The 123,704-nt window shown below is 39.2% G+C and overlaps 3 protein-coding genes across 5 annotated transcripts; 1 reads left to right on the top strand and 2 right to left on the bottom strand.

Moving 5' to 3' along the window:
* Nucleotides 1–21,636: 21,636 nt before the first annotated feature.
* atp6v1b2 (ATPase H+ transporting V1 subunit B2) lies at nt 21,637–36,097 on the bottom strand. Its single transcript, XM_051685715.1, has 14 exons — nt 35,883–36,097; nt 35,312–35,367; nt 34,554–34,652; nt 34,346–34,439; nt 34,188–34,265; nt 31,588–31,727; nt 30,969–31,070; nt 30,783–30,880; nt 30,566–30,689; nt 30,011–30,161; nt 29,843–29,925; nt 28,602–28,706; nt 28,173–28,302; nt 21,637–22,674 (listed from the first exon to the last, which is right to left on the bottom strand). Exons 1-14 carry the CDS (start codon nt 36,013–36,015, stop codon nt 22,538–22,540), a joined length of 1,530 nt encoding a protein of 509 aa, XP_051541675.1. The 5' UTR covers nt 36,016–36,097; the 3' UTR covers nt 21,637–22,537.
* Nucleotides 36,098–36,625: 528 nt separating this feature from the next.
* Nucleotides 36,626–48,119, bottom strand: vsig8a (V-set and immunoglobulin domain containing 8a). Of its 3 annotated transcripts, none has more exons than XM_051685722.1 (9): nt 48,020–48,119; nt 47,409–47,522; nt 47,197–47,288; nt 43,199–43,368; nt 42,691–42,895; nt 41,658–41,810; nt 38,066–38,188; nt 37,833–37,971; nt 36,626–37,130 (listed from the first exon to the last, which is right to left on the bottom strand). In XM_051685722.1, the coding sequence occupies exons 2-9, from the start codon at nt 47,438–47,440 to the stop codon at nt 36,965–36,967; spliced, it is 1,080 nt and encodes a 359-aa protein (XP_051541682.1). In that variant the 5' UTR covers nt 47,441–47,522; nt 48,020–48,119; the 3' UTR covers nt 36,626–36,964. The 3 variants fall into 3 exon arrangements, with proteins under 3 accessions (XP_051541682.1, XP_051541681.1, XP_051541683.1); XM_051685721.1 differs by lacking the exon at nt 48,020–48,119 and adding an exon at nt 47,719–47,808; XM_051685723.1 differs by lacking the exons at nt 47,197–47,288; nt 47,409–47,522 and having other exon boundaries at nt 48,018–48,084.
* An 8,273-nt stretch (nt 48,120–56,392) lies between these two features.
* On the top strand, nt 56,393–111,312 carry si:ch211-127i16.2 (probable flavin-containing monoamine oxidase A). Its single transcript, XM_051685707.1, has 12 exons — nt 56,393–56,590; nt 56,714–56,801; nt 60,036–60,216; nt 60,712–60,826; nt 60,964–61,121; nt 64,960–65,049; nt 73,218–73,302; nt 93,320–93,420; nt 93,754–93,912; nt 98,500–98,586; nt 105,903–106,003; nt 110,713–111,312. Exons 1-12 carry the CDS (start codon nt 56,473–56,475, stop codon nt 111,002–111,004), a joined length of 1,575 nt encoding a protein of 524 aa, XP_051541667.1. The 5' UTR covers nt 56,393–56,472; the 3' UTR covers nt 111,005–111,312.
* The last annotated feature ends 12,392 nt before the right edge of the window (nt 111,313–123,704 follow it).

Below are 123,704 nucleotides of genomic sequence, written 5' to 3'. Positions count from 1 at the left end.
TACGATTTGGAATGTGGGGGCTTGAGTTAGGTTTTCACGACTGTGTTAGGCCTGCCTTTGTCTTCTATCTGAATACATGAGGCCCAACATAATAATGGAATAGTATTCTTAAGTGTTACCGAATATTTTTGAGATGCGACAGCCTTCATGAAGAGGAAGATTTTCAGCTATTAAACACTGACACAAAACTGCATTTTAAGATCAGAAGGACAACACTTATCCAAGCTGAAGCCAATATGATTTGGTAAATCAAGTGAAAATGTACAGTACAAGGACTACATTTTGTGTTGTATTATGAGCCTTTCTCTCTCACTTGATAAGCATGTTCACAATGGGAAAACAGAGAACTCATTTTCTAGTTAATATCCCTCAACATTGGTCCAACAGAATAAGGGTAGTGTTATTCTAATGGCCCTGCTCCTGTACGGCTGCTTGGCTGACACTCACTGATATGGTCTTTTGGACGACACTCCAGAAAGTGTCATTTCCGGCAAATGCCACCCTGAATTCACTGATCAGTCTGGCGATGCTGAGAATGGCTCAAATATACTCCCATTCTGGAAAAGCTGATCATGTTATATGCTTTTGCAGCCTGGAGCACCCTCTCAACATTCCATTTACTGTAGATGAAATACTCTGCTTTACAACAGGCTGCTGTAATGCTGCCTCATTTGAGTGCAGAAAAACCTTGGAGCTTTCCCCCATCTGTGATGTGAGAAAGCATTTACACACTCGCTATTACATTAATCAAAATTTGGAAATGATTCTCAAGAAATTTTAGTTGTGTCTAGCTCAGCCAACCTTGTTTGGCTACCTAATTGTTCCCCAGCCTGCTAACCATGTGCCTCGCCTTCTGCCTTCCAATTTACACTTCAAATTAGCTTAAACAAGTTAAATATAAAGAGTCAAAATGAGGAGGACTGTGACAAAAATAGGTCAACTGAGTTATATTCTAATTGACATTTATGGACTATTGTGACTAAATCAGATATGATGTAATGGAGATAATTTTATTATTTTCAAGTCTGTTCTGCCTTAAAAATGTAAGTTGTGTCAAGTTGAGATGGAAGTTGTTTAAACAGAGCATACAGTTGACTTAAATATATAAAACTTGTTAAATGAGCATAGTGTCTTTCAAAACATTATGTTGACTTTTAGTAACTTACACTCAATATTTATTTGTAGTTTACCTAAACTGATAATAAGTTCTTTCCTCTTAAAGGGATAGTTCACCCTAAAATTAGTAACCATGAGTTCTATAAAACTACTAACCCCAATGACATTCTTTCTTCAGTGGAACACAAAAGGACATGTAAAGCTTCAGTCACCATTTACTTTCATTCCCAACTGTGCTTCATGCATTTTCTATCGTTTTTGCAGCAGAAGTGCTTGGCGTGGGGCGAAACATTATGGGAAGATGCAGTTTGTATTTGATTTTCTCAAAACAATTAATGCCCTCTGACTTGACTGGTTGGATGGTTTCTTCATTTAATATGAGCTTTATAATTTAGGACATGATTCAGTATTGACATTGATAAATCAAGTGTTCAGTTGATAACAAATGGTCAATGCTAATGCTGTTAAACTCATAACTAAACACGTCGTGGGCAGGTGCGTACACAATACAACGGGAAAAAAATAGAAAAGCCCACTCACTGTCGTAGCTTGCAGATCTTCTTCAGGCATTACATTAATTTCTCTGAAGATTCTTCCAGTAGCAAGGGAGGTTTATCACTGTTACCATCATGATTTACCCGAGAAGTTTTACCAATTTGCTGGCGATGCTCTCAACAAAACCAGAGAAGGTAAATGACAGTGGACATCCTCCTGCTGGTGTGAACTGAACTTTTTCACACTAAAGCTTCATGTCAAACCATTTTTATTGACCTCTTGGACTGTTTGATTCACAAAAGAGCCTCCAATGACAGCAAAAACATGCAATGACAATAAGTTCCCTTCTTATTTCAAGACACTATTTTGATTGCTAAATCTAAATTTTACGACGTGAATGCACTTAATTTATAACAACAATTTAATTACTGCTACACATAGTTGTTAAAAGCATTTACTAGCAATCTGGTGCCTTCTTTATATGCCGTTTCATGGGTGAGGACAGAGACTATTTTGCAGAGATGGACCATTTCTATTAAAATGAATGGGAGAAATTGGAATGCCCAACGGTCAACGAATGTAGAATGGAAGTCCCGCCTTACAGGTAAAAGAGCCAATCACCTTTGAGATACAGACATCGCTTGTCAATCAACTCGAGAACGCGCATGCACATTAGCTATACTAATTCAAAATCTGAAAGTTATATTTACTTAAACTTAAAAAAAAAACGTATGTGACTGATGCCTAAAATCTTTGGAGTTACGCTAACTTATTAGGGTTTACAGTGTAGGCAAAATAATTTTTTTACAGTGAATGCATGTATGAATGAGCTTGTAAGAGATAGAATTATGTTCACTACTCAGATCAAATGATTCACAGAACCTTTATGCATCTTTATTTATGACCATTATTAAGGTTTACCTGGTTTCATAAATCATCCATATTAATAATTGACATGTTCATTGATTTTAAGCTTGGAGTCAGATGCAAGTATGATAATGAGTTCCTGTTATATTGTGCAAGGAGAAAATGTGTATTTCACTTCATAAAATTATGATCATTTTGAAAACAAAACATTCTCTTGTAAGTGCACAAGCCTCTGCGAAAATGAAACCTAATTATTGCAGAACTAATCTTATTAATTTTCTCTTACTTCTGGCCAGTTTGATTACACTCCAAAGAAGCTCTACTTTGCCTCCTAAAGGTCCTTATGGATATGGTAGATGCCTCAAATGTAAATAACTGGATGAATCAGGCCATCTGATCAGTCATCTGCTGGGGTGCTTGAAGAAGGCCAGATCAGTACTCTCCAGATGTTTGCAGTGCGAAGCCCAGCCAGATCTGCCAGGTCTATCTCTGTCATGCACACAAAGACACACACACAAACACACATTTGTTGTTCTATCATAGTGGGGACTTTCCATTTACTTTTATTGTTTTTATACTGAGATTATAATATTTTTTGTTTTTTCATCCCCTAAACCTAACCCTATGGGGTTATTTTTGTTTCATATTAACATATACTGTAAATGGAAAGAGATTTACAAATAAAAAGTTGGTTCACAAATAAATTGAATGAGAACCACAAATAAATGTAAAGAGTTGCAAAAATGAAATGAATTCACAAATACATCAAATGAGATTTGCAAATAAAAAATTATTTACAAATATGATTTTTTTAACTCACAAACACAACACTGCCCAGCATTCATTTGTGAATCATGCACATTTATTTGTAGATTGCTTCCTGTGCATTTGTGGATCACAGCACACATTTGTGGATTCTGAAACATTTCTAGCTGCAAGATGTTCACACAATCCACAAATAGGTGGACTTCCCCCACTGTCTACTCAAGCCAATCCTAGCATGTTCTAGCTTCAACCAATCACACTTTGTTTTAGAATCAGGGTGGGATCAAGCTCTCTTTTCAACATGGTCTCTTGACAAGTTAGGACTTCAAAACTTTATAATCAGACGCAATTATTGGAATAAATCACACTGCGACTTAAGGTTTGTATAATTTTCTCTCATTTCTAAACATTTTAAATATTGAAAGTTGAAAATAGCTCCTTTTTATTGTGAAAGTCCCAGTAATTAACTTTCTAGCTAGGTGTGTGTAATGTTGTTTCTGGCACTGGCTATGACGAAGACGATGAAGTAAAGAACCCGAGTGCAAATTTATTAACAAAAGTGAAATCCAAAAACCCTAACTACAAACGTAAACAAAAAACATGAACTTGACTTTAACTTGACATAAACTTGAAAACACAACCAAAGTTACATTCAACAATACCTGACCATGGACCATGGAAAACATGAGGGTTAAATACATGACATGGGAGAGCACATGACAATGATAACCAATAAACACAAAAACTCTAAACAAGATAACAAGACAATCAACCAATGAAAACAAGACACATGAACATGGAGGGAAACATGAAATCACATGACAAGGGAACCACATGACATGAAACAGGAACTAGAAATTTCAAATAAAAGACATGAAAAACATGAACCAACAAAATACACATGACAGTGTGTTGTTTGGTGTTCCAGGGATCAGTTATCAGAGTCTGCTATTTTAATCGTAACTAAGTTTCTAGACTGAAACTCCTGGCTACATGATGGGAAATATTTGTTTGTGGCTTCAAAACCTTTATTCTTAAAGGTGCAGTATGTAAGATTCAGAAACCCTTGTTATTAATGACACCTGTGGCCATTAAGTGAACTGCAGCCAGCTACCTGTTGCTCGTGCTCGCACTCGTGCACACACTCCATAGGGACGCGAGTGATCAAGCATCAGCCAAAACAATGATGTGATGTTCAAAGAGACTGAACGTGATTCACTAGCATCATGCTGACAGATGAGGTAGCATAATTAAAATTACAGTTATGATTGTTTTACTACAAACTTTAAGAATGTATATTATATTTGACTCTCCAGTGCTGGAACAGGGCTAAAACAAAGTGTGGATATAGGTCTGGCTATGCGAGACTGCAGTTTGAAGTAATCACTTTTCTTTGCATGATACATTGACTGCATTTATACGATAGCCTGTGTCAGCGTTAGCTAGCTAGCCTGCTTTATCAATAGCTGTTAGTTAAATTTGGTGGATGATGACAGTAGCTGTTTATAAAATAGACTGTACATTATAAATATGTTGACACAATTCAGTATTGATGTGATTCCATCACAACAGTCATTTTGATATATCAATGCGCTATAGTTTTATAACAATAGAATGTATATATTTTCTGTATAACCAAGTAACGTTACACTAATGAATGGGTCTTTTTGCATTATCTTGAACATTGTCTAGCATTCATTTCAAAATTACACAGATAAATCCTTATGGCATTATATTTCACAAGCTTTGCAGTTATGTAATCTTACCTGTCCAATAAGAAGAACGCCAATTCAGGGTTGGTTTTGATCCCCAAAACCGAACAAAGTTCCCTCCAGGAATCAAATGCCCTGCCGGTGTTCACTCTAGTTTTCGCTCGACCACGATCACGTTCCCGCTTAGCCAGATGGGATTCAGTAGATAAATGTAGGTGTTGTGCTGGGAGCCGGACGTTTGCTGGATTCCATCTCTAAGATAACATTGCCTAGTTTTGCAGTTTGTTGTCGTTGTTGAATAGTGGAAGAGAAGCTATTACTGTCTGAGGCAAGGCTCTTGGGAGTGCGCATAAATGTCACATTCTTTGGATTTTCCCAGCAAAAGTGACCCGCTCCCTTCGTATGAAAATCAGTCTACAGGCTTTAATAGGCAACCTAGGAAGTCCGGCAAGGGCTCATTTTTTTAAATTGAGTTACAAGCCGTTCACACATTGGCAAAAAAAGGGCAAATATTACATGAAAATTGTTACATATTGCACCTTTAATGTTACATGTCAGATCCAAACACTCTAGAAGAACATCAGCACAGCTAGTGCCTTTATATCATGTCAGATTATGAGCTGAGAAGCACATACCATAAATGAATACCCTATATTAGAATTTGTGCAAGATCTGCTATGGTGAGAATTATTTTCATGATGATGTATTTATAAAGCACATTTTGTTCAGTATGGTAATATTTATTTCAAAAGCATACATTTTTTTTTTTTTTTTTTAGAACTTTTGTGTTGTTAGGAGACTAGTTCAATGTATTCTCTTAACTGAATAATATTTCATGTCCAGACAATGATATTTGACTCATTGATGCAATCTTTTTCAAATTTGTTCTGTGTAATGCCCATCAAATTTGAGCACTTCACTCACCTGCTCACAAACTCTGGTGTTCCAGATCCTATACAGAATATGTTTTAAAATGTGTAATGAGATTTTCTGTTATGTCAGACATCTTTTTTTTTTTTTTTAATTGTAATGTCTTCAAATTAAAGTCCAATAAAAACAACTAAATAATTAACACTGTCTTCTTTTGGCTACTTTACTTACATTAGCTCATTCATCAATCATAATTCTGAAATTTAATCACCCTCACGTTGTTCAAAACCCACATGATTTAATGATTTAATGGAATACAAGGATACATTGAAATGTTGGTGCTGCTGCTTTTTCCCATCCAATTAAAGCGAGGTCAGTCTCTAACATTATTCCTGACATTACCTTTGCTGTTCCATGGAAGAAAGTCATGCAGGTTTGGAACAACATGAAGAAGAGTAAATTACAATTTGACATTTAGATGACATATCTATTCAGTATATTGTTTTATTCACTTTTATCAAGGCATTTTAGGTAAATAAATTTTAGAGAGCATAACTATTTTGAAAAAAATTACTCAAAGCAAATCTGTTGGCTATAGAGATTTATTTATTTTGGTGACAAAGATTATAAATTGTCATGCATTACTACAAAAGACAAAACATTTGGGTATATTTTATATGCACACACAAACACTGGAATTGGACAAAACAGCTGGAGTGTCGTGTCAGTTGTCTGGGACAGATACTTCTAATCAGGGCAAATATCCAGTATCCTTGCAACTCTTTGGTCCTCCTGTACCATACAGCCCCATATACTTCCTGAGTAAATAAGTGGAATGCACATTGTTTACAGAGATAACATAAGTATTCATTATGACTAACGTTGGACTGGTCTGCCATAACATATAAAAGTGCTAAAAATACAAAATATAATGCCTTTAAAATAAATATTACCATATTGAACAAAATGTGCTTTATTAAAAACATTAACATAAATAATGTGTAAGAATGAAGGTTTGGAAGCCACAAACATATATTTCCCATCATGTAGCCAGGAGATTCAGTCTAGAAACTTTGTTATGATTAAAATAGCAGACTCTGATAACTGATCCCTGGAATACCAAACAACACACCTAGCTAGAAATGTAATTACCAGGACTTTCACAATAAAAAGGAGCTATTTTCAACTTTCAACATTTAACATGTTTAGAAATGAGAGAAAAGTATACAAACCTTAAGTCGCAGTGTGATTTATTCCACTGATTGTGTCTGCTTCTTATAAAGTTTTGAAGTCCTAACTTGTCAAGAGACCATGTTGAAAAGAAAGCTTGATCCCACCCATATTCTAAAAAAGAGGCCACAATCTTCTCTGAGATCAGTTTCAGGGTGCAGTATAAATGAGATTTTCATTGGAGGCTTATTTTTTTTTTTTTTACTGTATTTTGTCTCACCTCTGATATTTGCAGAAAATTCAGCTTACAGGTGGAGGTCATCACTAAACTGAAAGTAAACATTGTACAGTTGATGCAGAAATCTAATTACTGAAGCATTACAGAACAGGGAAATTCATTGCACAAACACTACAGTCATTCAAAGTTTGTGTTTCTTTGCCTCATCCTACATGCTAATACTGCCACCGTAATATTTTTAATTGCACAAGCATTTTGGTTAAAATTAGCAGTAATTAACCTGAATACGACAGCAATGCAAACTAACAAAGTTCAAGTTAAATATTTCATCATTGCAGGCAGCACATTAATGCAATATTCTTGCCAGTGACTGTTACAATGATAGCTTTCACCAGACCCCCAGGACACCAGGGAAATTATGTGACTTAAAGTACATGGACATGTGATTAATGTTCTTATGAAGTAGGGCAAATAATGTTGCCAAGAAATCTCATTGGGATTGTAAAGCTGTTAGAAAAGATAACTGTGATAACTGTATCATAGCACACATTTAACAATTTTACCAGAAGAAATTGCAAACACTAATATTTCGTTGGACCCATTTAGCTTTGATTATGGCATGCATTCGTCATGGCATTGTTTAGACAACCTTATGCAACGTCACAAAATCTATTTCCATTCAGAGTTGCATTAATTTTTGGCCGAGATCTTGTATTGATGACGGGAGAGTCGAACCACTCAGTAAAGTCTTCTCCAGCACATCCCAAAGGCTTTCAATGGGGTTAAGGTCAGGACTCTGTGGTGGCCAATTTATGTGAGTTAATGATTTCTCATGCTCCCTGAACCACTATTTCATAATTTGAGCCTGCTGAATCTTGGCATTGTCATCCTGAAATATGCCCATGCTGTCAGGGAAGAAAAAAATCCATTGATGGGATAACCTAGTCATTCAGTGCATTCAGGTACTCAGATGACTTCATTTAATTTCAGCATAACATTGCTGAGCCTAGACCTGACCAATTGAAGCAACCCCAGATCATAATACTGCCTCCAGAGGCTTGACATGACAGATATATGACAGGTGCATTGCTTGATGTGCTTCCCTTCTTACCCTGAAACACCCATTGCTTTGAAATAAGGTAAATCTGGACTCATCAGACAACATGACCTTTTTCCATTGCTCCACAGTCCAATCTTTATGCTCTCTAGCAAATTGAAGTTGTTTTTTTCTGATTAGTCTCACTAACAAGTGGCTTTCTTGTGGCTACACAGTTGTTTAGTCCCAATTCTGTAAGTTCTTGTAGCATTGTGCATGTGGAAATGCTCTTTCTTTCATTATTAAATATAGCCGTGAGTTCTAATGTCGATGTGACTTCACCAAGAGTTTTAGTGATCTCCAATCACGATCATTCAGGATTTTTTTCCGACCACATTTCTTCCGCGAAGCTGACAGTTCTCTGCTATCCTTCCAGGTTTTAATAATGCGTTGGACAGTTCTTAATCCAATACCAGTGATTTTAGCAATCTCCTTAGTTGTTTTCTTTGCTTGATGCAGGCCAATAATTGGCCCCCTATGAAACACAGTAACATCTTTTCCACAACCACAAGATACCTCTTCCGACATGGTTGTTTAAGAAATGAAAAGCTACACACTGCATCAGTTAGGGTTAAAAGAATTGTTGCCAGCTGAAACATATTAATCACTGCAATATTGGTCCAATCACAGGCTCTTAAGTATCTGCTTATTTAAATCCAAACAGCAACCAGGCAGGGGCCAGGCCAGCCAGTGGATTTAGATACTGTTGAACTGATACTTGATCACCAATGTATCATGAAATCAAGGTTTTTGACAATGCAGAGATTTTAAAATGGCAAATTGTTGTGATAAAGTTTTCCTTATGAAAGTACACGCATAGAAACACACACCAAAATGCCACCACCTCCTGAGGACCACTGTGTGATATTTGGTATAGTTCTAATTATACAGGTCTCACTTAATATTAGGTTACTTTAAATACAATTGTAAGGCTGGCACCAGAATGTCTATGCCCAAAAGGCGCTATTTCCGGTAAAAGTCAAAGAACTCTGCAAGAACCAACATCATAAAACTCTCACACAGAAGAGCATCTACACCTGAGACAACACACCCTACTGAGAAAGGACCATAAAACACAAATCTCACTCACATCTGCCCCCTCTCTCACCTCAGGTCACTTTCGGGTCACCAAAAACTAAGTTATGACTTATCCTGTTCTGTAATGTAAAAGGTTTTCTGATCATACATGTTTGGTATCATTCAAGAGGTCTTAATGCAACTGGTAAAATGGTCTCATTCCATTTCAGCAAAGTCAAATCACAAGTAAGATTTAAGAACTTAAAATACTTAAAGTAAATAATACAGTAAAATACTGCATTTTATCAGGGACCAGATGCTGTATGCAGATTAGGTGCTTTCTTTGTAAACATCAAATGACCTACTCAATCACAAGTTTCAAAGGTCTACTTACAACCTCCTAAGTTGTAAACCAAATCCTGAATAACATCAAACTCACACATCTGAAATAACAATAGAATCGTTTGGTACTTAAGGAGAAATGACAAAGGAATCAGGGAGTCTGTAGTCAGATATCCCACACAATTGCTGTGTGTAGTTTTCCATTGCCAGGTATGTTTCTTTGACTTGTCTTTTATTTTTAAGGATTGCAATTGGAACTTTAATTCTAAAATCAATGAACACCGTCACTATTGTTTATTTACTTTGCTGCAACGAACTCGCAACATTTCAAAAGAATGAGTGAGTAGCAACTGTAAACAACTAAAAAGTAGCAACTGAGATATAAACATTGCCAGTCAATGTGTTTGCATATGAAAAGCAAGGCTGGGAAAAACAGGGTGATGTGATGAAAAAAAAAATAGTAACAAAAGAAATGTCACTAGTTTATAAATCAGTAAAGTGTACTATGTAAATTTGCAACTGTGCTAAACACTGTTGTTTTCATAGAACACGTGATGATAGTTGTTTGTGATACTGCATGTACACACAGGCTAATGCAGTTTATTTCTGAAAACACTTGACTGTTTCTGCTGTAAGTGTTACAAGAAACAATTAGGTTAGAGATTGTAAATGCTTTGGGTATTCCAGACTATTCGTCTTGTGTAAATTTGAAATAACTGTAATCATGTTTCTCTTGAAACTGTTCATCAGTTTCAGGCTGAATTTGTCGGATATGTTTGTCTCTGATATGGCACACTGTGCTCTTACCATATAGCTGCAGTTAAACCATACTGAATACAAAATTCCATGTGACTACCAGTGATTTTACACAATTACCAAACTCTCAGTAGTTTTACACAATTAGCATTAACCTTCAGTAACTTTAAAAAGACTGAAGAACTTCATTAGGCCTTTAAAATTCAAGAACACTCTTTGTGCCTTGCATCACCTCTTTCTCTGCCCAGCCCCCATTTCATATTCAAATAGATTCGCATGAGAATACACCTAGTGACATCTGAACTCAAGAAAATTGCATTCAATTTCATATTGTAATTGCAAAAGCTCTGCAGCTTGAGCAGAAATTTGACATGTAAGTATGCGCCTGCAGTTCATTGGGTGTGAGCAGCATGTCCATCAAAGGCTTTCAGCCTGACCTGTTGCTGTACACACAATGCACATGCTCATGCATCTGATACAGGGCCAAATCAAAGGCATGTATTTACAAAAGAGCAGCGAGATGACAAACATCTCATTCCAGAAAACCTCCAGAGACCAGTAATAAAATTATTTTAATTTATACTATTTTTAATATAATATAATTATATTATAATCACATTAGAATATGCATTATATTATAATGGCCAAACATGGACACAGATTGAGAAAGGTTATACATGGCATGTAGATGTATACTATACATGTATATTTGTAATGACACTGACAACCGAACAACCTTACAGGCCCTGAAAAATTATTGCGATTGAATTTCATTGGTTCGCTTATCAGTGCCAAGAGGGAGGGTATACGGTCATTGTTTGCTGTGCATCAATGCTGTAAAGACAGTGGCACGTGATAACGATCGAAATCATCTCTCGCTGAGAAGCACCAATTCAAATTAAATTTGATCAGGGGAACCATTCTACTGTGTAGAAAATGAAAAATGTGTTTGTAAAATGCTAAACATCAGGCAGAAACTTCACAACCCTGACAGACCACAGAGATCATAGATCATAGATGATCAAATGTGTGAATAGCACCCTTAAAAAATGCTAAGCAGACAACACATCACCAAAAGAGGTGAACTGATTCTTTGACCACAGAGCTGTGTTGAGAACAATAAAAAAAATAAAGCTATGGAAATCAGCTCATTTGATCTAATGAGTGGAAGGGTGATTAAGATACCTATGAATTCAGAAAGTTCCCCAGCAGAACTGGGGCCTATAGTGCTCACAACAGCAGACTGTGTAGGCTCAACTGCAAGAACAGCTTAAGGTGATACACACTTCAAACTGCACTAAAATATCAGCAGTAATTCAGATCTCACTAAAGATGCTCAGACTAATTTGATCTTTGAAACTAAATTTGCATTAGACATTGTAATGGTACATGTTTTTGTAAAGCAAAATGCATCTTCCCCCTGATGGCACAAACCATACAGTATGAGACTAAAGCTGTCTGTAACAGTTTGGCTTTGACCATTAGAGGAAAATAAAGAAAGTACCACATGTCTGAATGCAAATTATTTAAAGGTTCAACATTAACTGTTTTCTCTCTGTGGCTGTTCCCATTTCAGATTGTAATCTCGTGAGGGGCAGATGCCAAAAGGGTTCTGATCCCCCTGCATCAAGCAAGGACAACGGATTGGCTATGCTAGAGATGGGTGTGAAGGCAATCTAAAGGGGCTATTTACACCTCACAACACTACACAAACAAAAATAGATATATGGCCTCCCGGTTTAGCACCAGAACCAAATTGTGCAACACCAATTGCTCTAGAACAGGTTCCACCCATCTCCCAGACATGAACATACAGAGTACACACTTTCATCACTACACTCTCATAACATCTTGACCTGGTACAGACAGTAAAACTAGCCAGGCTTAACCACTACACATCATGGAACAAAATAATGGCCTAGATTCCGAAAGTACTAATCCACTGAAGATCTGGCCTGCCTCTCACATACACATAGCCTCTCACATATACAACATTACGAACCTGTTTCCATAAAACATGACATGCACTATTTACAACTTCCCAACAACCTATTTGAAACACTGTAATGTACATGGGACATGTGCATGGCTACAGTCACACATCGATTATTTAATTACTAATTGCAAGCAAACTTGCCACCCAAATTTCAACATTTCCACCTACATATAAATTGAACCAATTGATTGTTGTTGGCATGGTTGCAGACCAGAGGGCCCCTGGTTTTCAACACATAGCTAATAACAATACAAACGTAATAAGAAGTGGATGATATGAAGTACAGCCACTTCAATCAATCCACTACACATTTTGAAAATAGACATGTATCATCGATTGTGACTTAGCTAGCAAATCACACACATTGGATAATTTTGAATTAGCACTGTGATTATTATATATGTCTGTAACTGTGATTCTACAATCATAGAATTATTATTATAACTATATGCTTAATGGTGTATACTGGTGATGAATGTTCTGATTGCCTTGGATTCTTTGCCACCTTTCCTTTAATCCATCCAGATCAAGCTTTTCCAAATTCCACTACTATACGCCCGATTGACATGATAGTGAAAAATTCAGATAGTAAAATGGGATCAACTTACTGGATACATGACCTTGAAGGGTACTGAGACCTTGTTTACCAGTCGCACATGTTGTCATGAAACGCATAACTATGTTATTTGCACCTGTAACTTATTACGACCTTTTTCTCATAATGACACTAAACTCATAAATGTTCAGTCATTGCATGGCCATTCTAGGTGTCACATACTCAGTGGTGTGTCGTCAGTGAGACTAATTCCTTCACTTATGGAGGACTGACCTGTCCTGCCAATCACTCCTTTGCTTGGAGGTAACAGAGGACTTTTCTAGGGGTCATATCAACATCCTAGGGAGGATACCACTGGCTACGAGCACAGCGCACAAGTTGTGCCGGACACAATGGACTTGGCACAAAGAATCATCTTGCAGATGGAATATCACATCACCCGGGCACAGATAGAGACAAACCTGGCCAAAAAGACTGCACAAATCCTTTCCAGTTCCATCTACACGCTCAGCATTGTATGCCTACACATGGTGGGACTGGATATTTTGGGATGTGCAATAGGCAGTGCCCTCATCTTCACATTCACACTGTTCCAGTGTTGCTACTTCAGATGCCTCATCAGATCCTTACAGGCATCGACCAACATGGCACTGGCTCTTAGCTCGTTGCAACTGCACACACTTCAGCGACACAGATAAAAATAAATACATTTAAAAAAAATTAAGACAATGACTCCACAGGGACTATTTCCGGTAAAAGTCAAAGAACTCTGCGAGAAACAACGTCATAAAACTCTCACACAGAAGAGCATCTCCACCTGAGACAACACACCCTACTGAGAAAGGACCATAAAACACAAATCTCACTCACATCTTCCCCCTCTCTCACCTCAGGTCAGGGTCACCAAAACCTAAGTTATGACTTATCCTGTTCTGTAATGTAAAAGGTTTTCTGATCATACATGTTTGGTATCATTCAAGAGGTCTCAATGCAACTAGTAAAACAGTCTCATTCCCTTTCAGCAAAGTCAAATCACAAGTAAGATTTAAGAACTTGAATACTGCATTCTATCAGGGACCAGTAGTCAGATATCCCACACAATTACTGTGTGTAGTTTTCCATTGCCAGGTATGTTTCTTTGACTTGTCTTTTATTTTTAGGAATGTTTGTTTATTCTGATCATGTGTGATTGATTTCGTAACTTATGTTTTAAGTCCTACCTGGCAAATAAATTGTTACTTTTTGATTTATTCTGTATTCCTCCGAAATCATTTATCACCGGTAGATTCGAGGGATGCCTTTTGTTACCGCAAACTTATGTCCAGGATAATGATCATTACTGGACCTTACGAATAGAAGAAAACCAATCAAGACTACCAATCACTGCTTATCATCATCTTAGCAAGTTGTATGAAACGTGACTAAATAAAACTATCATCTGGTTATGAGCAAGCAGTAGGCGGCCGAACCAGATGATATTAGTAAACTCTGCAACCGCTGACTATGAACGGGACTGGCTATTTTGTGTTTGTAAGATCTATGCAATTAATCGGCCGGCGTATGACTCTGAGCGACAATCGGGACCCGAATGAAAGGATAATGAAAGTTAGGACAATTCAGAGTAATCAATAACTTAAAAAGATTACACTAAAAGAATGATCAGAAATAAATTAGAGTTTAAATCTAAATTAGAGGTTCAATTTAAATTGGAGTCAGATTAATATAAATTGGAGTCAAATAAAATTGAGTCAATTGATAAAGTGCAAATTAATAAGTGTTTTTGGTTCAGCGCTCAGAAAAGACAGAGCAACGCAGAAACCTAAAGGGGCCATTCTACTGCAATCCAACATCGGACTAATAGTTTTGGTTATCCCCTTTTTTACACAATGTACTTACATTTAAATACATACATTGTAACGGATTCACACGATGGGCAAGGAGGAAGCTGGGTCCAGCCTGACAAACACGTAGACATTTATTTCTTAAACATAACATATCTTAAACTTCACGTGCTGCTACCCCGCAGACACGCCGAACACACACACACACACGCATGTGTCTCTCTCTCCCCATCTGCCACTGTCTCCTCTCCTTAAATACTCCCGCCACCCCTCACTGGAATGCGAGACCGGTGCGGCACACAGGTGGAACTCATTCACCACTCATCTTCCCGGCCTCGCTCTGCCCAGACGCGTCCTCAGCCCTGTCCTGCTCGCCACATACCCCCATTGCCAAACTCGGGCCGGAGAATTCTCCGGGCTGTGACATACTCCCCCCCCACCCCCACCCCCATTTCTAGGGAGGGAGCATTAGCGCATCAGGATGGTCACCGGGTCCGACCTGCACGTGCCTGGGAGTGGGAACAGGACGAGGGAGAGGAGAGGATCTTCCCGGCCTCGCTCTGCCCAGACACTGCTCGGTCCCGCCCTGCTCGCCACATACATATAAAAATAAATACAATAAATACAACGTACACATACAACATATTTATTGTGTAACTACATATTGTTCTGGAAAATTCTCACAAGATTCACATTTACTGCTACTGTGGTTGACGTATGGTTAGGTTTAGGAGTAGAGTTAGTGTTTTAGATTAAATTAGGGTTTAGGGTAAGGTTTTGGGGTAGGGTTTAAGATTTTCCATCACTTCCCCAGTTAAACGGCACACACATACACAGCTGTCCATGTGATGTAAAAGAAAATGGGACTTATCGGACCAGGCAACCTTCTTCCACTGCTCCAAGGTCCAGTTCTGACACTCGCATGCCCATTGTAGGTGCTTTCGAAGGAGGACATGGGTAATCATGTGCACTCTGACCGGTTTGCCGCTATGCAGCCCCATATGCAGCAGGGTGTGATGCACTGTGTGTTGTAACACATTCCTCCTGTAACCATCATTAACATTTTCTGTGACTTGTGTCACTGTAGACCTTCTGTCGGTTCGGACCAGAAGGGAAAGCCTTCGTTGCCCTCGCACATCGATGAGCCTTGGGTGCCCAACACCCTGTCGCCAGTTTGTGGTTTGTCCCACCTCGGACCACTGTCGGTAGGTACTCACCACTGCTGACCGTGAGCACCCCACAAGTCTTGCCGTTTCAGGGATGCTCTGACCCAGTCATCTGGCCAAAACAATTTGGCCCTTGTCAAAGTCGTTCAGGTCTTTGCTCCTGCCCATTTCTCCTGCATTCAACACGTTGACTACGAGAACTGATTGTTCACATACCATCTAATCTACCCAGACCTTGACATGTGGCCTTGATAGGAGATATTAGGAGAACATTATTTGCTTCACCTGTGAGTGGTCATAATATTTTGGCTCATCTGTGTATATACATACATATATATCCCCAGATCTCAATCTGATTGAGCTTCTGTAGGATGTGTTGGACCAATAATTCCAGTCCACGGCGGCTCCACCTCGCAATTTACAGGATTTGAAAGATCTGCTTCTAATGTCTTGGTACCAGATACCACAGGACACCTTCAGGGGTCTTGTAGAGTCCATCCCTTAGCGGGTTGGTGCTGTTTTGGCAACATGCGGAGGACCAACAGCATATTAGGCAGGTGGTCATAATGTTTTGGCTCATCATTGTATAGTAATAATTGCTATGAGGTATTTTTGGTGAAGCAGTTTGTAAGAGCATAAAAACGGCATTGTGCACTATGCCCAAATACCTTCACTTTGGTCTGTCCTGTGCAAAGGGCATTGTTCCAACAATGTGGCTTTTTTACATGCAGCTTTGGACACCTATTCCCCACTGACGATCTTTTTGAAGAGGTCTTCCCTTGGGCTAATTTTGCTGGAACCCAACCTGATCTCATGAAAATTCATACATATTTTACAAGTTGGCTATTTCCTATGATTTCGTTAGATTTTGTTCATATGAATTTGTTCATCACGTGCAAATGCCAGGATGTGTAAGCGCAAGTTCCGCATGCGAGGTGTCAAGGACATGCTTATTAAAAATGATGCCCTTACCCAAACCCCTTATCTGAAGATAACCAATCATTAGAGTGTGTAAACATGATAGGAAGCTGTTGTGTGTGACAGAAGCAAGTAATTGTCGCGTATTAGATGGAAACTATGTCCAGCGATGTCATTGGCTACAGTGAAAGTAGTACAAATTCATACAAGTGCAGTCATACGATATCATACAAATTAGCTACATTTAGAAAAGTTGTACGAATCCTTACGATTTCGCTGTGAGAGTGTGTAGCAGAACTGTGAAAATCTGTCATTGTCTTGAATGTTCTATTTGTAAAAAAAAAAATCCTTCTCACTGTATGACAGATTTCAAATTACATGGAAACAGCCTTTAAACTAAAGTTAAAACCATGCAGATGTATGCGTTGTTTTCGAAGTATGAGTCCACTTGTGGAAATGTCTCTAGTTTGCATTTTTCTATTTTAATCATTTATTTCTCATTACAAATGACATTATCAGCATAACAGTTTGATTGAAAATATTTTGCAAAACCCAGATGTGAAAAATCTTGCATGTGAATTTTCACAGAGCATCTTGTGAAAGAGCTTTAATGAAAGAAAACCAGTCCTTTTGTACAAAATGAGTTAACAGTTAATGTCACAAATTTGCTTATTTCATTACTGATCACGAAATTGTGTGGAATCTTAAATATTGTTATATTATGTCATTGTAATCAGGTAATCACTGTAAGCAAGCAACAGCGAGAGAGGAGCAGGCTATTTTATTTATATGAAGTTTTTCGCACCTGACCTGCATTCCAATCTACATCTTGATGTAACCTTCCTCATGATCACGCAGTGTGTTTTCATCAGCTGAATGGGAGACTAAACACTATTAAAGTGTGACGAGACTCACGCTGCACGTGCAAGCCATTTGCACATCACAAGCTGATCAACTATTTAGCCCTTTTTGGTGAATCGCACCTGCAAAATCCTAAAACTTTATTTCCAGGTTTAATTTATATTTTGCACAGACTCAGATTTTTATCAGATTATGTTTTATCTTTTAATGTAATTTTGAGTGTGACTATGGTTTAAGGACAGTGTACCTGTATGCTGGGTTGGAAATCGCAAGGATTAGTAGTGGTGTTTTCCTTATTACATCACGTGTTATTCTGAGAGCAAAAAGAAACAAATGAAACACGGAATGTAGGCTGTCATCCACGCAGCCTGAGTCTGTTGGGTATACTGCAGTCTCATCACATTTTAACTTTTTGTTTAGCCTCCCATTCAGCTCATGAAAACATGCTGTGTGATCATGAGGAAGGATTATATCAATATGTAGACTGGAATGCAGGTGCGGAATTTCATATAAATAAAACAGTCTACTCCTCTCTCGCCATTGCTGGCAGTGATTACCCCTCTGCGTGCCATAGGTTGCTGACCCCTGTTATAGAGGTTCACACTCTCCGAAAATACAGTTATTGAATGCATTTAATTAGCTTCACCTATCTATTAATTCTTATTAAGCAGTAATAGTGTACTTCTGCATCCTGCATTCGGCATTGTATGTTTTTGTGCATTGAATTGAAAGAGAGTGTTCTTCTGTACCACCAATTTACTCTACCACTTTCAGGATCAAAACCAGATACACAGTCATGGAAATAATATTTACTTCCTATTAGCAAACTGTCTCCATATCCCTCAGACAATTTAGCTTCTAGTAGTATCGTACAAACAGATGGATTTCAACATCTACAGTATGTTGTTTAAAGTAACATTCAGGCAATTTAGGTACCAATGTGTTTCTCATTTTAACAGAAGTGCATTACATGAAAATGAGAAGCCATCACAGAGCTGAGCCAGATCATACCATCATCAAATAGGCCCACACATCAGTAGTGTGGTCCAGCCTTCATCTTCATCTGAAGTTCTCTCTCTGATCAATGTACAGTGTAATCACAGTATTGCCAGGCATTAACATGCATATAATTTCATCCACAAAGTATCATAATATAATGTCTCAAAAACTGTCAGCTGTCAGATTTAGAGATACAGAGACACAGAAATGTTAGACAAATATAGATAGATGAATATGGAAGATGAAATATCTCTTTTTTTTCTTATAATTTTTTTTTTTATTTTTTTTATTTTTATTTTTTTTTTTATTTTTTTTTTTTTGTGAATGTAGCTTTAAAATTTAGAGAGCACAATCGGATAACTGTTTTTTCTTAGATAGTCCTTGGTTTTAATGACCACAGCACCACTCTGTGGTAGTACCTGTCATTTACAAGCCCTTATTTAGCCAGTTGTTTTAGACAGTGGGACAATTTCAAATATACTGTAACAGTAGTGTGGGACTGCTGTACCAGTTGTTCACGTACAGGGAAAGGTGCATTCCCACAAAGGAGCCAGTAAGGTCGTTTGGTCAACATACAAAGAGATCCCAATCCCCTTTATAAAGGTGGGTGTCTGTGGTGGATTCTGAATAAATAATCATATTTTGGACATACCAAGTGAGCAAATAACACAGATATAATAATAATAATAATAATAATAATAATAATAATATATAAAAAACACTCCAAATTTGTTCCTTTTTGCATGTAATGATACATTTCCAGCCTACCCTTCCACTTTATCAGCAAATCATCCACAGAGAAATATTATATGGCATGAAAACACCGAAAGAAGATGGCACCAGTTGATTTGTGCTTATTTAATGCAGGGGTCATCGACATCATTCTGTGCTCCAGTACTCACAGAGGGAATTTTTTTTTTATTTTTTATATTTTATTTTTTTATTTTTTTTGGCAGCCATCTTGCCAGCTATTCCTTCCCTCTGGGTGCTGTCTTCTTTTGCATCTTTGAGGCATATTGGTTCCAATTTCCTCAACAAGCTCCAAGCAGTCTCATGATTAATTATGAGACACTGATGAGGGGATCATGCAATATTGTGTATTTCTTCATGCTTTACTTGTCTTTTTGTGCTTTATTATCATCCAGTAACACACTGACATAGTGAGTAATGTACTGTATGTAGTCATGAAATCAGAGACCCTCACCTTGAAATCTGAGCACAAGTGTCACAAGAGAACCATTTGTGTGACAAGATGTAAACAGCAATGTGTCTCACTTGACCACATGTGATTGTATCACCTGAGAAGGAACTTAATACAATGTGCAAAATGGGCCTATGTCCAGAAAGTCAACCAGTCTGGTTCTTACAGACATTATGCTTAGACTCTTCAGGACTGGGCAATAAGGAGGAGGTTCTAGTAAACTTGGATCTACACAGGAAGGAACTGGCAAGTGACTTGTCTGGCACATAAAAGCAGCATACAAGTAATCCATACGACTCCAGTGGTTTGATCCATATCTACAGAAGTGACATTATAGGTGTGGGTGAGAACCAGATCAACGTTTAAGTCCTTTCTTTACTATGAATACTCCTCCCTGCCCAGTTGGTGGCAATATGCATGGAGAGTGTAAATTGCCATAAACAAAAGAAGAAGAATGTGAAAGTGAAGTTGGGGATTGATTGTATTCTCACCCACACATACTATATCGCTTCTGAAGATTTAGATTTAACCACTGGAGTCTTATGGATTACTTTATACGCTGCCTTATGTGCTTTTTTTACCTTCAAAATTTTGGTACTTGCATTGTGAGGACCCACAGAGCTGAAATATTCTTCAAAAAATCTTTGTGTGTTCAGCAAAAGAAAGTCATACACATTTAGCCTGTTTATTAGCTATCAGACTTTCCAGGTTAATACTAATACAATTTTCTGGATATTTCTTCCAGAATATTTCTAGATGGAATATTTTTGCTTTTAAAAATTAATTCACAGTACTGATGAGGGCAAAAGGTGATCAAGCAGGAAGAAATAGTGTCCAGTTATACAGTCATATACATTTTAACCTAAAACCTTAAAGTTGGTACAAAAAATTAAGTCCAATAAATATAGACCATCGTTATGTTTGGAGGAAAAAGGGTGAGGCTTGCAAGCCGAAGAATACCATCCCAACTGTGAAGCATGGGGGTGGCAGCATCATGTTGTGGGGGTGCTTTGCTGCAGGAGGGACTGGTGCACTTCACAAAATAGATGGCATCATGAGGAAGGAAAATTATGTGGATATATTGAAGCAACATCTCAAGACATCAGCCAGGAAGTTAAAGCTCTGTCACAAATAGGTCTTCCAAATTGACCATGACCCCAAGCATACCTCCAATGTTGTGGCAAAATGGCTTAAAAGTCAAGGTATTGGAGTGGCCATCACAAAGCCCTGACCTCAATCCGATAGAAAATTTGTGGGCAGAACTAAAAAAGCATGTGTGAGCAAGGAGGCCTACAAACCTGACTCAATTACACCAGTTCTGTCTGGAGGAATGGACCAAAATTCCAGCAAGTTATTGTGAGAAGCTTGTGGAAAACTACCCAAAATGTTTGACCCAAGTTAAACAATTTAAAGGAAATGCTTCCAAATACTAACAAATTGTATGTAAACTTCTGACCCACTGGGAATGTGATGAAAGAAATAAAAGCTGAAATAAATAATTCTTTCTATTATTATTCTGACATTTCACATTCTTAAAGTAGTGATAATAACAGACCTAAGACAGGGAGTGTTTTCTACGATTAAATGTCAGGACTTGTGAAAAACTGAGTTTAAATGTATTTGGCTAAGGTGAATGTAAACTTCTGACTTCAACTGTATATCACATTAAAGTTTATTTCATGAAGCAAATGCTCACAAACACATTTCCAATATAGCTTTCATGCATAAAGTCACAATTTCTTAAGATATGACACATTTTACCACAGTACATATATACATGGCACCAAAATAAATACAATAAATATGTTTACACAACCATAAACAATGACACATTTATTTTCATGTAAATCAGACTAGGGCAAGTTAATTTCATGCCAACATCATAGCTTTCACAAACTTGAATGGCACCTTCTTCGTAAATGAAAAATAAAATAAAAAATCTATTGCTCAATGTATGTTTTTCCTCGTTTCAAGATTAGGTTAGGGCCACTGTGCTTTTATATCTCTTTGAATGCATTCCATGAACATATGGCTTTTTTCATTCTAATCAAATTATAAAGTATATATTTATTACTTCAATATGTACTATATACTGTATAGTAAATTGACTGTAAGGATGACAAATTCATAGAATACCTTAAGATGATATATTCTTCAACTTGGCACTTTTGATACAATTAAAAATCTGGCATTTTTGTGGTGTATACTAATAGTCTTGACAGTTGTTCCAAGAAACTTTGCAGGCTGAGAGAAACTTTGGCCCGTACAACATTATACACCACTTGTTCAAAACACAACACATTGAGCTGGACACAAATATCTTCCCAACTACAGTGTAGCAACAATATTCACGCAATATTTGCTTTACCATTAAGCAACACTCACATAATAAATAAATACCAAGAGCAGCAATGAACAAGCCATGAAAAACAGCTTTGTATTCCATCAATACAGCTTCTAAGACAATAGGATTTGAGCAGATAGAGTGAGTAACATCTAGTGTAGCAGACAGATTCATGGCTGAAGTGAAGTACTGATTGAGCAAGGAAGTAAGATTAATGTTTGGAGTCTCGAGGGTAAAACTCAGCCAGAGTACTCTGAGGAATCCTCTTCAGCATCTCCTTGGGAAAGATTCTCAAAAGCTGCCATCCAATGTCCAAAGTTTCATACACAGTTCGGTTCTCATAAGCACCTGTGGGACAAAGAATGATAAGCCCTTCCTGAATACAGTACATATGCTTTATAGGCTGCTGCCATTCATGCAATCACATCACTAAGTTCTTAATGAATTTAAAATGAGCCTCCTTTATTTGCGGGTCATTCCAATTATGCAGTTTTATGTCCCCCGATCATTTAAGTTCATTATATTGGATAAAATATGAAACTTACAATTTTTAAAGATTATATTTGTTAGTTCCTATCTGTCACTCACTCGACGTTGGTGTCGATGTAGTGACACTAGGGGTCACTCTTGGGAGCCCGAGACACCTCTGGTCTTTGATAAAAGGCCAATGAAAATTGGCGAGTGGTATTTGCATGCCACTCCCCCGAACATACGGGTATAAAAGGAGCTGGTATGCAACCACTCATTCAGATTTTCTCTTCGGAGCCGAACGGTCATGCTCACTGAGCTGAATACTACTGTTCATTCACCTCTGCTGGATCTGACGGCGCATTTCAGCGGCTTCTCCCTCCTCTGCACTGGTGCACTGCAGAGAACGCCCCTGGGCGCTTCGGCAGAAAAACTAGAGAGTATATTTTCTGAAAGAGCATTTTTCCCCTCTAAAAGAGTATATATTTCTCTAAAAGAGCGCACACACGGAACGTCTTTTTAAAGGCGCGTCTGTTTAAAGATGCTTTTCTGATTGTGTGTTATTCCTGGTTGTGCTCGTTATCTCTCGCCTTCTAACGGTCACGATCACTGTCTTTCGTGTCTGGGCACTGCTCACGCGGAGACAGCGTTCGTGGATGGTCATGTTTTCATTGCGAGAATATGTCCATGGCAACGCTGCGGTCGCAGCTCGCCTTCGTAAGAAAGCGAGCCACCCCAGAGGCTCCAGCCTCGGTCCTTTTACCCACGGGTTTGAGGCCAGCGCGGCTAGCACTGGGGGCGATTTGGGGACCCCAATGGGACTGCCTCCGCCGGGTATCCCCCCGCGGACCTCCCATTCCCCAGCACGCTCGTCTGCCCCGATCGGGCTTCCGGGTGAGTCCGCCGCCTCGTCTCACGGCGAGTTTGACCTCTTATTCGGAGCCTGCGAAAGTGATGAGCTCTCGAGCACAGCATCGGAGAGCAGGCTCGTCCAGTCGGAAGCCTCGGCTGGGCTCCTCCCTTCGGGGTCGATCGCCCAGTCACAGGCTGACGCGGAGGTGACGACATGCTTTCCAGGGCAGCCGCGAGCGTCAGTTAGAGTGGAATTCACCACTCTTCCCTGAACCCTCGCGGCTCGGTGATTGGTTCCTGGGCTCGCGGCGCCGCTCAAAGCCACACCCCGCCCCATTCCTTTCTTCCTGGAAGTGCATGAAGAGCTGACAAGGTCGCGGGAGGCACTTTTTACTGCCCGGTCCCGATCTTTTCAGCTTCCCCGCTCTCACTACCCTCGATGGTGGGGCGGCCAAGGGTTATTCGGCAATCCCCCGGTGGATAAAGGCGCTCGCGGTGCACCTATGCCCGCAGAGCGCCGCCACCTGGCGCGGGTGCCCAAAGCCCCCGTCCAAGGCCTGTAGGATTATGTCGTCTCTGACGGCCAAGGCCTACGGTGCCGCTGGACAAGCTGCCTCCGCCCTGCACGCCATGGCTCTCCTGCAAGTCCGCCAAGGCGCTAAAGGAACTGCACGAGGGTAGTTCCGCCCCGGGATTGATGCAGGAACTGCGCTCGGCGACCGACCTCGCTCTCCGAGCGACGGAGGTCACGGCGCAGTCTCTCGGACGGACGTTGGCCACACTAGTGGTCCAGGAGCGCCACCTTTGGCTCAACCTGGTCGAGATGGGTGGGGCCGACAAGACACGATTCCTTGCTGCCCCCATTTCCTAGGCGGGCCTATATCCTGCCCCGGCGCGGCTCAAGATCCCGCACCCCATCTACTCATCACCAAGGGCGTCCCCCTGCGGTGACTGCACCGGCTCCGCCGCAGCCCGCCCCTTCGGCCTGGCCCCGGCGTGGAGCCCACCGTAGGAAGCAGACACCACCCGTCTCGCGGCCGCCCAGAACCCGTGAAAGGCTTCAAAGCGCCCTTGAGACCACGGGTCACGAGGACAGGCCTCTTCCTCCCCCGTCCCAGGCTGTTCCGGGGGTGGTCACAAGGAGCCAGGTAAGTGCTTCGATGTCCTCGGACTCAGCACGGCCACGACGTGGTGTGGCACCCCGAGCTCCGCCCTGCCGCGAGGCCCCACCTGCCGGTACATCCGATGACGTTGTCCCTTTGGTCCCCCTTGCGCGGAACTTGGACGCATGGCTTGTGCCTTCCAGTCCGTCACGAGGGCTGGTCCAGACCGTCTGACTCGGCTGCGCGATTCACTTCGCCGGGCATCCGCCCAGGTTCAGCGGTGTCCACTTCACCTTGGTGAAAGACGAAAACGCTGCTACCTTGCGTGGAGATCGCTACCCTCCTATGGAAGGATGCGATAGAACTGTCCCTCCAGCCGAGATGAAGAAAGGGTTTTACAGCCCCTACTTCATTGTACCGAAAAAAGGCGGTGGGTTGCGGCCAATCTTGGACCTGCGAGTACTGAACCGGGCTTTACACAGACTCCCGTTCAAGATGCTGACGCAAAGACGCATTCTAGCGAGTGTCTGGCATCAAGATTGGTTCGTGGCGATAGACCAGAAGGATGCGTACTTTCACGTCTCGATCCTTCCTCAACACAGACCCTTCCTGAAGTTCGCGTTCGAGGGTCAGGAGTATCAGTACAAGTCCTCCCTTTCGGTCTGTCCCTGTCTCCTCACGTCTTTACGAAAATCGCAGAGGCTGCCCTTGCCCCGTTAAGGGAGGTGGGCATTCGCATTCTCAACTATCTCGACGACTGGCTAATCTTAGCTCACTCTCGAGACGTGTTATGCGCACACAGGGACCTGGTGCTCTCACACCTCAGCCGACTAGGGCTTCGGGTCAACTGGGAAAAGAGCAAGCTCCTCCCGGTTCAGAGCATCTCTTTTCTCGGTTTGGAGTTGGACTCAGTCTCCTTGACGGTGCACCTTACAAACGAGCGCGCCCAGTCGGTGCTGGCCTGTTTGAAGGCGTTCAAACAGAAAACAGCGGTTCCACTGAAACTTTTTCAGAGGCTCCTGGGGCATATGGCATCCTCGGCGGTGGCCACCCCGCTCGGGTTGATGCATATGAGGCTGCTTCAGCACTGGCTCCAGACTCGAGTCCTGAGACGGGCATGGCGCCACGGGACACACCGCGTGGCCATTACGTCGGTCTGTCACCGTCTTTTCAGCCCTTGGACCGACCTCTCGTTTCTACGAGCAGGTGTTCCCCTAGAACTGGTCTCCAGGCGCATCGTTGTCACGACAGACGCCTCCAAAACGGGCTGGGGTGCTGTTGGCAATGGGCACGCAGCCGCCGGCCTCTGGACGGGTCCGCGGCTGCGTTGGCACATCAACTGCCTCGAGTTACTGGCAATTCTGCTCGCCCTGCGGAGGTTCCGGCCGTTGATCCAGGGCAAGCACGTGCTAGTTCGGACAGACAGCACGGCAGTGGTAGCATATGTCAACTGCCAAGGCGGTCTGCGCTCCCGCTGTATGTCACAACTCGCCTGCCGTCTCCTCCAACGGAGTCAGGCGCACCTCAAGTCGCTGCAAGCCACTCACATCCCGGGCAACCTCAACACTTTGGCGGACGCGCCGTCACAACAGGTTACCCTCAAGGAAAAGTGGAGACTCCACCTTCAGGTGGTCCAGCTGATTTGGAGTCGATTCGACAGGCACAGGTGCACCAGTTCGCCTCCCAAGAATCCTCCCCACTGCCCGCTCTGGTACACCCTGACCGAGGGACCGATGTTCGGGGGAGTGGCATGCAAATACCACTCGGCAATTTTCATTGGCCTTTTATCAAAGACCAGAGGTGTCTCGGGCTCCCAAGAGTGACCCCTAGTGTCACTACATCGACACCAACGTCTCGTTCCCTCCATCAGGGAACGGAGGTTACACCAGTAACCATGACGTTTTCTTCTATCACAATAACACAACTAGATGAGTGTAGGGGTACATTTTAAATAATTACACAACTTTGATTTTAGCAGATGTTACTACTTTTGCTACTACTTTACAGGGAGCTATGCACTTCCATCTAAATTTCAAAAATGTTTTTTGGAAATATTGTTTTCATTGCTAACCAATGTATAGGTTTTTCCTATGTCCATAATATAATTCTCTGTCCTGTTAGTCCACACTAATATACCTTTAACAAAAGCCATTTCCTTAAAGGAATAGTTTGCCCAAAAATTATAATTCTTTCATCATTTACTCACCCTTATGTCGTCTCAAATTCGTATGACTTTCTTTCTTCCGAGGAACACAAACGAAGATATTATGATAGAGATATGAGGTGTATATATCTGTACAATGCAAGTCAATGGGGTCCAAAACATCCAAGCTCCATAAAGGACATAAAGGCAGCTTTTAAGTAATACATACGACTTGAGTGGTTTAATCCATGCCTTCTGAAGTCATCAGTTTTGAGTGAAAAACAGACCAAAATATAACTCCTTTTTCGATAAAAATCTTGACATCTGCAGTCTCCTAGGTGCGATCATGATTTGATGCTTGATTATCTGCGCATGTGTCAAGCACAAGTAAGTGTAATCAACCTTCAAATCATGATATATCTCCATCAAAATATCTTTGTGTTCCTCGGAAGAAAGTCATACAGTTTTGAGACGGAAAACAAAAATATCAAAATTAACTTCAAGTTGACACCCTCACGTAAGCTCTTAAAGGAATATACCGTGTTAAATACAAGTTTATTTTAGCTCATTCAACAGCTTTTGTGGCATATTATTGATTACCATAAAAATGTATTTAGACTCGTCACTCAGCAAAAATCTGGGTTCCATTGAGTCACTTAAATGGAAGTGAATGGAACCAATTAGTAAACATTAAAATACTCAATATTTCAAAAGTATAGCCACAAGACAAATAATATACGTGTTAACATGATTTTAGTGTGATAAAATCACTAACCAACCATTTCTATGTAAAGTTATATGCAATTTTACAGTTTGTTCCCATGATGATGTAATGTCAAAAAACCCTAATATGACTGTAAAAGTTACGATTTAAACGACTTTAAAGCTCAAATGATACTAGAGTTTTAACAGAAGAATTAATGTAAGGGCTTTTATAAAATTATAAGCTTTATATTTCTGCCTTTAAACCCTCCAAAAATTGGCCCCATTCACTTCCATTGTAAGTGCCTCAATGTAACCTCCAATTTATTTTAATTTTTTTTCAAGGAGGGACAAGTCGAAAGTCATTTGTGTTGTAATCAACATTATGCCACAAATGCTGTCGATTGAGCTTAACTTGTATGTAACACATGATATTCCTTTAATGCCTCGCAATTTCCAGTACAAATTTACTGCACAGCAAGAATGACTGAAGTCTACCTTTTCAATTCTTTATAAGATACAAAACTGAGAAATGTATTTTTATATCATGGCACAAGTGCTCTCCTGTCCTGACTTACCCTGGGAAATAAAGTTTCTCTCAAATTTCTGTAAGAACTCCAGGTACAACAAGTCATCTGCTGTCAATGCTTCCTCGCCAACCACAGCCTTCATTGCCTGCACATCTTTCCCGATGGCATAACAAGCATACTGTGTAAAGAAAAGAAGCTATGTCACAGCCTTCTCAATCCACCACATCAATTCTCCATATGTGTTTAAAAATAAATAAAAAATAAATAAAAAAAACACTATATGCTCATCAACCATCTTCCAACTAATTTATTGTTCGCAGTGAGAAAAAAAAAAAAAAAAAAAAAAAAAACCTGGTTCATTTTATTTCTATATTAAATACATAAATGGCTCTATCTCTCACAGGGAATAAAATGATTGTGGTCTCTAATGTGGTATTGCTTTTGCTTGGTTTCAAATTTATGTTCTCCTTAACTTACCAGTTGATTAGAGACATCCGAGTGGTCTTTGCGTGTCATTCCCTCACCGATAGCTGACTTCATCAGTCGAGACAAAGAAGGTAGTACATTGATGGGAGGATAGATCTACATTAAAGAGAAAAAAAAGAAAATAATAATAATTACAATTAAAATAAAAAATTGCACATGGTATTCATTCATCTACTACAGGGGTTTTCAAAATTTTTCAAGGACCCCTTGGTGGACAGAGAGATGAAGCAGGGACCCCTTTTTACATACTGTATAAAACTGAGCGTACATGCGTGCAGTACCATATTAAAGTATTAATAAATTTTTATGCCTTGTGAAGCCAATACAATAATCATTATTGATGTACAGAGTCATATATACATTCTTATTTAACTTAAAGGAATAGTTCACCCAAAAATGAAAATTCTCTCATCATTTACTCACCTTCATGCCATCCAAAATGTGTTTGACTTTCTTTCTTTTGCTGAACACAAAGAAAGATATTTAGAAAAATATTTCAGCTCTATTGGTTTTCACAATGCAAGTGAATGGTGGCCAGACCTTTGAAGGTCCAAAAATCACATAAAGGCAGCATAAAAGTAATCCATACGACTCCAGTGGATAAATCCATATCTTCAGAAGTGATATGATAGGTGTGGGTGAGAAATAAAGTCCTTTTTTACTATCAATCTCCACTTTCACTTTCATCTTTTATTTTTGGTGATTTGTGCACACCGCCACCTACTGGGCAGGGAGGTATATTTACAGTAAAAAAGGACTTAAATATTTATCTGTTTCTCACCCACACCTATCATATCACTTTTGAAGACATGGATCAAACCACTGGAGTCTTATGGATTACTTTTATACTGCCTTTATGTGCTTTTTGAAGATTCAAAGTTCTGGTCACCATTCACTTGCATTTGTAAGGACCTACAGAGTGAAAATATTTTATCTAAAAATCTTCGTTTGTGTTCAGCAGAAGAAAGAAAGTCATATACATCTGGAATGGCACAAGGGTGAGTAAAGTATGAGAACATTTTCATTTTTGGGTGAACCATCCCTTAAGTGGGAGGGACAATGAAAAAGTTAGCTGAACTTCAGTTTCTTAACATCAGCTTTGATTTAAGTTAACTTAATATTGTAATCATGTTTTTATCACATTATTTAAATTTTATTTTCATTCAATAATTGACAGACCCCCTGATCTATTAATGCACAGTTCAAACTATGAGTTTGTTTTCATGACTCACCTGTCTGTTATGAAGTTGTCTATCCACATAAATTTGACCCTCAGTGATGTAGCCTGTTAAATCCGGAATAGGATGGGTGATATCTGTGGATAAGATTATAAAAGTGTAAGCATATCTGTTCTCCACACCAGTTATGATGAAAAGAGAACAACTGAGATGTTTGCTAACCATCATTGGGCATAGTTAGGATTGGAATTTGGGTGATGGAGCCATTTCGTCCCTCCACACGTCCGGCTCGCTCATATATTGTGGCCAGATCGGTGTACATGTAGCCTGGGAAACCACGTCGGCCAGGCACCTCTTCTCTAGCTGCAGAGACCTTGAAGAAGATGATTGAGTTTAATACAATGAGTAATGTGGACAGCCTTCATGCTTACAGGCACCTTCCATGAAAAATGAAGATCTATATTTTTTTTTCAACAAAGTCAGAAGTCAGTGAAAGGCGATGTTTAACCTTTAGAATATTTTGATTGCCAACCTGATTTTTTTGTTTTCTTACAATAAATTGGGTAACACTTAAATAGTTGACCTTGATGAATGCAGACAACATTACAATTTGTATAAAAACAGATAAAATAGTTTAACATTTCTAATAGTTTGCAACCAAAACCTTTGTAGGATTTGTGTCTTTAATGTTTTACAAAAAAAATGGGACACCAAAGTGTACCTTCTTCATGGAAAGTGCCAACAGCTGTCAGTATAAATTTACACATTATGTCCTACCTCTCGTAAAGCCTCAGCATAGGAACTCATGTCAGTTAATATGACTAGCACATGCTTCTCACACTGGTAAGCCAGAAACTCAGCTGCAGTGAGCGCAAGGCGAGGGGTGATAATGCGCTCAATCCTGCAACAGGAAATCAAGCATTTTGGTTAATAACATTTCACCCAAGTCAAACCAAAATCCATAAACGTGGGAATATTTCAAGAGGTTACTGACGTGGGATCATTGGCCAAATTTAAAAAGAGGCACACATTGTCCATGGACCCGTTCTCTTCAAAATCTGATTTAAAAAACCTTGCAGTCTCCATGTTGACCTTTAGAAACACAATGTCATGAAGATATACCACTGGTATTAATTTATACAAAGAAATTGTAATCTTTTAAACTGGAAGTGCAGCTCACCCCCATGGCAGCAAACACAATGGCAAAGTTTTCTTCACTGTAATCCATCACATCTTTGGACTTCTTTACCAATCCTGCCTGACGACAGATCTGTGCAGCAATCTGAAGACACACAATTGTAACAGAGTGAGCAAACAATCAAAACAAAGGAGAAAATAACAGCATATTTTCAAATGACAAACAAGATTTGTGCAAAAGTACAAAACTACACAGAAATCTTATGGATAAAAATTTTGATAAACCGATATATCAGCTGCTATTTGGCCATTTTGAGATTTTTGGCATTGGCAGATAACTGTGCCCAATTAGTCATTCTGTCTCGTTTTAATCCAAACCAAATAACAGCCTTGTCAATACATAGTGCACACTTTCGTTTGCTTTTATATTTTATAAAGCAGTATATCAGCCTTTGGCCACCCTGCTCTCTAGATACTGGCATCAGCCATTAAAAAAAATCATACTGGCTGACCACTTGATCTTTTATCTTCGACCTCCAATCACTTTTACATTTGAGACAAATAAAACAGAAAGAGCTCTTAAGAAGAGATGTTTACAATGACAAAGAGACGTAACAAAACATATGAAACACAGGATAGAAAACAGACTGGTGTGATCTCACCTCATTGTGTGGCAGACCAGCTGCAGAGAAAATGGGAATTTTCTGGCCTCTTGCAATGCTGTTCATGCCATCAATGGCAGAGATGCCAGTCTGGATCATTTCCTCAGGATAAATACGACACTGAGGATTAATTGGCTGACCTGCGGGAAACAGGTGGAAATCAGACATAAATACACAAACATACCACTGATGGCAAGTTAGGAACATGATCAGGGATGAGAATTGTAAGAAATTTAACCACTCTGGTTCCGATTCCACTTATATTCTGTGTTCAATACAAGTTTAGCTCAACCAACAGCATTTGTGGCATAATGTTAATCACAAAAACAAATTCGACTCGTCCCTCCTTTTCTTTTAAAAAAAGCAAAAATCACGAGGCTCTTACAATGGGAGAGAATGGGGTCAATTTCTGGAGGGTTTAAAGGCAGAAATTGTGAAGCTTATAATTTTATAAAAGCACTTGCATTAATTCTTTTGTTAAAACGTGTGTATTATTTGAGCTGTAAAGTTGTTTAAATCAATGTTTTTACGGTCATTTTAGGGTTTGTTGACATTACATCAACTTGGCAACAAAGTTGTAAATTTGGCTATAACTTTACACAGAAAAGGTTAGTAAGCGATTTTATCACATTAAAATTACGTTAACATGCATAGTGTTTACGTTTTGTGGCTATATTTTTGAAACGGTGAGTATTTTAACATTTACGAATTGGCCCCATTCACTTCTATTGTAAGTGCCTAACCGGAACCCAGATTTGAGCTTTTATTTTAAAGAAAAAGAGGGACAAAATAAAGTTGAAATACATTTTTGTGCCACCCCTTGAGTCGCAAGTTCGAATCCAGGGCGTGCTGAGTGACTCCAGCCAGGTCTCCTAAGCAACCAAATTGGCCCAGTTGCTAGGGAGGGTAGAGTCACATGGGGTAACCTCCTCGTGGTCGCTATAATGTGGTTTTCGCTCTCAGTGGGGCGCGTAGTGAGTTGTGTGTGAATGCCGTGGAGAATAGCGTGAAGCCTCCAAATGCGCTCAACAAGCCACGTGATAAGATGCGTGGATTGACGGTCTCAGACGCGGAGACAACTGAGATTCGTCCTCCGCCACCCGGATTGAGGCGAGTCACTACGCCACCACGAGGACTTAGAGCGCATTGGGAATTGGCTATTCCAAATTGGGGAGAAAATTAAAAATAAATTAATTAATTTTTGTGTTAATCCACATTATTCTACAAATGCTGCTGAATTAGTTTAACTTGTACTGAACCCAGAATATTTCTATGACAATTCCATTAACAATTATTATAGTACTTTTTAAAATTGGTCCACCTAACTAGGGATGCACCGTTTTTTGGCCGATACCAATTTTAACAAATTATAGGCAGATAACGGTACGATATTTTGCCATTTTATTTTGTCATCAGATCACTTACAAAAAATCTAGAGTTCTGGCAAACTAGCCACAAATTTGCCATTCATTATTTTCACATGCAAATGAGATTGTGATTCACTGCAAATGTTTGCCAGAAGTTTGCAGCTCTTCACCGGTAGTGGTGAACCTCCAGCAAACCTTTGGCAACAATAGACAATCTGCCGCAAAGCCAATTTGCATGTGGAAATAATCAGGGGCGAATATGCGGCAAATTCGCCACAAACTCTCGATTTTTGTAAGGAATGCTTACAAAAGCTTTTTTTATTTTATTTTATTTTTTTTTACTGTTCTAACAATAAATAATTTCCATTGAACATTGGATTAGTTGAACACATGACAGGCCAAAATTTTAAAGAGAACCACAGTGAAAGACAAACACAAGATAAATAAAAAAAAAGAGATAAGAAAAAAAAGAAAAAAAGTAACTAAATATGTTAAAATGATGATTGCTATGAAATTATTATTATTTTTTAAACTTTTTTCAAAAACATTTTTGAACTTCTGTTTTTGCAGTTTTAAACGGAGCCTTTTAAGGTTTAGTAATCGCACAAGGCCATATTGCAATTTCAATCTTAATTCAATCAATCATGTAGCATTAATGGATATCATACTGATGTCTCAGAGGTCAAAGAGTTTTGGATGATTTCCCTCATCATGTAGGTCAGTGCTGCGTTCACAACTGTTATGTCCGTTTATGGTGGTTTTTCCACATTAACGTTAAAACAAGAAAGAATAAATAAATAAATAAAATAAATACAAATTAAGCATTACATGTTCTAGAAGTGCCAACCCTTCTAGATTTCGTAGCTTTTATTATTTCTATATTGTGCATTTGAATTCACAGGGTTTTTACAAAGTGTATTACTAATTCATTATAAAAAGTTTTCAAATCGGTGTTTTCATGCTTATTACAATTATGCCGATGGTTTTAATTTGGTCAATAATTGGCCGATAAATATCGGCAGTCGATACATCAGTTCATCCCTACTCCTAACTATGTTAAACAAAAAATATACTATGAAAAAAAAAAATTATTGAACAAAACATCATAAAATCATTCTGTTCCTGATTCTTAACCCTAAGCATGACAGACCATGTACTGCACTACAAAGTTATGTCTCACTCAAATAACATACGTCCGAAATGTTTGAAATGAAGTTACTGAATTCAATGTACCCATAATGTCTAAATAGTCCTCAGCCAGCACTGCAGGTCCCCGATCAATTGGCTTTCCTGATCCATTGAAAACCCGACCTGCAATAAACCACAAATTTTAGCGAATACATATAATTACAAAAAACATGAGCACAATGCATTCCTGTTTTATTTCTTACCCAGCATATCCTCAGACACAGGTGTTCGCAAAATGTCCCCTGTAAATTCACATGTGGTTTTTTGGGCATCGATACCAGATGTTCCCTCAAACACCTAAAAATTAAACAATGAGGGACGGCTACTGCTCAGATAAAAAGATGGAAGAAAACCAACAAAATAAATAAATAAATAAATAAATAATAATGTAAACGATGCATTTTCCCTGACCTGAACCACGGCTTTGGAGCCTGTGACCTCCAGCACTTGTCCACTCCTCTTGGTGCCATCAGGAAGAGTCAGGTGGACAATCTCAGCATACCTGGGAAACTGCATCAGATGTACAAACATTATAAAATACCTGTTGATATAAAATCGAAGAACAAGTACGGTACAGCACATTCAAAACAACTTAAATCTGCCATTGCATTGGCGTATGTATGCACGATTATTATGACGACAATGAAAGTCTATGTAAAGGTGGCGGCATTTCATAATTACCTTGTGAACGAAACAAACACATGTTGAGAAAATCAACATATAGAAGTAGACATTAATCATATTTGCTTAATTATCTTACTTTGGATTGGGCTCATATAAAAATACACATAAACCAGCCATTGACTTCTACATGAACATAGATCTTAATTCACATTTGAGACTACAGAAATGCATTCACATTTTCATAGTTGAGTGACAAGACTTTCAAAGTGTGATTAGATGAGTGGATGCATAAAAGGGGCAGGGCTGTCACTAACATTCACAGGGCCCAGGAAATACTTTAAAAGAGTAGGCTATACTGTACATAGAACTTAGTGGGGCACCCACATTACAGGGCCCGGGATACCCCCTGACACCTGGAAAGAATGTAAAGTTGTGACTACACGTCACATTATGTTCATAAAACAATGGTGAAAAGACGATTTAATCAAATCAATCAACAGTAACAGTAATAGTGAAAAAAAAAAAATTATGTAGAAATCCATTACCTTCACTTGATCCAAAATTACCAGGGGCCCATTGACACCAGCCACAGTTTTATACGCTGTGCAAACAATAACAGATGCATGTCACAATAGTGTTTTCATAGTCTATATCAAATTACACATACAACTGAGTCACACAGAGATCAATGATGCAACTGAATGACAAATCTCAAAACCTCCCTGGATGTCATGACATCATCAGTACATTTGATGACACTGCCAACATGATGCAGTTCCTGAGTTGCACAGTCATCACTGACATGCATGCATCACTGAGTATTTATTAACATCGATTGTGATTAAAATCAAATAATCTCATGCACTTGCACGAACGAGAAACATCCCCGTTTGTTAGCAGGCTGTCATCAGCTGATCCTGGATTCACCTGACAACGTATAGTATCCAAATCATGTATGGACAGTCTCAGAAACAATACAATAATGGACGTTACACATTTAGAGCTGAAATAACATGCCGATAATGATGCTGACAAGATGCAGTATGTTATTCATACAGACATCACATCACCGAATCGCTCCGGTGGGTTTGTTTTTCAGGGGCCCTGGACACTCACTTAATCTCGGCTGAGAAATGTAGTCACGAGTGACGGAGAGCACATTTTCCCGAACGGCGACGTGTTTGCTCCCGGTAACAGCAGACGATATTTCGCTCACGGCCCCGCTCACCATTCCTCTAAGAGCCTTCATGATGACTATACTCCACAAAAATCACACTAGGAAGCAAATCGTGAGAACACGGCTGCACATGCGAAGTAGTGGTTAGGTGTTTATCCCCCCTCCCCTATTCAAAATCGACGCAGTGGACGCTGATGCCATCTAGTGGAGACTGGGCAGATGACAGGACATTGCATTCAGTGTGACATGCTACATCACACTAGTGAAAATACGTATATATTGCATTTTTATATTTTAACATTACAATTTTCAATATTATTAGGATACTTGCTGTTTCAAAGGTTACTCAAGATGAGGTTATATGGCCATAAACAAAAAAAAAAAAAAAAAAAAAAAAGGCAAGCTGTTTGTAATTACACTGTTTTAAACATGTAAAAACAAAATATATTGCTTACTTTGCAATTATGCAATTTAGGGAGAATAAAAAGCGACAAAAAACTGCAAAATGAACAAATTTTATCAAGTAAAAAAACACTTAAGAATACAGTAGCTAAGAGAACAACAGTCAACACATCATATTAAACATCATTTTTTATGATCTCATAGACTTTTAAAGCTCATAGAAAAATCATACAATATTTTATTTTAGAATCTTAAAAAACAGCAACAACAGAAGCTCATTATCACAACAAATCCTGAATTAAACTCTTTTTACAAGTTCTACTAAATAATATATATATATATATATATATATAAAAAATCAAATATTTGCTGATTAGCATATCTTAAAAAAACAAACAAAAAAACATCATCCATGGTCCATATCTCATATTTGTGAATAACATTTTGACTCTGTATTGCATTTTGCAACATGAGTGGCAAACATTCCAGTTAAAAGACAGAAAAAAGTCACTTTTATTCTTTGAATAACTGTAAACCAATGACGATAAGTAAAGCTTCAAGCTCCAGTGAAACTGCACATGTTGATTAAACTGACACTGTATGAAGAACAAACACTCTCTCACACTGCATAGCCAAATCTGCTGTCATACTTCGCAGTGCTGTTGCTGGTGTTAGTGGAAGATGGATGTTCTTCGTGAGTTTGGCCCACTTGGCTGTAGGCCACTCCTGATCGGAAGCTGGACACTCGGCTGGTAGGGCGACTCTCAGGGGCAGGAGCGTCTTCCCTTTAAGGATAAAAAAAAAAAAAAAAAAGAAAAACTGTTTTACAAGGACATCAAACCATCTCACATCACATGATGTACAATAATAAGAGAGTGGAATTGGCCAAAAATGTGTTGGTCAAAATTCAGAATTTAAGAATTACCTACCTTTATCACTTAATTAAGTTAATTAATTTAATATAATGAAATATATAGTGCTGGTCCTCTAATGTGATTGGACAAGAAACAATCCAAGAGCCTTGATAAAAATAACTAAATGTTATGTCTAAAATATACTCAATTTGAACTTCATTAATATTATAATAGTTCCTCAAAATTATCTTCTTGTTTATGGAACTGTTGTATAAAAGCAATAACACACATGCAGTTGTGCTGTTGTACTGAATATCAGGATGGTTGTGATTACCTAAAGCCGAATCACAGTCGTAGCACTCTTGCTTCTGGTATATTGCTTAAATATATAAATTAAATGCACAATTGTACAGGTAGCATTACAAACATTGAATATTAATATCATCTAATGCTTCTTGAAACATTCTGTTGTGTGTATGATACCATGTTTACGTCCTTAAATTAACATTTTAATTCCAATTCTGCATTCTATTTGCTACTTCAATTCAAATTCAATTTAAATTCGGGAATTGAATTCTATATATTAAATTCTGAATGGAGCACAACCCTGGAAAGGTGGGATGTTTATTTCACCTAATCTCATTGGAGAAATCTTTGTCATGTCGATTCCAGTCACATCTGAAGATGACGAGCCATATGATCAACAGGACAATCATGATGAGCAGCAAACATCCAACAACAGTGCCTGTGATCACCCCAGCTCTGTTAGGAGCTATCAAAGATCAGGAAAAACAGTGAATGTTAGTCAACACAAAATCTCTGGTCTTTTGATGAACATTGCGGCTGCAGTGTGTTTTCATACTTACGCTTTACAGCTTGAAGGTTCAGCCGACAGCTCTCTTTCCCTACCGCATTTGAAACTTCACAGGAGTAGATACCAGAGTGACTTTCAGAGTGATTACTAATCAGAAGCTCTCCTGTGACAGAGTCTAAATTTATGTATGGAGAGACAAGACACAAAACATGAAGTAAATATAAAGTAAAATAAAAGAGAGCCATTTTCTGACTCGCTTAAAACACACTTTTCACACTGTCACTAGTTTGTTTATTTTGTCAACTAACAATGTCCAACCGTGGATATATTGTAAAAAACAGAACAAAAAATCGTTTGTATCTGAAAGGTCAAGAATAAATGACATTTCCACCATATCTAAATTAAGTATATTGTTTGATAACATTCTGTGGTGGAAAGACATTTTAAACTTGTATATATATACACACACATACACACTGGCAGCCAGAAGTTTGGAATACTGTACAGATTTTGCTGTTTCAGAAGGAAATTAGTACTATAATTCACCAAAGTGGCATTCAGCTGATCACAAAGTATAGTCAGGACATTACTGATGTAAAAAACAGCACCATCACTACTTGAAAAAAGTCATTTTTGATCAAATCTAGACCAGCAGCCATCACTCCAACACCTTATCCTTGAGTAATCATGCTTAATTGCTAATTTGGTACTAGAAAATCACTTGCCATTATATCAAACACAGCTGAAAGCTATTTGGTTCGTTAAATGAAGCTTAACATTGTCTTTGTGTTTGTTTTTAAGTTGCCACAGTATGCAATAGACTGGCATGTATTAAGGTCAATATTAGGTCAAAAATGGCAAAAAAGAAACAGCTTTCTCTAGAAACCCGTCAGTCAATAATTGTTTTGAGGAATGAAGGCTATACAATGCCTGAAATTGCCAAAACTGAAGATTTCATACAAAGGTATACAATAGAGTCTTTAAAGACAAAGGACAACTGGCTCTAACAAGGACAGAAAGAGATGAGGATGGCCCAAATGTACAACTAAACAAGAGGATAAGTACATCAGAGTCTCTAGTTTGAGAAATAGATGCCTCACATGTCCTCAGCTGACAGCTTCATTGAATTCTACCCACTCAACACCAGTTTCATGTACAACAGTAAAGAGAAGACTCAGGGGTGCAGGCCTTATGGGACGAATTGCAAAGAAAAAGCCACTTTTGAAACAGAAAATCAAAAATAAATGGTTAGAGTGGGCAAAGAAACACAGACATTGGATAACAGATAATTGGAAAAGAGTGTTATGGATCTTAACCCCACTGAGCTTTTGTGGGATCAGCTAGACTGTAAGGCGCGTGAGAAGTGCCCGACAAGACAGCCACATCTATGGCAAGTGCTACAGGAAGTGTGGGGTGAAATGTCATCTGAGTATCTGGACAAACTGACAGCTAGAATGCCAAGGATCTGCAAAGCTGTCATTGCTGCATGTGGAGGATTTTTTTGATGAGAACTCTTTGAAGTAGTTTTGGCCACCAGTGTATATTATGTTAAACAAATCAAAACAAATCTTATATTTTGGCTTCTTTAAAGTAGCCACCCGTAGTCACAAGTGGTTTACCTTGATTTTTCTTTGTTTTCAACACACATCACATCCCATATTTAATCTCAAATGTGTTCTTCACTGACACTAAAATATACTAACTTTTCGGTATATTGTTTCCGAGAGTTACAGTGCCCAAGGATCAGCCACATTATGCTGACTCACTGACAAGCATCATCTCCTTTTAGACATTTTGAGAAGCGTCTGTCTGCGTTCCGCAAGACTACCACAAAACATGCCCACAACAAGTCACGCCCCCTTCAAATAACCAGCGAGATGCTTAAAGTCAGCATGAAATCAAAACTGACCCTATTTATTTTATTAATGCATGTTACTGGTCTCATTGTGAAGGATTCATCCATGCATATTTGCTATTTTATCATTTTTTTGACCTTGTAAACTTTAATCAAAATGTCATAACTTGATCTTCTAGTGAAATGACTGACTCTTCTCTGCTGAAGTATGCAAGTGGTAGTCAGTTTTAACCCTGCCCCTTCAAGGGTCTTGCAAACAAACTTGACATCAAAGCAGCTAATGCAGAGATGAAAAGGTGCATTTTCGGCTGTTTCCCCTCAAAACTCCCGTTTCTTACCCCAAATGTCTTTGGTTATGGGCCAGCTAGATTGAATTTACATTTTGAAGGAGGAGGAATAATGGCAAATTTGTGGTTGTGTTTGAGACATTTCATACCTGAATTGCTGAGGTCATCACTACTGAATACAATGCAACCTGGATGCCTCCAGAGTTTATTCATATTTTTAAATGCAGATATCTTGGAATGTACAGCACGAGTAAGTGTTTTTGTTTCTTCTCCCTTTTATATTTAGTGGATTGGGATTCAAAATGTTAAAATATTGTGATCTTTTACTCGCTCATTTCTCAGCGACTACAGCATCGTTGTAAGCAAAGACCGCGATTCGTATTCAGATCTGCCTCCACTTTTCACAATCCAATCAACAACCGATGGATAGAATCAAGTCCCCGCCCTACATTTTTTTCTTGTTTGATAAGCAACTTCCGTTTCATGCTGACTTTAACAGAACCCATCTATATAGGGGAGCCTACAAGCTAAGCATAAAATAACATAACACGGTGGTTCCATAGACATTCCATGGGCGGTACACTGGCAAGGAGACAAGATGCCGTTCTTTCTGAATGGATGTCTATGGAGGAGATGCTTCAGTGTGCTGAATAAACTGCTTTTGTGAGGAAACTTGACTGCCTGTCCATCAATCTTCAACATGTTTTATATTAAACAGTCCTTTTGGAATGAACTATGTGTGGAGTTTTCTATGATAAAATTGCTGTTTTATAAGAGAAGTCACAGACAATTTTGCGACAGGTAGGTGTTAGTTTACGGCTCTCACCATTCATTTGTATGGTAACCACAAATCAGGCTTCTAATTTAAATGTCGGCTAATTTTAATATATTGATGCCTCAAAAATATATCGATAAAATAACGTACCGATCAATAATTGATATATATATATATATATATATATATATATATATATATATATATATATATATATATATATATATATTTTATGGCATCCCTAGTTGTAAGTGTATATAAAATACTTTAACAGGATAAATGCTAAAATATTTTTGTTTATTTCACTCATTCTTCAAATTATCATAGTTACAAAAATGTAAAAATTCATGTTTTGATGGATTTTCATATTTTTACGATTTAAAGTCTGGGTCTAGGGCAAAGGTAAAACAATAAAATCTATTTTTAAAGGGAATTAGAAAAGTAATCAAAATAATCAAAACCAAAGACATGGTTTTCAAAATATTATATAAAATGTTAGTCTTAATAAAAAATAAGCCCTAAAGTATTCAAAGTTAAAGAAAAACTCTATTTTTAGGGTGTTACTGTATCAATCTTTCCTTTAATTCTGAAATTGTATTTTATTATAAACAATGTTTTAATTAAATTGAAAACATTGTTAAAATGAAATAATCATATTATTATTAAAAGATACATGGACATTGTAGATTAAATAGTGACCAACATTACCAGCAGAGTGCGCACTTACTCTGAATTGCGTCTGGAGGAACGGATCCTCCATTCTCTCTTCTCCAGGAATAGACTAGAGGTGCAGAGCCTTCCTCTGATCTGCAGCGCACTGACACTGGCTCACCCACGGCTTCTCCTCTGTCTACCCAACACTTCGGCACAGACGGCTTCACTGCCACACACACAAAACAAAATAGGGGCAACAGAGACTAAACATGGTATAATTTACCTGTACAAATTCAAGGCTCCTGGAATAATGCCAATGTGCAGTTCTATAGGGAGGCAAAAGCAGTGCTAGAGTGCATATTATTTCCCTCAAGGTCTCTTTTCTTTAGAAACAAACAAATAAAAAAAAATCTCAAGGCTAATTCTGCTTTATTTCTGACAGCAACAGCAGATGAAATAAAAGGAAACCTTCAGTGGAAAAATCCAAATTTGAAAGGTCTGAGGAACCTGAGGAACTCTTGAGTGCAGGAAAATTAGAGAAAAGGGCACAAATAAAGTATATTTTAAAAGATTAAAATACCAATGCAACTTTTACATATCCTGTAACTGAAAGTACATAAGAAATATCACTATGGAAATGAAAGAATGAGCTTAAAGACCCCATGCAATTGCTTGATGAGTTCACATATTGATATATTTCCTATTGAAACAGGAAACTGAGGTGACATATCGAAGTGTTTGTCCATTTTTGGTAATAGCCCATAGCTTTTAGTTTATGTCACAGCTATGAACACTATGTGACTCTACCCTCCCTAGCAACCGGGCCAATTTGGTTGCTTAGGAGACCTGGCTGGAGTCACTCAGCACACCCTGGATTCAAATTCGCCACTCCGCAGGTGGTAGTCAGCATCACTGTACTCGCTGATCAACCCAGGCCCCCCCAAAACTCCAATTTTGATACAATGGGGTCTTTAAGAAAACTAGAGATCCTAATGCAAAAGAAACATTTGCCATGCTCTAATTAGGCTACTTAACAATTTAATTAGTGGACTGCAGTTAATTAATTCACTTAAACTTAGAGGATGACTAGAAATAGCTGTTATTACCCATAACAATCAGTGAGATTTTCCGACTATCCACTCCAGGTGCTTTTTTCACTTTGCACTGGTAGGTTCCAGCATGATTGGCAGCCAGTGAGGTTATAGACAGAGATGCATCTCCCTGGGCAGGGTCTGTAGCTGTAAAGTCCACACCTTTCATAAAAGCAGGGTCACTATGGATATATTTCCTTCCACCTGTATATGATATGATCTAATGGAAAAAATCAAACATTTTCTATTAAATACATTTTCGATTGCAGCTTGAAGCTCTAATTGATTGTACACTTTACATACACTACAATGGCCAAATGTATGTGGAGACCCTGTAGTAATGAACAGGTTTGGTCAGTGATTTCAAAGTGATGGTCTGGATGAATACAGGAGTGTATCATTTTAAAAGTTTTCATTTGATTTTTAATAACATATCTAAAATGTTAATGACACTCTAGTCAAAGCAGTGTCTAGGGAGACTAAACATTCATTTGTATAAACACTGACAGATTGCCTTACGTACCATGTGGTCCTTCTGTGTTGTGTCGGGGCTGATGACTGACCACTCAATGTCAAGCTCGCCTATGTCTGCTGGACTTGATGTGTAGGCACAGTCTAATGTAACTTGTTCCCCCTGAGCCATCTGCATAGTTTGTGGTCCACTGGAGGTCACTTTCATTGCTAATGTCACATCTGAACAAGTTTAGTGAAAGATTTAAGTAATGCGTAGGTGCAATTTCCATTAACTTGCAAAGATCTCTATTGATGTAAGGTCAATTGTCTTCAAACTGGTAATATAACATGGTTGAAAAACTGAAAGACAAACAGACATTATTAATAATTGCAAGCTAGACTGAAAATTACTAAAATGAATTGAAAGACAATACCAGTCAAAAGTTTGGACACTACTGTATAATTACTATTTTCCAGATTTTAGAATAAATGTGAAGTCATCAAAATTATGAAACAATAAAAATGGGGTATGGGAATTATGGAGAGACCAAAACTTTGTAAGCAAATTCAAACAAATCTTACTGTATATATACAGTGCATCCGGAAAATATTCACGGCGCTTCACTTTTTCCACATTTTGTTATGTTACAGCCTTATTCCAAAATGGATTTAATTAATTATTTTCCTCAAAATTCTACAAACAATACCCCATAATGACAACGTGAAAGAAGTCTGAAATCTTTGCAACTTCATTACAAATAAAAAATAAAAAAAATAAAAAAACATGTACATAAGTATTCACAGCCTTTGCCATGACACTCAAAATTGAGCTCAGGTGCATCCTGTTTCCACTGATCATCCTTGAGATGTTTCTACAACTTTATTGGAGTCCACCTGTGGTAAATTCAGTTGATTGGACATGATTTGGAAAGGCACACACCTGTCTATATAAGGTCCCACAGTTAACAGTGCATGTCAGAGCACAAACCAAGCCATGAAGTCCAAGGAATTGTCTGTAGACCTCCGAGACAGGATTGTATCGAGGCACAGATCTGGGGAAGGGTACAGAAAAATTTCTGCAGCATTGAAGGTCCCAATGAGCACAGTGGCCTCCATCATCCGTAAATGGAATAAGTTTGGAACCACCAGGACAATTCCTAGAGCTGGCCGCCCGACCAAACTGAGCGATCGGGGGAGAAGGGCCTTAGTCAGGGAGGTGACCAAGAACCCGATGGTCACTCTGACGGAGCTCCAGCGTTTCTCTGTGGAGAGAGGAGAACCTTCCAGAAGAACAACCATCTCTGCAGCACTCCACCAATCAGGCCTGTATGGTAGAGTAGCCAGACGGAAGCCACTCCTCAGTAAAAGGCACATGACAGCCCGCCTGGAGTTTGCCAAAAGGCACCTGAAGGACTCTCAGACCATGAGAAACAAAGATTGAACTCTTTGGCCTGAAAGGCAAGCATCATGTCTGGAGGAAACCAGGCACCGCTCATCACCTGGCCAATACCATCCCTACAGTGAAGCATGGTGGTGGCAGCATCATGCTGTGGGGATGTTTTTCAGCGGCAGGAACTGGAAGACTAGTCAGGATCGAGGGAAAGATGAATGCAGCAATGTACAGAGACATCCTTGATGAAAACCTGCTCCAGAGCGCTCTGGACCTCAGACTGGGGCGAAGATTCATCTTCCAACAGGACAACGACCCTAAGCACACAGCCAAGATAACAAAGGAGTGGCTACGGGACAACTCTGTGAATGTCCTTGAGTGGCCCAGCCAGAGCCCAGACTTGAACCCGATTGAACATCTCTGGAGAGATCTGAAAATGGCTGTGCACTGACGCTCCCCATCCAACCTGATGGAGCTGGAGAGCTCCTGCAAAGAAGAATGGGAGAAACTGCCCAAAAATAAGTGTGCCAAGCTTGTAGCATCATACTCAAAAAGACTTGAGGCTGTAATTGTTGCCAAAGGTGCTTCAACAAAGTATTGAGCAAAGGCCGTGAATACTTAAGTACATGTGATTTTTTTTCGTTTTTTATTTTTAATAAATTTGCAAAGATTTCAAACAAACTTCTTTCACATTGTCATTATGAGGTATTGTTTGTAGAATTTTGAGGAAAATAATGAATTTAATCCATTTTGGAATAAGGCTGTAACATAACAAAATGTGGAAAAATTGAAGCGCTGTGAATACTTTCCGGATGCACTGTACAGTATTTTGGCTTCTTTAACCCTTGTGTTGTGTTCATTTGTGCTAACACCTTGCTCAAAAATGGCTCACTAAGATTGTTAATAAATCTCTCATATTGGATATACACTCACTGAGCACTTTATAAGGAACACCTATACACCCTCTTGTTCAAGATACAGGTCAGGAATTTCAGTTAATGTTCACATCAACCATCAGAATAGAGAAAAAATGTGATCTCAGTGATTTTGACCATGGCATGATTGTTGGTGTCAGATGGGCTGGTTTGAATATTTCTGCAACTGCTGATCTCCTGGGATTTTCACACACAACAGTCTTTAGAGTTTACTCCGAATGGTACCAAAAACAATAAACATCCAGTGAGGGGCAGTTCTGTGGATGGAAACACCTTGTCGATGAGGTCAACGGAGAATGGCCAGACTGGTTTGAGCTGAAAGAAAGGCTACGGTAACTCGGATAACCACTCTGTACAATTGTAGTGAGCAGAATAGCATCTCAGAATAAACAACACGTTGAACCTTGAGGCAGATGTGCTACAACAGCAGAAGACCACGACGGACACTTTATTAGGACCATAGTGTTCCTAATAAAGTTCTCAGTGAGTTTATATATATCCATCACAAATGGATCTACAAAATGGTAACACTTTACAATAAGGTTGCATGCATTAACATTAGTTAATGCATTAAGTATCATGAACAAACAACGAATAATATTTTTTTTTACAGCATTTAGTAATCTTTGGTAATGTTAGTTAATAAAAATACAATTGTTCATTGTTAGTTCATGTTATTTCATAGTGCATTAACTAATGCTAACATATACAACTTTTAATTTTAAAAATGTATTAGTATATGTTGATATTAACATTAACCAAGAATTATAATAAGTATTTTTTCATTGTTAGTTCATGTTAACTAATGTTGTGAACTAATATTAACAAATGAATCCATACTGTAAAGTGTTACCACAAAATGTCCAAGTAGTGTACATTTTTCAAAACATTTTCAAAATAATTCAAAACAACAGCACCACACTGAGGATGTAATAGCATGTATAATATGTAAGTGTACATGCCTATGGAATACTGATAATTCACCAATGTTGCATGAATTAGTTACTTGTATGAAGATAGTACTCATTTGTCTTGTCATAAACAAAGAATGGTGTCCCGGGTCACTACAGGCATGAGGTATGCATTTGAGTTAAACAATATTGAAGGAGTTCCTATGAATGCTGGACACTTGTTGGCTGCTTTTCCTTCATTATCCAGTCTATCTATTGTTATTAAAATGTTGGATTTGTAAAGACATTCACACAAAGGCACACTCTATATTTATCTACAAAACTTTCAAACATTCAAGCATCAGCCTTTAAAGGGTTTTTAAGATGAGAAATATAAATTCTGTGAAGTTTGTTCCAACTTTTGACTGGTAGTATTCCAAAAAACTAGAGTGAATAGAGAGTAAAACTTGTCTGTTAAAGATATCATTCAGTTGTTTCTAGGTAATTCAGTTTTAAGGATGATCATTTTCAATTTTAATTCTAAAACCCCATCTGTCTGGTTTAATAGGCCTAGTGTTTACCCAGCTAAAGTTCTTAGCCACCATCTTGGTGCTTTCTCATGAATTATTCATATGAGCTCATGTAATGAAACGCTCTATGAACTAAATGACTAATATCTGGGCTCGGTCCAGATGCTTGTGAATAAATTCTACCAGAATCAATGATGTGGATGAAGGAAAACCTAAGAACTTTAGCTGTGTTGTGAGTAGAATGTACAATGAATGTGGTCTACAACAAATTGTGTTCAAATTCAAAAAGTTTTTTTTTTTTTTTTTCGGGAGAAGAAACTTACGTGCTTTGAGAAACAGTGTTAGCACAGACAATATCATAAACGAAAACAGTGGGGACAAACTTGTTCGTCTAACGCAAGGCCATTTTGGACATCTGTGGGAGATTAAAGTAAAAAGAGAGTCAAAGCTAGAGGAGAAGAGAGCAATAGAAAATGAATGAGTAGACACACAGATAATGAGCATGTCTTGCTGGGTAGCATATTTTGAACTTAACCCTGTGAGAAAGCAGATTTTTGGTACATTCATGTTTGGAAACACTTTACTGTGAAACTTCCTCTCGTTCAGATGGTTAGGGATTTTATGACATATGCCTAGCCGAGAAAAGAAGCTGCAAAAAGAACAGATATATTTTACACCAGTAATTCATCAGTACCATACAGAGCAGACATTTGTGATTAAATATACCGAAAAAATGTCACTATAGCAGATACAGGACACGCAATTTTAAACACTGTAACAGTATAGTTATGGTACAGAAGTAAAAATAACTTCCTTGTAGTGACCCAAAAGACATTTAAACTTACAACAACATAGTAAAAAGTTTCTTTTCTACTTCCCTGCTTTAAGACAACAGAGTACATCTTTGTTGTTCTATCTTTTTAAACACTATATCCATTCTTCCTCCTACACTATTTTGAGAACATATAACCCTTTTATTCACCACAATCGGTCATGTACCACACATTATACAACAGAAGAAATATTTTGGGCTGCTCCTAAGCTGATCGACTGGAACAACCAGTTCCAAAGTATCTGAGCTTACCCGAGCAAGATTAAGGTCATAACAACATAAATTAAAATAGAATTATGAATAGAAACTTACACATGGAGGTCTCCCAGTTTAAGTCCTCGTTTACTTCACCTGAATGGCTCCACTGTTAGAAAACAAGTCTCCTCTGGTATCAAGTGAAGGGGTGCCATGGAGATATGGTCCATGGAGACAGGTCTCAGGTGACAACTGGTTACTCCACTCAGAAAAACAAAGGAAACAATAACAAATTATTGCATAATTTAAGTAGATCAGGACATTGGTCTATTTGCAATTGTATTTATTCAAAATAAGTAATTTGTAATTTGTAACGTATTCTGTTAGATTACTCAAGGTCAGTAACGTATTCTAAATACTTTGGATTACTTCTTCAGCACTGGTAGATTTTTTCACTTGTTTTGACTATAAAAACTCTGCCAATACAGTAAGACAAAATACACATGTTAAAAATACATTCTCTGAAAAACCTAAATATCTTATGCAGTGTTGTTTATAAAACAAGATAAATCAAATTGATCTTGTTTTAAAGATTTTTAGATATTTTTACAGGAAAACAATACAAAAATTATTATTAAGAATATGAATTTTGCCCTAATATCAAAGGTCTTACTAGAAAAAAAGAAATTATGATCTAACGTGAATTTTCTTGATACAAAAATATGATCGTGCCTGGTAACATGCATGTAAAATGGCTAGAAATAGCATTTTAGCTTAGAGTAAAGCTGACAATTTACACAAGGTTTATTTCTATTTCTTCTGCTCCAAACTTACTTTAAACTTACTTCAAACTTACTTCTCTGTCTGCTGGTATGAATGTAACACATCATAAGAAAGTGTTTCACCGCTGTTCAAATGCACTTTGGATCGCATCATTTATATGCATACATTTTTTCCATCTGAAAGGACTAAATATTAAATTAAACAAATGACAATAAAATGCAAAGTAATCTGTTCAGTAATTAAAATACTTTTTTAATGTAACTGTATTCTAATTACCAATGATTTAAATTGTAACTGTAGTGGAATACAGTTACTTATATTTTGTATTTTAAATACGTAATCCCGTTACATGTATTCCGTTACTCCCCAACCCTGTATATATCTTATATATATTGTATGTGTATATATATATATATGTATATATATACTTTATTAGGTACATCTACTGTACATCTACTAATTCATGAGAATATCAAATCAGCCAATCGTGTGGCAGCAGTGTTGTGTATAAAATCAGGCAGATACGGGTCAGGAGCTTCAGGAGCTTCAGTTAATGTTCACATCAACCATCAGAATGGGGAAACTATGTGATCTCAGTGATTTTGACCATGGCATGATTGTTGGTGCCAGACGGGCTGGTTTGAGTATTTCTGTAACTGCTGATCTCCTGGTATTTTCAGAACGGTGCGAAAAACTAAAAACAACCAGTGAGTTGCAGCTCTGTGGACAAAAATGCCTTGTTGATTAGAGAGGTCAACAGAGAATGGCCAAATTTGTTTCGAGCTGACAGAAAGGCTACGGTAACTCAGATAACCACTCTGTACAATTGTGGTGAGCAGAATAGCATCTCAGAATGCACAACATGTCGAACCTTGAGGCGGATGGGCTACAACAGCAGAAGATCACGTCGGGTTCCACTTCTCTCAGCCAAGAACAGAAAACTGAGGCTGCAGTGAGATCAGCAGTTACAGAAATACTCAAACCAGCCCATCTGGCACCAATAATCATGCCACGGTCAAAATGTAAAGTTGTTTAAATCACCATGTTTACAGTCATTTTAGGGTTTTAGAGTTTACAACGTTTCCTTATCGTGGCAAAAAAGTTGTAAAATTGGGTGTAACTTTAAACAGAAAAGATTAGTAAGCAATTTTATCACACTAAAATCATGTTAACACATATTGTTTATGTCTTGTTACTATACTTTTTTGTGATTAACATTTTTATTTATTTTTCAAAGCAAAGAAAAACAAAACATATATACCATGTATCAACATTAACTCCTACTACATCCCCTCCCCAATCAAGAATCCCACCTGACCCCAAATAAACATCCCAGTGGTCTTGCATAAATACACACATATACAGAGAATAAAATAATAAAAAAAAAAAAAAAAAAAAAATATATATATATATATATATATATATATATATATATATATATATATATATATATACTTATACATACACAACACACATATATATATATATACACATATACATATATACATACATATACACATATAATAAACATACAACTCTAAACTATACCTCTCTCTCCACAGACCCACTCCGAGAACCCCCCAAAAACATCAAATATCTACCCCATTTCCCAATAAAAGAATCCCATATCCCCAGCCTTCTACACATTACCTCTTCGAAGGCTGCCACCCTTCCCATCTCCTCGCACCACTCCCGAATTGAGGGTGCTCCCACCGACTTTCAACCCCTTAAAACAATCTGCCTGCCTATCATCGCACTGGTGAGGACCCAATAGTTTATGTATTTGTCACCTACGTCGATGACCGCCCCATCACCCAAAACACAGAATCTGGGGCAAAACAAAATCTGAATGCCCAACACATCACACACAACACTCTGTACCTTCAACCAAAATTCCTGAATCTCAGCACACCACCAAAAAACATGGGCCATGTCTCCATCCTCTGATTGGCATCGCCAGCAGGTGGGTGTGTCTTTAAGACCAAGCCTATACAATTTAGAGGGGGTCCAATAGAACTGATGTAAATCTTGAATTGTGTAAGGTGCACCCTTGCATCTCTCGATGCAGTTTTTATTTTTTTTAAATCCTAGCCCATTCTCCCTCCTCCAATTCCAGGTATAAATCTTTCTCCCATAATCTCTTGAGAGTGGTTGAGACTCCGTCCCCCAGACTCTGAATTAATAATGAGTAATACACTGATGCCTCATGGCCCTTTCCAAAAGCAGAAATCACCTCTCCTAGAGTATCTGCTGCTTTATGTATGCTGTTCCCAAAAATAGTACACAGCAAGTGGAGTAACTGAAGATACTTAAAAAACTGAGATCTGGGGATCCCAAAATATTGAACCAAATTTTCAAAAGATCTCATCACACCACTCTCATAAAGATCACTGAGTGAATTAACCCCCCTTGCAATCCATTCTGACCAAGAAAAAGGGGACTTATTAATGCATAGTTTGGGGTTTAGAAATAGGCTCGAGGCAACATTTAGATAAATATCTGAATTAAACACTCTGGACACTTTTGTCCATACTGAGCGCAAATGTGAAATAATGGGGTGTGATTTAACTTCTCTATTTAGTTTGATGGAAAGGCTTTGCAATGGCAAAATAGGGGCAAAAAGTTCTTGTTCAATGCAAAACCAGGGAGGGGCTTTTTCAGGTGGAAGTGACTAATGAGCCAAATGTCTGAGACTGAATGCATAATAATAAAACAAAATCTTGGGTAGGCCTAGCCCACCTTTGTCGATCGGCCTGTGTAACTTATTGAAATGTAATCTGGGGCGCTTACCACTCCAAATGAAAGACTTTTCTATGCTCTCAGATTGCTTGAAATAAGAGAGGGTGACATCTACCGGGAGAGACTTTAGCAAGTAGTTAAATTTTGGAATACAGTTCATTTTAATAACATTAACCTTCCCAATCATCGATAAATGTAATGAAGCCCACCTGTCTACATCGCTCGAAAATCTTTTATTAAAGGGTCAAAATTAACTCAAATTTGTTGGGAATAAAATGCCCAAATACTTAATGTCCTGTTTGGGCCACTGGAAGGCGCCTGGCCGTTACTGGACAGTACGCTGTCAAAGCCAAAGGTTCGGATTTAGACCAGTTGACTTTGTATGCTGAGAATTTGGAAAAGGAATGGATAATTCTGTGGAGGCAAGGCATAGATTTAGTAAGGTCAGAGACGAATAATAAAATATCATCTGCCTAAAGCAGAAGCTTATGCGCCACGCCTCCCGCCGTCACCCCTGGAAAATCATCCTCCTTTCTTATCGCAGCTGCAAATGGTTCCAGGGCAAGACAGAACAATAATGGGGAAAGAGGGCAACCCTGACGGGTGCCCCTATCCAGAGTAAAATAATCTGAAATTAATCCATTTGTTTGTACCGCTGCTACAGGGTGTCTATAAAGTAACTTGATCCAACCAATAAACGTACTCCCGAACCCATACATTTCCAAAATCTTAAAAAGATAATCCCATTCTACCATATCAAACGCCTTTTCGGCATCAAGTGAGATAGCAGCGACCGGAGTGTGATCATTCGCCACTGACCACATGATATTGATGAAATGCCTAATATTATCAGAAGAGCTACAACCCCGAATAAACCCCACCTGATCTATATGTATAAGAGATGTCATAACTCTACTTAATCGGTTAGCCAAAATTTCAGCCAAAATGTTTACATCTAGCTGGATCAGGGAAATTGGACGGTAACTTTTACACTCATTTGGATCTTTGTCTTTTTTTAGAATCAGATTAATCCGGGCTTGTGTCATGGTTGGCAGAAGCTTCCCATTGTTTAATGATTCAGAATAGACTTCTAACAAAAGTGGAGCCAGTTCTGTAGCATAAGATCTAAAAAATTCAGTGGCAAAACCATCTGGCCCCAGAGCTTTGCCTGAAGGCAAGGCCTTAATTACCTCGTCAAGCTCCTCCAAGGTTATTTCATAATCAAGAGAATTTTTTTGCTCAGTCGTCAATTTAGGGAGTTCTAATGGTTCCACAAATTTTCTAATATCTTCATCAGTAGACGAAGATGTGGAACTATAGAGATCAAGGTAGAATTCTTTAAAAGAATTCTTCAAAACTCCACTATCCGCGACAAAATAGTATTATATCTGTATTTTAATCGAGTCAATTCTCTGAGACCATCAGACGACATTCGGCACTTCAGCTCTGCCTCAGCACTTTTAATATTTCCTTCCAACTCCACGAGTTCTCGTGCTTTGGATTTTTTGATGAATGAGGCATACTGTATGATCCGACCCCTAAGAACCACCTTAAGTGCCTCCTAAGCCATGCCCACAGAAGATATTGAGGACCAGTTGGTCTCCATATAGACACTGATTTCAGTCTTTAACATTTGTTGGAAATCAGGATTTTGCAAAAGGGATACATTAAAGCGCCAACTATACGATTTCTTTTTCTCTGTATATGGCAACATCTCTTAAGTTCACCAGGGCATGATCTGAGACTAAAATGTTTCCAATTGAGCAATCCACATCAGATGAAATTAAGGACTTAGATATAAAAAAAATCTATTCTAGAGTAAACCTTATGAACTGATGAATAAAATTTATAGTCCCTACTAGATGGGTTCAAAAGTCTCCAAATATCTGTAAGACCAAGATTTTTACATATCCTGAGAAGCGCCAATGTTGCTCTAGGGGGTTTACACACTTTTGCTTCACTATGATCAAGGACTGAGTCCATCAAAAGATTAAAGTCTCCTCCCAATATTATGTCATGAGGGGTGCCAGCAGCTTGCAACATCCCATCAAGATCTATAAAAAAGCCCTGATCATCAGCGTTAGGTGCGTAAATATTAGCCAAAATCAACATTTGCCCCTGAATTTCTCCTAAAACAACAATAACTCTTCCTAATTTATCTTTAATATGTTTGAGACATTTGAATTGTAGATGCTTATTTATCAGTATAATGACTCCCCTGCTCTTACTTGAACCAGCACTAAAGAAAACATGTCCACCCCATATCTTCCCAAATTTTTCAGCTTCTTGCAAGGAAAGATGTGTTTCTTGAAGAAACACAATATCATATTTCTTACGTTTAAGAAAAAAAATAACCTTCCTTCTTTTTATAGGGTGCCCCGACCCATTCACATTCCATGTGGAGAGAGACAACTTATTCATATTAACATCTGACATATTGATATAATAATAAAAAAATTGTGTGTCAAAAACAAGATTACACAGACCACATTCCCCATTAATGCAACAGTCAAACCCCGAACTTCCCCCCGAACAAAACAAACAGAAAAAAGAAAAACGTGTGCATTAACCCCGCGCACGACAGCGCCAACTGGCGTCAATCCCTCAAAATTCAAAGAGTCCATGAACGCATACGAGAACCCCCACGACAACTTTGCCATCGGTTTAAGTCTGTTTCTGCACAAATTTTGTGAGGCAAAATTACATAACAGAAAATACTTTGTAAAACAGACCCCAGCCAACAGGCAGAATAACAGAAAAAACATGTAGATTCATTCACAGAACTGTCTCGAAGTTGTGTTCCTCCACAAAACAAACTCCAGCTGATAGAAAGCTGTTCAGTTTCCTCGGACAGACAAACAATTGTTCAGTGAGCCAGCTGTTATGAGTTCAGCGGATGACATAATCATTCTACTGTCCCTTAAAAATACTCCACAAAAACAAACTCCAGCCAACAGGAGGCATAAGCACAAAGAACGAACAGATTTATCCACAACTGTCCCGAAGTAGTGTAATTCCACAAAACAAGCTCCAGCCGCTAGGCGGTGCCAGCACGAAAAACAAAACCGGCATCCCGGTTCCTCGGATGATCAAGAGCCAAACTAACTCGGAGGCCGAGCAAAAAATAAAAAATAAAATACACCATAACTTACTCAGCCCATCAACTTTATAAAAGATGTCCTTTATGTGAGCATGTAGATATTTTGCGGTCATCCATAGTGTCCATTCTCGATCTGGCCGGGAAATTCAGTGTAACAAAAATCTTCTGTCAATGCAAAAGTTTCTTGGAGTCATGCCATTAAACAAACTCCAGCCGCTAGGTGGAGCCAATGCAAAAAGAAACAAAGATGGCACCCAGCTTTCTCAGATAATAGAGTTCCTCAACCACATGGCAGTCCACTAATATAAGAAACATCAAATGGCTTACTCCAATGTATTTATGAAGGAGAGTGCCTGTTTTGGACATGTAAATACTTTGCGACCATTCTTCGTTTCTATTCTCAGTTTGGCCGGGCACATCAGTGCAAAAGCTATCTTCTGTTGGTGTAAGAGTTTCTTACATTTGCTGAACCGATCGTGTTTCTCTCTCGTCTTATTCGCAAAGTCCAGGAACAAGAAAATGTTATGGTTCTTCCAAGAAAGCTTCCCTTTGCTCCTCGCCTGGCGCAACACGAGGTCTTTATCGGATGATTTCAGAAATTTGGCCAGAATTGATCGGGGCCTGTCTCCCTCAGCAGATCTGCGAGCTGGGACTCTGTAAGCTCGCTCGATTTCCAGTTTATTTCCTGTTATGTTGAGCAGACTCAGGAAGAGCTCATCCAGGAATTTCACCATATCTCTGCCCTCTTCATGCTCAGGAATTCCAACAATTCGTATGTTATTCCTTTGGCTCATATTTTCGAAATATTCCAGTTTTTCCTAAATTAATTTCAAATCTGTTTTGGACATGGGTGAATTAGCAGATAATTCCCTTTCCAATGACTCAAGATAATCAATCCGTCTTTCAACTTCTGTCACTCTTGTAAACAATTCAGAGAATTTTGTTTCCATCGCCGTAATCGATCGACGTATTACAGCGAGATCCTCCAAGTCAGCAACAACCTTCGTCAGCATCACTGAGATGTTGGACAGTTGATGCTGAGTTTCTCCTCTCGACGTGCCGTCCAAATCGATTCCCTGGCTCGCAGGGCCGCCAGAGGCCTCAGCTTGAACACGTAAGTGTCTTTTAATGTCTCCAGAGTCTGAGGATTTTTAATTCTTTGCCATGTTTACCTCAAAGAGCAAGTATATAACTGGGTGTAACGAATCTCGCTGGATTATAACATGAAAATAATTAAAAAACTAGCAAAGTTCGCAGAGCTCGTGTCTCACACGTCTGCTTCTCACATGGCGTCACGTGAACTCCGTTACTATACTTTTGAAACTGAATATTTTAAAGTTTACGGATTGGCCCCATTCACTTCCATTGTAAGTGCCTCACTGTGGCTTTGATTTTTTATTTTTTATTTTTTTTTTTTTTTAAAGAAAACGATGGACAATTCGAAATTATTTTTTGTGGTAATCAATATTATGCCACAAATGCCGCAAACTGAGCTTAACTTGTTTTGAACCCGAAATATTCCTTTAAAATAAATTAATTTACAATGAACAACAGCTGGTAGGCCTAGATAAATGAACATAAACCAATATTAATAAATGCTGCACAAATGACGGATCAATGATATTTGATACCTAATGCAATTACTAATTTTAACATAACCTTATTATTCAATTTCATTTTATAACTAATAAATCTCCTGCATTCAGTGCTCACAGAGTGGGAGGTCTGACAGAAACTTTCTATGGCTTCTTCCGGTGTCCCATTTCAGAATACACTCTGCATCTCAGGACAATGTCCACAACAAGCATGCATGGAAACCAACGATCAGATAATAAAAGCGAACTTTCATCTCTCCTGGGTTGGCCGTTTTTCTGCAGCTTAGGCGTAGTGTCAAATTCATTTGTGCAACAGTGTTTATAGCGCTAGCTCGTGCAGCAGTGCATATTTGCAATGTCTGTGGAATCGTGCGATATTGTGATAGTCGGTGCGGGCCTGTCCGGACTCAGCGCGGCTCAGTGTCTGCAAAAAAGAAACAAACTACTAAAAGTATTAGTGTTGGAGGCAAAAGGTGCGTGAGCCAAATATCCCAATTTAAACTATACTTGTATATGTCTGCATTCAGCCTGAATTGCACAACTTTATAATAAATGAGTATCTCATTCGGATTTGTTTTCATATTTGCTGAATATAGACCGTGTTGGAGGACGAACTTTAACTCAAGATTTACCAGCAGCTAATGGCTCTGACAGGTGGGACATGGGTGGACAGTGGGTTGCCAGGTAAGACTAAATACAAGTTAAAGGAATATTCCAGGTTCAATACAAGTTAACCGCAGTCGACAGGATTTGTGGCATAATATTTATTACCACAAACATTAATTTTGACTTGTCCCTCCTTTTCTTTTTTTCCTTTTTTTTTTGTGTTACAGTGCAGTGGAAGTGAATGGGACCAATCCATAAACTTTAAAATCCTATTTCAAAATATAGCTACAAGACATAAACAATATGCATGATAAAATTATATCAGTGTCATAAAATCGCTTACTAACCTTTTCTGTGTAAAGTTATAGCCAATTTCACAATTTCGTTGCTATGACCATGTAATGTCAACAAAACCTAAAAGTTATGATTTAAACAATTTTACACCTCAAATAATACATGAATTTTAACAGAAGAATTAATGCAAGTGCTTTTTTAAACTTCTAAGTTTCTTATTTCAAATTTCTGCCTTTAAACCATCCAAAAACTGGCCACATTCACTTCACTATAACAAGTGCCTCACTGTAACCTCCATTTTTTGCTTGAGTCAAAATAACTTTTATGGTAATCAATATTATGCCACAAATGCTGATGATTGAGTTTAACTTGTATTGAACCTGGAATATTCCTTTAACACTGCGTCTAATGAATTCCTAGCGTTCTATGAACGTTCTGTTTTTTCTGGTTCTCTTTTTATAACCTTAAACTACCATTAACTAACCATTCCAGAATGTTGCATGAAGGTTTTTGTGTGACAACTTAAGAACTTATATAGACCATTTCAAGGACTGTTTGTTGGTGTCATCATTGTTCCATGAACATTAACTGCTTGTCAGAACAGAGACTATTTAGCAGAGGCAGGTCACTTCTATTAAAATGAATGGGAAAAATTGAATCACATTTTAGATACAGAAATCGCCTGTCAATGAACTCGAGAATATTCATACGCATAAACTATACAAGACGGTATAATTGCATTTATAGCGTAATCTGAGGTAAAGAAATACAACTTCTATACCAGTTGTGATGGAACGGCACGCCCTTCCTGTGGATCATCGTCGCCCTTCCTCTTGTGATGGGGCTCGGGTGATCCCAATGAAGAGCCTCATCACTGCTGCCTTTAAACACGAATGCACCTCTTCTCGGGAGACCGGTCTCTACCTGCTGGCGTCTTTACAGGTCCAGGAACGGAGCAGGGAGGGTCCAGTGCGAGTTAGATGCGTCGCCGGACTCGCACCCCGGAACCCCGACACGAGTTGGAGTACGTGTCGCAGCCATCAGGCCAGGATGCCGGGCCGCTATTCCCCTCAAGTGCCGAGGCCCAGGGAAGTCGGACCGCTCGAGTGAAGCCGCACAGTGTTGTCAGATTTGACTGCTTATTTGAAATATGTTCTTTTATCGTAATCTTGACCAACCGTTTTGGAGATTTTGGTCTTTCCCCATTCAAGTAGATATGAGCTGCACTTTCATGCCGCTTATTTACATAGAAAAAGTAGCTGCTAAAACTGCCCAAGAACATTCCAAAAACAGCCGCCAAGTGGACTGACTTACCTTGAAAAAGAGACTTTGGTGAAAGGACCCGGAAATACATCTGGACCATTCTAATTCCTTTGTTTTTGTTTACATTCTTGAAATGGTCTGGTTGTTTTTAGGTTTATTATGTTATTATTTTTCATTATCATATATTTGATTATTTTTCAAAAAGTTGCAGAGAGATTGATAGACAACAATGACTAATATTAGTGCAGTACAACATTTTAATTCACAGAGTTTGGGATTTGAATGTATTGTAATGAACATATATGCAAAAAGCATTCAAGGATTATGTAATTCGTTTCTTAATCTATCGATGGCTTGTCTTTTTATGAGGCTGCAGCATGGTTGCAGAAAGGTTCTGGGAATTAAGAGGTTAAGGGAATGTTACAGGAACCATCATTTACAACATTAAATGTTCAATTTCCGTAAAAAAAAAAAAAAAAAAGAAGGAAAAAAATCCTGGAAAACCAAAAAAGTACCTTAAAGCTCAGTTCTGAGAACCAAAAGTTTTTGATTGGGTGAGCTTATTCTGCTTAAGGAGAATGTTACATACAGTCAGCGTTGGGAGGGTTACTTTTGAAATGTATTCCACTACAGATTACAGAATACATTCTGTAAAATGTAATTTGTAACGAATTCCGTTAGATTACTCAAGGTCAATAACGTATTCTAAATACTTTGGATTACTTCTTCAGCACTGGTAGATTTTTTTAACTTGTTTAGACTATAAAAACTCTGCAAGTACAGTAAGACAAAATATACATGTTAAAAATACATTCTCTGAAAAACCTAAATATCTTATGCAGTGTTGTTTCTAAAACAAGATGTAGACTTACTAGAAAAAAAAGAAATTATGATCCAATGTGAATTTTCTTGATAAAAAAATAGGATCGTGCCTAGTAACGTGCATGTAAAATGGCTAGAAATAGCATTTTAGCTTAGCGTAAAGCTGACAATTTACACAAGGTTTATTTCTATTTCTTCTGCACCAAACTTACTTCAAACGTACTTACATTTGTACTGCTCGTATGAATGTAACACATCATAATTTTTTCCATTTTTTCCATCTGAAAGGACTAAATATTCAATGAAACAAATGACAATAAAATGCAAAGTAATCTCTTCAGTAATCAAAATACTTTTTGAATGTAACTGTATTGGTATTTTAAATACCAATGATTTAAATTGTAACTGTAGTGGAATACAGTTACTTATATTTTGTATTTTAAATACGTAATCCCCTTACATGTATTCTGTTACTCCCAAACCCTGCATACAGTTATTATTATTATTAGTAGTAGTAGTAGTAGTATTGCGTACACGTTATTGCCTACATGTAGATTACTATATGCCCTGTTTATAAGATGGAATAATTGCAACATCAAAACAGATTTTTTTTGTCTCAACAATTGTAAGCCAACAAGCAGCAAAAAAAAAAAAAAAACCTTTTCAAGCGAGGCATTTGTTGTTGTCATACTGTACCAAAACCATTATAAAAATACCCAGAGCAACATTTTCACTGACCAGAGAGATCAATAAATGTCTGTTGCCTAGGGCTGAGTAAATCTTGACTGGGTTTTCTTTAAGTAACACAAAAGATGTTTAGAAGCAGGGAACCAACTGCCTCCGGCCATGTGAATGTGTGTGGAAACAGAGTGCATCTCAAACATGCTTTATCATTAACGGTACTTGTAATTTGTTTGATTTTGCTACATGTAGCACACAGACCCATGTTATGGATCTCATACGAGAGTTTGGTGTGGAAGTCTACCCACAATTTGCAGAGGGCAAGAAAGTACATCACATGGGTGGCCCACACGCCAAGATCACGACTTACACTTCTAGCATCCCATCATACTCCCCTCTGGTCATGCTTGACTTTGCCCAGTTTCTCTGGCGGGTAGGAGAGACACCTTCCTTTTTTTATTGAGTAAGATGGAAGACTCTAGGTTACTTTAAAGGGATAGTTCCCTGAAAAATTAAAATTCTATCATCATGTACTCTCGCTCATGTTGTTCCAAAACCGTATTACTTTCTTTTCTTCTGTGGAACACAAAGGGAGATGGTATTCAGCTTCAATCACCACTAACTTTCAATGCACCTTTTTTTCCATACAAATAAAATGAATGGTGACTGAGGCCGTCATTCTAACTAACATCTCTTTTTGTGTTCCATGGAAGATAGAAAGTCTCACAGGTTTAAAACAACATGACGGTGAGTAAATGTTTTTTTTTGTTTTTAATCAACTATCACTTTAAGAACTATCCCAATATACAATAGATCTTCTAGAGTGCACAAAAGTATATGGTTGTATCAAAGCTCTTTAGCTGTTATTCCATTTGGTCTACTATAAGCATGATTTTTCAATGTGGAAGATGTGGTGTCTATCTCATAGATTGACCGGCTCACAAAGACCATATCAGTAGAAGACCCAATGAGTTCTCCTAATGCAGAGCTCTTTGACAGCATGTCGCTTCACTCCTATATGGAACAACATCTCTGGACAACAGGTGAGCATTATCTGCATTGTGCATTTCTAGCGTGGCCTTTGCAACTTTGTAATCATGAATGCATTGCACAAAAATGGTAACTGGAAATGTAATATGATCCACTGATAATTGTCTATCTGTTCCTGTGTGTCTTGCAGAGATAAAAGAGGAGCTGGGATTGTGTAGCCGCGCTGTGTTTGGCATGGAACCCGCGCAGATGTCCTTCCTATATTTTCTGATGTACTCTGCAGCAGCAGGGGGGGCCCTACAACTCTTGGAGACCACGCCTGGCGCAGCTCAAGAGTTCAGAGTCAAGGTAAGGGAGATAAGTTAGATGAAGAACATAGGGAGACGTGACAGAGATCATGCTTGGACAGATAATTCTCCTAATGTAAATTATTTGCCCTGATAGAAATAATATACTATGTAACTGGTCAAACCTACATTGATTCAACATTGTTAGGCAACTCAAGCCTAGTTTCAGAACATCAGTGAACCAGTCACTGCTTGCAAACCCAAGCTTTTGGAATACGACAGGTTTTAAAGGAAGACTTCACCCAAAAATGAACAGTCTGTCATTTCAAATCTGTATGCTGTTATTTTTCTGTGCAACACAAAAGGAGAATTTAATATATCTAGAAATAGATTTCAGATACGTATCAATTAATTGAAGAGTAATTAAAGATATCTTAAAAGGTTTTCTTACTTTTTATAATCACATTATAGATATCTGAAATTAACACTGCCACTAGTAAAAACCATATTCCGGATATAAAAAATTACCATTTTTTAGAGGTTGACCGATATATCGGTACAGGATAATTGCTTTTCCGAATTATCGTTTTTTTGGCAAAAATTTATGCTGATAGTTGCCGATATTATTATATATTTTTTAATTATTATTCCTCTGTCACTGGCCCTGGAGAGCTCTACAGTCTAACAGCGGCCTCTAGCGGTTAAGTAAAATCATTCACTGCCTCTGCGTGGAGGGGTTAGAATTTGTTACAATAAGGTAATAAAAATGAGCGCTGCGAAAAGGTTTTGTTGTTCTCTAGATAGAAGTAATCATAATTTCATGTTAATGTTGATTTTGACTGATGGTATGCCGACAGAAAATGACACAATTCTATTTTTATATTATGATTATTACCGAAAATACCGGACAATTATGACGAACAGTCACTGATGATCTACAATTTATAAATGATCTACTGTTGATGAATTACTGCTCATACAGTTTTTATTAGCCCATATGAAAATGTTTACTTTATAGTGTTTATCATTGAAATACACACTTACAATAATCTACAATGTATATTTTGTTTCCCTAATGTGTTTATGTGAGCTGGGAGCACAGACATTTAAAAATGAGTCCCTGGTGTATTTTGGGCTTGTTCATAGATAAATGTCCCACGTTATGCACCACATCGTATTTTTTTTCTGCTTATTATTGGGATTTTAGTTTCATTCTGGGATTTTACTCATTTTGGACTGTTGTTGCCTGCCTCTATGACTGTGCCCATCATAGTAAGGAAAGACAAAATCGTTAAAAACATTTTTTACATTCAGTAAATCAATTTTCAAAATTATCTGCCGATTAATCGGTTATCGGCCTTTGCCACCATCTTAGTTATTGTAAGGATGCCCTGATACTGATATCGGAATCGGGTCCGATACTACACTCGTACTCGTGCTCTAAAAATGCTCTGATACCAAAAAACAATACTATCTGACGAACGAATGTCATTACATAAACAATCAGCACACAGATTCTAATCACGTTATATCATAGTGAGATTATTTAACCGCAAAAGCTGCAATTTAATGAAATAAATATATAGTTTACTTTGCATGTGCAGCGCGATTCAAATGTGAGCAGAGCACTAGTGAATGTGTGAAGACAGTGTTGTGCCAACGCTGGCTGCACCGCACGTACTTTTTAAAGCACCTCCTTGGCTCATTCAGGAAAAACACTGTCATCATGAGCATCGAGCTCTCTGTTTATTGCAGATGAGACCACAAATTCACTTCGTAAACAGAGTACATACTTATTTAATTAAATAGCAGGCAGTTTAAGAATCACTTTGAATCATGTAGCGCTGGGCTTTTTCAGGCTGAAATGCTACCTTCATCACACAGAAACACTTCAAAATAAAAGCTTTGTCAAAATAAAAGCTCAATTTAAATGAAAAAAGTATGACAGAAATATATCACTATTGTAAAGTTATGTAATATTCACTGTATTACTACTACTACTACTACTAATAATAATAAATTAATGGTAATTGTATTATATTTAAGCAATATCTCACATCTTTGATGCTGTTAAGCAGCACTTTATTTGACAAAATACTCCAGTGCTGTATTTTGTATTGTGCTGTGAGGTTCTGTAGATAAGCACTTCATTTGATAAAAAATAATATAATATTATGTTGAAAATTAATTGTTATATTTTCATTTGATTAAAGTTTAAATTAATTCATTTATTTAAACACAATTTTGATGATAAAATTGTTATAAACTGTTGATATGGAGTTAAGAAAAAGAAAAAGTAGCAGAAAGAAAGTATAAAAACCTCATACTCATTCTCAAAACCAGAAAAATAAAAAATAAATAAAATTGGTATCGGTACTTCCCTAGTTATTGGCATCGGCAAAATCCACTATCAGTTGACCTCTAACATTTTTAGTTGTAATTTAATTGTTGATATCAGGAATGGATAGTTGAACTAGTAACAATGTAATTGTTGATATACAAAATTATAATTTTTACTTGTAAGCAGGGGCATAGATTCCAGGGGGGATTAGAGGGAGGTAACCCCCCAAAAATCAAAACAAGCAAGTACAGCCCTTCCAATATTTATACCATGATCAATGAAAACATGTAATTGCTTCACGTTGCAACCCCCCAAAGTTCAAGCCAAATCTACGTCCTTTCTAGTAAGTGCGTTGTTTATATGTGAAATTGAAATTTAAACTTGTAAGAAATTAATAATAGATATCTGTAACTGCATCTTGAACAGGAGTGAATGACAGTTCATTGTGAAATTACACTAGTGAAAATGCGGTTACAGATATAAAAAATTACAGTTTTTACTATTTTTGATAACAAGAATGAGTATTTCCACAAGTAATGACAAGAATGTTTTTACTAGTGCAAACGTAATTACTAATATCAAAATGGAGCATTTTTACTAGTTGAAATTCTATTGCTGATATCAAAAATTAGGATTTTAACTAGTATTCTAACTATTTTAACTAGTTTTAAGTTTAACTGTAGATATCTATAATTTATATCCTGCACAGGATTAAATGTAGAAAGTGCTTGCGATAATAATTTTATTTTAAGATTGTGTGAGTTTGTTCTGGTATGGACATACAGTATTAATTTTATTTGTTTAGGTCTTAAATAGGTCTTAAAAGGCTTCAGTTTTACTTTAAAAATGGTACAGCAACCCTGGGAAAGAGCTGCGTAACAAATCTTTAAAAATGCCTACTTTTGTGGTCCATAGAAAAATTACTTATGGGTTTGGAACGACTTGAGGGAGAGTAAATAATTAAAACAGTTAATTTTTTGGGCGAACTATTGTTTTAATGTCCAGTTTTCAACACATTAAATATCAAATAACTATTAACATTAAAAAAAATTGGTACAGTACACCCAACTGATCAGTATACTGTAGTGTGGGCTAGCTGGGAACTTTGCAACAGCATAAGATAGCAGAGGCTATTTAGGGGAGGTGAGTAAAATGCAGCTCATTTTGAAAGGCTTTTATCTTCTAGTGCTCTCTTACCTACTTTCTGAAACCAGTGACTGACATATTTATCACTTTACCAGATTAGATAAATCTCTAAACGCATTACCAACAGTATTACATAACATTGTAATGCAGATTTACTCTTTTATCATTGCAGCATGTTGACAATGCAGTCTGATTTTGGTAAAACAAAACAGAACTATCGCCTGTCATACACCAGCTATTTTGAAACAAATTATTTCACAAACTCTGCGGTAGAGCATGAGAAGCCCAATGGTGCATCATGGTACAACACAGACATCTGTTTTCCAATATTGTAAGGAGATGCTGTGTCTTTGTGTACTGAGAGAAACAGCTGTTGGTGACCTCAATGTGACGCCCCTCTCTCTCTCCATAGGGGGGCACTCAGCAGCTGTCTGAAAAGCTGATGGAACAGATCGGGAAAGAGCTTGTTCGGTTGGGTTCCCCTGTAACATCCATATGTCAGGTAACGACTACATCAGAGCAGTGGGGTTGACATTCAGATAATGAGCATTTCTCCACCAGTGGCACAAATGATAAGTTCCTTTGCCTTAAACAAGATGCGTAATTCAGAGACCAAATCATGAGTCCCGCTGTGTGATTTTTGCAGTGAAACGAGCATCGTTTGTCTTGCACTGCCTTCTCTCACTATACTGTATCTCTCTGTTTTGGTTTCTGTATTAAATACTGTTGTAAGTTGAAGTGGCTGTCATCACTAAAATATTTGGATAACCTAAATCAATTCCACTCCATTAGATTGCTCTCATTTGCAAATCGGTGACACAAAATCTTTTGAAAGCCTCTGAGTCACATCAGGGAATTAGCCTATAATGTCACTCTCCTACATAGAGAGGTAAAATCCATTAGCCTCCTTAATGGTCTCCCGTGTCACATCGGCATCTCTGAGTAGAAAGTTTTACTCAACTCTTTATCAAAATCAGCTCATTGAGCTTTATCATTTATATATGAGCGAGTGCTATAGCAGTGTTTTCAAAGTGAGCTTTAAGGGAGGTTCCTGGTTCAATACAAGTTAAGCTAATTTGGCAGCATTTGTGGCATAATGTTGATTACAAATCATAAAAAAAGGAAAAATCACAGCTACAGTAGTAAAGCACTTAATGGGGCCAGTCCACAAACATTAAAATACACTCGTGTGTTTTTAATGTTGTTTTTATTGTGATAAAATCACTTTCTGGGATTTTCAGTGTTCACCGCAGTTACATTGTCATGTCAGTGAAGTTGTGTGTTAATACTGGATATAACTGTACAAAGATTAGGTTTGGAAGTGATTTTTATCACACTAAAATCATGTTAACATGTATAATGTTTATGTTTTGTGGCCATACTTTTGAAACTGTGTGTATTTTAATTATTGATGTCCCGATATCGATACTGGTATCGATACTGGCGTTCATAAAAATGCTTCGATACCAAAAAACCGATACCATCTGACGTACGAATGTCATTTCATAAATATTCAGCACACAAATTAAAATTGCATGGTGTGCTAGTGAGATTATTTATTATTAGATAAATATATAGTTTGCATGTGCTGCACGCTTCAAATGTGAGTGCTTGTGAATGTTTGGAGCCGGTGTTGTGCAGACATAAAGACACAAAGTGCTCATGCCTTTTAGAGCTCTGATTCAAACACGGAAAACACCATCATGAGCCTTGCGCATTCTATTTGTAGTAGATGACAGCATGCAGAGCGATAATTCACTTACAGACTACACATTTATTTAATTATATAGCAGCTGTTTGAGGTTTAATAATCACTGAGTCACATAGCGACCAGCTTTTCTGGATTGAGAAGCTACTGTCATAACAACACAGAAACACTTCAAAATAAAAGCTCAATTTAAAGTGAAAAACGTACAACAGAAATAGATCACTACTGTATAGTTATGTCAAATTCACTGTAATACACTGTTTTTTTCTTATAACAACAGCAATGGCTTAAAATACTCTGTCATTTACGTATGGTCATACAGATAAGAGGAAGACATCATTCGAAACTGTAAAGGGTCTAAATCAAATCAAATCAAATCAAATCACATTTATTGTCACACAGCCATATACACAAGTGCAATGGTGTGTGAAATTCTTGGGTGCAGTTCCGATCAACATAGCAGTCGTGACAGTGATGAGACATATACCAATTTACAATAACATCAAATTAACACAGCACAATTTAAAGTCTAATATACACACAATTACACACAACACAATATACAAATAATAACATACACTGTACAGTATACAATACACACAATATAGATACACATTATTCAATAAAAATAAAAAAGTTTATATAGTAGTATATATAGAATGTACAGTAGGTTGTATTGTACTGTACTGACATTCAGGCTGTCAGTTGATAGTAAGTTGTTAAGAGAGAATATAATATAATAATAATATAATTTATGACGGTCCGGAGTGAGCTATAAGAGTAAGAGTAATAAAGTGCAGTGCTGATGTATTTTGATCATGGGAGATCAAGAGTTCAGAAGTCTGATTGCTTGGGGGAAGAAGCTATCATGGAGTCGGCTGGTGCGGGTCCTGATGCTGCGATATCGCCTGCCTGATGGTAGCAGTGAGAACAGCCCATGGCTCGGGTGGCTGGAGTCTCTGATGATCCTCCGAGCTTTTTTCACACACCGCCTGGTATATATGTCCTGGAGGGAGGGAAGCTCACCTCCGATGATGGTCTACTATTATTTGTGTCCACTCACAATAAAAACAAAACATTGTGCTTTTGTATAATACAGAAAACAAACAGGATGCACTTTCTGCTGCATAAATCTCTGTGAACTTTTCCTTGGAGCACGTCACAAAAATGAACTGTTTACTTTTAAATGAACCTATTCAAATCCAAACCAAATATTGCAAATATTGCGCTGGTCCAGACACGCCCATTCACAGAGCCCACCATTCATACGGTAATGATCTGACGCCCCCAACAGTGCTGTAAAAATGGCATCAGGCTTCATCAGATTCATCGATTTTTCTATCACTTTTGAATGAAGGCACACACACGATGAAGCTCTACAGATGATCCTGAACAGTGTCCTCAGAATTCAAATTTTCATCAGAAGAAAATTGAGACTGATGAAAAACACTTGCATTTTAAATATCGACTTGATCCAGTGGAGGATATAATTTCTGATGAGTAAGTCATTATTCATCCATTCATTGTTTACGAACTGTGTGATAATAGGATACAACAGGGCAAAAGTCTCTGCAAGGTAAAATGGTCCTTTTATTTATTTTTTTCTCACAAAACACTAAATAGCATAACTTTTATTCCATACTAAATGTCCCTTTTTCAGGACACTGTATTTTAAAGATAATTTTGTAAAAATCCAAATAACTTTACAGATCTTTATTGTAAAGGGTTTAAACAATGTTTTCCATGCTTGTTCAGTGAACCATAAACAATTAATGAACCTGTGGAACGGTCGTTAAGACACTAACAGCTTACAGACGGTAGGCATTAAGGTCACAGTTATAAAAACTTAGGACACTAAAGAGACCTTTCTACTGACTCTGAAAAACACCAAAAGAAAGATGCCCAGGGTCCCTGCTCATCTGCGTGAATGTGCCTTAGGCATGCTGCATGGAGGCATGAGGACTGCAGATGTAGCTAGGGCAATAAATTGCAATGTCCATACTGTGAGACACCTAAGACAGCACTACAGGGAGACAGGAAGGACAGCTGATCGTTCTCGCAGTGGCAGACCATGTGTAACAACACCTGCATAGGATCGGTACATCCAAATATCACACCTGCGGGACAGGTACAGGATGGCAACAACAACTGCCCGAGTTACACCAGGAATGCACAGTCTCTCCATCAGTGCTCAGACTGTCTGCAATAAGCTGAGCGAGTCTGGACTGAGGGCTTGTAGGCCTGTTGTAAGACAGGTCTTTACCAGACATCACCGGTAACAACGTCGCCTATGGGCACAAACCCACCTTCGCTGGACCAGACAGGACTGGCAAAAAGTGCTCTTCACTGACGAGTAGCGGTTTTGTCTCACCAGGGGTGATGGTCGCGTTTATCATCGAATGAGCGTTACACCGAGGCCTGTACTCTGGAGGTGGAGGGTCCATCATGGTCTGAGGTGGTGTGACAGCATCATCGGACTGAGCTTGTTGTCATTGCAGTCAATCTCAATGCTGTGCGTTACAGGAAAGACATCCTCCTCCCTCATGTGGTAGCCCTCATGCAGGCTCATCCTGACATGACCCTCCAGCATGGCAATGCCACCAGCCATACTGCTCGTTCAGTGTTCTGCCATGGCCAGTGAAGAGCCTGGATCTCAATCCCATTGAGCACGTCTGGGACCTGTTGGATCGGAGGGTGAGGGCTAGGGCCATTCCCCCCAGAAATATCTGGGAACTTGCAAGTGCCTTGGTGGAAGAGTGGGGTAACATCTCACAGCAAGAACTGGCAAATCTGGTGCAGTCCATGAGGAGGAGATGCACTGCAGTACTTAATGCAGCTGGTGGCCACACCAGATACTGACTGTTACTTTTGATTTTGACCCCCCCTTTGTTCAGGGACACATTATTCCATTTCTGTTAGTCACATGTCTGTGAAACTTGTTCAGTTTATGTCTTCATTGTTGAATCTTTTTATGTTCATACAAATATTGACACATGTTAAGTTTGCTGAAAATAAAAGCAGTTGAAAGTGAGAGGACATTTCTTTTTTTGCTGAGTTTATATAGTTTTCCAATATATTATTCCAATCACAACTAAGGTTTATTGTTTATATAATTCTTGAGAGGTAATGAAATGTCAAATATGATTGAAATGAACAAGAAATGGCACACCCTTTTTCAGAAGTTTTATTTTGAACTAATATTACCTTCATTTATTATTCTAAATGCATCTTGCGGTCTAAAACATCCTTGCAATATTTGACAAATTATGCCATATAACTATTTCCCTAATATTTACACTATTTCACGAAAAAAAATTATATTATTGGTAATAGTTATATAAATTGTGAAAAAAAAAAATACAAAATACAAAATAAATTACAATTATTCTTCAGTCTTCTCACAGTGGCATTCCACATTGATAGCCCCATTAGGGGTGGGCCATTATCACCCTAGTTGTGAAATACAATATTTCTGACCATTGACACTCCCTTACATACAGCCTTTCTAAAACAAAAGTTGACTTTCCAAAAGTTAAATGTATTGTTTAATGTGAATGAATGGACAGGTGTCAGGGTTTTGTGAAGGTAAGAGGTGAGAGACTGAGGATCCAAATGCAGAACTTTAATTATGAACAAAAGGGGATACAACGATGAAGGAAAATATTAGAAGGTAACAAAACTCTCAGCAGTATGCTGGATAATCATGCACTACATATAATCAAGAACCAACCCAGGAACTAAGAACAAGCTGCAGTATACCGAGCATCCTTCTTTAAACAAGTCTCGTTTAAACGAGACGGCCTTCGTAGGACAATCGGAAACGGAAGGTAACATGGTTGCTATGACAACACGCCACTCTTTAACAAGCGTGAGCGCTTTGAGTGAGAAGGGAACAAAGTCCCTCTGGAAGGGAATGTATGAGGTACATTTTAGGAGAGTTATAATGATGTAAAGAGAAAAGAAAATAGATTTTACAGGTGTACTTTTAGTCTAATACTTTATTTTAATTATATATTAATATAATTATACATATTATATACTCTGCACTCATCTACTGAGGTACTTCAACTTGGGAATTAACATTACTTGCGTTTGAACATCATATTTACGGGCAAATTGCCGTCATTGTTTTTTAAGACATTTCCACTGAAGCATAGAATTGTGGGTTATGAGTGCCCACGAAGGATACACCCCATGCATCCTCCAAATTCCCGTGAAAGAAGGTCACATTCGAAGGCTGCATTTGAAGTATCCTACTCGCTTTTCTGAAACGAGACAGCCTCGATGACGTATACGGCCGACAAATGCGACCTCCGGAGGACACAGCCTTCCAAACGAGACACAGCCATGGGCTAACAAGACGACGAGGAACACCTGGGATACAATCAGGAGGGAAACCGGGAAAACAGACATGACAACGATTACAAAACACTTTCAAAATAAGAGTGACGTGACAACAGGATGGTTTTCACAATATGTTGTAGCAAAGACTCTGGTCTGCAAAATTCAGCACTCAAAGGTCATGTTTAGTATGCATTCAAAGGTCATGTTTAGTATGCACTCAAAGGTCATGTTTAGTATGTGTTTTATGGCCCTATTTCAGTATCCTTAATTATTTTCTTTTTCTTTTGATAACCAAGTTTAAACTTTATTTTCTCAAAAATACAAACGTGTACATACATGTTGCTCACATATTATTGTAGCACAATTTGTGCTGAATACAGTGTAATGAGACTTTTGCAATTAATATGGTGTAAGTAACTGAAATAAGTACAAATGTCAAGGCATGTCAAAACATCCTCAGGATCCAAAAAATGCCTCAGACTCCAGAGGGTTAATCAAAATCTCACATCTCTGATGATCTGTTATGCAGCACTTTATTTGACAAAAATAACTCCATTGTTGTAGTTTGGATTGTGCTGTGAGGTTCAGTATAAAAGCACTTCATTTGATAAAAAATTGCATATTATATTTTTATTTGATTAAAGTTTTAATGAATGCATTTATTTAAGCACCATTTTGATTATAAAATGTAAATAAACTGTTGGTATGGAATTCAGAAAAGAAAACACAAAAAAAAAAAAAAAAAAAAAAAAAAAACAGGTGTTGAACTCTTATCAAAAAAAATGTATCAAGACATCCCTAATTTTAATGTTTATGAACTGGCCCTTTTAACTTCCTTTGTACATACTGTAATCACAATTTTTATAAAAAAAAAAAAAAACAGTCAAAATAATTTTAGTGGGAATCAATGTTATACCTAAAATTTTTGTCAGTTTAGCTTAACTTGTACTGGACCTGGAGCATTCCTTTAATAATAGGCTTGATGTTGAAGACGGACTGCACGTGCTCCAGGCACATTGAGATGTGGTGCTCATGTGGATGAAACAGGTTTAAGTCTTGCAAGGTTTAACTGTAAGCCTTGCAACATGTCCTGACCCTGTCCCAACTTCACTTTCCCCTGATAACTTCCTTAAAATTTACTAATAATTTCCTGCATGTATGCAATCAAAAATGTGGGAAAAAACTGGAGATTTCTTAAATTAGAGCTACATTGAATAGGCATCATTTCAACTCTCTTGTCCATTGATTTTCAATATGGAACTGGAGCTGTAAGAAATCTTGTGTGTAGAAAAATGCATTGCTGATTAAATGTGTGAGACAAAAACCTGCGTCCCAGAACAATATGAAGATTTCGAGTTCATAGCAAAAAAATAATAAATAAATAAATAAAATAATACAGAATCCCCTTGAGGCAATACATTATTAATCTTGTTTTCTCAAGGTCACAACAGATGTCATCTTGATTAAATGTATATATATATATATATATATATATATATATAAAAAGGTTATATTGAATTTTTATAACTATTATCCTGGTCCATCCATCCATTTCTTTTACTGTATAATTGAAACATTCTGAAAGAAATGACTCCATAGCATCCTGAGGCTGCGAAATAGCCTCATAAAGAATTAAACTGTTCTGCATTAGATGTTTTATAACTTTTATAAACTCTTTTACAGAATAATGTCACAGTTAACACTGCACAAGTCGGTACATGGGGGCTTTCTGCTCAGGTGGGGGTTTGCCCAATTGGTTTTGCTCAGCAAGTACAAAAATTGGAGGGAAAATCTTATATCTAATAAAGAAGCAAAAGCCACTACGCCCCAACCCCCTCCAAAAATAAACCTTTGAGGGTTTTGTTGTCTCTTCCTATAAGCATTATGCCAAAGATTTGAGTTTTGGTAGCTGATCTGCATTAACAAGTAGTTCTTCATTTTAAGAAGCACTCAGTCATACTTTCCCTGTGGCACCTTTAGAGGTCATACTGGAACAGCCAGTCCTCATCAATATCTCACTCTAATCAGCAGTGAGAAAACCACAGGCTGTTTGGAAAAGGATCTAAGGAAAGCTGTATGACAATGAGCCATCTTAAAGGGATAGTTCACCCAAAATTGAAAATTCTCTCATCATTTACTACTCACTCTCATGTCATCCCAGATGTGTATGACTTAATTTCTGCTGCAGATGAAACCAATATGACTTTCTTTCTTCCATGGAACACAAAAGGAGATATTTGGCAGTATGTTAGTCTCAGTCAGTATTCACTTTCTTTGCATCTTTAATCCATACAATGAAATTACTGAGGCTGTCATACTTCCTAACATCTCCTTTGTATCCCATGAAAGAAAGAAGGTCATACAGGTTTGGAACAATATGAGCATTATGAAATGATGCCAGAATTGTCATTTCAGGTGAACCATCCCTTTAAAGGGATAGTTCACCCAAAAATGAAAATTCTCTCCACATTTACTCTCTTTCTTTCTTCTGCTGAACACAAACAAAGATTTTAGAAGAATATTTCAGCTCTGTAGGTCCTTGCCATTTAAGTCCATCTTAACCTCATTATAAATACTTGTGTTCTTCTAATCAATTCTAATATGTTTTTTTCTTTCAGAATGCAGAGAATGTTGAAGTTAAGACTGCTACAGGCACCATCATTTGTAAGGCCGTCATTGTTACATGTCCTCCTCATATGGCAGGTTAGTGCACTTGCTAACACGTATGCATGTGTATATCAGACTTAACCTTCCTTTTTTTGAATCACGCATTTAATACAAAACAGTCTGTCGCACTGGCCCAAAACAGTTGTCAATAAAATGCACCATGTAGTCTACTCCCTACTGGAGTAGTGCCATCCTCACTTTAAGTTTGGCTGCCACATTTCGTTTAACAAATCTGCACTGCAGTCTGTTGTGTGGAGTCTGGCTGGGACACTTTTAATGTGACAGATCTAAGGACAGTTCTGAATTATACAGAGTGCCTGAGCAGTACCAAACTCGCTTTAAATCAGAATGCACGGAGAGCAAGCTGACCGGTGATGGGAACTCTTAAAAACTAGAGACATTGGTGGGATTAGACAGCCAAAATCCAAAATGCATTCTGCGTCAAATAATGAAGTGAGCTTGGCTTAAAGGAATAGTGCACCCGAAAATCAAAATTCATAATTTACTCTTGAGTTGTTTAGCACTAAAAATAAGTTTTCGTGCGAATGCACATGCCACTGTGAATGAGCATCTCTCATACTGTTGCTCTCGTGAACGCGCAACAGACTTCAAGATTTCCACTGAAAAATGACTTAAATTTTGAGTTTGCCTTCGTATGCCTTCAGAAGACTTAGAAAAAGATGCAGGAGTTGCATGAACTACTTTTATGATACTTTTGGGTGCATTTTTAGAGTGTGTCACAATCAATTGCCATGGAATTGAGAAGATGGACCAGGATAGTAATTAAACCTTTTCCTTTTTCATTTTACATAAGAAAGTAATGCGATTTTAAAACTTTAGGCTCTGAAGGTGTTTTTAAAGATTTCTGGTTTCAGTGGCATACCCAAAATCAAAAGCTTATAACTCGACAAAAAAACATAATAATTGTACACAAAAAAACTAATTACACATGCAAACACAACAATGACAAAAGGTATGCATAGCATGCAGACATGATTTTAGTTATGAGATTTCACAGAATGAGTGCCTTTTGATGCAATGAGTCTGCATCAAGTCTGTGTCATTTACATGGCGCCATCTCCTGGTGGCCATTTGTAATATTGTGCTTTGTGTGGATTATCTAAAGATCTTTTCATCCGATTACCTTGTGTGTGGGCTCGTTAGAAAGATAATCTCCTCCTCTAAGTAATGGTATGTGATATTTTATGTTCCATTTATTTTTCCTGAAGCTATAAGTGAAACACGGCATATAAGCAACATCGACATAGTTGTCAAAGAAATAAACTTAGCTATTACTTGCTATATATTTGTCTGTGTGTAAAACAAATAGTCTGGTTGTATTCTACTCTTTGAAAGCTTTCCAACAACATATGACACATGGCTATTTGATCAGGTTGATGTTTTTACTGATTGCAATATTGATATTGTGTTATATTATACTATATATTAATATAACATGTATTAAATGTTATTTTTTATTTCTTATTTTCGAACAGCCATGTTTTGCAATACAAAAACCAACCAAGTGAACTGAACACCCTTGAGTTCTTTTAATGCCTATAGACTCACTGACTCAAGTGTTGAGTGGTTTGTGTCCCAGTACATGTTCTCTTTTTGTCAGGCTGATGGAGCCCAATGTTTTAACCTCACATCCATCTATCTTTTATAATGAGTGAAGTCACTCTCCCCTCAACTACCTCCTCCATTTCAATGATTAATGAACTATTTGACTTGATAGTACCTTACTGAGCTGCAGTCTGCCATGCCAGGTGATAGAAGACTTAGTTCTACTGGCAGCCAACAAAAGCTATGCCTCACTGAATATTTTCAGTATTCAGTTTTTATATACAGTACAGTGGGGTTCAAAAGTCTACACTGAAAATTTGGGACTCAAAATCTTTCACCCAAAGATTTTACACCCATAGTACACCCAAAATAGTTCACCCAAAAATGAAAATTCTCTCATCATTTACTCACCCTCATGCCATCCCAGATGTGTAAGACTTTCTTTCTTCCGCTGAACAAAAATTATAATTTTTAGAAGAATATCTCTCCTCTGTAGTTCCATACAATGCAAGTGAATGGTGACCAAACTTTAAAGCTCCAAAAAGCACATAAAGGCAACATAAAAGTAATCCATAAGACCCTGTGGTTTAATCCATGTCTTCTGAAGCGATCCAATCGGTTTTGGCTGAGAACAGACCAAAATATAACAAATAGTTCACCATAAATCTTGACATCAGCAGTCTCCTTGATGATCATTTCATGCTCGATTACACTTCCAAGTGCCATCTAGTGCTCTGTCCATGTGTCAAGCACTAGGAAGTGCAATCAAACTTGAAATCATAATTGTGCCTAGAGACTGCAATGACAAGATGTACAGTGAAAAATGTGTTAAATAGAAGTAGAATTTTGACAGTGGACTTTTGAACCCCACTCTATTTTTAAATTTGTAATAGGACTCAACGAAAATTACATTCCCTGCCCCGTTATTTACAGTTATCATTCTTAAACATTTGTTTACCTTAAATGTTACATGCAATTCCTGTCATCAGTGAAGCAGACTTTCTCTGTCTTATTGAAATTGCTTTAAATATGTTTGGTAAGACTGTATACAGCATTCCTGGATTTGTGAGAAGATGAAGAGTGGGTGTACGTGGGCAACCATGAGAAATGAACGTGTGCGTGTGTTTGCTGAAATTCCAGTGCGTGGGTGCGCATGTTAGCTGTATAAATCCATGAAGTATTCATGCTTTTCTGCAACGAGCCTACTACATTCCAATAATTAGACAGGTTGTGGGATGTTTGTGTTTTTTGTCTTGGTAAATCGGCTTGCGTTTGGATGCTAAACTGGGTTTGGACATGTTACGGCGGTGGTTTACTGCTGTTTTGAAGAATAACCGGGTGCAGCCGGTTGGTTGCTATATTTAACTTGCGAGTCTTTCTCCAAAACCCTCTACCTGACTGAGCTGGCACTGCAGCTGCATGCAATTTGAGCTGACTGGCAGTTAAAGCGGTCCCTAGCCTGACCTCCCATTGAATCGCTTTGATGAGAGATCATCTCTAGTGACAGCGGGCAACGGCGGTAGCAAGCAACCTCACAGGTGCTTCACTCAGAGTTTCGCTTAAAGGCTTGTTTATACTATAAGAAAGAAGGGAGGCCATGTATTATTTTTGTGTATTGGGATAGTTCTGCCAAAAATGAAAATTCTGTCATTCAACCCTCATGTTGTTGCAAACCTGCATGACTTTCTTTTGGGAAATCAATCAAGTGGATGGAAACCAGGGCTGTCAAGCTAAAAAAAAGATGATAAAGTCATCACAAAAGTAGTCTATACAACATGGTCTATATTCCAAGTCTTCTGTAGCCATACAGACTAAATTGTTTAATTCATTATTAATTGAAAATTAGGGATGCGATTCTGATGCCTCTTAACAATTCCAGTTCCTTAATGATTCCATTAATGTTTCTTTTAGCACTTTTGAGGCAGAATCATTTGGAGATTGAAGTCTCACAAGCCTTAAGTACATATATAACACACTGTGAAAAAAAAAAAAAAAAAAAAAACCGGTAAATGCATGGCAGCACAGGGTGCCAAAAGTTTACCATAAACTGAAATAATAGTTTTAGACTGAAGTGAATTAACATGTTTAGACTGCAAATGAAATAGGTGTTTCAACCATAAACTGAAATAACATGTTTAAACTGTAATTTCAAATAGCGTGTGGACACTGTAAGTTGAAACTACATGCTTAAAAATTATACTGACAAAAGAAGTTTCAACTATAAAAGGAAACTGTGTTTTGACTTTTCATTAAAAAAAGTTTAAAAAAAAAACGTAGAACATTATGTTTTGACTGTGAATAAAAATAACATTGGTTGAACATTCTTTAAAAACAATCAAACATGTTTTTACTGTAATTACTGTGCCTCATCAACAAATTAATTTCAGTTTTTTAACTCTTAACAGTCTAGGTTTACTCCACTATGAATTTTAAGCACATTTAGACTTATTATTTTAAGACCCAGAATCTTTAAGATTTAATATAAAATAAAATATAACATAGAACATGCCAATGTACATAACTTGTATACAAAATTAGAAGAAACATAACTATTTCCATAAAATATAATGAAATGTAATGGGTCACGCAGGGACTTCTGGGAATGCCCAATTATTGTTTTTCACCAACATTTTAACAATAGTTTACCATTGAAGTACATGTATTCTCTTGTTAGACATAATATACTTTTTTACCATTAATTATGTGGTAAAATCATACTTTTTACATCTACATTTATTTATTTATTTATGTATTTATTTTTACAATATTTTACTGTAAAATGACATGTATTGTCTTATTAAATATATTATCGTTTTGTACCTGTTAACCAATTAAATTTTTTTTTTACTGTAGTATTTTTACATTCTTTTTCTGTTGTAATTACAGATTTAAAAAAAACAAACATTTTTTACAGTTCACCCAGTTTCAGTAATGCAAAATACAAAAGTAAAACAATATATATTTATGTTGTCCCAACACAAATGGTTTTAAGTAAATGTACATTTTACAAATCAACTGCAAATGTATTTCACTGAGTGAAACTGCGTTACTTTCATTTTAATGAAGTAAACTGAATGATCAGCAAAAATCTATTTATCTCTGGAGTTCACTAAACTCCACTGTAGATTTAAAATAATCAGGTTACTAGAGTAATTAGCTCAAAATCGGACTTCACTGGTAGCGCTAATGAACCGGCTCATTTGAGTCATTCTTTTGGGAATCGGACTACACTGGTCGCGCTGTATGTTTTTGATAAAAAACAAAACAAAAAAGCTCATTAGAGTAATTCGTTTGGGAATCAGACAACACTGGTCTTGCTGTAGGTTGCACGCTGTAGATTCAAAGAACTGGTTCATAAAAGTCATTCATTTGGGAATCTGACTACACTTTCCATGTTGTGTTTCACCAGTGGCATGTCCAGACGTTTTTGGCTGGGGTGGCCCAGACTCATTCAAAGGTGGCATGAAGCGTAACTCAACATCCCTGATATTAATAATACTAATATTAGGTCAAAATCAAGGTCAAGGTCAAATTATTTATAGAGCACATTTAAAAACAACAAGTGTACCAAAGTAATGTACATGGGCAAATAAAACAATGTATTAAGGGGAAATAAAAAAGACTGACATTAGAAACAATAAACAATACAATATACATTCATACAAAAGCCAAAGAATATAGATACATCTTCAGACGTGATTTAAAAATGTGGAGAGTAGGAGAGGATCTAATGTCCAGAGGTATGTTATTCCATAGTCTAGGGCCGACTACGGAGAAGGCACGATCCCCTTTAAACTTCAAGCGTGAGCGTGGTGTGCAGGAGAAGTTTATCAGAGGATCTGAGAGTCCTAGAGGATTGTTGATGACTAAAGAGTTCTGAGAGATAAGATGGGGCTAAACCATTTATAGCTTTAAAAACAAATAACAAAATCTTAAAATGAGTCCTGTATTGGACTGGTAACCAGTGAAGAGATGCTAGAACAGGTGAAATGCTTTCCCTGTTCCTTCTTCCAGTCAGCAAACTAGCAGCTGCATTTTGGACTAACTGCAAGCGATACAGAGATGATTGACCAAGGCCTATGTATAGTGCATTACAATAGTCAATTCTGAATGAGATGAAGGCATCTCCAAAACCAATGGTTTTAATTTAGCAATCAACCTGAGTTGGAAAAAGCTGACCTTCCCCACAGCACTTATTTGTTTTTCAAAATTTAGAGCCGCGTCAAAGATCACTCCCAAGTTTTTAGCAAAGGGGTGAACATTTAATGACAGGGTCGCTAGATTGCTAGTGATATCAGAGACCGCACTAGGTAGGCCAAACCCAACAATTTCAGTCTTGCTCTCATTTAGCTGGAGAAAGTATTAATATTAATATTAAAACTAGTTTTAATAAGAAATGTTTATTTTCAGGAATTTTTAAGTCAAATGTTACTTGGCTAAATAATTGATTAATTGTTATTAAATGTTAATACTGCAAAACACAGGAGACTCCAAATAGCATTAAAAAAAAATATATTTTTATTTTTCAGTATAATTTTTTATGTATATAGTGTGTCTTTAAACTGCATAAATGTTATGGACACTGCTAATATGAACACGGTAGTTCTGTGCAATTTTGTGGACTTTTGGAGTTGGAGAGATGACGCTACAATGGCGTGACGTAATAACATCAAGTAAGCTATTGTTTTATTTTGAGTAAATAAAGAATATATTGAAGATATTTCTTAATCTTATCATAGGTCTACACATAAAGAATGTGCTTGGATTTCAGTTTTGTGTAGGCTATTCAATTTAGCCATATATTTGGACTGCCAAGGGTAATTTGATTATTTAATGCTTTAAAAACAACTTAATTCAATATTAAAATTGTTTTCCTGATCTCCAAAAAAAATATTAATAATAAAATTGTTTTTTGCATCTTTTCTTAAGAGACATGCTATGAATTAGGACTGAATGCATTACATTATGAAATGAAATGAATATAGGCTATATTAAGACTCAAATTTATGCTAATTAAAAAATTTATAGGTATATTAATTTAATTTTAGCTCCAACACATGATTATGATAATAAACCTAAAGTTTACAAGTTTCGTGGCAATGTGGCATTGTATCTTTTTTAAAGATTTGTAAAAACTTTGTTTGAAGCAGATAGTTTTAAGTAAACTAGATATCCCCGCATGTTTAAAAGACAACACTTATGATGCACATCGATGTTATACACACCCCAAAACATCACATGGGAAAGTAGTCAGACATTTCATATCTGAATGAATGGGTCTTGGCTAGAATAAGATGATGAAATATGCAGAAGATTACAGCATTACATTTTTTGTCTAGTTGGGATAGATGAGTGTACTGGCTTGTTAACTTCAAGCACTGGTGACGGGACATAGAGGTGCATTCCCACGGAGGCTGTTTTTAGGCGGTGCGGGATTAAATTTCCGTGTTGAAGGCGGGAGCGGATAGTGATTCCATGATATGTGGACTCAATGGGATGGGAGCGGGCGGTAAGAAGATATCCTGAGGGCACTGTGGCATCAAAGGATATGCAACTCGGACAAATGGTCAATTTAGTGTTAAGAAACCAACCTCAGGCAAGTCAGATGGGCATCATGTCATGCGTCATCTGCTAAAAGCAGTAACAGAAAATAGAAAGTTTTTGTGTACACATGTTGTCTATTTGTATGGCTTTTGCCCTATGTTTAAAACAAATCCGGGGTTGAGGGAACGGGAGCGGTCGGGAAGAAAATCACTGCGGGCAGAGGACGGGTGAACATGGAGTAAAATTCAGCGGAAGAGTTGAGGTGTGGGACAGAATCTTGCGGTAGCGGGATGGAAAAAACTGTCCCGCGCAGACCTCTAACGTAACGGTTGATCATAGTGCTTTTTGTCACGTTGTACAGTGTTTGCAGTGAATGTAACCATTGTTTATAATGAACCCTATAATGGTCCCTCACCTGATTTCCACAAGCCCTCTTTACGGGTGCACTTAAGTTGTGTCGCGGTCTCGGGGATCATGTGACATGCAGCGAGATCTACGGTGCATGTTCAAGCCATATTTAATTTCGGATGACAGTACGCAGTGTTTCCCCAGAGTCCAGTCGAATAACATTCATTTCCTGACACTGCTTTCCGCTCCGATATAAACCAACGAGGTGTAGCAGCCTGGTTGAATAAAACAAATCTGCTCTCTTTCACTGATGTTTGTGATTGTCTTCCTTTTATTGCTTTCACATATTTTGACTCCACAACACACCATAAGAGCTAAAACATGCAAATAACATAGTATGGATATTTGCAGGGGGAAATTGATTTAAACAAACCAATGAGACAACACAACTGGCTATTTTACAATTTTACTTTTTAACCCAACATCTAAACAGAAACAACATAAAACTAACCATAAACCAAAGTAACTGACATGAAGACAAAGATATACAAAATATAAACACATAAAATAAACATTACTGACCATGTGTCTTTATCAACCAGGTATTAGATCAAAAACAAAACATGTACAAATTTCCACTTTTAACTACACTGTGGCTCATTAACTGTTATGTATAGTGTGCTGATTGCTCTCTCCTCTTCCATACACTCTCCCGTTCTTCAGAGGAATGGCACTTCAAAATAAAAGTCCTGATAGGTGAAATAGCAAAAAAAAAAAAAAAAAAAAGGGAAATAATTATGGTAAAAACATAAAAACACCCATCTTGTGGTTTTTAATATTATACTTATATTGTATAATCAACTAAAAACTAAGCTGTAAATAACTGAGGGTTATTTATACGAGGTTCTACCTGTTTTATTGAAGCCTCTGACTTGGGAAATGACCAATCACAGTTTAGAATTTGGGGTGGCACCTGGGGTGGCCAATCAAATTCTAGGGGGTGGGGGGCAGGGCCGGTTTTGGTTCTCAGTTCTCAACCCTACTGAAAATTGTGCTTGACTGTTGTGGTCACCAATTACTTTCATTTGATGTAAAAGGGCAGCTTGGTCATTCTACTACACATAACTCCTTTTGTGTTCTGTGGAAGAAGGGAAATCATATAGGTTTTGAATGACATGAAGGTAAGAGAGAATGCATTCGAATGCGCTGGCTTTACACTCAAGCCTTTAATTACCAAATTGCTGTTATTATTTTGCCATTTGCAAATGAATGGAGGCTGGGTGGTTATGTGAATGGGAACCAGCAAAGTTTTATTCCTTTTTCTATCCTTTGAAACCACCATTTTCCCTAAGGCTCTTTGCTAGCAGGCAGGTGGGGGAGCCCTACAGAAATGCAGAGAGCACATTTGGCACATTAGCCTGAGGTTATGCTATAACAGTCTGTTCCACCACTCAGCCACATGGGTGACAGCGGTGAGAGAAGTGACAATAACCAGTGGGTGAGGGGGAATAGAGAAAGCACAAAGACAAACATCTAAAGGGCAAGAAAGAGCGGGATAAGCCGAAAGAATTGTGAAATGGAGCGACAGTGGGCTGTAGAAACTCTGTGGGGAATCAGCTAAAAAGGAATGAATTGCCCCCACATAGCGTTGTTTATGTACATGCTCCGTCTGCGTTGTTTTGGCACCCGGTTTATTAAAGGAATTATGCAAATCAGGTTACAGCATAAACATGCTCAAAAAATCTGTGGAGTGCAAGTTGCACGTCACAATTCCCCATGCAGGCCGATTAAAATTGAAAGTGCGCTTAACTACACTGTGCGTCTAGATATATGGCAAGTTATAACAGTCTTCTCCTTCATTTGATCATCATTTGATGAATTATTGATGCCATTATTAATAGAAAATATACACAAACATCTCTTTTTATTAAAATTCTGTTTACTGTCTGATTTCCGTGGGTGGTAATAGCACGATGTTAACTGTGGCAGGCAAAAAATGCCGACTTCGGTAAATAAGATGCATTCTTTAATAAGCCTCATTGGCATAGAAAGTAGGTGTGTTGAAAGGTGCGCTGAAAAGAATGACAGTGTCTTGATTTAAATACGTCTGTTGCAGCACTTTTTTAGCGCAAGTTGAATTAGACACAGGTTTTTCAACTTGGTCTCATAGAATCATGTTGCTATACCTACATTTTTACAAATATATTTTTATGTGCCTCATTCAGTGTATCGCAACAGTTTTTGGGTGAAATAAACACTAGAGACGTTACAACAACAATGACTTAAATAAAGCCGCAGATTATCAGTTCATAAACACTTACTTTTCACTCTGTTCTTCATGCAATGCTATCTTTTGTCATCTAAACACCTTTATTATAGCGCATGACTATTAAGGTCATCAATTTTAACATTTGCATTATGTAACCAACTGGATTTACAAGCTCAAATTATTGAACGTTGCACTTGCAACCATAAGGAATGGCATGTGAGCCAAAAGTGTCATAGAAGCATCACAAAATTATGTAGTTGCTTCAGCAATTGGGTTTTCTTCTCACATTAGCTTTTATTACACTATCAGTTAGGTTTAGGTTTAAGGTTTAGGGTAGGGAGTTACTCTACAAAACATGTCACACAGCTACACTAGAACACAGTTTGTGGACATTTTCTTCCTGCTAAGCACAACTGAAGACTAGTCGCAGAGCTGATCAACTAGTCGACGCAACCACTAGTGCTAAAATGGGGCCCCCTGTTTAGTGAATTTGCGCATTCTGCTGTGTTAAAACAGCCTTCCAGTGTGAATGCCAGAGAGGGAGTGTTGCAGCATTGCTATTTCTGAGCATCTCTCACCTCTAGCAAATTGAAATAAGCAGACAGTCCCTGTCACTCACAAGCACGGAGATATGATGGACTGCCAGGCACAGAGTGATCGTTCTCAATCAATGAACGCTACTCCACGCCTCAGTCACTGCTGCTGACTTAGATCTGTTTCCCCATCTGCCTTCGCAACCTTTCAAAGAGACAAACTTGTGTGGGTTGATGTGAGATTGTTGGTCGTATTTAAATGATTGCAAAACTAAAGCAGCATAAAGGAAAGATACATTAGGACTGCTTGTTGTGTGGTTTGTTTTTCACTACGTTGGAATTTGTTATTTTAGGAGAGATTGTTCACTGATTCTGAGACAGGGGACAAAACATGTCCCACATTGTTACTTGCCATAAGTTTTATATGTTAAATTAATCAGGGATGATCATAAGATGTACCATTTCATTTGATTTTCTTTTTAATTTATCTTAACTATTATTATGCACTTCCCCTAAAACCACTTGTTTCACATACCTTAACTCAATACTTCATACCGTACTTAGATATATATTCAATACTATAGATTTAAATATACAATATAATAAACATAAGAAAAACAGAAATTCAGATATGTCTTTTTAAAGTAACATTGCTACTATATGTCCTGACAGACAGAATATGTTAATTTTAAAATGTATATAATATTTCACAGCGGTTTCCCTGCTTTTTGTCAACACTGTTAGATATTTATGAAAACATTAATAAAATTGGATAATATCCTGAAGGTCCTCTTTCCATATTTCAAAGTTTAACAAGACCACACAGGCTTTGGCGAGATTTATATTTAACAATTATACATATGTCAACTCCGTTACTCAAATTGTATATAAATTGTTCAGATTATTTAGATAATTTGATTCATTTTTAATATTTCCTATTAGTAGCAAGCTACACCAGCATGGCTACTGCATTTAATACATGTGTGAAATGCAAAATATGATAATTTTGTCAACATGGTTAGGTTTTCTGTCTGACTTGGTCACAATTCTACCTTAGAGGACAGGGCAGGAATTAAAAAAATATATAGTTTTGCGTGCCCTTGCAATAAATTTACCATAGTAACCATATTTTAACCTTGATATTCCTTGTAAAACCATAGTAATAATACAGGAAAATTAAAACTATGGTTATAAAAACATAATTTTGTGGTTATGGTTTTACTACAAATACTATGGTAACCACGAGAATTACCAAGGTTAATCCATAGTAAAACCATGGTTACTATATGGACACAGTATACTGTTTTGAAACCACGGTTTCCGCCAAACAACATGGTTTCTGAACTTACTTTCATAGCTACTACAGTATTACAAAAAAACTAAAAACATGGTTAGCATACAACAGTCATGTTTACTACAATATTACTATAGAAAAATGATTTCTGCCAAAAACTATGGTTAATACAGTGTACAATATTACTATAATAAAACAAGTTAAACTGTGGTTTTGTATAGTAAAACCATAATAGCCACAAAATTATGATTTCTACTACCATAGTTCCCTATCTGTCACTCACTCGACGTTGGTGTCGATGTAGTGACACTAGGGGTCACTCTTGGGAGCCCGAGACACCTCTGGTATTTGATAAAAGGCCAATGAAAATTGGCGAGTGGTATTTGCATGCCACTCCCCCGAACATACGGGTATAAAAGGAGCTGGTATGCAACCACTCATTCAGATTTTCTCTTCGGAGCCGAACGGTCATGCTCACAGAGCTGAATACTACTGTTCATTCACCTCTGCTGGATCTGACGGCGCATTTCAGTGGCTTCTCCCTCCTCTGCACTGGTGCACTGCAGAGAATGCCCCTGGGCGCTTCGGCAGAAAAACTAGAGAGTATATTTTCTGAAAGAGCATTTTTCCCCTCTAAAAGAGTATATATTTCTCTAAAAGAGCGCACACACGGAATGTCTTTTTAAAGACGCGTCTTTTTAAAGATGCTTTTCCGATTGTGTGTTATTCCTGGTTGTGCTCGTTATCTCTCACCTTCTAATGGTCACGATCATTGTCTTTCGTGTCTGGGCACTGCTCACGTGGAGACAGCGTTCGTGGATGGTCATGTTCTCATTGCGAGAATATGTCCATGGCAACGTTGCGGTCGCGGCTCGCCTTCATAAGAAAGCGGCGTTAGCCTCTGCGGTGGCCACCCCGCTCGGGTTGATGCATATGAGGCCGCTTCAGCACTGGCTCCAGACTCGAGTCCCGAGATGGGCATGGCACAACGGGACACACCACGTGGCCATTACGTCGGTCTGTCACCGTCTTTTCAGCCCTTGGACCGATCTCTCGTTTCTACGAGTAGGTGTTCCCCTAGAACTGGTCTCCAGGCGCGTCGTGGTCATGACAGATGCCTCCAAAGCGGGCTGGGGCGCTGTTGGCAACGGGCACGCAGCCGCCGGCATCTGGACGGGTCCGCGGCTGCGCTGGCACATCAACTGCCTCGAGTTACTGGCAATTCTGCTCACCCTGCGGAGGTTCCGGCCGTTGATCCAGGGCAAGCACATGCTAGTTCGGACAGACAGCACGGCAGCGGTAGCATATGTCAACCGCCAAGGCGGTCTGCGCTCCCGCTGTATGTCACAACTCGCCCGCCGTCTCCTCCAATGGAGTCAGCAGCACCTCAAGTCGCTGCAAGCCACTCACATCCCGGGCAACCTCAACACTTCGGCGGACGCGCCGTCACAACAGGTTACCCTCAAGGGAGAGTGGAGACTCCACCTTTAGGTGGTCCAGCTGATTTGGAGTCGATTCGACAGGCACAGGTGCATCTGTTCGCCTCCCAAAAATCCTCCCCACTGCCCGTTCTGGTACGCCCTGACCGAGCCCTTCCTCGGCATAGACGCGCTGGCGCACAGCTGGTCCCCTGGCATTCGCAAATATGCATTTTCCCCCAGTGAACCTGCTTGCACAGACCCTGTGCAAGGTCAGGGAGGACGAGGAGAAGGTCATCCTGGTAAGCACCCTAATGGCCCGCCCAGACGTGGTGCTTGGACCTCACGCTCCTCGCGACAGCTCCCCCCGGGCAAATTCCCCTGAGGAAGGACCTTCTTTCTCAGGGAAGGGGCACCATCCGGCACCCGCGCCCAGACCTCTGGAATCTCCATGTCTGGCCCCTGGACAGACCCAAGCTGTCTCCCACCTGCGATGGTAGACACGTTCACTCAGGCTAGGGCTCCTTCTACGAGGCGCCTGTATGATTTAAGTGGCGTCTGTTCGCTAAGTGGTGTTCTTCCCGTCGGGAAGACCCCCAGAGATGTGCAGTCAGATCAGTGCTTTCCTTCCTGCAAGAGAGGTTGGAAGAGAGGCTGTCCTCTTCCACCTTGAAGTTGTACGTTGCTGCCATAGCAGCACACCACGGCGCAGTTGATGGTAAGTCCTTAGGGAAGCATGATCTGATCATCAGGTTCCTAAGAGGCGCCAGGAGGCTGAATCCCTCCAGGCTGCACCTCGTTCCCTCATCGGACCTCTGTAGTTTTTCAGGGTCTACAGAGAGCCCCTTTTGAGCTTTGCAGTCAGCCGAGCTTAAGGCACTCTCCTTGAAGACTGCCCTCCTGACTGCGCTCACTTCCATCAAGAGAGTAGTTGACCTGCAAGCGTTCTCTGTCAGCGAAACGTGCCTGGAGTTCGGTCCGGGCTATTCTCACGTGATCCTGAGACCCCGACCGGGCTATGTGCCCAAGGTTCCCACCACTCCTTTTAGGGACCAGGTGGTGAACCTGCAAGCGCTGCCCCAGGAGGAGGCAGACCCAGCCCTGTCGTTGCTGTGTCCGTTGCGCGCTTTACGCATCTATTTGGATCACACGCAGAACTTTAGAGTCTCTGAGCAGCTCTTTGTTTGCTTTGGTGCACAGCGGAAAGGAAGCGCTGTCTCCAAGCAGAGGATCGCCCACTGGCTCATTGGCGCCATAACTATGGCATATCTCGCCCAAAACATGCCGCCCCCGGTAGGGCTACGAGCCCATTCTACCCATGGTGTAGCGGCTTCTTGGGCCCTGGCCAGAGGTGCCTCTCTAACAGACATTGTGATGTATTCTTCCATGTGATGTATTCTTCCACTTAAATATCCCCCCCCTCTTGGGGCGAGGTGTGGTCTCTGCGGTGTCCTCCTCTTGGGAGGGACACCCCATGACTAAACCTGGCGGCCCAGTCGGATAATCCCCCTTCTTTTTTAGGGAGTGGAAAAAGAGAAGGGGAAAGAGGCCACGACTGAGTTAAGCCTGTCTCTATCTCTGGGTAGTTGACTTGTCCCCAAAAAGGGCTGTTCGACACTCATAACTTTGTTGGGGGAGGTTACGTGTCGACCTGGTGTGCTGGCTATGAGGCACACAGCAAGTCTGCCCACCACACACCGCCAGTTCACGTAACACAGTTCAGCCTTGTGGCGTTTTGTATAGGGACCCCTAGTGTCACTAAATCGACACCAACGTCGAGTGAGTGACAGATAGGGAATGTCATGGTTACTGGTGTAACCTCCGTTCCCCCACTGAAATGGCCGGACCTTATATCGGCTCCTCAGCGTAAAACCTGAATGAGTGGTTGCATACCAGCTCCTTTTATACCCTTATGTTCGGGGGAGTGGCATGCAAATACCACTCGCCAATTTTCATTGACCTTTTATCAAAGACCAGAGGTGTCTCGGGCTCCCAAGAGTGACCCCTAGTGTCACTACATCGACACCAAATTCTCGTTCCCTCCATCAGGGAACGGAGGTTATACCAGTAACCATGACGTTTTTGTTTTCCTTTATTATCACTATGGTTTCACTACGAATATATTGGTTAAAATATGGTTACTCTAGTAAAACCATGGTAAATTTATTGCGAGCTTACGCAAAACATATTGCGAGGGAAGGCAAAACTATTATGAGGGAATGCAAAACTATTACGAGGGAAGGCAAAACTTATTGAAAGGGGACACAAAACTTATTGCGAGGGAACGCAAAACTATTACGAGGGAACGCAAAACCTATTGAAAGGGGACACAAACCTTATTGCGAGGGAACGCAAAACTTATTGAAAGGGGACACAAACCTTATTGCGAGGGAACGCAAAACTTATTGAAAGGGGACACAAAACTTATTGCGAGGGAACGCAAAACTATTACGAGGGAATGCAAAACTATTATGAGGGAACGCAAAACTTATTGAAAGGGGACGCAAAACTTATTGCGAGGGAACGCAAAACTATTACGAGGGAACGCAAAACTATTACGAGGGAACGCAAAACTTATTGAAAGGGGACACAAAACTTATTGCGAGGGAACGCAAAACTTATTGAAAGGGGACACAAAACTTATTGCGTGGGAACGCAAAACTTATTGAAAGGGGACACAAAACTTATTGAGCGGGAACACAAAACTTTTGCAATTCATACATTTACTGAATTGAATGCTAGATTTGCCAATATTTATCATGAATATTTGACATGTATCTGATAGTGCTGACACACACTGAGTGATAGATAAGGAAAACCACACATTTTGTGAGAAAATGTAATAAGCGTAAGATTGCCCCCGAACATAGGTGAATACCTCTGAACATTTTGATCAATCCAAAATAACTTTTTTCTTTTATTTTGTAGCCTGTTTTTCCCCAGTACTCAAGAATCATTGTGTTGTTACAATGGAAATATACTCGTCAGAGCCTCTTTTTCAATTAGCATTGTTTTTCCTGAAAAATAAATAAATAATTAAATCAAAGTATCTTTCTATGATTGCCATCGCTTCACACACAATGCCTCTCCACGCATCACTTGTGCTGTTTGATTTTTCATTGTCAAGATAGAGACATTTATTCACTTTAGCATCAATTAAAATGCCTTTCTGCATAGTGTTGGATCCACATGATTGAGATGTTGCATAAGGGAATTTGCCAAACATTTTAGAGATAGACTAAGTGATAATTTCCCTCCCATCAGTATCTGAGCTCTATTTCATGTACGATTTGTAATAAACCTGGTATTTTGTAATAACCTTGTATTTCCAGCTTTTTTTTTTTTTTTTTTTACACAGTAAAAAGGCTGTTCTGGGCACCAGTGAAGGTATCATAACACATTCAGCAGGACATTGAGCACAACAGTGACCATGCAATTTTTTAAGCTGTATTTTACCATTCATTTTCTCCACAGGTATTTTAAATAATTCTTCTATAAAAATGTCTAAGCTTTGAATCAAACCAACCAGCTCTAAGACTAATCACAACATTGATTCAAAGCCAAAATGTATTTGAAAATCGCTACAAAGACAAAAGCTACAAGAATATGTACAGTACTTAATGTGTTATATGAGGGAATTAAGTTCTCCCAATCCCATTAAGCATTGTAAATGATGTTATTAAATCACCAACCATAGTACAATATAAAACTACATGACTCATTCACCAGAAGTATAAAAACCACATATTTGAAGTTAATTGTAAATTATACAAATATATACTATACACATATTGAAGTTGTTTGAGAGTGTTTGGAGACCACCATTATGTAATTTGCAATGCTTTATGGAAGTGGTCGGTCAGTGTTGAGCTCTTTTGCTGTGATTCCTATTCCATGGTAACAGCGACTTCTCTGATTGGTGGATTTTGCTTAAGGATTGTGGGTAATGTAGTACTTCACCAGGAATTTTATTATTTTTCATTATGTAGTTGAAAAAGAAACTGACTTGTGGCTTCTACAGTAGGGTATACCATCATCGCTTAACAATCTTGTAGCTCATGGTTGGTGAGTTTGTATGTTATCTCTAAAAATCCATTTCTCAGTGGAGAATCCCATCTGTTACACTATACTGTAGACAGAGTCCCATATTCATATTATGCTGTATTCCTTAAATGGACTGTTTTTATCATTTCAGATGGTGTTTATACTGTTACACTTTAGCACTGATTTTTTGAGTCACTGACAGGCTATTGACAACAACGTATTTGTGTGCCCCATCTTAAAAAGGCTAGTTCAAATATTGGCTTGTTGCCAAAAGGCTTTCACATCAAAAAATGAGGTCAGGGTCTCTTCTGCCACTATTTGCGTTACACATTCACAGAGGTGGCCTTGGGGTCCGCACATAAAGTCATTGGATAGCCCACAGTTACATTTACGAAATGGCTAAGCCTTAATTATGGCTTTTAGGAAAACAGACAAACTAGTAGTGTGAAATCGCAGAGATTCTTTTATAAATTGGCAATTTCATGGAGAGCTAGTCATTGGGGAATTGGATCCAATTTGCCAGAGTGCTGCATGATTAGAAAGTACAGCCACCTGGATCAATACCATAGGATGTTCAAAGACCTACAAGTTATTCTATTCCATATTCCCCCCCCCCCCCCCCTTCCCCTCATCTTTGAATCCATTTAGCTGTTTCCCTTTAAATCAGTATACCTCTTTTTAATCTGTCCACTCCTTTAGCACGATTTTACTGTAATGTACTTATCCCGGAATACTATAATACCAGTGGTTCTCAACATGTTTAACTTTAGGCCCCATATTTTACATTGGACATTAAGTGGTGGTCAAGCAAAATACAAAAATGGTATATTATTAACATAAGCTCTAGAGAACAACTGACAATTTTTGTTCTAAATGTCTTTTGAAGTTCAATGGTTTCATGCTCTCGGGAGCCAATAATTCACTACAGAAAACAAACTGTTGTCGGTAAAGATCAGGTTTATCCTCGCTGCAAGTGAATGCAAGTGCAGTCTGCAATTAATGTAGTTTGGGATGTATTTCCTTTTACCTTACATAGATTTGCTGTTGATGTTGGCATCTACCTATTTTGGCTAGCTTCTACCAAGTGTTAGATGAAACCACAAAATACCATAGAGTTTGATTGAACGCAAAGTCTTTGACGTCAACAACAAAGATTTGGGAAGCATTTTCTCCTCTCTTCCAAAAGTTGAAGGACTTATTTATTTTGTATATATACTGACTTATTTATACAGTATATATTGTAAATATTAAATTATATATTGTAAGTATTAATTTTAATACAGTTTACTTTAAAATACTTTTATGGGTTAACTGCATTCCATATTGTTATTTATTCATAGGCACAAACGTATAACAAGCTAAGGACTGTGTTTCTGAATTAATTTATTGCTGTTTTTCTTGATTTTTTTTTTTAAATGTTATAATCTAAATGTATAATTAAACACTGCATTGTCAGCACTGCAGAATAAATCTCATATTTACACCATCTACACCTTGTTGATTGCAATGGGAGCAATGCTCGCTTGCAGTTTAATTTGCAATTGAGCTTAACACAATTAACATTGCAAGTAGCGCAATATCTAGCAAATCCAATTTTTTATTTAAATTACCATCAGACTTTTTGATGACTTTTTGCATTGTTTCAGGTGATGTTTCTCCAGTTCTCCATTGGTTAAAATGCACAACCACTGCACAAAAAAGCAAACGGGAATGGACAGCATTATTTAACTGTGACAGCTAGGCTTGAGATCGATGTCTTTTTCACATATCGGTAATCTGTAGATTTTCCCGATTATTATCGCTATACTGTATATCGGGATTTTTTTTCAGATATAAATACGCACACACCGGCAACGCTCAGCGGCAAAATTCTGCAGTGCCACAGAACTCAACTCACATAGTTTTTCATTGAATTAGAACGCAAATTATTATAAAAGGACAAAGATTATGTACTCTAGCCATCACTGGATGATATATTGTTTATGTGTATCTTTCAAAGAGCCTACACAATATATTTTCAATTACAAGGATGTCTTTTGTGGTTTGACAGCTTGAATGAAACCTCTTCAAAGCTACATATAGAGAAATTGCATAATAAATGTCGCCATTTTTAATGGTTCAGTTTGTGCTGTTTAACCAGTTTCATACACTAACTGCAAATTCATCAACGTCACTTTGTTCATTCTTGAAGTACAAAAACCTTTGTAATTTCGGACTCCCATCTGCTGCTCCACATCAGCTTGTCCTCAGTGTATGATACCGGTGCTTTTCCTGCCCACGACCTGGCTTCAGTAAATGTTTTATCACCCTCTTGTGGTGTCCCAACACTATTACATCACACTATTCAACAGATGCCAATTGAGTGAATTGGAAAATGCGCAAATTAGGCTTCTAATTTAAATGGCGGCTAATTTTAATATATCAATGCCTCAAAATTAACGTGCCAATCAGTGATCGATATATCAATATTTTATAACATCCCTAGTGGCAGCTGTAATCGTAATTTTGATTGTTCATATAATTGTTGAGCATTTATGTCAGTATCATTCCACTGTTCTTTTTTTTTGGGGGGGGGGGGGGTTTCCCCCTTTTTCACCCAATTTGGAATGCCCAATTCCCAATGTGCTTTTAAGTCCTCGTGGTCGCGTAGTGATTCGCCTCAATCCCGGTAGCAGGGGACGAATCCCAGCTGCCTCCGCATCTGAGAACGTCAACCCACGCATCTTATCACGTGGCTTGTTGAGCACATTGCCACAGAGACATTACACGTGTGGAGGCTACACGCCATCCACAGCAGCATCCACGCTCAACTCACCACGCACCCCACCGAGAACGAACAACATTATAGCAACCACAAGGAGGTTACCCCATGTGACTCTACCCTCCCTAGCAACCGGGCCAAATTGGTTGCTTCGGAGACCTGGCTGGACCACTGTTCTTTTTTTTAACTATTGTTGGATGCCTGTGGCATTGAAAGCCTATTTAACTCATTGCCACCCACTAAACCCACTCTGTACCCTGATTATGCCCCCCCCAGCACAGATACGCTACAATCCTGCACTACCAGCTGAGCGCCAGCGCCTCTCCCAGTGCATGCCCGTCGGCCACTTGATCAAGTTTATCATCACATACCCCACTGTGAGTGACACGCATAACCCATCCTTTTAACCACAGCCGGCTTAACAAACTTTCCCAACACATTCCCCTTTACAGCTCTAATGAATTAAATACTATAATAAAGTTAAAATGTTAAGACTAAATGAAACCTCCATTTGGCTTACTTGTCTATCCCAATTGAGCTTGAAAGGAGAAATAATTTGCCTTTATTAATTGCTCATAAATCCACACTGTAGTATCCACATTTATGCAAAATAGTGTCCATTTTCATCACAGTGCTGTTCTCCTTCAATAAGAATTCAGAATGTCACACATGTTTTGTAATCGTTGTCAATTCTTTGTCATTCTTTGCAGGCGTTTTGGAGGGAAAAGGGTTTCTCAGGGGAAATCGTGACTCGTCCCTACAAGGACTGCCCTTTAAGCGTCACATTTGATGCCACCAGCCCCAGAGGCAGTCCTGCGCTTGTGGGGTTCATCGCTGGTGCGCAGGCCCATGACTGGTGCGACAGAGAGGTGAGAGACAGAGAGAAAGAGTGTTAGGTGAGGAATAGAGAGAGGGAGAGCTTACTATGTTAACAGCATATAGTAAGCAATATAGGGAGTGAGAAATGGAAAGAGAAAGTGAGAGATTTCAGGGGAATACTGTGACAATAAGTCAAGAGGTGAAAATAGAGACATATGTTGACAGTTAGTTGCTCAAAAAACTTCCAATGGAATGTATAACTATCTGCATTTAACTGGGCTGATCGCACTGCATTGTTTTATTTTAGTTTGTCTTACCTGTACTTTTTATTTACTTTTCATTTTAATAAATTTTTTATGTTCATAAGAATGAATTGTTCCTCATTCATTTTTTTGTTCATTTATAAGAGTTAACTTATAATAATTTAATTCATTTTCTTTCTCTTTTTCATGCTTATCTAAAGCACTTTGAATTACCATTTTGAATTAAATGTGCAATATAAATAAACCTTACTTCCCAGTATACAGTAGGGTTGTGTTGAAAAGAATGAGTTCATTTAAATACGGTGCAGTGGCATTTAGCATCTTGTTAACCTGGATTGTTGATGAATATAACACTGTTTTTGTGCTGAAATGCACAAAGGTGGCACAGTTTAGTGAATTCGCCCCTGTGTGTTTGTGCACGTGCAATAAAGAGTGAATTTGTTTACACGACAGCGAAAACAAACAATTTCAGATTAGCAAAATGTCCCAGCTGTTAAAGCAGTAGAGTTAAACTGGAAGCGATATCTCGGAAAACAAAATATCGATTTATCTGACACTCATCGCTCAATCAAACAAAGATTCTGTGTCTGGAACAGAAAATGCTACCCTAAAGCTAAAATCCATGAGCTCAAAATCAGATCAACTCATCAGAATTCCCTCTTTGAGACGGGCTAGACTGATAAACATGTTGTTTAATTTATGTTAAAAATCCCAGAGCATCAGTGGTCATGCATTATAGAGAGAATAGTTCCTTTCAGCCACTGTGTTTATGGTCAATTCATTATAAATCACAGTTTAAGATGGATAAGCCAATCTTGTACTTGTCATCTAATACGACATTACATTTCTGCAATGTAATTTTTTTTTTTCGACCTTTTTACTTTACCTCCACACTGCAGTAAATCATTTTAATCAGTGCTTTTGTTTTATTTTACAGTAAAAATGTCTAAACATCCTTAAAACAAGCTAATTTCAGAGAACATATCTTGAATTAAGTTTATATATATATATATATATATATATATAATATTGTGTAGGACCCCTTGTGCCGCCAAAAATAGCATTCTGAGATGATATTGTTCTCACCACAATTGTACAGATCAGTTATCTGAGTTACTGTAGACTTTGTCAGATTGAACCAGTCTGGCCATTCTCTGTTGACCTCTCTCATCAACAAGGCATTTCCGTCCACAGAACGGCCGTTCACTGGATGTTTTTTGTTTTTGGCACCATTTGGAGTAAATTCTAGAGACTGTTGTGCGTGAAAATCCCAGGAGATCAGTAGTTACAGAAATACTCAAACCAGCCCTTCTAGCACCAACTGTGGATGGAAACGCCTTGTCGATGAGAGAGGTCAGCAGAGAATGGCCAGACTGGTTTGAACTGACAAAGTCTACAGTAACTCAGATAACCGCTCTGTACAATTGTGGTGAGAAGAATATCATCTCAGAATGCTATTCTGAGATGTAGGTTGGTGCTGTTTTGGCAGCACGAGGGGGACCTACACAATATTGGGCAGGTGGTTTTAATGTTGTGGCTGATCATTGTATCGAAGTGAGGTAGAGTGAAAAGAATCAGAATTACACATTTACAAAGTTACTTGTAACAATTTTTTTTTTTTAAATGTTCTGTTTATCATAAGATTATAAACACATTAAATATTATATTGAATAATTGGAGTATTTTTTATATGTATATAAGGGGGGTTCTCTGAAAAATTAGACCAGTTTTTTGTAATTAGTCCAATGTATATATATATGTCAGGAGGCCTGGCCGCAAGAGGTGAAAACTTAGAGGGTGGAACCGTGGAAGGCTCGACGAAGGTAGACGGAGCCAAGGGAGGCTCGATGAAGGCAGGTAGAGCAGAGGGCAGGCAAAGCCATGGAAGGTGGAGCTGTGAGAGGATCGATGGGCAGAACTGGGGGTCTTATTGCTCAGAGAGCAGCCAAAGGCTCGAAGGACTATGGTGGAGCCAGAGGCTCGGAGGAACAAGGCAGCGCCGTAGGCTCGGAGGACCAAGGCGGAGCTGGGGGATCGGAGGACAGAGGTGGAGCCGGTGGGACTGAGGTCCAAGGCGGAGCTGTTGGGATGGAGGTCTCTGGTGGAGCCGAAGGATCGTAGAGCCAAGGCGTAGCCAGAGGATCGGAGAGCCAAGGCAGAGCCAGGTGACTGATGAACCAAGGTGTAGCTGGGGGGATGAGGGACCCCGGTGACACCGATAGGCTGGAGGACCACGGTGGAGACGAGGGGACGTAGAGCCGAGGTGATGATCGGAGGGCCAAGGCGCAGTTCAGGGCTCGGAGGGCCAAGGTGGAGTCAGAGGGTCGACAGATCCCCTTGTTTGGGAAGTCACCGGGGGCGATGGTCGAGTCGGTGACTTGGGGAGAAATACTCAAACCAGCCCGTCTGGCACCAACAATCATCCATGCGATTATCTAATCAACCAATCATGTGGCAGCAGTGCAGTGCATAAAATCATTCAGATACTGGTCAGGAGCTTTATTTAATGTTCACATTAACCATCAGAATGGGGAAAAAATGTGATCTCAGTGATTTGGACCGTGGCATGATTGTTGGTGCCAAATGGGCTGGTTTGAGTATTTCTGTAACTGCTGATCTCCTGGGATTTTCATGCACAACAGTCTCTAGAATTTACTCTGAAGAATGGTGCCAAAAACAAAAAACATCCGGTGAGCAGCAGTTCTGTGGACAGAAACACCTTGTTGATGAGAGAGGTCAACAGAGAATGGCCAGACTGGTTCGAGCTGACAAGTCTGCAGTAACTTAGATAACTACTTTGTACAATTGTGGTGAGAAGATATCATCTCAGAATGCTATTCTGAGATGTGGGTTGGCGCTGTTTTAGCGGCAGGAGGGGGACCTACACAATATTAGGCAGGTGGTTTTAATGTTGTGGCTGATCGGTCTATGTCTCATTTTATTCCACTAGATGGCAGGAAGCACTAGAAATGTTTTTCTTTATCACATTCCATCACAATTTACAGATCTGAAATCTGTAGGTGGCCCTGTAATACATTCGTCCACAGACATTCAGTCTAATTTTCAGTTCAAGTACCACCCTCATTGTTTTATTGAATATTTTAGCCAGTGAGTGGACTAGAAGCTCAATCTAGGTGTCATTACAAAGCTGAGATCCTCTCCTTTGTGTTGATATATAACATTTTATCATCAATAGTTGAAAACATACTTTTCTGATGGTTTGTTTTGCATGCTTTTCCTTCTGGATGGTAAATTTGATTCTGGACATCTTCAGTAAGATATAACATTGGATTATCCAGCCAAGCAAGCTCACAGACAAGTAAACAATGGGTAATTTTTTAGAGAAATCCCTAAGGTATATATATATATATATATATATATATATATATATATATATATATATATATTGATATAAAGTTTTTGGAGCATAAGAGACATTTGTATTGATTTACAGAAATAAAATTTCACTTTGTGATTCTTTTGAATATCTTTTGAACAGTGGTATTAGGGCATCAGAATGTACTGTAAAGTCACATTTCTGAGAATCAAAGTTTTCATTTGATATATGACTTGTTCATTTTGGTGCTATCTGAAGGACTTTTATTTTCATATAAATATTTCCACCCCATTGCCTCTGGTGGGCACTAGTTTTCAACGCGAATGTTTTGAAGCCTTATTTTGTTATTTTAAGTAACATAAATGCAGAATTGGTTATCTCTGAAAAGTTCTGATTCTAAGCTTTCAAATTATACCTCATATGCCTGACTTATGTATATGGAGACTTTAACTGTTTAAGCGTAAACTTTTTTCACAATATAGCAGTTAAAGGGGTTAATCCTTTAAGCTTTGAAGGTGTTTTTAAAGATTTCCTTTTCAGTGGCATGCCCAAAATTAAAGGATTATAACTACAAAAAAGCAAAGAGAATTTTCTTTAAAATTTTAAAACATTTATGAGACTCTCAGCCTAAGAAACTGCTATAGATGTTTATTATACCACCCTGCACACACACACACACACACACACCCCTCCCCCCACCCGCTGTTAAGCTGTAATTGCATGCTGAATTATGGTCAGGGACACGCAGATCAAGTAGAGGTGTGCGCAACATGCAGATGCAGGATTTTATGTGTCCCCCTAACATCTGCCACTCGTTGGAATAGTAACAGCAGGGATGAACAGCCCAGCTTGTTTCCAACCATAACTCATGGAAAACATGGACCAAAAAGAGTTTAAGTTATTCTGATCAATATAGGATGGAGAACTGGCCCCAGCGCATTTCTTGGAAGCAAAGTTATGCTTTAACGGCTTTGGCCTTTTGTGATACGAGTGTGATGTGAGAGATAAGTAAATGTGCTTTTTTGTGCTTATTACAGATGGAGGAGAGAAGAGAGGCTGTCATATCCAAACTGGTGAAATATCTCGGCCCAGAGGCATCCTCCTACATTCACTATGAGGAAAAAGTATGTGGTGAATTTCAGCCAATTGGTGCGCTGAGTCATAGGATGTGTAGTCTCTTCTTGCAAACTTTCCTCTTTTGGGAATAATTGTTAAGTTCTGAGAAAGTGATCGCCAAGCAGACAGTTTCAAGTGACTCCAGGATGATACCATAATATTGGTACTGGTATTGTATTTGACACCCTTATAGGTTAAGTATTTATTTTCTGTGCCATTAGCATCACAAAATGGAATTGCAAAAATAATGATTGTCCCCCCCCCCCCCCCCCCCCATTACACATTTTACTTTTAAAGGTACATGTGACAATTTTCACAGTTAGGGAAAAGGAGGAAGCGGGAGACGGCAAATCCAACTCAAACGGTCTGTTTATTTTTATACTCAAAATTCACGCTTTTCATCGGACACACTTCAAATCATGCTTTAACACACAAATGAACACAGTCTCTTTCAGCTTGTGCCTCTTAAATCACTCCATCTCACTGGCATCTGGCTTGCTCTTAAAGCCCGTCTCCACTCTCACTGCAATGACAAACAGCTGTTAGAGACAGTCAATGCCAGGTGATGATCCTTACCGTTCTCATCTCCTGATCTCACTGTCCATTCACAAACCGGCGCTCAACCACGCCCCCACCACCACATACCCCCATCACCCGACTCAGGCCGGGGAGCCATCTGGCCTGCCCAGTACTTCCCACCCATTTCTGGAGAGAAAGTCTACGACAGCCATCTGCGCCTCCGGTCTGTGGACCACCTCGAACTGACGAGCCAGATACCAATGGGTGATCCGCACAATGGTATCCTTCATGCGATGGAGCCACTGGAGCGGGCCGTGGTCCGAACAGAGGGTGAAAGCCCATCCCAGGAGTTAGTACCAAATGGTGAGGACCTCCCACTTGATGGCCAGACCACAAAGTGCAGCTTTCACCTGCATAAAAGCCTGTTGGCACAGCTCCGACCAATGGACCAGGTCTGGGGCTCCCTTTTTAGTGAGATCGGTCAGCAGGCTGGTGACATCCGAATAATTAGGCACAAACCTCCTATAATAGCCAGCCAGCCCCAGGAACTGTCTCACCTCCTTTTTGGTCTTGGGTCTCGGGCAGGCCACAACCACGCGGTCTTATCAATTTGGGGGCGCACCTGCTAGTGACCCAAGTGGAACCCCAGATACCGTAGACCTCAGAACCACCCCCAGATGCTGCATATGCCACTGCCAATCATTACTGTATGTAATGATGTCTTACATGTAGGCAGCGGCATACGCAGAGTGCGGTCAGAGGCCTTGGTCCATAAGGCAGTAGCTGGGGCCCCAAACAAACCGAACGGAAGGGCCACGAATTGGTGTAAGCCAAATGGTGTGGAGAAGGCTGTTTTCTCATGGGACATTGGTGTTAAGGGGATCTGCCAATAACCCTTTATATAAATAACCCTGCCAATAAATTCAGTGTTGAATTTAACGATCGAGCAGTTCGTCAATACGAGGCATGGATATGATAGGTGTGAGTGAGGAAAAAGATAAATATTTAAGTCGTTTTTTACTTTTTTATAATTCAAATTTTTTGTGCATATCACCAGCTACTGGGCAGGGTGGAGAAATTATTGCAAAAAAAAAAAAAAGACTTAAATATTGAACTGTTTCACACCCACACCTATCATATCTCTTCTGAAGATATACATTTAACCACTTGAGTCATATAAATTTCTTTTATACTTCCTTGATGAGCTCTTTGGAGCTTCAAAAGTTTGGTCACCATTCACTTGCATTGTGAGGACCTACAGAGCTGAAATATTCTTAAGCAGAAGAAAGAAAGTCAAACACATCTGGGATGGCATGAGGGTGAGTAAATGATGAGAGAGTTTTAATTTTTGGGTGAACTATCCCTTTAAAGAAGAAAATATTTTTAGAAATATAATAATCGGATAATATTATTAATATTCATTAATGACACAGTTTAACCATGGTATTTGTAGAAAAATCATAATAACCACAAAATTAACCACGGTTACTACAGTCATGGTTACTACAATATTACTATAGTAAAACCATGGTTAAACTAATAGTATTACAACATTACATTGAAAATAAATTAATACTTAATATACACTAATAAACTAGGAAATATTTGCACTTAATGCACTTAATATTTTGCTTTAAAAAATAAGAAAAGTCCCTTTAAGGCTGTGTAGGGCTCAAAATTTATCAGTGAGTCATTTATGTGAATTAGGTAATGTAAAATCTAGTTGAGTTAGTGGCGTAACTACTTTTAGTTAACTGCTCCCCAACACTAGTCTTTAATGGACCCAAATGTCAAAGAGTATAGAAATGCTGTCATATCCACCCTGGTGAAGTACCTCGGCCCAGAGGCATCCACCTACTACATTCACTACCAGGAAAAAGTATGTGTTGAATTTTAGCCAATAGGTGCGCTGAGTCATATGATGTGTAATCATCATCTTTCAAACTTTTCTATATTGGGAATTTTGTGAAATTCTGAGAAAGTGATCACAGAGTAGAAAGTTTTGATTGACACTAGTATGAAACCCTAAGGATTGTTGCTATTGGTATTGTAGTTAACAACCTCAAAGCACTGGCTTGTTACTGCATTTTTATCGGTGATACGAGAAAGTAATTTGATATTGAATAAATTACACACTTCACCTTTAAATGTGCACGCAGTAATTTTTTTCCTCATTAAAAAAGTTTAACTCAAAGACATGAATTGTAATTTTGTAATATATGTAGGAAATCATGACCACTCACATTAAAATGAAGACTCCTGTCACATCAGTAACCTTATAAAAGCTGTTTTATTCTTCATGAAGAGGGTCCGTACATGGGGGCTGCCATGTTAGAATCACATGACCAGCTGAATACTATTCGCTTAATCTCAGTAACCATCCTGTTATTTGACACTTTCACTCATTGATTGAAGTAATCATGGCTGACTGTGAACACTAAATTTCTACAATGGAATCTGAAACTTAAAACTGTTGATTTTAAATCATGCTGCATCCAAGCCGCTAGGTGTCAAGTCCAGGTGACACAAAGACAGAAGTTACTGAGTGCACCTTTAAAGGTACATTTACCATGAACTTTTCTATATTTCATAGTAACTCAGTTCCACCAACAAAATTTGACAATCACGACACTGTGAAGTCTTGAATGGATCCAAATGTCAACTCTCTCAGTTTGTGGTACCAATTCTCATTTCAAACATAAATCACTCCTGAATGAGTCAGCACATAAAAATACACTGTTCCGAAGCTGGCATGAAACCTATTAAGAACATCCAGAGTTCAGCACCTCTGTCCCTGCTCCCCATATCCATTCGGCTCTGACAAGTTTCTGTGTGATATTTGCCACAGGCGTCAACTGAAATGGAAATCACTGATTCCACTCTGGCCAAAAAGCTGAGAACCAGTCCTCTGCTGTGCCTGAAATGCACCATTTTACAAAGGAAATGGGAACTTATTCCCCCCAAGAGGTAAAAAGGCATTATAGATGGAAGGCGTAATTGAGATTGACAAACGGGCACATTGGTTTGACAACCATCAGCTTCAACAATATGTTAACATCTTTCTGCCTTGGTGTGAAAGGGGTGTCGGGCCACTTTAGCACTAAGTGAAAATGGAGAATAGCCTAAAGCATTTCTTGGTTGGTGAAAGGAGAGAGCAGGAGTGGATGATGGGCCTTATGATGCCAATTTCACATGAGTAGCAGTTTGTGGAAGGATATATATTTCCTTTACGTCTATAGAATTACCCACAGAGCAGTTAAATGTCCCGTGAACTGGGCTTAGGGGTGCAATATACAAAGCTTGGAATAATACAAAGGTTTAAAAGACTCCATAAACGCCTCTGTGAAACATCATTAATTGAAAAGTACTGTGCAGAAACTCCAGAAAACCTCCAGATGGTGTTTAGTGCATATGGTGCAAATGAGCTAAAGCACATTATTTTAAACTAATTTTAGCCTCCCTTAAATGCTTTAAATAATTGAGGAGTAAACACAATGTAATTTCTTGTCATTTAAAAGAGGGGTAAAAACATTTTATTGAGAAGTTTTTTTTAAATCGATTTTCACACATCAAGTGTTTACATTTTACATTTACATTTAGTCATTTAACGAGGCTTTTATCCAAAGAGACTTACAAATGAGTAACATAGCAAGCAATTTTTCATACAAAGTTCAACAGCATCTACAGTGTTGTACTGCCAAGCTGTCAAGGTGGCTGGAGTAGTATGGTGCTAGCACAGAAGAAAGAGACGGAAGTATATATTTTTTTTATTTTATTTGAATTCTTTTTTTTTTTTTTTTTTCTACAGTAAGTGCAAGTTAAGTTCAATATTAAGTGCAATTAGTGTGGATTGGTTAAGTACTTTCTATCTTATGCAAGGTCAGTGGACGTATTCTTAATGTTTAAAGCATTCTAATGAGCTTTAAAGGGTTAGTTCACCCAAAAATAATTTACTCACCCTCATGCCATCCCAGATGTGTACGACTTTCTTCTGCTGAAGGAACTCGATCCTCTCTTGAACATGCATAGGAGGGCTGGTGAAAGTGTAGATTTATTGTAAGAAAGGACTTAAGTATTGATCTGTTCCTCACCCCCATTTATCATATCACTTTTGAAGAGATGGATTTAACAACTGGAGTCATATTTATTACTTTTAATGCTGCCTTTATGTACTTTTTGGAGCTTCAAAGTTCTGGCCACCATTTACTTGCATTGAATGGACCAAACAAAGCTGCATTTTTGTTCAGCAGAAGAAAGAAAGTCATTCATATCTGGGATGGTATGAGGGTTAGTAAATGATGGGAACATTTTCATTTTTGGGTGAACTATCCCTTTTAAGATATATTGCATTGCTGGTTTTGCTTGTATTACCTTCGTAGAATTTACAGGAAAAATGAAGAATATTCAACATTAACCATATTTACTACTTAGGATCAGTGTATTTTATATTGTGATGAATTTCTGCAGGGCTCTTGAGATGAAAAATGCTAGCTTAATTTAATGAAATAATGAATTATCTCCAGACACTTTTTTTTTTTTTTTTTACTACATGAACTGAACAACCGTAGGGGAACATTTGAGGAATCCACATTGAATTCTCACTTAGATGAATATTTAAACGAATAGTTCTTTCAAAAATGAAAATTCTGTCTCCATTTACTCACCTGTATGTCATTCAAAACACATATGCTGTTATATTTTCTGCAGAACATAAAATGAGAAGTTTTGAAGAATCTTTGTGCAGCTCTTTCCATACAACGACAGTTAATAGTGACCATGTCTGTCAAGTTTTAAAAAGGACAAAACATAAAAGCACCATAACAGAAGCCAGTACATTTTGTACACTATATTTCAAGTCTTCTGCAGCCTTATAGCTTTGTGTAATGAACAGACTGAAATGTATGTCGTTATTATCTTTCCCTCTTCCATGGTTCTCAGGTTGGATGTCAATGACATCAAACATAATTGGTTATCACATATCTCGTATCCTAAAATCATTGGTGTCAAACCAACACTAACCCATGTCATGACAACTCGTAAAAATGTATATAATATGGCAAAATCGTAAGACATCATAAGACATGCCACATACGAAAAGGTATGTCTTTTAGAACAACCAATGTAAAAACTGAATTTTAAATAGAAAAAATACTGGCATCAAATTTTACCTAGCCTCCTATCCAACACCTTATTTTAAAGGTGCATTATGTAAGATTCAGAAACCCTTGTTATTAATGACACCTGTGGCCATTAAGTGAACTGCAGCCAGCTACCTGTTGCTCTTGCTCACGCTTGTGCACACACTCCATAGGGACGCGAGTGATCAAGCATCAGCCAAAACAATGATGTGACATTCAAAGAGACTGAACGTGATTCACTGGCATCATGCTGACAGATGAGGTAGCATAATTAAAATTACACAGTTATGATTGTTTTACTACAAACTTTGAGACTAAACTAAAACTACTTATCAGCTAACATAGCATACTGATACATACATACAGCTACATACTACCAAACTATACCAGACAGTTTACAGTTATGTTGCACTATTGTATGTTTTGTATGTCATATGTTGTACTATGAATAAGAAACCAGCGTATTTGCTTAAATTTATCCTGTATAGCTGACTTTTAGTATAAAGAGAAGATCACTGAAATTATTTGAAAGTTATGACACAAGGTATCTTGCAATTCGTCAGCGTTAGCAGGCAAGATCAAGTTAGCTAAAATTACACAGATCAATCCTTATGGCACTATATTTCACATGCTTTGCAGTTATGTAAGCTTACCTGTCCAATAAGAATGCCAATTCAGGGTCGGTTTTGATCCCCAAAACCGGTTTTGATCCCCAAAACCTAACGAGGTCCCTCCAGGAATCAAATGCCCTGCCGATGTTCACTCTAGTTTTTGCTCGACCACGATCACGTTCCCGCTTAGCCAGATGGGATTCAGTAGATAAATGATTTTTGTTTTTTTGGCTTACTTGTGTTGTGTTGGAGTCGGTGTTGTGCTGGGAGCCGGACGTTTGCTGGATTCCATCTCTAAGATAACGCTACCTAGTGTTGCAGTTTGTTGTCGCTGTTGAATAGCGGAAGAGAAGCTATTACTGAGGCAAGGCTCTCGGGAGCGCGCATAAACGTCACATCCTTTGGATTTTCCCAGCAAAAGTGACCGCTCCCTTCACATGAAAATCAGTCTACAGGCTTTAATAGGCAACCTAGGAAGTCCGGGAAGGGCTCATTTTTTAAGTTGCGTTACAACCTGTACACACATTGGCAAAAAAAAAAAAGGCGAATATTACATGAAAATTGTTACATATTGCACCTTTAAGAAAGAAAATGTCTTTGGACAAATTTGATTAGTCATTCCAGACTTATTTAGGCTATGCAATACAAATTACTGATGTATGTGAATAACGTTTAATACGCTTCCCTCATCTTGTTCCAAACCCAGATATTTTCTTTCTTCTGTTGTACACAAAAGTTATTTTCATTTTTAAATCATGGTTAGGTTTAGGGTTTGAGTAAGAGGTTAGACTTCATGGTTAGGTATAGATTTGTGTTTGGGGTTAAACTTAAAAAAAATCATAATAACATCATTCATTGGTTTATTTTTTCCTATGGGAGTAAAACTATGCTTTGTACAAGCCAACTCATATGATTTCTTACGATTTTCGAGACTGGGTCGACACTAATGGTGCCATATGTGATTTAAGAGCTGCAGAAGGGGGGGGAGGGGTACAATTTTCTGTGAAAATGGAACAAAATTTGAATTGTTTTTTGTGTTTGTTGTAATGTTTTCAGGATTGGGCTAAAGAGGAATATAGTGGAGGTTGTCCTGTGAATGTGATGGCTCCTGGGATGTTGACGTATTACCACCCGAGTCTTCGAAAGCCCTTCGGCAGGTAAACCACTCCATTATGCAGGCCAGATCCCTTCATGTTCAACAAAGCCTGTTTCAAACCCCCCAACACCCCAATCCACTTCTTTGGCCTTGCCTATGGATCCCCTTGCCTTCAACTAGCAGATATTGCCTGCAGATATTGGGTCTCATTCACTAACTATGTGTACATGTTGTTTGTGCAAACATATACATGACACCATGATTCATCGATATGTTCGCACTTACATTTTTACAAGTTTAGGATAACATTTTGAAACAACTGAAATCACACATACGCAAAAATCACAGATCATAATCTCAGTAGAACAAGGGTAAGAACAAATGTGTGTTTGCACCTGTTTTGAATCCAGCGGAAATTGTATGTGCATAAGAACACTTGCACGCAATTATTAGTAAACCCAGTGAGGGTAAAAGTAAAAGTATAAATGCCCATTTCATTATGAAGCACAAAGGTTTTCCAACCCAAGGACTAGATGTCATAAGGACAGCACTCTCGGGGTAAACGTCTTGCAACCTATATGAAATGGGCTTGTTTTAGTGATTGACAGGGCTGAACTAATGCTCACCATAGGAGAACGTAGGGTAGGGAGACAGAAAGGGAGAGAGAAAAAGAGTGCAATAGCTTGAGTCGAGGGGGAGCTATGCATTTACATAATAGAATTAAATCCATAGAGAACAGAATGAGCTCATCATAAAATGGTGGCGAGGCATGTACAGACTCCCTGTTCTGTCTGGAATCTGTGCGTGCAATGAGCCCTTACCTGAAGGAGGCCTGCAATCTGCCCTTGACCCACTTAGAAGCAGACGAGATGTTGGAGCTACTGTTCTTTTAAATGCTTCAAGACTGGAAACGTCACTCTGATGCACTGAACCCCCATCCATTCTTTTGTATAGCTACTAAATATTTAAGAGAGTTTTAATAGATGTAAATAATTAAAAGGAATAAAATATGAATTAATGACTTATCTACTAACACAAAAGTCTCAAGGAGTTTTCCCTCTCGAGAATTGGTATATTTATTTTCCCATGTTTTATTCCTAATTTGTGATCCATATACAATATACTGTAGATTGGCCCTAAAAAGTATTTGGACACTTGAGTCACATTTAAAAATGTTTGAATTTTATTGCATGAGATAACAAAATATCAATACCTTTTCTCTGAACTAACATTTTTGCAAAGGTAATTTTTGGTGGATGTATGAATTCAGTTTCCCTCAAGTTCACACATTTGCCCTAGATAAATTATCAAAAGTATAGTTCATCACATTAACTTTGGGCATGTTTCACCAAGTTTGACACCAGAATTTGACCTAACAAACTTCTTTATGTGAAATGTTTTACTAGCAAAGTGTTTGTGTTATATTAAGTGTTTTATATTTTGTTATAGAGTATAATGGAAAAAATGTATAATTTTTAAGTGTGGCTTAAATGTCCAATTACCTTTTGGGGCCACTGTATATCCATATACAATATATATTTAGCATAAGACTCTAATGCATAGCCTACATTCTTACTCCTGCAATGCGGGATGTGAATAGGTGATTTCGAACATTCTCAAACTGCGCATTGATGCGGATGCGCTGATCAGAGTCCGTGCACCACAAAGAGTGTGGCAAAAAGCTTAAGTGATTGAAAAAGGCAGTATATTATTCTGTTTGCCCTCAAAGTAAGCATCTAGATGCTCAATTTCATGAGGGCAAGCTTAGTAGAGAGTAGCCTGCTTTTGACTCAAACACTGGATTCAGCACTTGGTTTTGATGCATCAATAATGTAATCAGTCTGACAGGATTTCCATGTACTTCTAGACAGATGGGAGAAGATTTAAAGTTACATTTTCCAGTAAAAATATCTAAACATTCTTAAAACATGATAGATTTACTTGAGAAGCAAAGTCAATAAATACTTGTGGTTGAGAACATGCTGTATCTTAAATTATTTTCTTTATTTTTCATGCCATTCCAAAATAAAGATTTTTTTGTAATATTTTTCCCATTGCCAAATAGTTTTTTTATTTCTTTAATATTATTATTATTATTATTGTTGTTGTTGTTGTAAATGTAGTAAGCATAAATCAAACAACATTCATAAAACAAGGAAAAAAAAAAGTTTGCCAATTAAGTAAGTAAAATAAACTTTATTCAAGATATATTTTCTGAAAACAAGTCTTGTTATCTTACACAATTGTTCTTCTCAAGGAAATGTATCTTGTTTTAAGGATGTTTAGATATCTTAACTGGAAAACAAGACAAAAATACTGATTAAAAAAAGGGCCAGTCAAGAGACTGATTAGGGTTTTGCGGGCACTATAATTTATCTTAACAAATATATATTACACAAAAAATGTTGCTCACAAAAAAGATTATTGTGATGAGGAGAAGGGTGGGGCCGTGAGTCCACATGGCCAACCACCAATCGGGTTAATCAGCCGAGGAGAGGGAAAGGGCTGAGCCAGATGCGGCAGTTTGCGAGATAGAGCTAGGCCCCATCTTCCTCCTCATCACAATTATGTTCCTCACAGCCCTTAAGCTTGTACTCAAGTTTGCTCAATCCTGAAAAAACTATAGAGGGAACATTGGTGCTACTTGAATGTTTTGGTTTGATCAAAAGTTTTACTTGGCCTGAAAAGTTTGAGAACCACTGCACCAGACTGTTAGAGATTATGTTCTCGACTGTGCTTGATGCACACATGCTGTATTTCCTGAGTTAGAAACACATCTCTTGCCTTCTATAGAGGCTGGAATATAAACCAAAATCTCTTTCATGCCTTAGTGATTCACACAGACAAAGAGCATAGGTGAAAAGCACTGTGGATAAATGATATCCCTGGGGGGCTTCATGCACAACTAAGTCTATGCATCCATAATGCATAAAGAGTAAACAGGGTGGTGGATGGGAAATGGCCTTACAAAAAGAATATGTTGTGGAATGCTGAGCTAAAAAACAATAAGCATTTCTAATGTATGAAACCAATTGGACAGTATTTCTGTTTAATTCCCAATATACAGGAAATAACTATCCTTGTCTGCTGGAGGATGTCTGTACTGTTTATACAGTTCTGCAGTATTTTTACATAATGAACAACCACAAGTTACACAATAATCTGCTTCTATTAAAGATATAAAGATTGTTCTGGACATTTAATTGCTATCTAAGGCCTTTGAACTGTCATTGTCATTTTTAGCCAAACAGTCACGAATGCCATTGGCATAAAGGACAAGTCTTAGTTTGATTTAGTTAACTAAGTTACATGTTATTTATTTTGACAGGCATTAACCGTGAATACAAATATTTGCATTATCTCTAACCTTGACATTTTTCACAAAACAGGCCTTGGTACACAGTCTTGTAGTGTACTGGTTCTCAACTGGTGGGTTTTGACCCAAATATGAGTTGCAGGTCTGTTCTGATAGGGTCGCAAACATCAGGGAATAATGCAAATAATAAAATGTAGCAAGCATATGATCATGCATAGGATAGCAAAATTATTTGACTTATCAACCTTTAAAAAATGCTTCCTTTTACCAAAATTAATCTTTCGTAGATATTAGAGGCTATGCATCCAATTGAACTCAATAATTAAAAAATAATCTGTAGTTTAATAGAATCAAATACTCCCTCGAAAACCATGAGCAAAACTAGGAAAGGTAAAAGAAACCTCAACCTAGACTACTTTAAATACGGGTTAGTATATGTACTGGTTTTTGCAAACCACAGTGTATTTTGTGCTGTGATCAGTGTTTGGTAGATGACTACTGAAATGTAATCCAGTACTGATTACAAATTACACGACTGAAATAGTAAACAGTAAACTAATCTTTTAGATTTCCCTTTTTAGGTAATCTAATCTGATTACTTTTGGATTACTTACTTTTTGCATTTTATGATGAAATCTAATCATTAATTTTAAATATATTAAAGGGATTGTTCACCCAAAAATGAACCCTATGTCATCATTTACCCTTATGTCATTTTCAAACCAATATGATTACTAATGTGGAACACAAGAGGAGAAATTATGAAGTGAACAATGAAAGTGAACAGTGATTTAATCTGTAAAAGTATCTGAAATCTGATTATATACATTTTAAAATGTAATCTAATTATAATTACTTGAGTGCATAATCCATATTACATGTAATCTGTTATCACTGCTACCAAGAAACCAACAAATTTAAAAAAAAACATTTTAAACTGAACACTCAATATTTTCGCAAATTAATGGGCCTATGCAATTCATGGTAATAATAAAAAGATCAGTGTTTGAATTTAAAGGGCTAGTTCACTCAAAAATGGAAATGATGTCATCATTTACTTAACCTCATGAAGTTCCAAACCCATATTAGTTTCTTTCTTTCATGGAACACAAGTTATTTTGAAGAATGTTGACGCTGCTCTTTTTTGTTTCCATACAATGAAAGTGAAAAGCATCAACATTCTGCCTAAAATGTCCTTTTGTATTCTACACAAGAAAGAAAGACATACAGGTTTGGAACAACATAAGGGTGAGACAGAATTGTAATTTTTGAGTAAACTATTTTTTCAAGACATTTTTGTAACTTTTATACAACAATCACTACTGTGATGGCTTGCCACTTGATATCCAGTATTAAATCTGGGTGCTGAAGCCACTTATATAGGGGTTAAGTATACAGGAAGTAATAACTGTTAATTTTACTTTAAGTTAACTTGTCCACATCTCTTTTGTCAGGATTCATTGGGCAGGCACAGAGACGGCCACCAAATGGTGTGGCTACCTCAGTGGGGCAATTCAGTCTGGTCAGCGGGCGGCTATGGAGGTTCTGGCTCAGATGAGCCCTTCATCTCTGTCTCTGGACGAACTGGAGGAAGTGCGAGCTTCCCAGAAATACTGTGACCCAAGAATGGATTCAAAGTGCAAGTCATTGAACTCTTACCGCCTACTTGGTGTGGTTATGGCTGCAGCTACACTGGTGACTGCTTGCCTCTTGGCCAAATCTCAACTAGGACTTGAGTGGATTTAATAGGATATAATTTAGATCTGGGTTTTGGTGGTGAACAGTATGGCTATGCTGTTCCACAAGCTAGACCAGCACCAAACCAGCATAAACCAACTTGGCAAGCATGAAAATTCATGCAGGTCTAAGCTGGTCTTTTCAGCAGGGTTGTAATGTTTGCCTTAGTATACATCTTGAAAATTAATTTAGAGCTTAAAGAGATAGTTCACCCAAATATTCTGATTCTCTCATAATTTATTCACCCTCATGATATCCCAAACTGGAACTCAAACGAAGATATTTATGAAGATTGTTTGAGCTGTTTGTATCCATACAATGTAAATCAAAGGGATCCTAAACTTTCAAGCTCCAATAAGGACATAAAAGCAGCATAAAAGTAATCCATATGACTCGAGTTCTTGAATTCATATCTTCTGTAGAGATGCAATTGCTTTGGGTGAGAAACAGACCAAAATTGATGTCTTAGTTCACTATAAATCTTGGCATCCGCCCCGATTGTAACACACTGCAGGCTTCAAGACGGTGATTCTTTGGCGCTGCACGTGGTTTCCAGGTACTCTATCCCCATTTCATTATACATCACTAAGCCGTTGCATTTTAATTTCCTAGTTTTATCATCAAACTTTTGGCAATCTCAGTACATTTTAAATGTACCCCCCCCAAAAAAACAACCCGTGACTCTATCATTTTAACTTGCATCTGCATTTTCAAAATAGCCCAACAGGGCGTGAAAACTGCGAACCTGGCAACACGGTGTCTGGTTTTTGTAGAGCGCTTAATGCCGTAAACGTAAGGAAGTGTGCGAACGAGCTTCTCTCAGAAATGTGCCAAGGATACTCCAGATGTCAAGATTTATAGTGAATAAGGACTTTATGGTTTGTTTCTCACCCAAAGCGATCATATCGCTCGAGTCGTATGGATTACTTTTATGCTACCTTTATGTCCTTTTTGAAGCGTGAATGTTTTGTACTCCATTGACTTGCACTGTGTGGACAAAAATACCTCATACATTCTTTAAAACAGTGATTCCCAACCGTAGAGAGGCTACTTGAGCAGGTTCCAGGGGGTACGCAAAAATAATAGTATTTTGCTATGTTGAACTTATAAAACAAAATGTATGTCTTAAAATAAAAATAGCATGGATTAGGGCTGGGTAAAAATGTAGATTTACTAATTAATCACAATCTTTATTTGAACAATCTCAGTATCCATTCTTAAAATCGTAAGATCTATCTTAAAATAAAGTCAAGCAGTTGTTTTGATTCATCCGTGTTCAAAGACGAGATCCATGCAATCCATTTGTTTTAATATCCTTTACCATCATTTGATCAAAAACAACAAAAAGGAAAATTTAATTATAATAAAGAAGCTGTGTGACTCTCATTAATATTCGCTCAAGCAAAACGTGGGAATCTTAAAAGAGAGTACCGTTTTGTTCTACATATCAGTGTAAATAGGACAAATTGTGCATGCAAACAATAAACATACTGGCCTAACAACAAGTTGTGCATGCAGACAATAAACATGCAGGCCTAACAACAAATTGTACATGAAAACAATAAACATGCAGGCCTAATATATATATATATATATATATATATACACTGAACAAAATTATAAACGCAATACTTTTGTTTTTGCCCCCATTTTTCATGAGCTGAACTCAAAGATCTAAGACTTTTTCTATCTACACAAAAGGCCTATTTCTCTCAAATATTGTTCACAAATCTGTCTAAATCTGTGTTAGTGAGCACTTCTCCTTTGCCGAGATACTCCATCCACCTCACAGGTGTGGCATATCAAGATGCTGATTAGACAGCATGATTATTGCACAGGTGTGCCTTAGGCTGGCCACAATAAAAGGCCACTCTAAAATGTGCAGTTTTATCACACAGCACAATGCCACAGATGTCGCAAGTTTTGAGGGAGCGTGCAATTGGCATCCACCAGAGCTGTTGCCCATGAATTGAATGTTCATTTCTCTACCATAAGCCGTCTCCAAAGAGAATTTGGCAGTACATCCAACCGGCCTCACAACCGCAGACCACGTGTAACCACACCAGCCCAGGACCTCCACATCCAGCATCTTCACCTCCAAGATCATCTGAGACCAGCCACCCGGACAGCTGCTGCAACAATCGGTTTGCATAACCAAAGAATTTCTGCACAAACTGTCAGAAACCGTCTCAGGGAAGCTCATCTGCATGCTCATCGTCCTCATCGGGGTCTCGACCTGACTGCAGTTCGTCATCGTAACCGACTTGAGTGGGCAAATGCTCACATTCAATGGCGTCTGGCACTTTGGAGAGGTGTTCTCTTCACGGATGAATCCCGGTTTTCACTGTACAGGGCAGATGGCAGACAGCGTGTATGGCGTTGTGTGGGTGAGCGGTTTGCTGATGTCAACGTTGTGGATCGAGTGGCCCATGGTGGTGGTGGGGTTATGGTATGGGCAGGCGTATGTTATGGACAATGAACACAGGTGCATTTTATCGATGGCATTTTGAATGCACAGAGATACCGTGACGAGATCCTGAGGCCCATTGTTGTACCATTCATCCACGACCATCACCTCATGTTGCAGCATGATAATGCATGGCCCCATGTTGCAAGGATCTGTACACAATTCCTGGAAGTTGAAAACATCCCAGTTCTTGCATGGCCAGCATACTCACCGGACATGTCACCCACTGAGCATGTTTGGGATGCTCTAGATCGGCGTATACGACAGTGTGTTCCAGTTCCTGCCAATATCCAGCAACTTCGCACAGCCATTGAAGAGGAGTGGACCAACATTCCACAGGCCACAATCAACAACCTGATCAACTCTATGCGAAGGAGATGTGTTGCACTGCGTGAGGCAAATGGTGGTCACACCAGATACTGACTGGTTTTCGGACCCCCCCGGACCCCCCCCAATACAGTAAAACTGCACATTTTAGAGTGGCCTTTTATTGTGGCCAGCCTAAGGCACACCTGTGCAATAATCATGCTGTCTAATCAGCATCTTGATATGCCACACCTGTGAGGTGGATGGAGTATCTCGGCAAAGGAGAAGTGCTCACTAACACAGATTTAGACAGATTTGTGAACAAAATTTGAGAGAAATAGGCCTTTTGTGTACATTGAAAAAGTCTTAGATCTTTGAGTTCAGCTCATGAAAAATGGGGCAAAAACAAAAGTGTTGCTTTTATAATTTTGTTCAGTGTATATATATATATATATATATATATATATATACTTTTGTCTACATGTTTATTGTTTTAACTAAAATGATAGAAAACTAATGATAAAATAAAATTGGAGTGTGATTGGTATTATTCCAAACTTCTGGCCGCCAGTATATATATATATATATATATATATATATATATATATATATATATATATATATATATATATATATATATATACTGCCGGCCAGAAGTTTGGAATAATGCACAGATTTTGCTGTTTCGAAAGGAAATTGGTACTTTAATTCACCAAAGTGGCATTCAACTGATCACAAAGTATAGTCAGGACATTACTGATGTAAAAAACAGCACCATCACTATTTGAAAAAAGTCGTTTTTGATCAAACCTAGACAGGCCCCATTTCCAGCAGCCAACACTCCAACACCTTGTCCTTGAGTAATCATTCTAAATTGCTAATTTGTTACTAGAAATTCACTAGCCATTATATCAAAAACTGATGAAAGCTATTTGGTTCGTTAAATTAAGCTTAACATTGTCTTTGTGTTTGTTCTTGAGTTGCCACAGTATGCAATAGACTGGCATGTATTAAGGTCAATATTAGGTCAAAAATGGCGAAAAAGAAACAGCTTTCTCTAGAAACTTGTCAGTCAATCATTGTTTTAAAGAATGAAGGCTATGCAATGCTTAAAATTGCCAAAAGAACTGAAGATTTCATACAAAGGTGTACACTACAGTCTTCAAAGACAAAGGACAACTGGCTCTAACAAGGACAGAAAGAGATGTGGAAGGCCAGATGTACAACTAAACAAGAGGATAAGTACATCAGAGTCTCTAGTTTGATAAATAGACGCCTCACATGTCCTCAGCTGACAGCTTCACTGAATTCTACCCACTCAACACCAGTTTCATGTACAACAGTAAAGAGAATACTCAGGGGTGCAGGCCTTATGGGAAGAATTGCAAAGAAAAAGCCACTTTTGAAACAGAACAACAAAAATAAATGGTTAGAGTGGGCAAAGAAACACAGACATTGGACAACAAATAATTGGAAAAGTGTGTTATGGATCTTAACCCCATTGAGCTTTTGTGGGATCAGCTAGATTGTAAGGTGTGTGAGAAGTGCATGACAAGACAGCCACATCTATGGCAAGTGCTGCAGGAAGCGTGGGGTGAAATGTCACCTGAGTATCTAGACAAACTGACAGCTAGAATGCCAAGGATCTGCAAAGCTGTCATTGCTACATGTGGAGGATTTTTTTGATGAGAACTCTTTGAAGTAGTTTAAGTTCTGAAATTTTTTGTTCAAATTGTAATAGTAATTTTTCATGTTATTAATGTCATGACTATACATTGTGATCAGTTGAATGCCACTTTGGTGAATAAAAGTACCAATTTCTTTCCATAAGAGCAAAATCTGTACATTATTCCAAACTTTTGGCTGCCAGTGTGTGTGTGTGTGTGTGTATATATATATATATATATATATATATATATATATATATATATATATATATATATATATATATAATGATATTTAGTCTTTGGTACACATCTTTGGTTTTGTGTTGATGTAGGGGTACTTGAGCCGTGATGATGGTGCTGTGGGGGTTATTACGGCAAAAAAGTTTGGGAAACACTGCTTTAAAATATTTTCATTTGTGTTCCATAGAAAAAAGTCATACAAGTTTGAGACGGCATGAGGCAAGTGGTTGATGAAATAATTATAATATTTGGGTGAACTATTCCTTTTAACAAGCATCAATATTTTTCCAATTGGACTATAGTAAAACATCATCTAGGGTGACCATATTCTGGGGGGGGGGGGGGGTGGAATAATAGGATTCAAAACAGTGTTACTATGAATGCAAACTTTAATACAGTGAAAAAGACACTCTATTAGCATAACATAAATATATATAAATAAATACAATTTTCCAACATTCTTTTGAATGTCCATGTACTAAAATAAAAAAATTGATGCCATGAGTGTACCTTCATTTACTATTACTATTATTTTGAATGGCCATGGAAAATGAAGCAATGTGATAACAATTTTACCTGGTCACAAAAAGTAGTCCGTTAATTTACCTGATGAACTTTCACCTTTTGCTGACCCTTTATGCTTGGCAGAGCTAATGTGTGCTTCTAAATCACTTGCACCTTTATTAGCAACTGACACATAAGTGCCAGCTTAACATGTCATACATTCTGCTTCCCACAGATCTCAACCTGGACGAAAGCATGGGAATTTTTTGTGCAAATCTACTGTAAATTTGCACTTTCATTTGGGCATTGTTTCCACTCAGCTGTCATTTGCTGCTACTGTCAAGCAACTGTTTGATGCCAAACACCACAGCACTTTGCGCATTCGCGGAGAGATTGACAGGCAGGAATTTGGCCAATAGTTGCTGCAAGCCTCTTATAATCGACCAATTGGTGTGCGAGAAGGTGGGACTTACAAAGAGGGTTTAAAGCAATGCAAATATGTGCGCACACACAATGAAGTTTTAGACCAGATGCACATCATAATGCAACTAAAGCCGAACTGAGAAATGTAGAAATCCCGGCCGGATGCTTTTTTAAGGTCTGAAAAAGAGGACATGCCCGGGAAAAAGAGGATGTATGGTCACCCTACATCATCATAATTAATTTTTATAGCAGTGTTTCCAAGAATTCTGTTTTTGCATCCCTGCAGAATGGCCCTAATTGATCCTAACTGCATATATATAAATACTATTTAGCTAACATATTAACATTTTTTGAAAGATTAAAAAAAATTAATGTTTTCATTTATTTTTTTTATTAAAACATCTTTTATTAGTAAAATGCTGCAAAAAAGTTCCCTATCTGTCACTCACTCGACGTTGTGTCGATGCAGTGACACTAGGGGTCACACTTGGGAGCCCGAGACACCTCTGGTCTTTGATAAAAGGCCAATGAAATTTGGCGAGTGGTATTTGCATGCCACTCCCCCGGACATACGGGTATAAAAGGAGCTGGTATGCAACCACTCATTCAGATTTTCTCTTCGGAGCTGAATGGTCATGCTCATTGAGCTGAATACTACTGTTCATTCACCTCTGCTGGATCTGACGGCGCATTTCAGCGGCTTCTCCCTCCTCTGCACTGGTACACTGCAGAGAACGCCCCTGGGCGCTTCGGCAGAAAAACTAGAGAGTATATTTTCTGAAAGAGCTTTTCCCTTCTAAAAGAGTATATATTTCTCTAAAAGAGCGGCACACACAGAACGTCTTTTTAAAGACGCCTTTCCGATTGTGTGTTATTCCTGGTTGCGGTCGTTATCTCTCAACTTCGGATGGTCATGATCGCTGTCTTTCGTGTCTGGGCGCGACCCACACGGAGGCAGTATTTGTGGATGGTTCATGTTCTCACTGTGAGAACATAACCATGGCAACGTTGCAGTCGCGGCTTGCTTTCATAAGATAGCAAGCCACCCCAGCGGCTCCCCGCCTCGGCCCTTCTACCTACGGGTATGAGGCCAGAGTGGCTAGCACTGGGGGCGATTTGGGGACCCCAATGGGATCGTCTCCGCCGGGTATCCCCCCGCGGACCTCCCATTCCCCAGCATGCTCGTCTGCCCCAGTTGGGCTTCCAGATGAGTTCGCCGGCTCGTCTCATGGCGATTCTGGCTTCTTGTTCGGAGCCCGCAAAGATGATGAGCTCTCGAGCACAGCATCGGAGAGCGGGCTTGTCCAGTCGGACGCAGAAACCTCAGCTGGGCTTCCCCCTTCGGGGACGATTGCCCAGTCACAGGCCGATGCCGAAATGACGGACATGCTTTCCCGGGCGGCCGTGAGCGTCGGGTTAGAGTGGAACCCTCCACTCTCCCCTGAACCCTCACGGCTTGATGATTGGTTTCTGGGCTCGCGGCGCCGCTCAAAGCAGCCACGCCCCGCTCCAGTGCCATTCTTCCCGGAAGTGCACGAGGAGCTGACGAAGTCGTGGGAGGCACTTTTTACTGCCCGACCCCGATTCCGCAGTTCCCCCGCTCTCACTACCCTCGATGGCGGGGCGGCCAGGGGCTATACGGCGATTCCCCCGGTGGATAAGGCGCTCGCGCTGCACCTATGCCCGCAGAGCGCCACCACCTGGCGCAGACGCCCTAAGCTTCCGTCCAAGCCCTGTAGGCTCATGTCGTCCCTGATGGCTAAAGTCTACAGCGCTGCTGGACAAGCCGCCTCTGCACTGCATGCCATGGCTCTCCTGCAGGTCCACCAAGCCAAGGTGCTGAAAGAACTGCACGAGGGTAGTTCTGCACCAGATTTGATGCAGGAACTGCGCTCGGCGACCGACCTCGCTCTCCGAGTGACGAAGGTCATGGCGCGGTCTCTCGGGTGGATGATGGCCACACTAGTGGTCCAGGAGCACCACTTTTGGCTCAACCTGGTCGAGATGGGCGAGGCCGACAAGACACGGTTCCTTGCTGCCCCCATTTCCCAGGCGAGCCTATTCGGCAACACCGTCGAGGACTTTGCCCAGCAGTTCGGCGGCGAAGGAGCAGACGGAGGCAATCTGGCACATCCTGCCCTGGCGCGGATCAAGATCCCGCACCCCGTCTGCTCACCGCCAAGTGCATCCCCCTGCAGTGACTGCACCGGCTCCGCCACAGCCCGCCCCTTCGTCCCGGCCCCGGCATGGAGCCCACCGCAGGAAGCAGACGCCACCCGTCTCACAGCCGGCGCCGAAGAACCCACGGAGGTCCTCAAAGCGCCCCTGAGACGGGCGACCCAGGGACGAGGGAACCCACTCACGTGGAGCTGGTTAGAAGACCACTCCATCCCCCGGTGGAGGACCAGGTGGAAAATCTTTTGTTGCCTTTTTGTTTGATTTGGTACCCAACAGTTCAGCAAAAGAGCGGCTTCCTTCCTCCCTGGGTCACATACCCGGTGTGTACGGTCGTCACCACGACTACTTTTTCCATGGGCTTTTTCTTGAAGGATTGGCACTCCAGCGGTAGCCTATCCGCCCCTGAGCACCCAGCTGTGGACACAGCCGCCCCAGATGTGGCAGTCTCCACGGGTTACGAGGACAGGCTTCTTCCTCCCCCATCCCGCACTCCGCCCCGCCGCGAGGCCCCACCTGCCGGTACGTCTGACGACGTTGTCCCCTTGGTTCCCCTCGCACGGAACTTGGACGCGTGGCTCGCACTTTCCAATCCGTTGCGATGGCTGATCCGGACCGTCTGACTCAGCTACGCGATTCGGTTCGCCAGGTGCCCGCCCAGGTTCAGCGGTATTCACTTCACCTTGGTCAAGGGCGAAAACGCTGCCACTCTGCGCGCAGAGATCGCTACCCTCCTATGGAAGGACGCGATAGAACCTGTCCCTCCAGCCGAGATGAAGAAAGGGTTTTACAGCTCCTACTTCATCGTACCGAAAAACGGCGGTGGGTTGCGGCCAATCTTGGACCTGCGAGTACTGAACCGGGCTTTACACAGACTCCCGTTCAAGATGCTGATGCAAAATGCATTCTGGCGAGTGTCCGGCATCAAGATTGGTTCGTGGCGGTAGACCTGAAGGATGCGTACTTCCACGTCTCAATCCTTCCTCGACACAGACCCTTCCTGCGGTTTGCATTCGAGGGTCAGGCGTATCAGTACAAAGTCCTCCCTTTCGGCCTGTCCCTGTCTCCTCGCATCTTTATGAAGATCGCAGAGGGTGCCCTTGCCCCGTTAAGGGAGGTGGGCATTCGCATTCTCAACTATCTCGACGACTGGCTAATCCTAGCTCACTCTCGAGACATGTTGTGCGCACACAGGGACCTGGTGCTCTCACACCTCAGCCGACTAGGGCTTCGGGTCAACTGGGAAAAGAGCAAGCTCCTCTTGGTTCAGAGCATCTCTTTTCTCGGATTGGAGTTGGACTCAGTCACCTTGACGGCGCGCCTTACGAACGAGCGTGCCCAGTCGGTGCTGGCCTGTTTGAAGTCGTTCAAACAGAAAACAGCGGTTCCACTGAAACTTTTTCAGAGGCTCCTGGGGCATATGGCCACCCCGCTCGGGTTGATGCATATGAGGCCACTTCAGCACTGGCTCCAGACTCGAGATCCGAGCTGGGCATGGCGCCATGGGACACATCGCGTGGCCATCACGCCGGTCTGTCACCGTCTTTTCAGCCCTTGGACCAACCTCGTTTCTGCGAGCAGGTGTTCCTTTAGAACTGGTCTCCACGTGCGTCGTGGTCACGACAGATGCCTCCAAAACGGGCTGGGGCACTGTTTGCAACGGGCACGCAGCTGCCGCCCTCTGGACGGGCCCGTGACTGCATTGGCACATCAACTGTCTCGAGTTGTTGACAGTTCTGCTCGCCCTGCGGAGGTTCCGGCCGTTGATCCAGGGCAAGCACATGTTAGTTTGGACAGACAGCACAGCAACGGTAGCATATGTCAACCGCCAAGGCGGTCTGTGCTCTCGTTGTATGTCACAACTCGCCCACCGTCTCCTCCTCTGGAGTCAGCAGCACTTCAAGTCGCTGCGAGCCACTCACATCCTGGGCAACCTCAACACTACAGCGGACGCGCTGTCACGGCAGGTTACCCTCAGGGGAGAGTGGAGACTCCACCTTCAGGTGGTCCAGCTGATTTGGAGTTGATTCGGACGGGCACAGGTGGACCTGTTCGCCTCCCAAGAATCCTCCCACTGCCCGCTCTGGTACACCCTCACTGAGGCTCTGCTCGGCATAGACGTGCTGGCACATAGCTGGCCCACTGGCCTACGCAAATATGAGTTTCCCCCAGTGAGCCTGCTTGCACAGACCCTGTGCAAGGTCAGGGAAGACGAGGAGCAGGACATCCTGGTAGCACCCTACTGGCCCACCCAGACGTGGTTCTCGGACCTCACGCTCCTCGCGACAGCTCCCCCCGGTGAATTCCCCTGAGGAAGGACCTTCTCTCTCAGGGACGGGGCACCCATGCCCAGACCTCTGGAATCTCCATGTCTGGCCCCTGGACAGGACATGGAAGACCTAAGCGGTCTACCACCCGTGGTGGTAGACACGATCACTCAGGCTAGAGCCCCCTCTACGAGGCACCTGTATGCCTTTAAGTGGCGTCTGTTCCCAACGCGAAGACCCCCAGAGATGCGCAGTCGGATCAGTGCTTTCCTTCCTGCAGGAGAGGTTGGAAGGGAGGCTGTCCCCTTCCACCTTGAAGGTGTACGTTGCCGCCATAGCAGGACACCACGACGCAGTCGACGGTAAGTTCTTAGGGAAGCACGACCTGATCATCAGGTTCCTAAGAGGCGCCAGGAGGCTGAATCCCTCCAGGCCACACCTCGTTCCCTCATGGGACCTCTCTGTAGTTCTTCAGGGTCTACAGAGAGCCCCCTTTGAGCCTTTGCAGTCAGCCGAGCTTAAGGCACTCTCTTTGAAGACTGCCCTCCTGACTGTGCTCACTTCCATCAAGAGGGTAGGTGACCTGCAAGCGTTCTCTGTCAGCGAAACGTGCCTGGAGTTCAGTCCGGGTTACTCTCACGTGATCCTGAGACCCCGACCGGGCTATGTGCCCAAGGTTCCCACCACCCCTTTTAGGGACCAGGTGGTGAACCTGCAAGCGCTGCCCCAGGAGGAGGCAGACCCAGCCCTGTCGTTGCTGTGTCCGGTGCACGCTTTACGCATCTATTTGGATCGCACGCAGAGCTTTAGAATCTCTGAGCAGCTCTTTGTTTGCTTTGGTGGACAGCGGAAAGGAAGTGCTGTCTCCAAGCAGAGGATCGCCCACTGGCTCATTGACGCCATAACTATGGCATATCTCGCCCTGGACATGCCGCCCCGGTAGGGCTATGAGCCCATTCTACCAGAGGTGTAGCGGCTTCCTGGGACCTGACCAGAGGTGCCTCTCTAACAGACATTTGCAGAGCAGCGGGCTGGGCAACACCCAACACCTTTGCATGGTTCTACAACCTCCGGGTGGAACCGGTTTTGTCCCAGGTAGTGGCACGCAACACAAGCGGATAAGCCCGGGATAGCTGGCCGGGTGTATCGCTTGCACATAGTGCCTTCCATTTTCCCTTCGAGCTGAAGACGTGCGCCATTAATTCCCAGTAGTGTTCACAAGTTTTGTTCCCTGGTTGACTTCCTCCGAGCCCTGTGGCAGTCGAGTTTTCGGAGAGACTCGCTGCTGGCCCAGTACACGTGCTAACTAAGAGTCCTGTTCTGGGGTAGGTGCTCCGCATGTGGCGGTTCCCTGTAAGGCTAACCCCATGCGATATATATCTTCTGCTAGTTCATTTCCCTGCTGGCAAACTGTGTCTTCCTTAGGCAGAGCCCCTCTACCCCAGTCTCCATGTTTGTAGTAACTCCTCCCCCGTTGGGTAGGATCTACCTTGAAGACTCTCTATATGGTCGGAAAGACCATGTGACATATTCTTCCACTTAAATATCCCCCCCTCTCTTTGGGCGAGGTGTGGTCTCCGTGGTGTCTTCCCCTTGGGAGGGACACCCCCCGACTATACCTGGTGGCCCAGTTGGATAATCCCCCTTCTTTTTTAGGGAGTGGAAAAAGAGAAGGGGAAAAGAGGCCACGACTGGGTTAAGCCTGTCTCTATCTTTTGGGTGGTCAACTTGTCCCCAAAGGGCTGTTCGACACTCATAACTATGTTGGGGGAGGTTACGTGTCGACCTGGTGTGCTGGCTATGAGGCACACAGTAGTCTGCCCACCACACACCGCCAGTTCACGTAACATAGTTCAGCCAATTGTGGCGTTTCGTATTGGGACCCCTAGTTTCACTACATCGACACAACATCGAGTGAGTGACAGATAGGGCACGACATGGTTACTTGTGTAACCTCCGTTCCCTGATGGAGGGAACTAGACGTTGTGTCCCTCCTGCCACAACGCTGAACTACCCACTGAAATGGCCGGACCTTATATCAGCTCCTCAGCATAAAACAATGCTCCATAATTAAAGCAAAAAGAGCCCCTACCAAGTATTGAGTACATATACAGTAAATGAACATACTTTCCAGAAGGCCAACAATTCACTAAAAATGTTTTTTTTGTTGGTCTTATGATGTATTCTAATTTTTTGATATAGTGAATTGGTGGGTTTTTGTTAAATGTGAGCCAAAATCATCACAATTAAAAGAACCAAAGACTTAAACTACTTCAGTCTGTGTGCATTGAATTTATTTAATACACGAGATTCACAATTTGAGTTGAATTACTGAAATAAATGAACTTTTCCACGACATTCTAATTTATTGAGATGCACCTGTATATTCTTGAGAAGAATTAAACGTGTAGCTACCAGGAACACATTATCCTCCAATGCTACCATATTCCAGAACTGCAACCTACCTGGAGTGTCCAGAAGTACAAGGTGCCAAGTGCTCAGAGACATGGCCAAGGTCAAGAAGGCTGAAACACGACCACCACTGAATATATGCACAAGTTGAAGCATCAAGATTGGGCAAAGAAATACCTTAAGACAGATTTTTCAAAGGTTTTATGGACAGATGAAATGAGAGTGACTCTTGATGGACCAGATGGTGG

The sequence above is a fragment of the Myxocyprinus asiaticus genome, chromosome 43 (genome assembly GCF_019703515.2).
Source record: "Myxocyprinus asiaticus isolate MX2 ecotype Aquarium Trade chromosome 43, UBuf_Myxa_2, whole genome shotgun sequence".
Taxonomy (NCBI): Eukaryota; Metazoa; Chordata; class Actinopteri; order Cypriniformes; family Catostomidae; genus Myxocyprinus; species Myxocyprinus asiaticus.
Note: the sequence above shows the minus strand (reverse complement) of the source record. Positions and strands in the feature narration are given on the sequence as shown.

Bases quoted from the DNA above. Each gene is read 5' to 3' on its own strand.
- vsig8a (XM_051685721.1), bottom strand. The intron at 41,811-42,690 runs GTAATAACAGCT...TGTGTGTGGCAG, and splicing joins AATCTCACTGATTGTTATGG to TGAAGCCGTCTGTGCCGAAG. The intron at 38,189-41,657 runs GTAAGTGCGCAC...ACATAAATTTAG, and splicing joins TCCTCCAGACGCAATTCAGA to ACTCTGTCACAGGAGAGCTT.
- atp6v1b2 (XM_051685715.1), bottom strand. From the start codon at position 36,015: ATGAAGGCTCTTAGAGGAATGGTGAGCGGGGCCGTGAGCGAAATATCG. The intron at 34,440-34,553 runs GTCAGGGAAAAT...TTTAATTTTTAG, and splicing joins GCTCCAAAGCCGTGGTTCAG to GTGTTTGAGGGAACATCTGG. The intron at 28,303-28,601 runs GTAAGTTAAGGA...TTCTTTACACAG, and splicing joins CGGATGTCTCTAATCAACTG to TATGCTTGTTATGCCATCGG.
- si:ch211-127i16.2 (XM_051685707.1), top strand. From the start codon at position 56,473: ATGTCTGTGGAATCGTGCGATATTGTGATAGTCGGTGCGGGCCTGTCC. The intron at 56,591-56,713 runs GTGCGTGAGCCA...TGCTGAATATAG, and splicing joins ATTAGTGTTGGAGGCAAAAG to ACCGTGTTGGAGGACGAACT. The intron at 56,802-60,035 runs GTAAGACTAAAT...TGCTACATGTAG, and splicing joins GGTGGACAGTGGGTTGCCAG to CACACAGACCCATGTTATGG.